This window comes from Sparus aurata, chromosome 22 (genome assembly GCF_900880675.1).
Source record: "Sparus aurata chromosome 22, fSpaAur1.1, whole genome shotgun sequence".
Taxonomy (NCBI): domain Eukaryota; kingdom Metazoa; phylum Chordata; class Actinopteri; order Spariformes; family Sparidae; genus Sparus; species Sparus aurata.
This window is the reverse complement of record NC_044208.1, coordinates 16,821,484-16,925,267: the sequence shown is the minus strand read 5'-3', so window position 1 is coordinate 16,925,267 and position 103,784 is coordinate 16,821,484. Positions and strand designations below refer to the sequence as shown.

General features: G+C 42.2%; 4 protein-coding genes across 6 annotated transcripts; 2 read left to right on the top strand and 2 right to left on the bottom strand.

Annotated features, from left to right (window-relative positions):
• Nucleotides 1-25,056: 25,056 nt before the first annotated feature.
• Nucleotides 25,057-32,412, bottom strand: LOC115573848 (protein ripply2-like). Its single transcript, XM_030404894.1, has 5 exons — nucleotides 32,398-32,412; nucleotides 27,080-27,113; nucleotides 25,777-25,841; nucleotides 25,513-25,583; nucleotides 25,057-25,415 (listed from the first exon to the last, which is right to left on the bottom strand). Exons 1-5 carry the CDS (start codon nucleotides 32,410-32,412, stop codon nucleotides 25,247-25,249), a joined length of 354 nt encoding a protein of 117 aa, XP_030260754.1. The 3' UTR covers nucleotides 25,057-25,246.
• A 7,725-nt stretch (nucleotides 32,413-40,137) lies between these two features.
• On the top strand, nucleotides 40,138-43,125 carry LOC115573633 (melanocortin-2 receptor accessory protein 2A). 2 transcript variants are annotated; one of them, XM_030404498.1, is made up of 4 exons: nucleotides 40,138-40,567; nucleotides 40,681-40,820; nucleotides 41,314-41,413; nucleotides 42,027-43,125. In XM_030404498.1, the coding sequence occupies exons 1-4, from the start codon at nucleotides 40,380-40,382 to the stop codon at nucleotides 42,514-42,516; spliced, it is 918 nt and encodes a 305-aa protein (XP_030260358.1). In that variant the 5' UTR covers nucleotides 40,138-40,379; the 3' UTR covers nucleotides 42,517-43,125. The 2 variants fall into 2 exon arrangements, with proteins under 2 accessions (XP_030260358.1, XP_030260359.1); XM_030404499.1 differs by having other exon boundaries at nucleotides 40,426-40,567; nucleotides 41,314-41,594.
• Nucleotides 43,126-50,937: 7,812 nt separating this feature from the next.
• LOC115573974 (beta/gamma crystallin domain-containing protein 1-like) lies at nucleotides 50,938-82,680 on the top strand. 2 transcript variants are annotated; one of them, XM_030405129.1, is made up of 23 exons: nucleotides 53,832-54,018; nucleotides 54,202-54,273; nucleotides 54,564-55,960; nucleotides 56,422-59,935; nucleotides 60,222-60,392; nucleotides 61,437-61,475; nucleotides 62,214-62,332; nucleotides 62,930-63,104; nucleotides 64,185-64,324; nucleotides 65,813-65,939; nucleotides 67,070-67,105; nucleotides 68,028-68,188; nucleotides 68,381-68,504; nucleotides 69,852-69,997; nucleotides 71,267-71,393; nucleotides 73,119-73,148; nucleotides 73,243-73,355; nucleotides 73,848-73,980; nucleotides 76,430-76,569; nucleotides 78,398-78,521; nucleotides 79,514-79,672; nucleotides 80,539-80,701; nucleotides 82,059-82,680. In XM_030405129.1, exons 2-23 carry the CDS (start codon nucleotides 54,226-54,228, stop codon nucleotides 82,145-82,147), a joined length of 7,275 nt encoding a protein of 2,424 aa, XP_030260989.1. In that variant the 5' UTR covers nucleotides 53,832-54,018; nucleotides 54,202-54,225; the 3' UTR covers nucleotides 82,148-82,680. The 2 variants fall into 2 exon arrangements, with proteins under 2 accessions (XP_030260990.1, XP_030260989.1); XM_030405130.1 differs by lacking the exons at nucleotides 53,832-54,018; nucleotides 54,202-54,273 and adding an exon at nucleotides 50,938-51,131.
• A 1-nt stretch (nucleotide 82,681) lies between these two features.
• On the bottom strand, nucleotides 82,682-93,053 carry LOC115573975 (reticulon-4-interacting protein 1 homolog, mitochondrial-like). Its single transcript, XM_030405131.1, has 9 exons — nucleotides 92,413-93,053; nucleotides 92,168-92,319; nucleotides 90,887-90,955; nucleotides 89,667-89,791; nucleotides 89,180-89,228; nucleotides 88,946-89,082; nucleotides 88,172-88,355; nucleotides 85,701-85,796; nucleotides 82,682-83,889 (listed from the first exon to the last, which is right to left on the bottom strand). Exons 1-9 carry the CDS (start codon nucleotides 92,711-92,713, stop codon nucleotides 83,698-83,700), a joined length of 1,305 nt encoding a protein of 434 aa, XP_030260991.1. The 5' UTR covers nucleotides 92,714-93,053; the 3' UTR covers nucleotides 82,682-83,697.
• Between the last annotated feature and the right edge of the window lie 10,731 nt (nucleotides 93,054-103,784).

The following is a 103,784-nucleotide window of genomic DNA, read 5'->3' as shown; positions in this document are numbered from 1 at the left end:
ACATTGAGAAATGATTAAATCCAAGTTACTGTAAACACGCTGGTGATAATTATCTTTGAAACAACAATACCCCGAATTATCTGATTATTTCAGCATGAAGGAAAAAAAATGCAGTCTCTTGTTATTGTACATCATCAATCAATGACAATGCAGAGTATTTCATGAGGGGTTTTTGTGTCCCGTTGTAGTTTGCTTTGTTTTCCACTTCCTACGTCTGTTTCTACTTGATTTGTCGATTCATAATATTCCAAAATGCCTGTTGTCAGCCGCTGTAGAAAGGGGACTAAATTCCAGCTTCCCATGTTATTTGACCACAAACACAAAAAATGTTTGAGCACAAAAGTCTCAATCAGTATCCTCTTTCTTATCCTACTTACATTGTTCCTGCTCTCATGTGAAAGAGGCACTATTTAGTTTTGGAGAAGAAATTCAAACTCAGAAGTTTAATATTTACAAATGCAGAAATGTTTTTTTTTTTTTCTTTTCCGTAACTGAATAAACAAGCTGTTCTCAGTGGAAACTAAGGTCCCAAGAACACAGTTTGAAGCTAGAAAGGTGGCAGGGTCCACCACATATGAACAAAGTAAAACAGTATGAAACTGTGTTGTCCTTTAAGGTCAGTTTGTTCATTGAGTTTATTCAGTCATGAAAATTTGGAGAACTTGTTTTTTGTTTTGATCGTTTAGGCATAAAAAAATCGGTCAATAAAGATCTTTCTCTTCTGATTAAAATTCCTTTCACACAACACAGTGCTCCTTCAATGCACATGAATAAAAGTGCGCAGACATTGTGGCTATTGGGGCAACCAAACAAAAGCAAGACATCACACTATGGCTGCAGTGCATTCTACTGATGAAGACATATCACCTTGTGATTCTTTTATTAGTGTAACGTTTGGTGCAAAGATGCCTTTTCTGATGGCAAAACCTGCTATTTACTGCGGACTGAGGCATTTTCTGCATCAAAATCAATGGAGGGCCTCATTGTGTTGACATGTTTAATGTCAGAAATGTAAGAATTGTCAAAACAAATATTACCAGAGTGACTGTGAACTTCTGCGGACCATCAGCTAGTTAGCTAAGTTAGCCGTGAAACTAGCGATTCGGACACGGAGCGCGGCAACCAGGAGGAAGTGGGCGTTTACACTGCTAGCACGGGACATAGATGGGCCAGGGCTAGCTAGTTAGCATGCTAATTTCAGGAGCTATCTCTGCAGCACAGTGCATAGACATCAAAATGATATGTCTCCATATTCTTTTAATAGGATAGTTAATTTTCTCACGATTTCAACTTTCATTCTCCCCCTTTGAGTTCGGCTACGTGCGTGCATGAATGAGACCAATGTCTCTACAAACAGGAATGAGACATCTTCCATCAGACAAGTTGACTGATAGCATATTATTTGTCCCATAATCACAATACATTACATTTATATCTAGCTCTTCTAATGTCACTTAAAGACACTTGTATGACTTAAAAGGAAAGCAGCTAACTAAAACATGTAATCAGTCGCAGATAAAAGCCTCAATCATAGATTAAAAACTAGTTACATCTGTGGTCCTGGTGCTCACAGCCTCAGTGTGAGTAAGAGCATTAGCTGTGTGTAACCAACTCCTTCTCTTCCCCCGCCCCCCCCGAGAAGAATTAATAACTAATTATGTCAGGTCACTCGTCCAGATGGTCCTATCAGATGGGCCCACTGTCTGAACCTCACCTTCAACAAGAACCTCTGACCCTGGCGGCCACGTCACCCCTGGCAACATGGAGTCTGAGGCCCGAGCCGCTGGGAGGATGGAATCAGGGGGTACGTGAGGGTTCGGGGTGCACATAAAGCAGCGGCAGGGGCGGTGGGGTGGGGGGTACGAGCTGGGCGTGTCTGATCAGTGTTGGATGGCTGCCTTTAAAGCTCCATGAATACAAGGCTCCCTGCCGGGGCCCTGATCTCCACGGTCATGATTCTGTTATTACACGCCATGTTCCCGTGATGGGCAGATGGCTCAGAGCATCGGCACATGCATTCACACGCATTCAACACACGCCGAGCTCGTCGCATCAATGGACACAACCTGATACTCCCCTTTCTTGTCTCATTAGGAGGCTATAGAAACATAAGAACATAATAGGGTGGAATTAAGTGCCCGTGCGGATGTCAAAGGGGGACATGGCAGAAGATTGGGACGAGGGCTAACAAGCGCATGCCGCGTTTCCCTCAGCTTTGTGTGGTGATTAATGCTTTCGACAGGAATGATGGGTAAAAAGACAAGCCCTCTGGGACGGAGCAGCTTTTAAACGGACACTTAAACAGCCAGGGAAGTGACAGCAGTGAGAAACAGGCGTCAAGGCGCCTGGCTGTGCATGGCATGTGAAACAGGACGAGGGTTTAGCATATAGACACAGATAACTTAGACAAGTCTGATGTCACACACAAAGTAATTTCCTGTGTCAGTGTTGCACTTCTCCAAAAAGACAAAATGGTCTCCATATGTTGGTTAAAATCTATTTTCTTCTCTACTGAAACTACATATTATCAATATATTGTGATATTAAGTGTTGTTATCAAAAATAGAGTGCTGAAATAAGCAAATCACCTATTTTTACCTCATTCTTTTATAGAGAAGAATCACAACACAAGCTAGATCAATAAATAACTGCCAAATAATATTAAATAAAAAAACAACTAAATGCTTCAGTTTGTGCTATTTCCTCTCGAGTTTCACTGAAGTCCGACTCGAAATACACCCACACAGCTCACATTCACCATCTTTAGAAATCTCCTCTCCTTTTATCCTGTAATAGCTCTTTTACAATTTGTCACATGAAAGCCTCCTAAACTCTTGAGCAAACAGAAACTTTACCAAAGCTTCCCCCCGTGCGAGTCTCCGGGACCAGATGATGTCTCTGGCTCATATTTGAGCAGGAGACTCGGGACAAAGCGGCTAAGAAGAAGCCAAACAAAGACACCTTAAAAAGGATTTAAGGCGTTAAACCACATCTTGTTCATTTGGCTTTGTCTTATCTTTAGGGAGAGAAAAGGTTGATAGAGAGGTGAGACAAAACCCCTAACACACCATCAGTGTGTATCTATATCACACTGTTGAAAACACTAAGACTTTTTAAACACTTGGCAATTAAAGTAATAACGTAAGGCAGTGAGGAGATCGGTGGCCATCACTCACTCAATTATAGTGAATGGCCTGACGCGTGTTGATAAACACAGATAATTAGTTGTGAAAAGGTTCATCATTATCATTACATCATTACTTTCTGGCATTCTGGCGCTAAGTGTCTAACGAGATTAGCCTGCCAGTCACGTTTCTCCTCTCAGCAGAGCAGACAATGGACAACTTCTCAAGCTGGCTGCTTTTTGCTCATTGGTCCGTAATGGACTCTCGAATTCTGGCCTCATATCTTGGGATAAGAGAAAAATAATTTGTCTTTGTTAGAAACACTGAGGGATTAAGTGTCGCATTCTGGGTTGGGAAAATAATTCTATCCCCCTGATAAAAGTATCACATGTGAAAGGCTTATTGACTATTTTCACATGTGAACTAAACGTTTAGCATGTGAAAAGATGATGTCACATGTGAACTGGGCTTTTTCACAAGTTGTTGGTTTGAATGAAGATTTCCTCTTGTGAAATTTACATTTCCTACATCAATATGCAATTGGCTTTTTCTTCTCGCACATTGATAATAATTTCCACATGTCCAAAACAAAACATGACACATGAGATCTCGTAAAATTAACTTCTTCGCATGTTAATTCCACATTTATTATCATGGGTCAATTGATTTTTTTCACAAATGAAAAATTATTTCCAGTCGTGGAATTTACATTTTCAAATGTGAACACTGATTCATGTGTGATTTGCTTTTTTCACCCAGGGATTAGAACTTCCACATGTACAAATAAAACATGGCACATGAAAACACATGAAATTTGCCACCTCCCATGTAAATTTCACATAACACAATTTCACATATGAACTAAAAAGAACATGTGAAAATAAAATAATGTCACATGGAAATTGATTTAACCAACTAAATGGCTTTTTTCACATAAGAATTAAAATTGCAATTAAAAAATGTGCACATTGCATGAATTACATGTGTTCATATGTGACTGCCTTTCTTCACATGTGGGAACATTTTTCCACATGTGCAAACTAAACATGACAGAGGAATCATGTGAAATGTCATTATTATTGTTATTGGCTATTTTTACATGTTTGGCTGATTCGCATAAATAATATAAATTTCCACATAAGACATTTACACTTTCACATGTGAATGACATAATATGTGGCTTTTGCTCACATGTGGATTAGAATTTCCACATGTGAAAACAAAACGTGGCACATAAAAAGTGAAATTTGCATCTTCACATGTGATTCCAACATTTTCACACATTTCAACATGTCATCGGCTTTTTTCCACATATGGATTTATGGAAAACACTAAACATGGCACAGAAAAATCACCTGAAATCAGATACTTCTCATGTGAATTCCAGATTTTCTCACATCCTCACATGCAATTGGCTTCTATCACATGTGAACAAAAATGATCACATGTGAAAATAAAACGTCACATGTGAACTGGCCATCACACAAGTGAGTGGCTTTGTTCACATATGTATGAAAGTTTCCACATGAGAAATGTACATCACCACATGTGAATTAGGTCTACATAAAAACATTCATACCTGATTGGCTTTTTTCACATTCATTAGTATTTGCATATGTGGAAAAAAATTCTTGCCCTAAAATACAGAGTTAAGCAAAAGCGACAATGTTGTTTTTTTTCAAAACTAAATTTTGCGATACACAGTTTTCACAGGACTAAAATATTCACAGTTTCAGTGTGTTAGTTGAGTTGATCTTTGGCACCAAATAAAAAGCTCACTAGTGAATGTTAATAGTGTTACGAAACATCTGGCGGCAAATTCTCCTCCACAGACATTAAGAGAAAAATAGTTTTTACATATTATCCACTAAAAAACAGCATTTGTTACACGTTGGTCATTCTGACAGCGTGACAAACACATTAAAACTGTCAAGGCGGGGGGTTAAAGGGAAGAACTATGGAAATATAGGAGTTGGACCCAAACGCAGATAATCAGAGGACAAGAGGCAGCAATGAGGGGAACAAAAGGCGAGCTTTAATAAAACTAAAGCTGAAGTACAAAAACCAAAAAGGAGCAAGACCAAAAACGAGACAAAAGCAAAGTAGCAACCAAGAGAGCTAAACAAAGTGCAAACAAAAGGACAAAGTACAAAATCAAAAATGCAGATTGCAAAACTCAAAATCCAACACATACCATGAGACACGAGAGGAGGCAAGGCAGGAACATGGACATGAACAGACACTGGCAGAGACAATGAACGGACAAGGAGTGCAGGGGATTCACAGACTAAATACACAGACTAATGACCAGACAAGGAACAGGTGAGGAGAGAGCCCAGGTGAGGTAACGAGAGGGAGGAGCATGGAGGACAAAACACTGACAGACAGAGGGAGACAGACCGCAACTGGGAAAATACACAGGAGAACTTAAAGGACACATGACACAAGAGGGCATGGAAAATCAAAACATGAGACACAAGACACACAACAACATGAATACAGAGACATAAAACCAGAGTCATGACAGTACCCCCCCCCCCCAAAGGGGCAGCTTCCAGATGCCCCAAAGGAACCTATTACGCAGAGACCTAAAGAAGCCGGGAGGGTGGAGGGGGTTCGGGAGGGGTGCAAGTCCAAACGATGATGGGAGGAGGAGGGCCAAGGTTGAGACCCACAGAAGGGTGACGGCGGGGGCGAAGGTTGAGGCACTCTGGAGGTCTGTGGCGAAGACGAAGGCGGTCTGGAGGTCTTTGGCGAAGACGAAGGCGGTCTGGAGGTCTTTGGCGAAGACGAAGGCGGTCTGGAGGTCCGTGGCGAAGACGAAGGCGGTCTGGAGGTCTGTGGCGAAGACGAAGGCGGTCTGGAGGCCAGCTACGAAGGGGGCGTGGGCTGGAACCCACTGGAGGCCGGCGGAGGCGGCGGCATGGGTTGGAACCCACTGGAGGCCGGGGACGTGGGCTGGGACCCACTGGAGGCCGGCGACGAAGACGTAGGCTCGCAGTCCCTGGAGGCCGGCGACGAAGACGTAGGCTCGCAGTCCCTGGAGGCCGGCGACGAAGACGTAGGCTCGCAGTCCCTGGAGGCCGGCGACGAAGACGTAGGCTCGCAGTCCCTGGAGGCCGGCGACGAAGACGTAGGCTCGCAGTCCCTGGAGGCCGGCGACGAAGACGTAGGCTCGCAGTCCCTGGAGGCCGGCGACGAAGACGTAGGCTCGCAGTCCCTGGAGGCCGGCGACGAAGACGTTCTGGAGGCCGGCGACGAAGGCGAAGGCGTGGGCTGGGACCCACTGGAGGCCGGCGGCAAAGACGTGGGCTGGGACCCACTGGAGGCCGGCGGCAAAGACGTGGGCTGGGACCCACTGGAGGCCGGCGGCGAAGACGTGGGCTGGGACCCACTCGAGGCCGGCGGCGAAGACGTGGGCTGGGACCCACTGGAGGCCGGCGGCAAAGACGTGGGCTGGGACCCACTGGAGGCCGGCGGCGAAGACGTGGGCTGGGACCCACTGGAGGCCGGCGGCGGAGGCGAAGGCTGAAGCCCTCTTGAGGCCGGATCGCTGACTGGGAAACCCTCCTGGGCCTTGGCCGGACCACTAACAGAGGTTCGCAGGGAGCTGGTGGCCTGTGAGCCAATAAAGGGTCGCTGGCGGCAGACGACCTCGGCCGGTCCTCCGACCGAGGAGCAGACACAGGACTTGGCGTGGGACTCGGCCGGGCTTCCGACCGAGGAGCAGGCACTGGACTTGGCATGGGACTTGGCGTGGGACTCGGCCGGGCCTCCGACCGAGGAGCAGGCACTGGACTTGGCGTGGGACTTGGCGTGGGACTCGGCCGGGCCTCCGACCGAGGGGCAGGCGCTGGACTTGGCGTGGGACTCGGCCGGGCCTCCGACCGAGGAGCAGGCGCTGGACTTGGCGTGGGACTCGGCCGGGCCTCCGACCGAGGAGCAGGCGCTGGACTTGGCGTGGGACTCGGCCGGGCCTCCGACCGAGGAGCAGGGACAGGCCTCGGCCGGTCCTCCGACCGAGGTGCAGGAACGGGCCTCGGCCGGGCCTCCGACCGAGGTGCAGGAACGGGCCTCGGCCGGGCCTCCAACCGAGGTGCAGGAACGGGCCTCGGCCGGGCCTCCGACCGAGGTGCAGGGTCTGGCCTTGGCATGGGACTCGGCCGGGCCTCTGACCGAGGAGCAGGGACAGGCCTCGGCCGGTCCTCCGACCGAGGTGCAGGAACGGGCCTCGGCCGGGCCTCCGACCGAGGTGCAGGGTCGGAACTTGGCATGGGCCTCGGCCGGTCCTCCGACCGAGGTGTAGGAACGGGCCTCGGCCGGGCGTCCGACCGAGGTGCAGGAACGGGCCTCGGCCGGGCGTCCGACCGAGGTGCAGGAACGGGCCTCGGCCGGGCGTCCGACCGAGGTGCAGGAACGGGCCTCGGCCGGGCGTCCGACCGAGGTGCAGGAACGGGCCTCGGCCGGGCGTCCGACCGAGGTGCAGGAACGGGCCTCGGCCGGGCGTCCGACCGAGGAGCAGGGACAGGACTTGACATGGGCCTCGGCCGGTCCTCCGACCGAGGAGCAGGGACAGGACTTGACATAGACCTCGGCCGGTCCTCCGCCGACTGGAGGCCACTGGCAGGAACAGGCGCCATCAGGTCCGCCGACTGGAGGCCACTGGCAGGAGCAGGTGTCGACCGGGCCGCCGACTGAAGGCCACTGGCAGGTGTCGACCGGGCCGCCGACTGAAGGCCACTGGCAGGTGTCGACCGGGCCGCCGACTGAAGGCCACTGGCAGGTGTCGACCGGGCCGCCGACTGAAGGCCACTGGCAGGTGTCGACCGGGCCGCCGACTGAAGGCCACTGGCAGGTGTCGACCGGGCCGCCGACTGAAGGCCACTGGCAGGTGTGGGTGTCAGCCACACCTTTAGCGGTGCAAACCCGGCAAGCGCTGGCTGTGCAGTTGACAATGGAGTTGGGGCTCCATTGCCAGACTTCAAGGAGCCAGGGCGCTGCCGAGAATGTCGCTTTCTTGGTGGAGGCATTTTGTAGGCCAGGCGGGTTCCACAAAAAGGGGACATTTCAGCTGAGGCTGGAGCTGAGGCATGAGCTGGTAGCTTGGCTGTGGCTGTGGCGTGGGTTCGGGCTGGTAGCTTGGCTGTGGCTTGAAAAAAAAGGTTGCTAGCAGCGATTTGACGAGCCCTGCTAGTGGGGTTGGTCATAAAGTCCTGGTACCAGCGAATTACTGCAAAGCCATCAACTGCTGGGTCCAGTTTTGGTCCGTTCATTCTGTCAAGGCGGGGGGTTAAAGGGAAGAACTATGGAAATATAGGAGTTGGACCCAAACGCAGATAATCAGAGGACAAGAGGCAGCAATGAGGGGAACAAAAGGCGAGCTTTAATAAAACTAAAGCTGAAGTACAAAAACCAAAAAGGAGCAAGACCAAAAACGAGACAAAAGCAAAGTAGCAACCAAGAGAGCTAAACAAAGTGCAAACAAAAGGACAAAGTACAAAATCAAAAATGCAGATTGCAAAACTCAAAATCCAACACATACCATGAGACACGAGAGGAGGCAAGGCAGGAACATGGACATGAACAGACACTGGCAGAGACAATGAACGGACAAGGAGTGCAGGGGATTCACAGACTAAATACACAGACTAATGACCAGACAAGGAACAGGTGAGGAGAGAGCCCAGGTGAGGTAACGAGAGGGAGGAGCATGGAGGACAAAACACTGACAGACAGAGGGAGACAGACTGCAACTGGGAAAATACACAGGAGAACTTAAAGGACACATGACACAAGAGGGCATGGAAAATCAAAACATGAGACACAAGACACACAACAACATGAATACAGAGACATAAAACCAGAGTCATGACAAAAACACCATTAAGACGAGAGATTGCAGAGCTCGTGAGCAGTGTATTTCTTTACAGCCGTTAGTCTGACGGCTTCACATATGCTGCTGCAGTGAACCCAGCATCAGAATGGAGCCCTGTCACTATGTTACAGCAGGAATCTGATGATGGCCTCTTCTGAGAGAGCTATCACGCACCATCTGGTAGTACTATCCTTCAGCTGTTTGAAGAATCAGGAAAATCAACCCATCATCCACCCCCACACTACCCCCTGCACACATCCACGCGTATAAACACCCAGCGATATGAAATGCACCTACACACGTGCATCATTTCATCCTTTCATTTAAGACACGCGCTCTTCTCCCGACTGCCAGCAGGAGTGTGATGTCATTACAGTTCTCTAAGGCCTCTTATTAGCCAGTGCTCTGTAATCACTCGCGATGTATTAGCACAATGCATTGATTACCCCATAATCCAATCACTCGCCTGTTATTGATCTTTTATAGAGCGCCCCCCCAGACAATAAAGCTGTAGCCACAGACTGTGGGTCAATAGGCACACAGGGAGAGGAGTCTCCTTGCAGCTAATTGGCTTATGAAATAATACAAACATTTTGCTTTCTCCACACCGGCAGAAATCAATGCAGAGCTTAGCCGCCGCATTCAAATCAATTGTCGTGAACCACATGTCGCACTTTTTCCTGTGTCAGGATTGGATGTCTCCTTCACACCTCTCAAGCTTTGACTAATTCTGTGCAGTTGAATCTATTTTCTTTAGCTCTTGCCCTCATCTGCTTCCTCTCATTCCTTCCCTTTGCCACTCCATCTTTCTCCTACTCTGTCTTCTCCACTCTTTACCCCCCACCCCCTCTCTCTTTCTCTCTGTCCAGCCCTCGACTGATGTTGCATTGCCAGATAAGTTTCTGCTTACAGGGAGACCACATCTGACACCCAGCTGTGTGGGTCATGGGCTGCAAGAGCAGCTGCTGGTCATAAATCACCCGAGCTGGAGGAGCTCTGGCACTCCTTCTGTCAGCCGTGAAACAAAGACATAGAGGTAGCGGGGGGTCAGAGGTAGCCAACCTGGGTAACAACAGGAGACCCAGCGTCACCTCTGTAACAGCGCTCCGAACAGGGCTCCATTATAAACCTGTACAACACGACAGGGTGAAGTCACTGCAACCGGGGTGCCAGAGGATGCAAATGCAAAGAAGTCGACAAGTATGGTGTAATATGGTATGCAAGCAATTATGGTTAAACAGGCGATGCAGCTTGTGAGCTGTGAGGTCAGAGGACAGACAGCCCCTTCCCGAGTTACTGTAGCCGAAGAAATGCAAATAAATTCTGTCAACAGAGAGGGCAGGCCTTTTGTTGCATGTTGCAGACACACTTAGAAAACTCAAATGAGCTCTCTGGTCCAGGTTGAAGTAGAAGTTATTGAGTAAGTGCAAAGCAAACGTTACTTGAATTCAACTACAAATATATATATATTTTCATGATTTCGTCCCCTTCGAGCGATCCTTTAATGTCTACAGAGTCTATCCCTGATTCTACAGCAGCCCAGAGGGGACAAACCAAACACTGGCTCTGAGAGGGCCGTTTATGTTTTTTTTTTTTTTTTTCACATTTTAGCAGTGACTGTAGTTTCTCTTGCGCTCTGTACGGGGAGGGGTCGCCTTTTGTAACCTCAACACGACATTAATTCCTTCCACTGGTCCTTAAAATACAATTGGTTGATGATATTTCTTATTTCAACATATACTTTGTTTCTTATTTGAGATGAGTGAGTACACTGTTATCTGTATCTGTTCAACCAACTAACAGGTCTGTACCCATCACTCACAGTGGGTTTGAATTGGAAGTTGGATTGGCTTTACCCAATGTGGGTGTGACACACCAGAGGTTATTTAATTAAGCCTGAAATCAGATCAGAATTTACTATATTTATTGATTAAGAGAAACAATTTAAACAGCATCAAAATTGAGCTTCAGATCAACGTTTTTCTATCATAAGAGTAAGCAAACTATTAACAAAACGAGTTTGTTATGAACCTAAATCAATAAACCGCAGTGGCTTCAGCATCAGTAAATTTCAGCTACCCAATGATTATTATTCTTTGTTTCAGGTACGGGTATCAGCACATTTTACTTGGATGATACTTGTACTACCATAAAATCACATTATCTGTACTGAACAGTCAGGGTTTCAGTCCTCCGTCAAACAAATTGTTTTATAAATAATGAAATATACTCACAGACAGACAGTGGTCAATGTACAGTATACTAAGGATATTGTTATGAGCATGGAAATGATTTAGGATTTTGGTCATCATGAATTTGGTAAACAGTTTAAAAGTTAGCCTTTTACAATGTTTAAGGTCGTACTCCTGTAATAATTGTTTTGCTTGTTTATTTCTTCTCCTGCTCAGTCACAATGTGTTCATTATGATTATTTTTTTGTCAATCTCAGGTGTACAAATAGTGTTCTGAAACACTCTTAGTCTTTCTATAAATGACTTCGAGGTGTTCAGTCAAAATATTTTTGAAATTTTCTTAATATTTCTAAACTGAATTCACAACAAAAATAGAGTAATGCTTTAATGGAGTTACAGTGCACCAAAAGTTAATTTTTCTTTTCTCTTTTTTACCCATTGGAGGAGTCTTCTCATCTCTTTTCAACTGAAAATCCACTTTAAAGACATGGTTTTAAAAATACCTTGCAGTGGCCCCTAAAACGTTGCTAATGCCAGAATAGATTTCCTTTAATTCAGCACTTTGCCTCCAGAGTGTGTGCAGAAAATCTGTTGTCTGATGCCACCGCTGCACTCTCTACTACAGAAAGTGCTGTAATCTTAGACCTCAGACCTCACAGTGTTTACACTTCGGCCCACGTACTGTACGGCTGCATACTTCTACAGAGATTTGTATAATAAATTGGGTGTTATTTTACAAGACACCAAATCTCTTGCGAGATAAGGGGAAAAGAATTAGAATAAGAAGCATGACGGCTCGGAGACAGAGGGGGGTGGGGGTGGGGGGGTTCGACGGCAGGGGAGGGGGGTTGAGTGACGGATGGAGAGAAAGTCTTTGAATATTCGTTCTCGGATCCGCCTTATAATCCTGCACACAAGCAGTCAACAAAAACACGTAAACAAAGCGTTGAAAAAGGCAGAAAGTGTCTGTTTCCAGTCGCTTTCTAGTGGCTTTCACCCCTGCATGCTTATTTTATCATTACGTTCATCTCTTCAGAGCCAAGTAGCAGTGTGTCAGAAGTTGGTGGAGAAGAGAGAAGAAAAGAGAGCAGATTATAAAAAAGGTATAAGAAGGGAAAAGAATGACAAAAGAGAGAAAGGGAGGAGAGGACTTCTTTGCCCTTTGGTGTGAGGCGAGGGCCGATCGATAGCGGTGTAATGAGCCTGGTATTAGCCGGGGTGCAGAGGGACCGGAGCAGGGCAGAGGGAGGGCAGAGGGGGAAGGGGAGAGCCAGGATCTGATTCCCAACAGCAAACAACTCCATTGCTGCAGACATCGGAACCAACACCTGAGTACACCTATTAAAGCCAGATGACCCTCTGCCCGGCTAATGATGAATCCACCCCAATACAAACTTCTCGCGCACACACGTGCACTCTCATGCACTTTTTATTCAACCCGCCGGCTGGTCCGGTACCTGTCACCGTCACAGAGTTGTTCTATCTCTGCCAAGCTACTAAAGAGGGCTAACAGAGAACAACCAAGCCTAATCCCGATTAAGAAAAGGACCACACTCAACACCACCTCTCCTTTTCGGCACAGATTACCCAACAAAGGCTTCTGCCACTCTCTTAAATCCACTACACACGGGCAATTTGATTGCAAAGATCGAGACACGGGGATTGTCTTTGGTTGGTTGAAAGGGAGAGGGAGAAGGGTGGGATGAGCCGGGGGAAGTGGGGGATAACCATCAGGTACACTCAAAGCCAATCTGTTGCCTTCGTCAATAGGCTCATTCTGCTGGAGTGCCATGTGTAAAGCTCCCCGGTCTCGGCCGTCGGACCAGCCATCCAGGCAGGCGCAGGCCGAGAGAGGGCCACGCCTGGGTCCTCTCAATGGAGGGATCAAAGTAGGGATAGAGGGATGGGCCCCCTCTCTTTGTGCTCTCGTGTCTCCCAAAACAAACGCATCCTCCTGTCCGATGGAAGCCACATGGAGGTGGTGCTGCTGAGGAACAGATGGTGCAGGGGACTGCCACTGGGAGACACCTGCACTTCGCTAAAAGGAAGTGCTGTACGCAACACATCCGAGTGTCTGGTGTGTGGATGATGAAGGTTTGGAAACATAAAACACCACATAACGACGTGAAATTATATGATATATAACGTGCTGTGAAGGGATTTGCTGAAAACGTTGCTTCCTGCTTAATTGAGCGGTTTCATATCTGGTTTTAAGTGCAACCATTCGTCTCACTTGAATGTCAAAGTAAAAACCACTTGAGAGCATTTAATGGATCGGTCCGGCAATACTCTATATTTTTTATAATGTCAACAAATGCCATAAAAAGACCCAATCCAACAATAAATTAATCCCCACGTATATAAATTATTCCCTTTACAGACCCCCGGGCTCTGCTCCTGCCATAAATAGTCACTATAGCACCAAATGTGTATTAATCCACTGCTGAAACTTTTTAAATGTTTACTTAAAAATTACATTGCCCTGTTTTTTTTTTGTTTTTTTTTTTATGAAACTACTTAAAAATGGAATTATAGATTTGTGACACATTTTTAAAGTTTAAAGTCAGTACCATAGAGCAAACAATTAGATGGTACTGGGAGACAAACTAACATATTGTTGGTTTTTGCCCTTTCACTCTTTGGATTAATTATCAATAACAAACATATAGTACTAGAGAATCATCATTTATGCAATTTCTGCCACTATAGCGGTCCTTAAATTAAAATAATAAAAACTAAAATGGTGCAGTTTAATGACCTTGTGAGTAGCTAGGGATCATGGGACTTGTTGTCCTCTGACATGTCTCAAGAAAACATCATTGAAAAGGCTGTTTTTAATTTATGGTTTATCACAACCACCAACTTTCTTCCTCACCCTCTGACGTATCATCTGATGTTTCCCTGGACTTGAACCAATACCTTAAATAAAATCGAACCTTTCTGACACATTTGGGATATTTGGGATGATTAAGTGAACAAGTCAACAAAATTCATTCCAAATGTCTTGTTGACATTTTACTGCATAAACGTTAGATATTCTTTAAATGGTCTTTTCCCCCAAAATGCCTGTCATGGTATCTTTCATGCAGAAAGTTTTGGTTTTATCTGATGAGATTCTGAGACACTTATGTTGAAGATTTCTGAACAGTTTACATTAAATCTACTTTCTACAAAAGAAATAGTCGTCATGATGGTTTAGTTCACAGTCATCGTGACAATGTGTCCGAAAAGTGATGCAGCAGAAATTACTCTTCAAAGTTACACACACCCTAAACAAGATTCTGTTCACGTCTGTTGTATTGGGTTGGAGGCACAAATAAATATCTCAAATCAATCTGAACAAAAAAAGGGTTGTAATTTGGGTGAACTTACACTTTAACATATTTCTTTGGCACTCTAAATCTTGTTTTTTTTCTGTGCTAATCTTCTGAAGCACCCGTGACAAAAAGCTCTAATGCCCCCCATGTTTTTAGCTACTCCACTAATTTGAAAAGAGAAAGTGTTAAAAATTGACTCTCTGCTAATTAGATATTTTTGTTTAGAGGAAAACAATCAAAATTGTTCATTTTGTATTATCAACGTTATTTCCTCATGCCGTGAAGAGTCACAGTCTCATTCCCTGCCAGTGAGTGGAGAGATTTCCACGAGCCCATCAGACGCAGGGCTTCCAGTAGATATAACCCGTGCTATGGTAATCACATGCTAATCACAGTTAACACCAGCGCAGGGTCCTATACTCTAGATTAATGCATCCGTCGCATATTCACGTTTCCATTAGCATAAATCAGGTTCACCCTGCCTTTGTAATTAGTGTTTTCATGTGAATGATAATAAGATATGGTGATTAGGTCAGGGTACTAGAATGGAAATGACTTGTCAGCTAAGACGGCCTCAAACAGTTCTGCACATGTTGGACTATCAATATGTGCTTCCTCAAGAAACAATTAATGATGTTGAAAGATAATTGAAGTTTGATAGTAGGATGTGGAAAGCAAAAGTAGACTATTAATCACATTTCTGCAAGATACTTAATGTTTGAGACAGATTGTTATTGCAGAGTTACGCTTCGGTAAATGACGAACGTGTAAATTTCATCCTTCACTGCTAATAATCTGGTGCCAAGAATTAAAGTAATAGTTGCTTAGTTTCTATCTTGATTTGGTGGCATTTTCTTAAACTCAATATGTATTTTATGTAATTCATACCACTCTCTTTCACTCAAAATAACCTATTTCATTTTAAAGCATAATGATACTGTGTAGTACAGAGTACTTTTTTATCTTAACTTAGTGTTCTTGTTCCTTGGTCTTCAATATTGAGTAAACTAAAATTGGATTAAGACTTATTTACTAATATTCAGTAAGTCTTATTTTAAGTAATTCAGTCTAAAAAAACCAGGTTTTTCCACTTATTTAAAATCTTTGGACATTTATAAGAATCTTCTTATTTATAATGACTTATTTCCGGATTTGTTGTTAAGTTAATTACCTTACTTTATGTACAGATAAGTTAATGAGTATTAAGTCACTTTCTCCTCAAATTCAAAGTTTATCTAATTTATTTAAGGTTTTCTTTTTGCACATTTTTCATATTGTATATTGTATTTCAAGACAGTTTTACATAGCCTAAAATGTGTTTCACAATACACTCTGCAATTTAACTTAAATTATAAATTATTACGCACTTAATAATATTTACAATATATTGAAAACTACACGAAAACATTGTGGTTTTGAACTTCATACATGAGGCCTGATAAGTTTAGTTGTTTAGTGCACAGTCACAGACTTCAGACTTCATGAAGCTTTTTTCACGAATGTGCTGGGAGTCTGGCTCATGAGTCCAAACTGGATCTCACTGCATCCCTTCAAAATAAGTTTTCCAGGCTGTAGGACCACTTTTTTTTTCCTTTTAGGGAAACAAAACATGGGAATGGGAATGGTTTGTGGACCCCCATTCATTTCCTCAATTAAGTGCATGAAAACTGAAAAGGGGCCTGCTCTTCCATACGCTGTACCAATCACCTATTTCACCTCTATTCTTCAACATACATTAAATCCTTTGATGCACTCTCTGCAGCCAACTTAACACTTTTTAAAAGAGGCAAAGTAAGAGAGCATGTGTGAGCATATGAGTGTGCTTTGAAACATGTGAGCGCTCCAACAGGAGGTCAAAGTGCTGAGCTTGAATGTAAGTGACAGAGAGAATGCATGTGTGTCTAAGTGCAGGTGCGGTGCACACCTATGTACTTTGATGAAACCCACTACATGAGCAGGACATGCAGCAGTGATTGGCTGGAGGTGGGGTTCAGTCGTTGTGAGTTTTGTCTCCCTCGGGAGACCCACCCCCACCCTGTTCCACCCTTGACATCCCTGACATGGAGCATTCCTCTCAGACTGGTGACCCAACATGACGGAGGGCTTCCTCCATGCCTATAACCAACTGATGAGACCTGCTGCAGCCCCAAGAGACTGAAAGGCCAGGAATGTGAAGGAAAAAAAAACGGTGCCGAAAATAATGCGAGAAAAGCTAAAATCCTCAATATATTTACAGCAAATTTAAGCAGGAACACATTAAATTTAATAAAATGGAAAATCACATCTCCTGCTCTGATCTTGGAGCAAGATTATGTGTGAATTACTCCTCATTCAACCTGACGCTTCTTTTTCCATGGTAGTCTATAAGTCCTGACCTGTGACTCTGAACACCCAGCTCCAACCTCCAGAACTGTCTTCTTCATGGGTATCACAACCTCGCCTTGAACTGTTTGGTAGCCAGCTTTTTGTTTTGATATTTTGTTTTGCATTTTTCTGTATTTATTTTGATGGTACAGCGGAACACAGACAGGAAGAAGAATGAGAGAGGGGGGATGACTTGCACAAAGGGCCATTGGTCGGATTCAAACATTGGGCCACTGCTTTGAGGATACAGTCTGTGTACATGAGGACACAGCCTCTGTACATGAGGATACAGTCTGTGTACACAAGGACACAGCCTCTGAACATGTGGACGCAACCTCTGTACATGAGGATACAGTCTGTGTACATGAGGACACATCCTCTGAACATGTGGACACATCCTCTGTACATGAGGATACAGTCTGTGTAAACGAGGACAAACCTCTGAACATGTGGACGCAGCCTCTGTACATGAGGACACAGCCTCTGTCCATGAGGATACAGTCTGTGTACACAAAGACACAGCCTCTGAACACGTGGACACATCCTCTGAACATGTGGACACAGCCTATGTGTACACAGCCTATGTGCACGAGGACACAGCCTCTGAACATGTGGACACAGCCTATGTGCTCGAGGACACAGCCTCTGAACATGTGGACACAGCCTATGTGCTCGAGGACACAGCCTCTGAACATGTGGACACATCCTCTGTACATGAGGATACAGTCTGTGTACACGAGGACACAGCCTCTGAAACTGTGGACACAGACCCTGTATATGAGGACACAGCCTCTGTAGTTGATATGAAAAATGTTATTAACACTCTTTTTAAAAGCATGTTCATAACTTTTTGTTGAATCTCTTGGGTAACTTGTACCTTTCAGGGACTTGTCCTTCAAGGTTGGGAAAAGGGTGAAAGTTTGGTGTTTTTCTTCTGTGAAAATAGCAGAAAGTTGGTGCCAGAAAGTTAAAAGGCAGCCACAATATATAGATATGCCATCATACCATACATGGGTATCTATGATATATCTAAACATGTAGAGGTCTAGAGGCGACAGGGCAGAAAGCCCTTTCTTACGTCCAGTAAGAACTCTGCATCACATTGCAGCTCATGTCGGGCAGAGGAATAGCTGAATGAGAGATTCTCAAACAGGGGCAGTAATTTGCAGAGTGTGTTTCTAAGTTATTCCAGCTCCCCGCAGCTCAGCAGTGGCTGACCCCTCTCCCCGTCTGTCTGCTAAGAGGCCTACAGGGAGGAATCAGCCCAAATTACCTTTATTGATCCAGAGAGACAGGTGAATACCAAGCAGGTCGCTCTTCACTCCCTTCACTTTTCTTATCTCTCATCTTTTCATCACTCCATCCCCCTCCCTGCCTGCCAGCAAAAGAAACAGGGAGCTTCTATGTGTGTATGTGGCACCATTTTAACCACCACACGTCACTGTATCAGCCATAGCACTGATTTACTGTTCGCATGCAGGTTGCCGTGATTAAACCAGCCTTCTCGCTGCTCATCTTTCACCAGCGACTGAGCGGGAAAGAAAAAACACGAATGGCGAGCGGCTGTTTTTCTGCCTTCAATCCACCGTTGTCCTTTCGCCCCGGCATACAAATCACTGTGGCGGTGGAAAAAGATACTCCATTAGGTCCAACTCTGAGTTAAATCAATGCGTGACTTATCAAATGAAATAGGGGATTATGAGGTAATCACCTGGCAAACGTTGCTGAAATTGTAATTATCTCCACTGCACACATCTCGGAGAGAGGAGACCAAACTAACTATTTAAGTGGAGGGTGAGATAACAAGGTGGAGAAAAGCACAACAGCTATATCTCTTCGACAGCCGCGTGAGCCAGAATGTTTATGTGCTGAGAGGAATCAGAGCAGCTCTGTGGTTTCTCCTGCTCAACAGAGATGCACACACGAAGGGGTTTCACTGCAGTGACAGATTTATGCTTTCTTGTCCATCATCTCATTACCGCAAGACTGCTGCTCAGCCTTGTTGCTGCGTAATCACTTAATGTTTTTGTGCATTATATTCTCAGGATGGATGGATGACAGGGTGCTGCATTATGTGCGGTGCTGTGAAGGAGCTGCATACATCACACTTACATGACAAAATTAATGAGATACAGTATAAATAATGAATATAGAAAAAGGAGTTTGTTTGAAAGAAAAATGTTGGTTACAATTTAGCTTTTGAAAATCTAATTACTCCAGAGTATGCTTCTTCTTCTTCTTTATTTTCTGTATTGCTTTCTTTCCTTTTTAAATTATTTTTCACTTTTGATTAACTTTTATTTCATTAATCGTATTCTGTTGAATACATTTTGGATCCTGCGGCAACCCAAATGTTTTATTTCAGTTATCAATAAGTCCTTGATAAGTCCTTCTTTAATTGGAACCGGTTTCAGCACTCACAGTCACAATTGAGGCAATTTTAAAAGGTTGTAGCCCAGACCACATTTTAGAACTAAACAAAAAGAATAATATATATATATTAATATACTTAATAGTATTTCCCACTTACATCTAAACACAGTTCATTTAAAGATTAATTCTGATGAGAACATTTTGATTTGCATTTCCAATGGAAAATACTTTCACCCATTTAATTGCAGAATAATTTGTCCATAAATACAAGATTTACAGGCATTTAATATGTATTATGAAACATTTATTAAATATAATATCAAATATTCTGCAATCTGTATTTCTTTCGTCTTAAAAAGTGACATTTCAAACCGTCCACAGTCCTCAGACCTCTTAGTAAATGTGATATACAACCTGGATACTGTGCAGGCTCAACACAGCCCCCTGGTGGATGCACTCTAAAGCTGCATCACGAGACCCAAAGCCAGTTTGAAATCTCATTCTTAGCAATCTTGCCCCATCTGTTGGTCAGATGGTCATTGTGCTGCACTTTAAACAAGGGAAAAACCAGATCACTACTCAACAGTTTAATGTGGAGAAGAAGAAGAAGAGAAAGACTTAATATGTATCAGATGGATCTTACACCGTGACAGCCAAATGTCCATCACACTATATGTCACTGCTTCTCTGACAAGCACTCAATAAAGTTAAACATAGAGAAAATCTGTTCTTAGTCTTGCATCATTATCTATCAGTGTCTCAGAAATCACTTATATACTTATATATATCATTATATACTTGATTATACATTAATCACCTATATTTTCTCTATTTTTAATCATCCCTGTTTGTTTCCAAAGAGTTGTACAATAGCCTGCACCAGTAAATAAACATACCAGCATAACAATATACTAAATATTCATATATTCACCATCCCTTCCCTCTAGCCCCATACACCTAAATAAACAACACAAGAAGAAAACCAATGCATGCAGACAAACAACAATGAAAAAAAAAACTAAATAACTGCAACAGAGTTGTAAGAAACGATAATGATGTGAGTCCATAATTTATGATTTACCTGTCCGTAAATTATTGATCACCTCTGGGAAAATGTTCCAAGTAAGAAAATAATGAGAACCAAACATCGTGAAAAATATATCAATGCTTGTGTTTTTTTAGACTTGTAATGGTAATGGATTCTGCTATTTGGTCCAGAACAGCTTCAAAGATGCATTAAAAAAAAAAAAAAAAAAAAAAAAAGGATACAGTTGTCAGCAAATTATATTATAGTGATTCATACTCTAGCAAATATATAATATATCATATAGTTGGATAATCATAAACAAGAGTTCAAATCAAATTATTTCCAAAACTGATTCAGTGAAGGAATCAATCATGTTCCAAAAACCTTTCATCAATCATATGTCGGTTCCTTCATTAATTCAACATCTGGGACAGTTTGGTAACTTTTTTTAACTGAATGACAGTACACACTGATAAAACACTTTAAGTTGTATACATGAATAAAATAAACTTGTATGTAGGGCACAGCAAACATTCCCAACACATCTACCACAAGCACTTCTTCAACACGAACTTGGACATTAGCAAAAGCACACTGCCCCCCTTTGGCCTACAGCTGAACTACTTTTGAAAACAACACTGATATGTGAGCAGCCATAAATAAACTACTACCCCTGCATGTAAACCATTATGACTTGGTGCGACTCTGACAGCGAGCTCTCCGTTCCCGGTGACAAACAGAGGTGTGACTGTGAGAAGCCAGCACACTCGCCTCAGCCTCGGCTCGGCTGAGTCACACTTCGTCACCTCTTCTGGTGTCTGCGATCACACCACCGGCTCAGGCAGAGTTCACAGGGGCATGCCAGCAGTCACACTCTCCAAATTAACTTCATTAACACAATTAAATGATGATTTGACAGAGTATTGAGTTAACTGTGTGAGTTTGCTGAGAAGAAACTAACTTTAAAAGAAAGAAATCTAAATCTGCAAAGGGTGTTCATACACAGACTGGATCAGAAGAAATGCTATATTCCTCTCTTCATGTTTTATTTCATAAAACCTTTATGAAATTATGAAATTAACTTATATTAAAGGTTTGTGTTAGACTATAGGAGGGGGCAAAAAAAGAATGCATGCCAGAAAGGTCAAACATGGGCCTGAACAGTTTTGACCCCCTCAGGTGTGGAGTCCTCACGCCTAGATTCACACCAGCTCCTGGGAAAAGGGCAGCGTGTGTCTGAGAGGCTGAAACTGTGCAAAGTTCACCAAAGTTTACAAAGTTACGTTGGGATAGGACGGCATGTAAACATGGAATTATGTACAAATCAAATATGCAGACTTTCCTGTATTTCCACTGTTTTCCACGTGTTCATATCATCCATCAGTAACTCTAAGCATGCTGTATGTTCTGTACTGTACATAAACACGCACACACTGGATATAACCGCCTACTTCATGTATACTGATTTACAGTTTACGGTATAACTTTGCTATATTTGTATTGATTTATACCTACAGAAGCACTTGACTGGTACATAGTCAGTGTATGTTGTCATTAATTGTTGCATTGTTCTTTTGAAAAGACATTATTTAGACCCTTGACACATTGTTGAACTCGTACGCCAACTTTCTAGCTTAGCCTTGCGGACACACTGAAGATCGTGGCTTTAAAAGGACGTGAATAACATATTTCCAAATCGATTTGACGTCTCAGAGCTTTTGCAGAGTTGGATTCAACAGATAAGCTTTATGGAGCCATTTTAAGTTTGTTTTGTTTTTAGTCCCCTGTTTTTTCTTTTATTTTTGGGGAACGCTGCAAAGCTATTTCGCTGTGAAGCTCCAAAAATGTTCACCCAACTTTCCATTTTGCATGAGACTGAGTAGATTAACGACAGAAAAACTCAAAAGCCCGGAGTCAACACATACTGGTCTGATACAGCTGATTCTGACAGGTCAAGTCAAAACATTTTATATACAAATCTTCATTTATCACATATAACATGTAAACACTTTTTTAACACTCACACACACATTATGTGCCTGAAACAGCCTGGTACAGTCAGCCTTCTCATAGTTACTGTCCAGCTTCTACCACCAGCCCAACAGAAAAACACAAGATAATTACTGCATTTAAAAAAATATCTGCTTCAGTTGACTCTACGTGTGCACAGTAGAGGTTGTAAGTTCACCAGAGAGGGCATCAGTCCTTGGTTTTAAATTTAACTCTGGAGGTGAGCAAATTTCACACCCAAGTAAGTGACACTCTCTGGTCTGACACCCAACCCTGGGAAAGTCTGGTCCAGGGCCAGAGTTGAAGAGGTTATCAGAGCTTCATCACATCACTACGACTCCTAATATCAGGCCCTGCATGTCATTATTAAACAACGCTGAACTTTCAGCTCAGCCTTCTTAGCTGCTTTACACCTCCACAGTCTTGATAACGACTAAATGTATTAGCGCCGGCTTAATAAATCTTTGTATCAGTGTGGGTGTGAAAATGAAAAGGTGATTGGAAAGTCGGCTTTGTTTGAATTTGTTATCAAAAGTCTGTCCTGTAATTAGAATACAAAGTGTGGAGTGGAGGTCACGTGTCCAGTGGCAGTGCACTCAAGAGGCCACCATGTCTCACGTTAGAGAGGTGTGCAAACTTTGCACCCTGCGAAACACCTAAAGACGATCCCACGGGTTCCCACGGAAAAGCCTTGAAAGGCTGGTGCCGGGTCAGGTTGAAGGGTTCAAGTCGTCAGGTCAGTCGTGCAAAATGTGTTCAAACAATTATTTGCAAGAATCAGAAGCCTGAAGCGATAATATATATTTTACTGAGCACAGACTGAATAGTAGCACGTAACAATTAAATCATATTCAAACGATGTGCATCTCAAGCAGCTAACAGAAACTTTGGAATAGGGGTATTGTGTTTTTCTGTAAACAATAAAATGCTTCACTTATGTGTGCCAATAACTTTATATATACACAAACTCCATTCACACCAGAGCGTTGCATTAACGTATAATTCTCATGGAATTACTAACAGGCAGGCCACTTCACCAGAGGCTACTTGTTATTTGTAGTCGTCTAATTAACTGCAAATGTGTTCTCCTTTTTGTTTCTATATCCACGACTTTATTGAACTATCAATTAAACTACTCATCCTGAGGCCGCGTCTCACAGGCAGACTTTAAATCAGACATTATTTATTCATTTGTTCTGTTAAAAAGCATTACTGAGCACCCCGAGAGAAGTGGGTGCAGGAGCTTGGGATCTTGGTGCTTCCTGAGACTTTGATTATGCCAGATGAGCTGTGTGGGGCAAGCTTTTTGCTGGATTTTTTTCTGTTTTAAAACAAAAAGGTCACATCTACTTCAGTTTTCTAGGAGAATTCTGCAACGCTGCTTTGCTGTGAAGCTCCAGAAATGTTGTTTTCACTAAAAAACTTCACCTGACTGTCTATCAACATGGGGGGCTGAGGGGATAGTGACTGAATTTTCATTTTTGTGTAAATGTATCCATTGAGAACCCAAAGTTGCTCGGAGGAACTTCCATTTTTTGTTGATGCAGGTGGCCCATGTGGACATAAGTGGTATGAGCACCCCAGCCTACTTTCATAAACATCATCGACCTGGCTGGTGCATGCATTTGTTTTGGAAGTAAGTGAGAGAAATTCTTATTCTACACAGTACATTACCCATAGCGAAGATTGTAGGCATCAATAAAAGCTGTATCTAGATCTTCATTTTTGCCTCTTTAAATGTAAATGCTTGAACTTAGAGCAAACTCATGAAACACACATGTGCATATTGGGTTGTCTTGCCGTGAGACGGAAGATTGTTTCAGCTTAAACACTTCTCTTTTTTTAAAATACAGCTGTGAGCAGGATGCATAGGGATGAGGTCATCTATCAATTTTGGGGATTTTGTAAGATTAATAACTGCAATGCGACGGCGATGGAACGAGGAAAACTGTTTCAGTGCTGTACAGCCGGACTACAGAGCAGCTTCTCTCCTCAGGCTGTGAGACCACTCAGTACAGGCCAGACATGTTACATGTGCTGCAGGGCTATAACGTGGTAATGCAGCTCTGATTGCTTTTTCTGCTGGCTTGTTTTGTCTGATGCTACTTTTTTGTTGTCATTTGTGCCAAATTAGATTTGTGACTGTTGGAATAAACCATTCATCCATCTATTCGCTCATGCTCTATTTTGTGAATGGAGGGAAGAAAACTTTTTTTTTTAATTCATTTTTTTTTTTTTTTTTTTAAATAGTATGGTATAAATGTTCTGATGGCAAAAACACTAGAGAGCAACGTCTTCATGCATGAAGGTGATCTGTTTTTTAGCTGGTTCACTGAAGGTCTGCAAACATTTTCCTCTCCGACTATCTCAGTGCAGATCTTCATGATCTCCTGACACAGCTGACACCTTCCGAGTGTCACACAGTTTGCACACTTCAGGCAGCAGGAAGTGGTGCGATCACCACCGTGACACTCCATCCATGGGAAAGCAGCAGTTCAGCCAGGAGCAGACGGATGTGTCGAACAAACTGGCCGCATAGTTACAGACACGCAAAGAAAACTAAAAAAACTTAACACCTTACAACTTCTGATGTCAAGTCAGCTACACTCTGCTTGCTCCATGAAACTACAGAGGAAAGTTTTATTGTATTTCAGAAGTGAATAAGTGGAGTAAAAATCACTTCAGACTCTTTAGAAAACCTCCTACAACTACTTATTTATAACTAACTAAAAATACAAATTCAAAAGCAATAATCAAGCCCCAAACAACGACATTCATTTTAAGTATTTTATTGCAATTCTTCAGAAAATTACAAAACAAGGTAGAAAAGTTAAAGGAATAACTTAAACATTTACATTCGTCTTCAGTAAAGAAGTACAAAACAAAAAGGTTTATGTACACGTATTTACAGTCAATAAGTTAAAAAGGAATATATTATCACGTTATTCTACAGGTTAATGTCTTTAGTTCAGATCCTTCTCCATCTCCTCCTCTTCATCATCGTCGTCGCTGTCTTCATCACTGCTGATGTCCGTGTACACGCAGATGGTCGCTTGGACCGGATAGTTGCGCAGGAGCACCTCTGCGTCCTGGTACAGGTGATCGAAACATTTCGATTTCGGCCACATCAACCTTTAGATAGAGGAGAGCAGGGATGAATAAACAAGACAGTTCCACAAAGAAACGACGTGCATACGAATAAAAAGAGAGTTTAATTATCTTTACTTACTTCACTGGATGAACGAACTGAGGAGTTTTGGAGTGTTTTGCGGCAGAAAGGTCTCCATGAAGAGATTCAGTCTGAAATAAAAAAGTGAGAGAGAGAGAGAGAGAGAGAGAGAGAGAGAGAGAGAGAGAGAGAGAGAGAGAGAGAGAGAGAGAGAGAGAGAGAGAGAGAGAGAGAGAGAGAGCGATCTTGTTAAGTTTTCTATCCGCCAGACAACATACGTTTGAATTTAAAAAACGTTCGAGCTTTCAGGTCGTCGGAACTCACCGTGTGCGCGGCTGTTATTCCGGTCCACGGTCTCCAAAAGAGGCCAGACTGCTGGGTAACGTTTCCTCCAGTTGGAAGAGAAGGTAATCCATTGTTAGTAACGAAAGTCTCCATTGTTGCTTTGTAGGATAGAAGTCAGTCCTGCGTAAAGTCCTCAGGCGTTGTGTGGCTGAGCGCAGGAGCCTCCTATTTATCAGGGGCCATCGCAGCCGGAGCCAAATTGCGCTTTGACGCGTCCCCAAGTGTCTCCATGCGCCACGGTGGTGAGGTGCGAAGTCACACTTTAGCAAACTCCGACCATATGGCCACTTTCTTTCTCTCGTAATTTCAGAATGTAGAGTTAAACCCATCTCTCACTCATTTGAAACGTGTATCCAAGATAAACTTTAGGACTTTTGATCAGTTTTAAAACGTTTTTTGTTTTTCTTTGCGCGCACCTGCAATCCACTGCAGCTCAATGCTGAAGGGTTTCAGCCAAATTTAGAAGTGTCATTTTAGTCTATATTCTTTTTGGTAATGTGACGTGTTTAACCCTTTGATGCACACGCTATGCAAACTCCTGATGCACAAATAGGGATGCAATATGACCCACATGAGCTTTCAGGGTTATTTCATGTAGGGGTGTTTCTTCACTATATTTGTATTTTTAGCTTTTAAAAAAGGGGGCGCTCTGTAAAACTTCTGTGTTGTGCTGGATGTTAGCAGACGGGCATTTCTAACCTACAGTGGGCTGCTGCTCTCTGCACTGGACAACGTGCGCAAAGTCACATCCTTTAATCCTTTTTTAAATAAAAATAAATAAATCATCTGTAGGGAACCAAATGAGTCCAGGGAGTTCTCATGTTTCATGTCATGTTGCACTCTGCTCCCTGTGGACAATAAATTAGTGATTCATGCATGTAAATTGCTCAAAATTGTCCCTTAGAGCCCATTTAATATTTCAAGTATTGAAATCCGTTTTGTGTTTATCACAAGTCGACATTTACATTCCTCTTTTTTTTTCTTTGCGAAGAACTTTTTATTTTTTTTTTTGCATGGTTGCATTCAGTTGATGTGGGCAAGATAAAGCAGAGAAGCACTCATGCATGCATGGAGTAAGTCCCGAGATTGTGTTTTGGCTTTAGAAGGTTAGTGATGCAAAAATGATTTCTATTTATTTATTCTTTTTAAGTAAGGGGAAAAAAATGAAAACAAGCATTATTGACGATGAAAAACAAGACAACTGAGGAAACCCTGCGAAAACTCGGGTCAAAAACCAGGGTCACAAAAAAAAACAAGCGAAGGCTCGGTTCAACTCACTCACTTGCTGATGAACTCTTCACCCTCCTCCTCCTCTCCTATCTCCGTCTGCTTAGCCATTTGCGTGCGCGGGGTGTGAACAAACACGTGCCCCACTGTCACGGCCCCGCTGGGCTCAGATGATGGAGGGAGGCTCGTGCTCAGCGTGGAGGAGTCGACACGCGCCAGCCTTTTGTGTGCGCAGCAGCGGGACTTTTGGCGCTGATGGCTTCTCCCTTGCAGCAGATGCGGCGCTCGAATGCTTCACACCCGAAAGCAACGTCTACACGAGATGCACGTGAAGGCCATTTATGTAATTTGCCCCATTCTTCAGATAAGTGAAGCGTTTTCCTCTCCCGAGTGCGCCAGTAGGGGGCAGTGTGTGGTCGGGATGTAAAGATGCTAAGGGAGGGAGTGGGGGAATCAGTGTCACATGTGACACATTTGTTTGAGAAATAAGTGCCAACCAAACAAGCAGCTGAGGACTCAGAGTGTGTGTTTTCATCAGACTCCATTCAGGGCTAATGGGTGCTGCATCTGCAAGCATCACTTGTAATCATGGCCTGCGGTGAAGGGGGGGGGGGGTTGGTTCTGTGTTCACAGTGCATGACCAGCATTAAATTCCTTCTGACCAGCTGCTCCATCCACACCACAACACTGCTCTCTGGAGAACAGCGGTCAGAGCTTCACACTAATAAGGTCCACACAGATCTCTGCCTCTGTCTCGCTTTTTCAGCTTCTGGAGCTAATTGGGCGCCGGGTGCTCTGCCCACTGCCCTGCTTTTGTGTTTCATCAGCCTTTCACTCTTTTTGCTATACTGGGTTCTATAATGGCAGCAAAAAGAAGAAAAAAAATACATGGAGGCATCACAGGCTCGAGCAGGCTCAAACAGCCGTGCACAAAGATGACCTGCGCCGCCACAAAAAAGGGCCTAATTAATGCAACATTGTAAAGAAAATATATCAGGTTGTAAAAGTAGGTCAGCGTATGAAGAGGGTTTTTATGATTTTACCCTATGTGTCTTTATCAGAAATATTCACCTCGTATTTTTTGAGTATTTCTACTCAGTAGCTGTGTGAAATATGTCAGGAGGGGAGTGCAAAAAGAAGCAGGCACAGGTGGAGCGAGGTCTCCGTCTGCTCTGAATTTTCCTGCCAAGGCTCCCAGAAAACAAAGCCCACTACCTCACACACTCGTGCAAGGATGGACAAAATATTAAGGGCACAATTCACGGGGAGCCAAAAGAGCTATTATCCCTTATTGGCTCGATTCACTGAATTAAAATGAATCACAAAAGGAAACATTGGAGATGAACCGAGCCTACTGACAGGTTTTGTTAAAGATTTCGATGGCAGAAATTCAGTGTTTTATTTCTGCCTGAAAAGTTCACCACAAGGACCCCCTTGTTATATTTTTCTCTTATATCACCTAAATCAATATCTCCCCTCTCTCTCTCTGTCTCTTTCTGGCTTATTATTCATAGTAGGATATGTTCCCTCTTATCTCCCCCATTCATTTTCACCTTCTTCCCTCAAAGACACTTGACACTCAAAAACAGCAAAAATTCCCTCTCCATGGCAACAGTCAACCACAAAAACACAATTTTCTATGTGGTCCCTTCCGTAACCCTCATCTTTTTATATTTTCTTTGAACGCCATCACTTTTAATTGGCGATTTCAAATGTGCTCCCAAATTTTGTATGAGTTCATTATCAGGTGATGAGTTCAAGATCGAGCTGGACATGAGACGTGTAATACTGACATCCTCATGCTCCTCATGGTACATTGTTTCAGCTATCATTTTTGTGCCGGGCTCCTTTTTTGAATCAGTTTTCGGTTGAGGAGTCCTCTTATTAGTTTTGCACTCTGTTACACTCGGTGGAAAAAAAAAAAGGTTCCTACGTCAGGCACCTGTCGCCGCTCTAGTTTAACTGTCTGCTCATCTTGATCTATTCCCGGGACTCAGTGGGCTGGTGGTTGATCCACGCTGGGCTACTTATAAAAACACACACTGTTCCCTAATGAGATGAATGCTGTTTTCCTGGAAAAGAGAAGACGGGTTTCAAATTAAACCCTCTTTTTATCCACAATGTAATGAAGCACATGTTTAGTGGGATACATCGGCTCAGTCTGAGCGAAAATGTTAACATACTGTAACACAAACACACTGTATGGAACGCACTCCATCAATGAGAGGTTCAGGGAAACTAAATAAACGCCTACTCAACCCATGTCCTCTTTGCAACCAGACCAGGCAGAATGTATATTCTGCTATTCATGACGAATTCAAAATCATTCTTGCCTTCTCATGAACATGCCATTAAATGAAGGTTCTTTCTTTCATTGGAAGAGATGGCATTTTTTTGCAGCGCTGGGTGCGGCTTCTAGCAACATTCAGCAGCTGCCTGAACACCCTGTTTCGACAGATCTCGTAATTTATGCTACATTTATGAAAAAAGACAACATTATATTGGTGGCAAACATGTCGGTTTCAGCTGATACAGCAACTTCTTTAACGCCCGTGAAGTCCCCAAACACAATTTTCTCACGTTTTTGAGTCAGGAGAAACATTATAAATGTTGTGAAATGCTGGTTGGTGCCGTCTTGTTAATTTAACATAACAAATAAAATACATAAAGTTGCTTTCTTTCTAGTTATAACTGTCAGTTTATTGGTGACAGCCTGTCTGCTAACTAATTTATGAAAGAAGACAACATTTTATCTGTGGTAAACATGTCAGATCTTATAAATACTGTAAAGAGTGTACACCGATGTAGTCTTTGTTGCAGTTGAGAAAGTCCCCAGACTCCCCTGATAATGTTTTGTGAGTTGTTGTGTCATAAAAGCATTTAAAACGTTGTGAAACCCTTCATAAGGGTTATTTTAGCCTCCCTTTTAAATTCGGCATACGTTAAGTCCTGTGTAAAAAACACTGTGTCTGTTTGTCATGATCACACGAGATCTAGAGACGCATGTTATTGCCAGGTGTGAGGGGACGGACTTGGGGCCGTCTTTTTGTGATCGAAACACTGACGCATGTTCATCCCAGATCTGAGCAGCCTATTTGAGAGGTTGAGAGGTTTTTCATATCCTCCTCTCCGCATTCACGCTCTAACAATTTCCTCCAAACATGCAGCAGTCCCCAGTAGCAAATTAAGTTTAATTCTCATTTAACAAAGGTTGGAGGATTTTTTGAAAGGATGGAGAAGTTGTCTCAACAGTCATACATATCTCGAAACCAAGGAGCCATTTTTAGCCTGCTGTGACTTTGCAGGGTCAGCGAACCCTTGACTTTACCGACTTTGTTCGAAAGTAATTTTTTCATTACATTTCAATCTAAGAAGAAGACAAATCTGAGGAGTCAGAATGGCTTCTCAAAAACTTCGTCATGCTCTGTCATTCCTCAGCCCCTGATTCAAAAGGTAAAAGTAACTTCCAGGGAACTTTGGAATGTGAAATGTTGTGTAGGTTCCTGCATTCTTGCTACGACCTTGATATATCTTTTGATGTTTTGTGTGTGGTTGTGTTTGTGAGAGACAATGCGCCCCTCGGCAGTTGCTTTGTGTGGTGGATCAGTTATTGTTTGCACTGTTTTCTCCCAGGGAGCGAGGTTTTGTTCTATTTTGTTTGTTTCAATGGTCTCACTGAGCACGTTCTGAGAACATAGGTTTGTTGTTTTGGACTTGATTATGTTGCTTACGTTTATTGTAACAATTGAACTTTTTGTTCTAATGAATGATTTCGCTTCAATTGCAATTCAGGAGCAACCTTTTTGTATGAATGATCAATGATCACCAATTCACTTAAGAAATGAGCTGGAAGGAAAAGTAGCACAGTGCGCATCCATCAAGTGTCCAGTGGCAGTTTAATCAAACCTGATTGGTATTCATATCCTCCACCTGAAGGAGCTGCAGCTCGATAATCATATGGTATATTCTATTTTAAAACCGAGTGCGGGTCCAAAGTTTTGTCCCTGATAAGATGTGGGGTCATGGCGGACTCTGTGTTTGTTTACGTGGGTTTCCATGAGCTTGGAATTATGTTCTGAGAATGGCTATGTGTGCAGAAGGTCAGTATGATCCAGATCCCAGTTTAATTGAAGTCCCGAGTGTTCCCTTGGAAACCAGCCAGCATGGTAAGACCAGTAGAATTAGAAGCAAACATCGTTTAGAGAAGGAAAAAGAAAACGGCTGTAAAAATAATTACAAACAATAAATCTATAATTGTGAGAATCACAGGATGTGCCATGAAAACAGAGTCAGAGGGACTATTTGATATTCAAATAGCTGTGTTTATTTAGTTACAGAAATATGGATCTACGAGCTGCTACAACATAATTGTTGTGCATGCCGTGAAAGTCATTTTGTGTACAATTGTCGCTGTATTATTAATTAACTTCTGATCTAATTTAGATTCTTTTAATTACGTTCCCTCGTGACATCCTCAGTGTTTAACTAATTAGTTTATAATCAACCTAGTCACCACAATGAATGTTGGCAACTTCATGTTTCTAAAAGACCTCTCCTTAAAAAAGACGATTATTACGATTACATATACATAAAAAAAAAAAAAAGGAAAAGAATAATGATATGCTAAGATTAACATCAATGCGATCTTAAGTGAATTTAAATACACAAGCTGTGCTTGTGATCTGGCTGGGTTTAGGCCCAAAAATACTTGGTTAGGGTGAGGAAAAGATCAAGATCTGTTTTAATCAAGGTTTGGGTCAGTGATAGGGTTGGGGTTAGGGGTTACGAGGTTGGGGATGATTTTGACACCACAAGCGGCAGATTTCCCAAATTCTTGTCAAAAATATCGGATTATCACACCTGGAAATTGTCCTGAGGTAAAATAATAATAATAATTCAGTTCTTTCCCACCTACAAATGTTAAAACACAGCCTCTAACAGTTATCATTGGCTTGGAGGTCTGTAACGTCTGTAACTCCATCCACCACCCTATCTGAAAATCAGAACATAAACATATAACGGAGATGTGATGTGAACATTTTTGTGAAGTGATTTAGCTGTCATAACTTTGGAAAACCATCTTTGATCATGAAGCCTAATGTTACTCTGGTCTGTCTGTCATCATGTGTATGAATTACACTGCAGACTGGCGTCTCAGTTATCAGCGACAAACAGGCAGATCCGGGTTATATATGCCCATATAACGTGACGAATATATACAAGAAGGCTCAAATAAATTGAGATTTGTCATAGACAGCATTTCCCAATGTTATCGAAAGTTCCTTCTAACTCAACAACTCATAAAATTGATTGATTTTATAAGGGAGTCTGGGGAATGTCTCTCCCTCTCCCTCTTGCTGCTCTGATCTGTACCATGTTGGTGTTCATGTTTGCTTTTTGCTGTAATCCAAAACATTTTCAGACTGTACTTTTTTTTTTGCTACGACGTTGTTATATACACTGACCTCTCTGCACCAACTGTGACTGTCTTCATGTGTCCCAGGTACGCACCGTATGAAACACACAATTGTGAACATATCAGTGGTTTGCAGTAACTGCTAACATTTTATCCTGGAGACTAGAATATCATCAGTCACTGGTTCACACTGGGTTTGTTTTAACCTTTCCTCTCTGTTTCCTTCCCACTCTGTCATCTTAATTTCAGTTGCTAACCCTCTGCCACACTGAGCAAAGAACTAAATCCCTTAACAAGGGTAAAGATGGAGGGTCGGATTTGCTTCTGTGACTGCTCAATATGCAGCACAGTCTCGGGCTTTGACTGACAAAAAGCAGATTTGAGAGGCTCATCCATCAGGGCTGATGCACTGAAAAATACCACTTTTGTGAGTCAATTTGGGAGACAAAGGAGAAGGAAAGAGTGTTGACAGTGAAGGCTGCAGAGTGAAGGATGGGGAAACAGTGTCTGCTGAATGAAAAGTGTGAGTTTAAGTGTGTGATTGAGAGCTGCAACAGGGAAGCCTCGATCACCCAGACAGAAATAGTGAATTAAAGCCTGTGAAGACTGAAGAAGTTTAAACAATTCTGACACACAAGGGAACCAGCATGCGGTTATTGAGTGAGTTTTTTTTTTCTCCATAAATTACAGACAGAGTTTTGGGGAGAAAGTAAAAGACAGGATGTGACAAGAGACAGTAACAAGGGATCTTGATGATGCAACTTCACTGTCGCTGAGGAATTTCTGAATTTAGCCACATCAGAATTATTCAATGCACGTAGCAACAATGTTGATGCAAAAACCATTAATATTTCATGTGACCCATTTTGAAGCCTTGAATGCTCCCATCCCCAATTCATAAACAGACACACTCAAAGCAGGTGTGTACTTGTAGCCTCACAGCCGTAGAGAGGATTTTTGAGCTGCAAGTTAAGTAAGTGGAAGCAAACAAGAAGCAACATCGGAAGAATTCACCCACAGCAGCCCTGGAGACAAGCAGTGTATTGATGAGGCGGGACGCAGGGGGCTGATAAGGTGTTAAAGTTGCAAAAATGCAGCCTCCACTCTCTTTGTTTCCCACATCTGTCTCTATCCAGAAAATGTGAGAGTTGGTAGAGCTGAATCTCAGTAAAAACATGCCTCACATACAGAACCTGCAGTGGTGAGTCAGAGATTGCAGCATACACTGGTCAGGGTCATTTACATGCATCAGAGGTCTGCAGGCTTTTTTCAGAGGTGGGTTGAGTCTAACCTTGCGTCTGGTTGGACTCAGTAAAGGTCAGTGAGAAGCTGAACATCGTACAGGAAAGGGGATGATCGTTGCAACCGATTTTAACTCTGATGTCATTTGCTGTGTATATAAAAGCACTGTGCCAGAAACCTACACGGAAAGCTGACATTGAGACTAAAATTCTAATCATCTCCTCAGTCTACTGTGAAGTAAACATTGTACAAGTGCAGTGTATGTAGTGTTTTTATAACGTAACCTTGCTCAAGGCTGTAAAGACTGAAGACGGCGCTTGATACAGTGTTTACAAGGTAAAATAAAAAGGAGCCATTTTGAATGTTGAAATCCTTATTTTTATCACCTAACCATCAATGGTTAGTTGGAATCGCTATTGTCTGTATTGTGTAACAGACATATCAGCATCACCATGCATAACACAAACAATAAAGCAACAAAACCAAAAATATCTTTTAAAGACAATGAATGAAGACATTGCAGCAAATGGCAATGTGAAAACAGCTCTTAATAGCACGTCGGGGAAATTTTTCTACGATGACTCATTTTTGTTTTTTAATACTTAACGTACATTTTGATTATCATAATCAAGTAGTCGGTAGTAATTTCAGTTCTTATACACTGTGCGGTCACAGTGCACAGAAGGTTGGGTGCAGCAAAATTGCTTCGGCGCATATGTAAGTCGTGTTGGCGGTGCAAAGAGTTTTCACTCCCTCCTGTTAAGTACTTTGACCTTTTAGCTGCCAGCTACCTTTGGACACATCTCTGTAGATCAAAGCCCCCCTGCAACATCCACCGTGCAAACAGCACAGCACCGCATCGCCCCGTGACCACTGCAGAACAAAGCAACTGCCACAAGAATAAAGCAAAAATAATGAAGAAATAAATAAAATAACATAAATCAACAAAGCAGACGCAGTGGGACAGCTCTGAGAATCTGCTTGCTTTCATTGAAATGTAGATCTACTGAGCTGCATGTGAAAATGAGACACAATTCTGTAAACAGCGAGCCTTAACGTAGCTGTGCACCCCTTTCTGCTTTTGATAAAAAGCAACTTAATAAATGCATGTTATGTCGCTATAATAGCCTATTTGTGAGCCATCATCCGATATCATGGTTCTTCTCTTCTTCGGTAAAAGTCTGGGCCTCGAGGGAAATATCCGCTGTGATGAATTCACCTCAAAAAACGCATATCTTCTATAGTATTAGTCAAGTTATTTAAAGTCTCTCCTTCGACTGAGCAGCAGAGCGACAAGAAAGACGTGACGATGTCATCTGGAGAAAAAGAGCACAACTATATGAAGACTCTCAATGAGGTGCTATTGAGGTGTTGGCTCACTGTCTGAATCATAGCTGTGAGTGATTCATTCAATACCCAGTTTGGTGTCACGTCTGCAAATGTTAAAACACTGTGGTCCCTCGGCAAAGACATCCAGCGGTTGCACAGTTTCGTGACACAATCTTTCACTAATCTCGACCAAGTATTGGAGGACAAATCTTCACCTTGTTTTAACTGCAGGTCATTTGCTATAGCAATCTTTCCCCAACCTTTACTATATTCCATTGCCGTCATGTGGAATTTCAGAATATTTTGATAGCACCAATATTGCAAATGTTTTAAAATCCAACACAAAGTGGCTTCAATCTAAAGGATCTGGAAGAGCACTGTGTTCAATAATGACTGATGACGCCAGCTCAGCAAAAAAACGAGGAGCCTTACAGCCGAGGTGTCCAGATATTTTTTGGCGAGAGTAAATGTAATAAAGAAAAAAGACAACATTCCCACTGCAGGTCTACACTGAGATCAGTCCAATGCAGACTCCTACATAGGCTACATGTTGGTTTCTTGTCTTGTGTTTTTAAGCTTCTGTGAGCTGAACCTTAACCCTGTAAGACCCAAATATAGAAAAACCTAAAAAAAAAAAATTTTTGAACCTTCAGATGTTGTTGTAGGAGGCCTCTGATGCAGAAATGAAAGAGTTTTTTTTTTAAAAAAGGTTTATGTAAGTTTTTAGAGAAATGTTGTAATATTGCAACGTTGGGCTTAGGTGGGAGCAGAATTTCTGTATGTGTACTCATGTTCTCTGAACAACAATTCAGAACAACTAAGGGTTAATTTGCAGAGTTGATTGCTTACTTAGCCCCATAAAGGTATATAACATTAATAATAATCACACATTCATATTTTTATGAAGAAATTATTATTATTTTTTCATTAAATAGCTTTTTCTAGTGACTTTTTCATTCCTTTTTTTCTTTTAATGGCTGACTTTCATTCATAGTGAAAGTCCCAAAAACAGTTCTTGTCCTCTGAAAAGCAAAGGTGAACATCACACTTGCTGCATTGCTTGTTAGTGTATCCTTTAGTGCAGTGTCTGCAGCTTCCTCTCCCTGTCTTCACTGGGAAATGCGCAACTAGGTCCTTGCGTACATCCAATGGGAGGTGTGCACTTCTCTTGGATGGTCTCTTCTGAGGAGTCAGAGAGCTTCCTGATGTCACTGTTGCTGGGCTCCCTTGGCCTGAAGATGGTCGTCCTCTCTTTGGAGTTTGGAGCGCCATGTTCACCAGGACCTGTACCTGCCTGCTTCCCTGCACATGCCTGTCAGTCTTGTGTGTCAGTAAATCATTGTAATCATCCAGTCGAGGCGGACATGTTGCCACTCTCCAGCTTCCCTGTGACAATTTCTGCAAACCAATAATTGAACGTATTTTTATGCATTTGGGCTCCTTCTGGTGAGTGTAATTTTTCTATGATGTGGCAAATTCATCACTGGGCATCAGTGAATGAATAGAAACCGTGAGTGTCTCCGCTTGATGGTACTTAAGAAATTAAAGTAATGCAGGACTAATGAAGCCTGTTGCTCGAATGATGGTTTACCAAAGCATGAAAAGAGGGCATTTTCTGACGTGGTGTTTTAGAGTTTTAATAAGCAATTCCAGCCTCAAGAAGGCACATCCCAACATTTACACATTCTCCTCGGTGGTAATTTTAAATGCATTAGTCCTGGTGACTTTGTTTGCATTAGTTCCACAACCCCTCGCCCCGCTGGAGCAGCAAATGGCCAGGTCGTTTAGATATGCGCTTAATCAGGAGAGCTGGTGGGTGGCTAATTACAAGGCTGTATTTGGTAAACCCAAAGGCCTTCCGAGATGTCGTTATCTGTTGCTTTAAAAAGATTTGGGTCGTGCCTATAGCAGTTTAGTAACATGTTATTTGAGCTTTTTATGAAAGATTTGAGGTTGGTTTTCTTACTGCTAACTCACTGTGATGAAATTCTACTGATGTGGGATAACTCTTCAATAAAAATGGCTTTATTGTTAAGTCTGGTGTTTGTGGAGCCATTCGTGTGACATCAACGGGATATTGAAATAGGAAATAGGCACAGTTGAATGTTTATGTTATCCATTCATGTATTTAACTGCCTTGAAACTGGCGATTTTGCATTCAGTTTCTTTCCCGTTGATCCCCTTTCTTTCCTTAACGCAGGAAGGTGCATGGAGGGTTTTTTTTTCTTGTAATTTACTTTTTTATTTGTTTTTACAAAACAACATACATGCGCCAACTGGGCACACAACACATAACATGGGGAGAATCTGAGTGTTAAATGAAGAATCAGCATAAATATAATATGCATACATAGACACATGTACCCACATCCATACTTATCTCGACGGCTCAGTCAGTTCACACCTAGCACTCGTGTATAGATACGTATTCACATATATACACACCATACCCACTCCTACATGGAGTTCTTGGGTGAAAACATCTAAAATATTACAGTCAATATGGTTGCACAGTGTACAAAGTGACTTTGCAATTATGAGCTCCGGGGTTACCAAGGAACGAGGACGGAGAAAATCCAGGGAACTGACTAAATGACTGAATAAATAGGCTGCTTTTTAATAACTCTGAGCCAAGGTTTATATGAGATCACATCTTATTGCTTGATATTATTGGATGCTGCAGTTGTGTCTGAGGGGTTCCTGTGAATCTTCACACTGACATTAATGATGAATCTTTCTAGATGGACTGTTCGTGTCCCCAAATGAATGGTGTGTCACACTCTTGTAAAAACGAAAGTAATCCCATTCAATTTGAGCCTGGAGGTAAAAACAGGAGGGCTCACAAAACAGTAGTCACCACAGGTCGGCTGGGATTAGCAGGTTGGGTTCGGGCAAAGCTTTGTAGTTTCCCCTTTCAATCTTACTTCCTTCATTTTTTTTTATTTTTTTTTTTGGAATGAAAGAGGAATAATGATATTTAAATGTACAATTTGTAACTTCTGCCACAAGGGCGAGGAAGAGTCAGCTACAGAGCCAGACCCTCTGGAGGAATAAACACCCAGAGTCACGTCAGATTCTGCACTGATTTGGAGTAGTTTACTGACAGAAAGAGACCTCAGAGATAACCTTTTCACCTTGTGGGATTACAAGGTGGATTAATTTTCACCCCTGTTTGTTAACCTGACTGCAGCAGTGATCCACTCCATTGTCGGGTGCTTTTGTAGACCGACTGGAGCTGGAGGGGAAATGTATTTTACTTCATGACCTTACTGTTTCAGAGAAGACAGGGAAATTTTTGGTTCACTTGTGGTGAATATACCATTAAACAACCACGACTGCTGAAGAAAATCTATCTGACATGACTCAGGCACGAGTTTTCACAGAGGAGGTAATGTCTAAAAGATATATTCATTTTAAAGATATCATACGTAGGAATTCTGCATGGAAATGTACAAAAACTACGACACCATTGTCATGTTTTTTGTTGAGTTCTGTACTTACATTATCCCAAAAAACATGGAAACTAAACATGGATGAAACTTTAAAACAGGACCTCCTCTGTGCACATTTGAGCTTGACTTGCATCATTTCGATTTTTCATCAGCAGTGGTGCAAGCAGGACGGTCATTTCTGTTTATTCAGGTTACTCAAGCAGTGTTCATTCGCCCCGAACACCCAGATTACTTTACTGCATTGGGCCTGAACTAATGTAAGCCAGCGACGGCGCACACAAATTCAGACACTCAGCAGAGACTCCGGTTCGCTCTCTTCTTTTCCCCTGTCCTCTCTGTTCATGAAGTGAAGTACATTTCCCCTCCAACTTCAGTCGGCAGTCAACATCACAGTGGACTGCTTCTGCAGTTGATAAACGGCAGTGAAGTTAAGTCCACTTTTTTTATCCCCAAAGTTAAAAGTGAATCTCTGTGCACTCCTCCCGTCAGTACATGGCTCTGGATGAGAGCAGTATCTGATGTGACTCTGGGATCTTTATCCTCCAGAGGGTCAGGCTCAGCAGCCTACTCTCATGAAGCTTCCACGTGACACTCAGCAAATGTCTTTTGTTTCCATAGAGCCCCCTCGAGGCAGAAGTTTGCCGATTTTCCCATCAAGGAAGCGCCATGAGGCAACCGCATGACAAACAATGTTACCATGAGCAAACTTGTGGTTTTCCCTGGTTTTAAACATGGAAACGTTTGGGATAATGTTGAGCACACAATGCAATAATATATATAACAAAGGTCGAGTCGTTTTCAGACTCTCAGTAGGTTTACATGCACAGCTTAGTTCGATTACAGCCATAGTTTCGACTATGCTACTCAATCAGACAACTGAAATTGTCCGAGTATACATGCCGGTGAGAAAATCGGATTATTGGCCAAAGCATGTCATCCCTCTGTACGATAGGTGGCGCTGTACCCATTTCAACTAGTGGTAACAGAGCCACCTCCAGCTGACCTTATTAAGTCACCAGCAACAACAAACTGCTCGGCATTCGAGAAAGATGGCGTACGAAGAGCGAGACGAAGCTACATCTTTGTACATTTCGTATATGGTGTACATGATAATTACACAAACTAGATGAACAATGGCGCTCTCGCTTGCGGTGCTTTCGGAGGAAATACGCCGCCGTCGCCACCCTTCTACTTCCGGCTGACGGCCCGGGACAGAAATCTCGCGCCTGCGCAGGACACCAAATCCAATCCGATCTGATAGAACATATACATGCAGGAGTAATGCGACTATCAATCGAATAATCTAGGTGTTTTAATCCGACTATGAGAAATCCAATCCGGTCCGATTTGAGTCAGACTAAAATCCGATCATAGTCGAACTAACCCAGTAATTCAGTTTTCTTGAGTGTCATTTAAACGCACTGATTGTGATGCAGAATTTCTACATATTATATCTATATAATACAAGTCCCATTGTCTGTTGTGTCTGCAAAGTTTGGTGCAAAACTCTTGATGGTGTGATTATATCCACCATACTGGTACATCCCAGCCATCCTTTTCTAGATGTTCATTTTTCTGACATTTCTCAGACTTTTCAGTGCGACATGCAAAAATATTCACAAAACTACAATGATATGTAAATCTCACACATCAAAGCTCCATTGGACCCTCTCCATGGACAGGCAGCTGCAGTGAAAGAGCCTCGTCACGTCTTGGAGGAGAGCAGCACCACTGACTGGTAAACAGGAGCCTTGTGTTGCGTTTTATGGTGTGATCTCACGAGTGAGTGAGTGAGCGAGCGAGCGAGCCAGCAGTGTGGACCAGAGGATGCTGGCTGACGGTGATGCGCACTGAGCAGCTCGCCAAAAAGGCTGCTGCGTCTCTCGCAGGAGGGGGACTCGCGTTTGGATAAATGGATGGAGTTTACTCGCAACGCTGAAGACGATGGATCGCCCCGCTCCTCCTCGCCACCTTTCCGGCACGCTGTTAAATTCCTGAAGACGGACACAACACCCGAGGAGTTGTTGCTCGCTGGTTTCCCAAATTTCCCAGGCTGTAGATTTTGTTTTTCAACAACGCGGGGGGAGGTTTCGCAACACCGGAGGTTTGTTGGTTTGTAAATAAAAAAACATTTAAAAAAACTTTTACTGATTAAGCGACGTTGCGCGCGTCGTTTTGTCGGGTTGATTTCATGTGTTCTAATCTGTTTCCCAAAAGGTGCACACGATCTGGCGTGAAAATGTCCGACTTCCACAACCGGAGCCAAAGCAGCGCACGTCGCAGTGACTATGTGTGGCAGTACGAGTATTACGACGACGAGGAGCCCGTGTCTTTCGAGGGACTCAAGGCGCACAGATGTAAGATGAATCCAGCTGCAGACATCACCCTTTCCCCCCCTTTTGGTCTCACCTCCTCTCTCACTTGTATGCAGTGTGCGTGCAAACCAAGCCTGTGTGTCCGCAAACAAGGGTTAACCACCTCCAGGACTGTTGATTCATATTGGTTTGTCACCCCCGGCACGTTTTTTTACTACTCCCATTATTTATCTCTCGAGCTTCGTGGCACCAACTAATTGAGTGGCGGTGATATTCCATGCAGCACCTGCTGGACTGACCTTTTTTTTTATACTCCCAACAGTAATCTGTAGCCTCACAAATTGTGAGGCAAAAATACCAAACAAACAGGCCCCTCAGATTTTTAGAAAATACTGATTGCTCACTTGGACTGAGTAATTGGGGAGAGTTCCCCCCTGAGAGCAATTCAAACAAATCACAAGCACAGAGGGAGAGGCAGAGGTGGGTTCCATCATTAAAGTAACGCACTCTAACAACATCTTCTCTGACATTTCAGACTCCATCGTTATCGGCTTCTGGGTCGGACTCGCCGTCTTTGTCATCTTCATGTTCTTTGTTCTTACGCTGCTCACAAAGACCGGAGCGCCACATCAGGAGTGAGTATAATTGCAGGCTACAGATTCCTCTCACTTCCCCAATTTACCCCTGCGGGGACTCTCTCAGCATCAAGGAGAGCTCGAACAATTCAGCTCCCGCACGACTCATCAGAGCCGGGGCAGATTTCCGGTCTGTGGGTGAGCTCATAATGTGTGTGGAAACGCACAGAGAGACAGGAAGGTGATTACTTTCTCAGACGCTTTTTTTATATTGAACAGAAAATTTAGGTGAAGGGCTTTGATTAAGGGTGCCCGTCGGCTGTTCTCAGGGCGTTGGTGTTGCTTCTGTGAACAGCAGAGTTTGACTCGGAGGTGAGCTTCATATGGCCAAAGGGACATTGCCATTTCAAGTGAAATCAAGAGCGATGTTTGAGGTCAGACTGAGGTTACGACAAGATGGAATGGGAAACCTATTGGCTAGCTAAATGTAATTTCAGGAAAGAGTGCCGGGGTGATTCTTAAAATCACAGACACAGATGATAACGAGAAATCATCCGTCAGTTTAAGTGTTTAGCCGCAGGTTAATAGAGGACAGAAATTACAATAAAAGCCTCTGACAATTTGCTTTTCCTGCCGCAATCTCCCTCCGGATCTATTTTTCTTCTCTCCACAGAAACCCAGACTCTGCTGAAAAGCGGCATCGACCGGGGAGCTGTCTGGTAGACATCGATGGTCCCCAGGAGGAAAATGACAAAGCCTTCTCCCGCCCGTTGCTAGCCGAGTCCCGCTCTTATTTCCACTTCTACATCAACGAGGAGGATCAGGGGAAAAGGAAGCCGGACGACAAAAGAGGAAAGGAGGCGGGGGCTTCGGCGCAGCAGGACGCCTGCGACCGGCCGAGAGGAATCGGCTCCTCCACGATGAATGAGATGGAGGAGGATGCTGAGGATGCTGAGGAAGCTGCGGGACGCCGGCCTCTCAGTGGACTAATACAGGAGTGTAAGACGGACAAAGAATGCGCCTTCTTCTCCGAATTCAACATCCCTAACTTTGTGAACTTGGAGCAGAGTTCAACACTGGGAGAGGATGATCTGCTGTATGAGGCGTCCAACATGCTGGAGCGCCAGTCCCACTCTCAGGATGCTCACTGTGACATCCACTAAGACTGTTTGTGCATTCGTCATGTGATTTGCTTTCCTCTCACGAGGCCATTCGTGACCCGGCAGGGAGACACATAGCCACCTGTTGGACACTTACCTGGAGTTTCTTTTAGCCTTTTTAAACAAGCGTTTGCTCAGATAAAAGAGCGAGAAAGCACAAAAGATGGCCCGCAGTACGTATGAAGTGACATTTCTTCCTGAAGATAAAATTGGCACCTTTACCTTTGAGCACAAAGCTCCTCTGAATTGTACCAGGACCAGATGAATGAAGCACCACAGAATGAGAGGGACGTCACCAGGGAAAGATGCTTTGTACAATTCAGTCTTCTATTATTGCTGTCCTGTTATCTTGTGCAACTCTGAACAATGGACATTATCTCTCCATCGGGACGCAAATGCCAGACAAGATTAAAAGCATGAAATTCAATTATTTTGTTCTAAAATGACATGCCCTCGATTAGAAAAGGTGAAGTGTTCTTGAACCGTGTAATACGTTGCACAAAATGAAATCTGTTGTTCTTTTACGGGGCCGGTTGACATGAGACTATTTTTGTAGTTCTCTTTGATCAGAACGTCCAAATAAAGCCTGAATGGTTTTGAGACTCAACTAAACATCGATGTGGTGTAACTTTTCTTAAAAGCAGACTGGTTTTGGAGTTGGATCGCTCACACTCGCAATTTTGTCAGGTATCGTCAGACGGAGCGACAACAGACAAGAACTCAAAGCTGCTCTGGTCAATATTTTTGCATTAAAGATGCTTCTATTTGTGTCACTTTTCTCTCGCCAAACGTTGTTTCTTGCCAGGAGTAGTTCTCTCGAGGCCAGGGGCGGTTCTGGGGTGGGGGGGGGGGGGGCAACAGGGGCCAGTGCCCCCGTAACTCTGAGTCTGGACCCCCCTGTGGCCCCCCTGACAGTGAGTCTGCATTAATAATACAATGACAGATTTCTTGCAATAATTTTGCTCTGAAGGGAAAGGCAGAAATAAAGTGTCTCAGCAGTTTACTACCCAATCAAAATTGCTGAAATTGTAAACACTGTTTTGTCTGAATGAGGGATTTATCCTTTTTTTTGGGTTGTATATGCCCCCTAACAAAAAAGCCGGCCCCAACCTGGCCCCCCTATTAAAACTGGTCTAGAACCGCCACTGCTCGAGGCAGCACTGCTTCTTCATCCGCTCATGTTACATGTAGGGCGGGCTGTATTGTTTTTTTTTTCCCCATAAGCTTACACTGGGAAAGAAGCAGCCGTGGATCCATGTTTTGTAAGCGTCTCAACGTCGTGAAATGACTCGTTTGACCCTCGTAATTCGAGCCTCCAAGAGCCGCAAGGTTAAATCATCTTATCTCTATTCAAGTTTGCTAGACCAGAAGTCAACTGGCTCAGTCGACGTAAGTCTCCAGTGCCGCCCACAGTGAGCAGGTTGAGCTTTTTTGACTTCATTAGCAGCTGTCACAGGAATGAAAGGAGCGCTATATCCAATGCTGTATCCAGATGTTATTGCATCCATGCTGTCTCCCTCTTGAAGTACAAAGTGGCACAAGACAGGACAGAAGAAAAAACAAGGACAGCACTCCCATCAAACTGTTTATTCTTGCCACATGGATATTTTTGGGACAGGACGGCCTTCTTCAGTGTGTGTTTTCTGAAATTTTAATTTGCCAGAATACTTGTGGACAAAGGGTACTTGCCCGAAACGTCCACGTGGCAAGAGTAAACAGTTTGATGGGAGTTCTGTCCATTATATTTCTTGTATTTATTCACTACAAGAGGCATTTAGCAACCCGTACTGAAGCTACATACCCAAGCTGAGGGCGTTGTTTCTTATTTTTATGAGATAGGACAGTGTAGCTGATTAGCATGCTACTTTAAGTAGATACATCTGCACCACAACATGGAATCAAAACTTTTAGTTTTACAAATTTTGTTGATTCTTTTCTGAATGTTTTGCACTAACATTCTAACATATAGCTCCTTTCAACAATTAATCGAATCCCTGCCTTTGTTAACGTTACTGGTCATGCCTGTGCTTTCAGCTTCTCTTACTGAGTCGTTCTTTTTAGACTAGTTGGTCTCACCCTCCCTGCTTTCATCAACACCACTTCCAACAGCAGCAGGTGGCTTCAAGGTTTCCAGCCAGTGAAACTCCCTGAACTCTACCTGCCTGGCACCGAAAGCCACAGGGACAGAAAGGCATTTAGCAACTAAAGAGCCAGACATTTCCCTCAGGAGTTTGGCGGAGCTGAAATCCGAGTGAATGCTGGATTTTGATTTGCCAGGTGGCTCGAAAAACGCAAGCCCGAATAAATACTGCTCCATGTTTGCTGGATGTACAGTTAAACAACTGTTTGCCAACACGTCCGCCGTATCAACTTTGAGGTGACAATAAGACAGCCTTGTGTTCAAAGCCTGTTGCGCTGCCCTCAAGTGGCCAAAAAAATAAATAATCAAAGAACGCAGCTTTAATTGAAGTAATGTCTCTGGATGTCGTCTCATATTTTGTATCATGAACACTTGCCACAAGTCATAAGACACACATGATCGTGCCACTTGTCTTTATTCATGATGTAATCTTCTTCACCGTCAAAACAAATTAAATTACTTTGAGCCATGTCAGGCGGCGATTATGCAAAAGAACATTGCTCGCTATTATGAGTGAATACCGACCTACGTATATTAAGCTGATGGAAGGTTTATGCCCGGAATACCAGATAGTCTATCAGTATTAACTCCCCCAAATCGGTCTTTCTGATTTCGACAAACAGCCCATTAATCCTTTACCAGATGGGCCGAGGAAAATAGATGTTCAAACACTCAGCGCTCTATCATCTCTGCTGACATAGCTCATGGTCACTGGGACCAGGCTGAACAAATGTGATTAGATATTTCCCTGGAAATGTTTGCTGGGAGCACTGTCGCAATTTGGTCAGTGTTGTTTTTCTTTTCTATACTGCGCTCACTGGCAGGGAGAGTAGTAATTATTTTACCGCTCAATCAAATGTCGTGGCAGCCGACACGGGGAGCTACGGCGAGATCAGTGATACAAATCGCAAAAAATGAGCCACCAAGTTTTTCTTCCTTTCCTCGCTGCACTTACGTCTTTATCGCCGAGCAAAGGAAAGTTGAAACAAGGGTTGTTAATCTGTCACTTTAATCTGTCGCTCGAGTGAATAGGAAATTCAAGTACTGCTCACCTTCAGTTGAAGGATTAAAAAAACAGCTTGTGAGGGTTGAGACGACAGTCAGCTCTGAACTCGGGGGGGGGGGGAATCGGAGTTGTGTGTGCAGACGGCAGGCGAACCTCTGATGTTGTGCAATGTAAACAGAGCTGCTAAGGTTTATTAGCAAGCCGGCGGGATGTCGGCGCTTCTGTGTGATTTGCTTTCCTTGTGTGGATGTTACAGGTGTGACCTGAGAGGAGGCACCGCAGCCAGGGAGCAGAATTTGTCATTACCCCGCATCTGAGTGGCAGAACTTGACAATAAAACCATTTACGCATTGGAGATGGTCGCCGTGGTGATGTTGGAACTTAATGGCTTGCTGATGGAGGAGGCAAACAGCAGTGAATCACATTCTTGCTTATCCTCTGAATGAGGGGGCGTTTCAGTCAAACTGTCCGCTGTCCATTCCCCAAAGAAAGTGAATTGTCGAGAAAGCTGTGTCTACCAATCTCCATCTGTACATGAAACTTTGCAGAACCCAGTAAGTGTGTGTGTGTGTGTGTGTCAGGGATCTATCCGTCTCTCTCATATAATCGAATTCACTCCCAGTCTCGCGCTGTACCCGCCTTTAGTACAAAACAGGACTGACTCACCGTCAACCCCAGACTCCACACGCCTCAGCAGTTTAGCTCTGAACACTTATTTCTAATTCAAATTTAGCCTGTGGGTGACGGCCTCCAAGGGTGCAGTGAGCATCAACAACCAGTGGGTGGGGCAGTGGAGTTGCGTCAACGCCAAGACATTTTTTTGCCATTCGCTCAAGATCTACCCCAAAGCGGTCCCTCTGTTGCAGTTGACAGTTGGTGAGTCGCTTTAACAAATAGGCAACAACAGAGAGGGAGAGGTGGAGGAGGGAGGAGAGAAAACATTTTGTTGACGCTTAAAAAATTCCTCTTGTGTCTGGCGGCGGTCTTAAAAATACAGTCAAATGTTATTTATATGTTTGAGTGGCAATGGAGTAACGTAAACAACATATTTTATGGCATTCAAGCACAATGTGAGCAAGGGGCGGTGTTACACAACATCTTCAAGGCAACGTGAAGCATCCGAGCACTGCCGATGAATGCCTCCTCAACAGCCTCCAAGTGACACGGGGCTCTGATCCTGCGTTCACCGTCGATCACCGCCTCAAGTGTTGGCTACGTGAGCCAGGCATGTTTAATAAACCTTGTTCAAAGTTAAGAAGTTACCGTTCAAGCAGACTTGTTAAACAGCCAACTGCCTGCAAAAACGCCTGCTGCTTGTAAATTAGTACATGAGCATGCTACATCAGTTGTTGGTGCAAGGTCTGAGTTAGCAGAAAACACACTCTGAGCGGTGCTGCTGATGACTCACTGCACCAATCCAAGGTCCAAAGTCTCGTAATCCCTGTCTCTCTTTTGTCTTGAACATCCTCTTTGGACTAGTTCTTCAGTATCGCGTTGGCTCTCTTCTTGCTGTTGATCCAAACATAAATTTCAAATTTCTGAATGTTTCTATCTTAAAAGGTATATTATGACGAATTATCCTAAAAAGCAATGTACAGACTATTGCAAAATTAATCCTCTTAAATCTTCAAGTATGACCCAAGTAGTAGATCAAGTAGAAGTAGGTGGTGATGTCTCTATCCTGTCCTCTGCTTCTATTTTATGAATAGAAGCATTTTTTTTAAATCTATCCCTATTATTTTGTCTTTGTCGGGATGTGTCTGGGTGTCACTGACTCTCAATAAATGCAGCAACGCTGTGGTTTGGCTCCAACCCAGAGCGTTGTACGCTCATTTGAAGACCAGGTCATAAGACTCAACAATCAACTTTGAATGGTAAGTATACAAACAACAACAACAGGCTCATTAATAGGTATATGCAAATCCCTGATTCTGGGAAAAGGCAGGGCAAGTTCATTTGTATAGCACAATTCAGACACAAGACAAACTGAACTGCTCTACAGGGACATGAAATTTAATCGAAAGACATTAAAAATTGCATTTAGAATACACTGAAAACAAGTAGGAGGACATCAAGAAAATAGAACATTGAAACAAGTTAAGAAATAAGAAAATAAGCTGAAAGAGAATAGGTTTAAAAGAGACCAGACTAAGGAGTAAAAGTCACAGTGCAGTTCAAAGCCTTGAAATAAATTCAGGGAAAGGTTGTGGCAAATTAAAAGGTATTCAACCTTGATGTGAAAGAGGTGAGAGTTGGAGCAGACCTGCAGTTTTCCGGGCGTTTGTTCCAGATGTTTTGCGCATAATAACTGAACGCTGCTTCTTCATATTCAGTTTTGACTCTTGGGACTGAAAGCAGACCTGTACCCGACGACCTCAGAGGTCTGGATGGTTCGTAACGTGGCAGCAGATCAGAAATGTATTGTGGCCCAAAACCATTCAGTGCTTTATAAACCAACAGCAGGGTTTTAAAATCTATTCTTTGACAGACAGGAAGCCAGTGTAAAGATCGGAGAAAGTCCTTGTTAGGACTCGTGCAGCAGCGTTGTGAGTCTGCTGCAGCGCTCTGATGGATTTTTTAGAGAGTCCTGTAAAGGGTCTGTTACATTAGTCAAGTCTGCTGAAGAAAAATGCACAGACACGTTTCTGGCTGCTGAAATTCAGGTCTGAGTCCACGACTACACCAAGATTTGTGGCTCAGTTCGTTGTTTTCAACATTACAGATGGTAGCTGAGCAGAGAGACATATTTCCTTGGCTCCAAAATCAATTATTTGAGTCTTATCTTTGTTAAACTGAAGAAAACTTAGACCCATCCAATCGCTGATTTGTTCAATGCGTCTACTCAGCGTTTAAGGTTATAAATATGATTTGACCATAATTTCATTAATATTAATGACTTGTGCTCATATAGCCACCAGCAGTGGCTTGTTAGACATTATGACTTCACCTCTGAACAAAATACAATACATCTATAATCGTCACCTCTTCATTTTCTCTGCACTGAGTTACAGGTCACCGTCAGTTACTGGTTAGCCCAAGTTTGCTTGTGAGCCACAGTAACATTAACCAGTGTTTGCAGTAGGAAATGTGGAAATGTTGTTTTCCCTAGCAGGCAAAGGTGACAGAGTTCAAGGTTTAGCAAGGTTACACCACTACTGAGGCTAATATTATATTTTCGCCCCTGTGTATAGTATGCCTTTAATTAAAGGAGCAATGTGTAATAAAGCCTGAATTTAGTTTTTTTTTTTTTGTTTTAACACAACAGAGGGTGAGGAAACAACAGTCTTGACGTCATGTCAAAGACGTGTTGCTGAGATGTCTTCTAAAGTTAGTATGCTAACCAGCTAGCCTCAGCACATCCTGTCGTCCTACGTATCACTTTGTAACAGCAAGGGGTGGTAGTCCGATAGCCCACAGCTAAGCTAACTGTTAGCACAATAAGCGAACACAATTCACAAAACGTCAAGAAATGAAGTACTGTCATCTCTACTTTTCTTGCTAAACAGAAAAATACATTCAAGTTTCTCTTTTTCAGGAAACTAAGACGAGTTCGACTGCCTTGCTAACTCATCATAAGACGCTCTCCATAAAACTCACGTGAGCCAACAAGCTAACAATAGCTAGCTACAGCCAAGGATAGCAGCTTTTATTTTACTTAGGTGATGTGCCGCCCCCTATGTTTTTGGCGCTACCTTTGATTTCTGATTATATTTTGCAAATAACACCTTTAAGATAACAATACATGTATCTTTGAATTGTTGTGCTAAAGAGAATTTTCTGTATCTAGCCAGTCAAGCTCAATTGAGCTTAACAAGGCGTTGTCAACCTTATTTTTCTTTAGAAAATATCCGGTATATATAAGGTATGTATGTCTCATTGAAAGGAATAGTCAGTAGTCACATCTTATGGTTTCAGAGCCTCTTCTCACGCAAGTCTAGCAATCCTGAACAGCATTTATTCTCAATGGGCAGCTATAAAGGACAAACTTTATCCTTTTTAGAAGCTTAAAGAAGAAGAATCAGCAAATGTTTCCAAGACACAGAACTAATCTTTAAAAACAGACTGCACTCACTACGCCGCAATAAAGCCTTAAAATCTACTCCTCTCCTGAATTCAGAGGGGTTTTCACTCTGGCCCCCCCGGCAGCCTGACGATTCTCATCTCTAACCATGCGAGGAAAAACTGGGTGGATACAGAGGCTCAGCTTCCCTCCCTCAACAACAACAACAGAGCTGTTTACACACACCTCTCCGGTGGAGCTGCTCTGTGAAACAAAGGGAAACAGCTTGTAGTGAGCAGCTGCTCGTCTGAATATGACTCAGGTTGTACACATACAAACAAAGCATGTAACGCATTGCACATTATCACTGCAGTCAAGCTGAGCAGAATGTGTGAGTCAGTGTTTTAAGTCCCGAGATCTCTACACTCTAATTAATGGATTCAGCAGAGGTGGAGAGAATGAATGGAGCCTTTTTAAACATCTTTCTTTTCCATCAGCTACTCCTTTCATTATCTCCAAACCAGTCAAACTAGACGTCCTCTCCTTTGACTGACACACTGTGATAAGTGGGGTACTTTTCTTAAACTGGCAGAGTTGCAGATGTTGTAGTGGGAATGCATGGAATCTAAAGAGGTTAGAAGCATGGCAAACATTTTCTCTCATGCCAACATGTGAATCTTTTATAGGGTGGAGAATGATACAGGTTTCAGCTTCCGTGCGGCATTAATAAATCATGGGGAGGACACAGAGAAAGAGGCAGACACACACAGAGTTTGTCGGCGGTGTGTTCGCCGTTTAACACTTTATCTATGTGTGAACGTTGACTTAAAAAACAAAAAAGTGGGATCTTGAGTCGGATAAGGGTCGTGCATTGGGATTCTTAGATGTTCCCACGCAGGATGAAGAGAAACGAGCAGACCGTGAGTGTCTAACACATTGTGTTATCAGCAAAGTACAATTACACAAGCCACCAAGTGACGAGAACTGTGCAGAGGAAGGACGTGAGCTTCTTCTATATGTAAATCTGTAACAGAGACAACAAATCCGATGTCTCCTTGCTTGCCCTAGCAATAGTTGCACAATAAACTGCCATATCTGCCTGCTGTGTCACGGTGCTGAAGCCCTCGGGGTGTGCTACCTGGCCCGGGCAGATTCCTCACCTCAGCCCTCACTGGCATGGGAAGCTAAAAAAAAAAACACTTCCAAGCAACAATCACAATGACATCTAGAAGGTTTGAGAGACTCTGTTAGCCTGGATAACTCCTCATTTTTTAAGAGTTTAGAGAGCTGTAAATATTAATAAGGCAGTGTAGGTGCAGACTCCCCTGTTCTCTCCGAGGAGGGACAGGTTACCTCATAGCACAGAGAGGCTCCTACACGGAGAGGCTTCTTTCTAATGCGAGCTGTTGCTGCTGCTGCGGCATTTGACCGGTTCGTTCCCGAGAGCAGTGAGGACAAACGCTGTAATCATGGTAAGATCTCACTTTCTGACTCTCTCTGGTGGCCTGCTTGTCGAGAAGGCTTTTTTTTTTTGTCGAGCACTGGAGCGGCTGGATATCACTGTAAAGCCTCTGTGTTTTGTTTTCTGGAGCTACAGTTTGTCTACACACCTGTTAGAACTTCAGCAGTGTGTGGGTTCTCAAAATGACCTTCTTAGGTGGGATTAAAGAGCTAATTTCTATGCCTGTAACGGTTTCATTTCGCATGTTAGCACTTCAGGTTAAACATCAACAACAGATAGGCTCTATCAAAACATTAATAAGCCAGTAATGCTATGGACTTAACCGCTAAATGTCAGAAAAGAGTTCCCAACAAGAACAGGCATATGATTTATTTATATATTTTCAAAACCATAATTACCAGAGACACTCCCACACCCCCAGGCAGACTGGGCTGTGTGTCATCATACTGAAAAGTGAAGTAAAAGTTAACTTCTAGTTCCTTTATTTGATCTTTTATTCCTTAAAAAGTCGAAACTAAGCAAGAGAAATGTAGTAAAGGGTTAAATTCCTCGACCGAGCAGCAGCAGCAGTATGGAAAGACTGACTTGGGCTCGAGTGAAACAAGAGCACTCAGATTTTGGAAAACCAAAAAAACTGAATCCAACAGGCTTTGAAAGCCACACCGCCTCTGCGTCATTTCCCCTGGAAAAGTTTGTTTGGACACGGTCCCTTTGCTGCCTTCAGTAGCTCAACTCGAATGTAGGAATTTCGAGCTCCCTCGACCATGACGAGGTGGTTCAGCAAATATAGGACAGCCGCGTCACCTCAGTCAACCTAAACTAGAGTTGCTGCATGTCAATTCAAACTGAAATGTTCAAACCTGTTTTTTAACCTCCTATCAGATACAATGGCGTACTTTCCAAAGTTCTCTCTTATGCTGCTTTTGTTTAGGCTAATAAAACGTCCACATTTCTGGAATCCCTCGCTCTCTGTAGCAATGTTGAAAAACTGCACGCTTAGCCTGAGGTCTAGCAAGTGTGTCACATATTTGACAGCCAAACGATTCTTTGATACTTGCCAAGCTGCTATCTGTCAACAGTTGGATTCGCATTTCCACTTTTATTTTTATTATAGGCTGTAAAATCATCAGAATGTAATTATTATTGATTTATGAAGCATACTGGTGGTCACACTCTATATCAATCAATCAATCAATCAATCTTTATTTGTTAAGCACCAGTTCACAACAATAGTTATCTCATGACTCTTTCCAATTTGAGTAGGTTTGGACAATACTCATTGTATCCATTTATTTACAGAGAGCTAACATTACATCTTTATGAGCGAGCACCTGGTGACAGTGGAGACATACATATCGCCAAGTGTTGTTTGTCTTTCAAACAAGAATAACCGGTATGTGGGCAGCTGTACAGTAACTTTCAGAAGTTGTGAGTCAGCTTCATGGTGTGTGCCAAAAACGGCTGCAACTAAAATGTTTGTTGTCAATTAACATTTTCACGATTAGATAATGAAGTTTGTTGTATAATATTATTCAAAACGTGAAGCTTCAAATTGCTTTTATTGTCCCAAACCCAAAGATGCGTCATCTACCAGCTTAAATGACCCAATAAATAGCAGAACATTCATAAAAATCTTAAAGACCGGAGCCAGAAAAGATACTTGAAAAATTACTGACACAATTGAAATAAACAGACAGACAAATAAAGTGATTAATTTTTGCAGCTCTGTAGTGCCGCACATCTACATTCCAGACTATTTGTTCCTTTGAGCATTTATGATTACAGAAATGTGAAGAACAAACCACAATAGTGAGAAATACACCAGGGTCAAACAAAACTGGCACTCATTCAGATGATAACTTTTGAACACAGAACAGGGAACACGTCAGAATTCCCCTTGACCTTGTTACCCCACACAAAAACACAAACCAGTTTGAAAGCTTCAGAGATATAGGGATATAATGTCTGTTTGCTTTTCTCACACCACAGCGAGCTCTCTGTTGATATCAGGACAGAAGAAACTATACAAATCTTCTATTGCAGACTGTACCTTTGCCTGTGAAAACAAAAAACTATTTCTCCATCTGTTATTATTTATAAATGTAGCACTAAAAGCAGCTCAGCTTATTTAATGAAGTTGATGTACTTGATTGTGCTCAATTCTTGCAATTTTGCTTTGCACCCATTTGGTTGAAGGCACTTTGATTGAAGTAGCTTTTGATAAAAAAAAAAAAAAAAGCAAAATAATTGAAATGTGATGTGTGGTGTAGAGTTTTAAAATGTTTTGGACAGCAGCCAGTAATACAATTAAAACTAGATTAATTTCGCCAAATTAACAATGCAGCCAGGTGTAGGGTAGAGCTGAACAAAATGTAGAAAAAAGCCAAAATCATATTGCAATCATTTTGAAAATATTGTGAATGCGTTTTCAGTCATGAAATCAGTGGACATTTTCATTTTTGCATTTCATTTTCTCCAGAAGAAAAATATGTATTAGTCTGTTGTGACACATTTTATCTGAACAAAAACTGCAGCCGCTGTGATCTGGATGTTAAACTTCGCCATAAGTCATTATCAATTCGACTGATTGGTTTGGCATTAGTCAGATGGTTAACCAGATGGCTTCTTAGCGGCACTCGTTTACGAGCAGCACTTGAAGGCATCATTTTAGCACCGGGCTGCGTGCGCTCCGCTGGAGGGGCAGAACTTCAGCGCCCATATCTGCCTGTGCCAGTCTGCCGCTGCCGTGCAGTTGTGGATGCTTGACTGGATGCGAGGAGGACTAAACACAACATGTTGATTAGTTAGAGATGTATCTTGCTTCAGATCCTCTGCTGTACAAACTGAAGTCACATTTTGGAGCGGGACTAAAAGTTTTCTTCTATGTCTAATTAAGGGTGAGTTGATCTTGAAATTACTGCCAAAAAGAATTTTGCTCAGAGTTGAGAGAGAGTTAAGGATGGATCTGTCACTTTGCTAAAGCAAAATAATCTATTTTTTATGATAATTTTCTGCTTTTTTTTCACTTTCTGTTGTTTTGTCTTGGTGGAATGATTTTGTTCTTGTTTTATGCTCTTTAGGAGTTTTTGTTCTAAACCAAAATCATGTTCACAACCTACATAAAGAATCTGAATGATATGGTATTTTCTACGGTAAGCTTACAGGTTATAAGCACACATGCATGTCTTTGCTATGCCGAGAGATGCATGGCCATACTAAAAAAAAAGTGTATGAACAAACAACCACTACTTATATTGACTTTAGATCCCAAGCTTGCGCTCCCTTCCTTTGTTCATGGCCAGTATTGTGTTTGCACTACCACGTGTAACTACTGACAGTTCATCTAAGGTTTGCGCATATTCATCAGAAATATGCATGTTTATTAATGGCACTGCACGTCTAAACAGATGTTTATGTGATTTATTTCTCTGCTTTGCTTCAGTCTGAGAGCCCGGTGGAGCAGCCGAGTACTGGGGTCTTGGGACGTATAGGGAGCTGGTTCTCTCCGTGGAGGGGAAAGGGTCCAAACAGTCCTACTGAAAATGCCTCTCCAACTAACGACCAGGCTCCTAAATCACAGAAAGAAGAAGAGGGTGAGGAGTCTGTAAGACCCCGGGCAAGGGAACAACAGGGGGAGGAGGAGAGCTCCAATACCAATCCACTGGGTCTCCTTAGAGACATTTTCCCCAGTGAAGAGGAGGACGCCACGCAGTCTGCCCGCAGAGACGGCTCTGTTGTGAGTAGCACTGAGACTGCAGGAGGAGGTCCAAGAGAGGAGGAGTTTGTGTGGACCAGGAAGAAGAGAACAGGGCAAGGCCAGGAGAGGGAGGAGACCAGCAGCAGCAGCAACGGTACTTCAGCGAGCGGGAATCCTGAGAAGAATGCCAGTCATCTGACACATCTCTCCTCTAAACAGGGAGTGGTATGGGACTCTGACCGGGCCCACACTCAGCCTCAGGCCCAGAGACAAGCACAGGCCAGGACAGGCAAGAGGCTTCATGTGTACCTAGAGGAGACCAGCGTGATTAAGTGTGGCAACGACACCTGTGCTGGACAGGAAGTTGTTCGCACCGAAGTCACAAAAAGCCTGCAAGTCCTCGCCAAGGCAAAGTCATCACCAAGTTTTGACTTAACAAAGAGCTCAAGTTCATCAAGTGCAGAGAAGAAAAGGGCAGGTGTGAGGCCCACTGTTGGCACAGAGAGTCATTACAGTGCCATAGTGGGAGTGTCACTGAAATCACGCAAAGACACACAGCCCAAACCTGACCAAGAACAAACAGAGGCCGACAGCATGGGGCGTAAAAACGCAGCCAGAAGGAAATTCAAGAAGAACGCTCAGGGAGATGGAGCTAACAGCCCCCAGGAAAAAATGTCCCCCACTTCTGAACCTCCTCCTGAGGGATTCCCTATATCAGATAACTCAGTGACCAGCCCTCAGGTCAAAAGTCCAAAGACTCACAAGGGAGAGTCAACTATAAACTCCTCCTCCAAGCACACCCCAACCTCTCAGGCCTCACCTGAAGTAAAGGAGAGTAAGACTTCCTGTCCTGACACAATCAAGGAGTTGGACAAGTTCCAGGAGTCAAACTCAGTCGGTGCAGTGACTGTGGCATGTGTGGTTGATGGGGCCGCAGACATGGAGGACGATGACAGTCTTTACAAAGTGGAGAGGAAGACAGAGACACCAGAGTCCAAACGCAGGAGTGTCAAGGTTTCTCGGAGTGAGGTGAAGTTTTTTCCAAAAAATGTGCCTTTGAGGCAAAGTCCAGCGGGAGGCAACCAGGATTTTAAGGCTAAAGATGAAGCAAAGGATAAGCCCAAAACAGAGATTGATGCAAGGTAAGTCTTCAGCTACATGTGACTGAGTGGGAGACCAGTCTGTGATTTGTGAATGAATGACTCAACACATTTTCCTAGACTGTAGTGTGTAAATCAGACTTTGAATACTGTCCACTTCCACTTAATATATTCTAAGTATCTAAGAATACATTTTTTTATTTGAACCCACCTCAAGCTTTTGTCTAACATGACATTGCTGCCAAAGCAGGGGATGTGTTATAAATGCTTTGGGTGGAATATCAGCAGTGAAACAATGGTGTGAGTCATAACACAAGGAACAGCCCTGCGCGTCAAGATTGTTACTGCCGCGCAGATAAGACTTAAATATAGGTCAAATCACCCAGACATCATACGTTCTTTTGTCTGTGACATATTCAAACGTACATGAGTCATAATCAACTCTACAAGTTTCCAATTTAGCAGATGTTTCAAATTAAACCTTTACCTCTTATCATACACAGACTGCACGACTTGAAGAAAGTAGATGAGGAGCCTAAGCCAGTCGTTGGACGGATTGCTGATAAAATCAGCCTCTTTGAGCGCCCTGCTGGGGCGGTCAACAAGCAGACCTTCCGAACTCCGAGGAGTGCCGATGTCTCACCGGTCCGCAATGCCACAGACAGGCTGAAATCAGAGTTTGCCTTGTCAGACCAGCGATCAAGATCAGCTGAGCGCTATGAAAAGGCCAGGTCAAGCTCTGCGTCACCAAACAGGGAGAGGCCGATGACGATCAAGGAGCGAGCGAGAAACTTCGTCGAGGCATCTAAATCAGACAGCAAGGCAGTGTTGCCTCCAAAGCCAGCAATGATGGGAATGTCTCAAAAATCCACCTCGTCTGTAGCTGCTGCTGCATCGAAGTCGCCAGAACTGGACAATCAGGGTAGACTGGATTCTAAAGAGCAGATGCAAACAAAAGCAATCTCAGAGATAACATTAAAACCAGAAGGACGAGACATCACTGCTGCAGCGGGACAGATTTCCATTCCTAAAGAACAAACAACAGACTCCGATTCAGAGGTCACAGTCGCTTCGAAAACAGACGACCAGGCTACAAAATCTGACAGCGTGGACGCAAACGATCCAGCTAAGGAGGCAGGTGATTCTGCAGAACTGACGGATAACAGCCAGTTGTCCAAAGGCCCAAGCAGAACAGGCTCCCGCTCTAAAAGAAGAAAAAGTCGAGAACCAACCAGTCCCATCGGCCCGAATAGTGAAAGCCAACCGGATCACTCAACAAGTAATACAGAGGTCAATGCTATCAAACAAGATCAGGTGGATGATACAAAGGAGACCATTTCTGCATCTAGAAAAATCACAGAGAATGTCTCATTACCAACTGATAAAGCCAAAGAAGGTACATCAGATCAACAGTCTTTATCTAGCAAACAGAAAGCAGTTAATAAAGAACAGAATGTGTCCGACAAACAGAAGACAGAGACAAACTCTTCATCTGAAAAGGAGAATATTAGCAAGCCAGTCAACAGACAGGAGCCAGCACCATCTGTCAACAGAGATGAACCTGATACTGCTACCCATAGCCGTGGAACAAAGACGCCTATTGACAAGGCTCCGGTTATTTTACCCCAAAAGGAGGAAAAGGCAGGGGGACACAGCCCCTTACTGACAGAGGAGTCAGTAAAGGCATCCAAGGACGGCAACGAAACACCAGCTTCTTCCCCCTCACCTGTGGTAAAACAGCCTATTGAGAAGCAAGAGCCACCTGCTAAACATCACAAATTAGAGAAGGAATCGTCAACGCAATCTGAACTTAAAAGTAAAGGAAAAGTGGAGGAAGCCACTAAGAAAGACACTGGGAAAACACAGCAAACCCAGCATAAGGACACAGAGCTGATAAATCAGTCAGAGAGTAATGATGTGGGGAAAACAGACAAAGTGGAGAGCAAAAAAACAAATGGGCCTGAGCTGAAAGACAAAGAGGCACCACGGCAGCTCCTCGGTTCGCATAAAAATACCACAGAGGTCAAGGTTTCAGAAAGCAGACAGAGTTTCTCAGGGACAGAGGAGAGTGTTGCTAGAATTGATGAAAGAAAAAATGATGAAAAAAAAGAAAAGGCACAGCCAGTTAAAGACAAAAGAAAACCAGAAACCAGCCAAGCAGAACGGGCATCTGAGTCCTCATCATCAGACCTCCCTGCGCAAACACAACACGTCAGACAGACGACGACTACACATCCAGAAAAAGCTGCTGTGTGTGCCGACACCCAGACTAATGAGGATGCTGCAAGTGGGACCCTGAGTGATAAGGGGCTTTCAAAGGGAGAGACAGCAAAAAATGGGCCCGCTGATTTGAAAACAAAGCCTACAGAAAGCCCTCAAACAGACTCAGCGGTGATTGGAGCGGGACCGCAGCCTGATTCTGGGCCTGTGGAAAAAACTGAAAACACACCAGATGACTCATGTGCACATGGAGCTAATGATGCAGAGCTCTCCAGTGCAAAACCTATTACCAAAGCAACTACAGCAGTTGGGGAAGCAACTGTAAAAGCCCCTAATGACACTCCAGTGGCGACAACTGCACAGGCTGACAATATGGCAGAGAAAGGCTTATCTGTTAAAAAGCCGACACAGATATCTGGGCCTAAATCTGCGAGCGCTGAGGGAGTGAGGCAGGGTGACGAGAAAAAAACTTCAGCTGTCAAATCAGCGCCCTCAGAAGTCACAGTCTCAAGAGATATCGTGAAACTCACTCCACAAGGTGACGCATCCAAAACTACAGAGAGCACAAGTGATAGTGCTTCTCTCAAGGGGCCAGAAAAAATGGCAAACCTGACTGCTGATAGCACAGCTTCCAGCGCGATAGCTACTGTGGCGGAAAAGACAGCTGAGAAAACACTCCATTCAGCATTGCATGGACTTTCACCTGTTGCTAACGGTGATATCTCCCCTCAATCGCATCTCCACACAGCCAAAAAAGAACTGGTGAATAAGAAGCCGAGCCAAACTCCAAAGGCACCCGCTTCCCTGGAAGCTAACAAGCTGCTCCCAATTTCAACCCAGCGTTCCCCTATGAGGAAACTCCAATTGCCACGGGGACTGAGCAAAGACGATTCTTTATCCCCGCGAGATGCCCCCTCTAGCTGGCTGGATGTGGATTTTTCCCCCAAACAGAAACCTAAAGTCTTGAAGCCCAAACTGAGCTCTGCTGTAAGTGAGAGCGATCTGCTGGAAACTTCCAGCGAGCTTGACGATGACGATTTCATTGAGAAAATCAAGAATCTTTGCGCCCCATTCTCCCTCCCGCCACGTAAACACAATCCACTCAAGCCACCTCAGCCGCCGTTTGCATTGCCCGCCATCAAGGAGGACCGTTTTGAGAAGACGTTTGACCCTGAGGAGTTTAAGTTTGGATTGAGGAAGAAGGATAAGTTCAGCATAGACACGACCCCGAGCATCTTAGCCAAGCTCCAGAGCTCGGACCTAAAATCTGGCCTCAAGCCTGCCAGGGCCAGTTTGACTGACAGGAGTATGCTGCTCAGTAGCCTGGACACTCACTCTCGCCTCAAGGACCAGACCCCCGTAAAAGATGAGGGGGGCATCAAGGAGGAGAAAGATGAGCAGATTAGGGTGAAGTCTCGCCTACAGGGGAGCTGTGTCTTCAGCAGCCTTGCATCCTCTATCAGAGGGAAGAGGAATGGAGTTCAGAAGCAGGAAGAAGGCACTAACTCTGAGGAAGTGTCACCCAGCGAGGCTCCCAGGCTGAGTCCACCTTTATCCGAGCCTCCCTCTCAAAGCCCGACAGCCACAGCTCCACACAGAGACACACTGGGCAAACAGAGCTCTGCCCCGAGCAACAGAGAGGAAGCCCGGGCTGCCGAGGCTGTGGTCAGTGACTCAGGCCCTCCACTTCCCTCGTTTAACGACATCAAGCTGCCAGACTATTTAGAGAAGTACCTCCCCCGAGAACCGGCAAAACCAGCGCAGAGCACACAAGGACAGGAACAAGTCAAAAGCGAGGTTAGTTTTCCTTTATGTTCCTTTCACCAACTAAAAACTAGCTGTCCTCACCACACAGAGAATTTACAGACAAAACCTCTTTTTGATTTATTGACCAGTAACACCAGAAACCAAAGAGTTTAGAGAATAAACAATCTAATGATAAGAAACATTAGAAACAACTCGTAGAACAAAGAGCTGTCTTATAGCATGTCTCTGACAATAGTTGTACATGCGGCACATTTGTAAGGAAGTTGAAAGAAACAACTTTTATACTTAACTGATGACTTTTGGGTTTATGCACCAGGTTATTGGAAAAATGTCAACCTCAGGAGATGAGACTGGAGCTTTGCAGCCACGTCCGCTGCTTCCTGATGCCACGCCTCCATCTTTTCCTGGGATTCCTCCACCAACACACCCTACACTCCATGAGCCGAAGCAGCCTCCAGCTCAGCCACAGGGGATACTTACTAAACATGTAAGTGCGGGCATACACACTGTTGAAGGATACTTAATTCTTTAGCATTACAAAGCTGAGACCAGACTGCTTGCTGCTCTTGCAGAGATTGAAACTATTTATATCCCTCATTTACATTTCAGCTGCAGTGCCAGCAGTATCTATCCCTATTTGCATTCTGGTATCAGGTATCAACGTTTGGAGGGAAGCTTTTACAATCCACAACAAAGCAGCTTTTGTCTCACGGGTCCCTTTGATTTAATTTGGGCAGGTAGAAATGCCTGAGCTGGGGTAAGGGCTGCAACTAGTGACTATTTTTATAGTATTTCACTTTAAATGGCCTTAATTGCCCAATCATTTCCATGCAATTGTTTATGAAGTCTCCTGAGTGGAAATTATATAATGTGGTGCTTATATTAGGAAAAAGGGAATTTCCTCAAGACGACCGCTTCATTTATCTACCTCAGCCAAGAAGATTATGGTTTCACCTGTCTCAGTTTGTTGGTTGGTTGGTTGCTCCTGAAGTGCCTGAAACACCTCGCCAGTAGTCCCCCTTTAATTCTGTGACTTCATGACATCACTATGTCACAATCTCAAACATTTGCATAATTCATTAAAGAGTAGTAATAGTAGTTGTCTGAAAAAAAATGTATTAACCTGAAAATGAGCAGAATATCTCTTCATTAAACTATTAATTAAATCATTAATCAATGTAACTGACTTGATGTTGTAAGCCTCCTAGTCACTGTAGTTTCTTGTTGTGTCTTTTGCTGCAGTTTGAAGCTGCCAACTCGCTTATTTTGCAAGACTACTGTGTTAAGAAAGCCTCCCCCCCCCTTCTCTTCTTGGTGTGTGTGCTCGAATATAAATTCAAAACAGTCTTTAGTCTCCACGGACCCAGTGTGTCCCTGGAAGTAAACTAAAAGGTCAGGCCATTCAAAAGGCACAGGACTGCTGCACAAACAACAAATGCAGATTAGGCTTCTCTAGTATTTAATAGACTAGAGGTTTGCTCATGTTTTGCCCATGCCGCAATGATAATTCTGTGTTTTCTGTGCATTACAGATACGAATTGCCAAGGGATTTCACAAGCGCCCTGGAAAGGTACAGTAGGCACAGCTCTGCCCAAATACTGTAGAATAGAAACAAGATGGGGGAGAGGAATCTGGACAGACAACTCTCTGTTCTGTGAAAACATCTGCTTTTCATATGGTGTTCTTGGGGGTAAACAAAGTATTTCAAAAAAAACAGTCTAGCTCAAATGCTCAGCTGGATGTGATTACAATCAGGGAATTCAGCCAATGCCATGCAAAACTTGTGGCTCTTCCCTGTTGTGGAACTATTATGAGTAGTTGTTTCAAGACAGAGTGACATCTCCCTGACTCGCAACATGCAGAGTTTCTTGCCTACACGTCATTTTAATCCAGTCTACCTCCAGCTTCAGCTGTGCCGGGGAATCTGCTCGCGTGACGTGCTTTGACACAAAACGACAGAAAATAAAATTAAAATTAAGACAATGTCACTGTCTAATTAATGTCCAGAACTGCCAGATTTTGTAGATCTGTATTCTACAAGTGTCTTCTTCTGTTGGCCTGTAAAACCGAAAATGAAACTTTTTAAATCAAAGCAATTATATTAACAGTACGCTCTGGTGGATCAAGTAATTGCCTCTGCACTGGCTTGTTGATAGATATAAATAAGTGCCATGCTAATAGTTTCCATTCTATTAGGTTCCTCTAAGCACTCAGCGAGTCGTGACTAAATGTTAACGAGCAAGCACGAAACGCATATTGCCCCTGATTTTCTTCCCTTCTTGGCACTGCCCTCCATGTCTCTACACAGATGGTGCTGTTTGAGAAGGGTCAGTTCAGCGGCCAGGTGTATGAGGTTCACAGGGATGTAGCAGATGCAACCGCTCTGCAGCTCTCACCCCTCATATCAGTGAAGGTCGTCAGAGGATGGTGAGTAGCAATCAGCTGGAACTTTAAGAAAACGTCTACTGAAGCGTAGGTCTCATTAATGTCAAGTTGTTGGGAGATGTTATTGTTGCCTGTAAGGGCACTTGGACTTGTCACATAATTTATTGAAATATCAGCCTTGAGATTAACACACTTGATGTCAATTTTCATACATACTCTCATACCTTTTTCTTTAAATGGGTCTGTGTTGTTTATCTTCTGCACAAAAACAAAATGCGAGTCCTTGAGGCTTGGCAGAAAGTCTGCAAGCTTTTTCCTCCCATAAAAAATAAATTGTATTGAAGCCTTCATCGTTTACATTCGTGTCTATTCGCTGGCCGTCTTCTTCCTTGTCTCGCTTGGAGCGTTGCTGTGGCCTTGACATGTTGCAGCCACCTTTGCATCAGTGAAATAGCCGTTGGAGCCCATTAACAGGAAGATGTTTTGTGTGCCTGTGTGCATTTCCCAAATCACTGAAGTATTGTTTTAAGACTTTTTACACCACAGACATGTATCCCAGTCCTTTCCCTTTTTTCCCTAACATATAATTATCTGTCTTTGCTATGTGATTACATGTTTTTTTGTTTGTTTTCACTACAGTTGGGTTCTCTATGAGAAGCCTGACTTCCAGGGACGCACCATCGCCTTGGAGGAAGGGGGAATTGAATTGACAAATGTATGGGCAGAGCCTGAGCATGAGCCTGGGCTTGGGCCAGAGTCAAAACCACACAACAACCCACCAATGGTGATCGGCTCCATTCGACACGCTGTGTGGGTGAGTGCACTGGAGAATTTGGCCTTTTCAGTATTTCATTTTCTACATCTGCGTCACCTCACATTCCCCTGAAACTTAGCCATGTTTTGCTTTATTTACATTCAGTGCAGACTCCTAAAAACAATAAAACATGTGGATTATAATCACAGGCCTCATTAGATAAACATTTCCCTACAGCTTAGTTTCAAATAAAGGAATATCTAGAAATGTAGAAGAAATTTAAGAAAACTAATTTTCCCTTATATCTCAGACTTTGTACATTATTTAACCATGAGAAATCCTAACTTTAGCTACAGAGCGTAATGATGGCATAGACTAGGTTAAATATTTAAAATAATTTAAAACAGACCTGTTGCTTGGTCTGTGGGACAATGACAATGAAGGCGCGGAACAGCATGGACACTGAAATAGGCCTATTACGATTAAAAGGCAACTCAAATCATACGTTTTTGAGAAGCTAACATCAATGTTAGCTTAGCTGTAGGCTTGTTTGAGATGCTAAAATCAACATTAGCTTGTTGGGATGCTACAAATGTGAGCAGCACTGATTTAAGCCTTTTGGAGAAGTTAACACAAATGGAATTCCTGTTGCAAAAGCTAACACCATTGTTAGCATGTTGGAGAAGCTATCATCCATGCTGACATGTTGGAAAAGCTAAGACTGTTTATAACAACGTTAGTCTGTTAGCTTTAAATTCTCCTGACCATAAAGTTACTAATGCAGTATATCCTCTTCCCCACCAATACAATTTAAAAAGCTGACTCATCCAGGGAAAAACAATCACCTGTTTTTTTTTTTTTTGTCCTTTAGCAATCCTCCTAGTGAAAAGTGAAGTGGAACACCCCTTGTCAAGGATACAGGCAGTCTAACACTTTCTAAACACAGGAATAGATTGTTGAAGACTGAAAGATTGAGTTTACAGTGCCTGATAGGATTTTTTTTTTAAATAAACATGTTTCTGATACACCAAAAATTCTAAATGCCATCTGAACTGAGTTAGGATAGGATTTCAGACTCACCAAATTTCTGTAATGAGGCCCCAGGTCAAACTTCCTGTGCTTGTTTCTCCATCTCTGCAGGATTACAGCATCCCCCATATTGATCTGTTTACTGAACCGGAGGGCCACGGCAGAGTAACACCTTACCACGACGACACGGTAGAGACGGGCTCATTTGGTATCCCACTGAGCACTGCTTCCATCCAAGTGCACTCTGGGGTGTAAGTATGGCTGCCTCGGCACAGAGCGATCATTCAGATCTTTGTGATTGACCTCTGGTGAAGCGTGCGTGGCAGTAATGAACAGGCCGACAAAATCAAATCATTAGCAAGACACATGGGCTACTGTGATTGATCAGAGGTAGAAAGGTAATTATCCGGGCAATGGATTTTATTTAAAGATACCATACATTTACGGTGCTAAAGAACGAAGACGCGGTGCTCTTGCTTTGTAGCAGCACAGCATAGAGTCCAGGTAATGAGACAATCCCAGGTTTTGGGCATTGATTTTTTTTTTTTTTTTTTTTTTTACTGGCAGACCCACTAGAAGAGTAGACTATGCAAATCTCGCCTGCTGTGCTCAGCGAAGAGCCCTCTCTCTTTTTTTTTAAGGGGCTGTCTCAGTTTTTGGCTCTGACAAGAAGCTGAGAGATAATAATCATTACGATGTTCCTCAGTGTGTGTCTGTGGTTTGCCTCTCGCTCATTCGCCTGTGTAGGAATGTCTCTCCTGCTGTTGCATGTTCGAGAAAAGCGAGAGTGTGGGTGTGGGGGGTGCTTGGAGAGCCGAAGTGCAGAGGTGGAGACTAGATGGAGAGTGAGAAACAGACAAAGGTGTGGAGCGAATTTGGCATAGGGGAGGATGTTTTTTCCACGTGAGAGGTGTAGGCATTCAGGACATTTTGTGCCCTGCCCCTGAGGAAGTTAATGACAGTAAACCTTGTTCCCACAGCTATTACTGTAGGTTTACTTTGGCATCCCAGCATTTAGGAGTACTTCTCAGCATCTAGATAAAAGCAAAATCGCTGTCGGATGTCAGTTTTATGCTTTACAAATGTACCGTAGCATGTGCCGAGCTCACGAGATCACCAAATGAACTGACTCATCTGCTCCTCCTATTAAAGATCTTTTAGAGCCATGAGGCAGGCATCGGTTCTTGGTATCACTTCCTCAGCACTGACTGAGTGAGCCAGGGTTTATTTTCCTGCCAGCAGCTCACATGTGGTAATTGGTATAAAACATTTTGTCGAGCTCTATAATGGCTCTAAATGCTAGCAGTAGGGGCACAGTTCCAACAAAGACTTGCTACACTCAAAACCAATTGCAAAGGAAATGGCTTTGAACCGAAACATGCATTCCCAAGATATTTTTTCTTAAAGAAATAGCTCTTTGTCCGTGGCTGTGGCTGTGTGACTCACGTCTGAGGTAAAGGTAATTTCTAATTAAAACACTGCCCTGGCCTAACAATGCTTAATGTGCTGAGCAAATGCAATTATCACACCTGTAGCTGCTGATTTCTACGTGTCTGTGCGTTTGTTCTCTTTCGTGGCGGTTATGTGTTACCGTTGTTTTATGAAGCAACAAGCCCTGCAAGGTCATGACTCACAGTTAGTTTAAATCCGCCAAGAGGCATAATTATCATGAACGTGGTTGGACCTTTTGGCTTACTCCTTAAACAACATGTTATCTCAATGTTTTCTCCCTCCATTAGGTGGCTGGTGTTCAGTGACCCGGGGTTCCAGGGCATGATAGCTGTGCTGGAGGCAGGAGAGTACCCTGTTCCTGAGGCCTGGGGCTTCCCGTCACCATTTGTCGGCTCGCTTAGACCACTTAAAATGGTGCGTGCTTTTGTTAACATCTCATTTACATCGATCTAATGTATCCTGCAGAGGACAGTTTATGAATGTGATGTAGTTCATTTGCTCCTGTCAGCCACCCTAGTGACATGATTTGTCACAATGTTTGGGCAGTCTACCCCCTTTGGTCCAGACTAATATGTCTCGACAACAGTTAAATGGTTTGCCGTGAAATTTTGCACAAACATGAATGGCTCCTAGAGGGTGATTCATGTTAGTTTGGGTGATCCAATGACTTGGCATTTTTCGTTGTTTTTTTCTAAAATCCCAATATAATTAAAAGACAGACTGACTGGGTTAGATTGGGTACTCAACTACTCGATATTCAAGGTCTCCTGGGGATATATTTTAGTGACTTTGATCATCCCTTGACTCAAATTGTTCTTTGCGTTGACGTGCTAACATGTTAGATTAAGTTGGGGAACACCTTCAATCTGACCTGCTAAACATCAGCATGTTACTAATCTAAAGTCATGGGCAGTTTGCTCACTGTTCACTGCTGGGCCCAAAGCTGCACCCAGTTGAACTTTTGACACGAGCGCGCAGAGCAGGGCGCCTTTTAAAATAGGCGTCAGGTCAGGGCGCATTGAATATAATTGTATTTCAGAGCACAGTGGCTTCGTTGTCTCGTTGTGTCTAAAAAACCCTTCAAGAATTGAATTATGACTCGCAGAGCATGACTTTGGTCTTTTATACACACAATTCTCCCTTTTCCATATCAGTGAACGATTTACCTGCTAGGTCACATATAATAGCACTACAGTACAATTTGCCTTCCTGGCCTCTTGTTTTTCACATTTTAGTTCTATAAATAATTCACTATAGCGACTCTGTGGTGACAGTTTTCTTTCTGTCAGTATCTTCGGTCTGGCTCTTTGTCCACAGGCAGTTAATGTTAGAATCCTCAGTAATAAGTTACCTGGAGGGACGCAAGACCGGCTCAGCGTGCTCCTTCTACTCTGTTAATTTTCTGTAGTGCTCCATGTCACTACAGAAATGTCATCATTTACATGTAAATACAACTATTTGTGTAATCACTGACTGTCTGGCTCCTTAATGTTTACTTTCAATTAGAGAGGAAATGGCTGTTTATGATAATTTCTCTGTTCCAGGGTGGATTCAAAGTGGAGAGTCCCTGTGAAGTCAAGGTAAGACTCCATCGCATTCTGCTGTTTTATTTTATATCATTTATATGTGTTACTATGATTTTAAATCTGCAAATGGTAAAGTAACCAAATGTTGAGATGTGAGCAGATAGGCAACATGTTTTCAAAAAGGGCTGACAGCACACTACAGTCTTTGACTGACTTTTTTGTTTAGTGCTATGTTTATCTTACCTCAAGCCAAAAATAGATGTGAAGTCAAGGACTTTCCACTGTAACCACAGTAAGATTTGGCACTGGGTATTCTTCAAAATGAAAGCTAAAAAACCTTTTTGACACTCCGTATCATTGAACGTTCGAGTCATCCAACAATAGTTTCAAATAAAATTCAGGGACAATGAAGCGGCCATGTTCATAAAATTGTGCTCACAAATGTTTCAAGGCTTCCAAGTCCGGTTGCCGTTTTTAAACTCATCATCCAAAGGGGCAGGTTGTTGAGTCTCATTCCTCTGTACACAAACATAGACACATTGGGTTGATGGCTTGCCAAACCAAACTGAACCGTTTCGGTATTTTGAGGCTGGGGAACGAGACTTGACAATCAAATAGCTTTCTGCAGAATAGCTGACGCCCAGAAAAAATCACAAACACAGCGAGATAATAAGGAAATAAGGAATTACATGCAGAGGGCTACAGATACAGACGCTGCCACCAATTCCAGCTGGTCACAAGTGATGAGTCTTGACATTTCTTTACGAGCATAAAGCATGGTATACCTTTAACAACTTAACTGGGTCTCCATGTGTTTTTCACTTTCAAAACACAGGCTTACATTTATTATTTATTCAACCGACTGTCTTATTATTTCTATGAATAAAAAAAAAGACAAAAAACTGGGAGTTATTCACTAAGCATTGTAAATAATGAGTCAAATGTAACCCTTTTCCTTCCTCTATATCTATCACAGGCTGTGGCTTATGAGAAACCAGGCTTTGAGGGCTCCTGTGTGGAAATCGACAGCGACGTCTTCGGCTTTTGTGAAAGTGAAGGTGGCATTTCTGCAGAGGGAGCAGACCTTGACTCAAAGAAACTGAAGTCTGTCGGTTCTTTAAAGATCATCGGAGGACTGTGAGTCTTTTCTTCAATTACCCAGATCATTTTCTGCTCTGGCACAGGATCAAGTTTGGTGGTATTCCTTGGCTCGAAGCAAAGTTTCCTTAGATCTAATTTTACTGTCAGATGGATTTTGAGGTTATGTAACACAGTCAGAATTTATAAATACACCTCTAACGAGCAACATTGCTGCTCTGCTCCTTCCAGCTGGGTGGGATACAGCGAGCCGGGCTTTGAAGGCCAGCAGCACATCCTAGAGGAAGGAGAGTACCTGGACTGCGGGGGCTGGGGAGGCTCGGAGCAGCTGCTGTCACTGCGACCAGTACTGGCTGTGAGTACCACACCTTTGTGTGACCAAAGTTAGCTCATAATGACCGGTACGTTACGAAAAAAGCTACTGTGGTGCAGTGTTTCATTTGGGGCCGGACCACCATGGGTTAGTGAGGGTCAGAATTAGTCTCCAAAATGGAAAAGACTCCGTGTCCTTGCCCCAAAAATGTTTATTCTTGTAAGAATGGAAAATCCACGTAAAGACCAAAGGAGAGCGAGAATTTCCACATTAACTGTCACTTGTGACAGAGCAAAGGGTTACAGTGTCTTGCAGCAGCAACCTATCAGTTAAGTAACCGAGAGAACTCTGAGGTTTACGAGAGTTTTGTTTATTGGAGAATTGGATTATTTAATTGATTTAAGAAAAGAATGAATGAAATGCACAAAGGCAACAAGGTTTGTTTAATGAAGCTGTGGTCAGGAAATAAACTTCACGCTGCAATGGCCAAATATTTTGTAAACAAATCCAGTTCCGCTTGATAATTTGGGCAAATTGATTTACTAGTCAAGCGCTAGAGCTGTGGATCTTAAACTGCTGAGCTGGCACACGTGTCCAATGAAAAAATGTGGAGCATGAAATGAAGAAAAGGAATGAAGACAGACGTGTTTTCAAGATCCAGGTTATTAGGATGTATTCCGAAAGTGAAATAAAATGTGCAAAAATATCTGAATCTCACAAGTCACGCTCATCATGCAAATATATCAGTCAACGCTAAAGTCAAGAATATATATTACATTTATATATAAAAGCAGTCCCACAACAGGCTAGTAAAAAGCTGTTAATTACGATTGATTTGAGTCAATAGAAAATAGTGTGATCAAAATTGAAATAAAGTAAGATTCAGTCACATAAAAACCCTAAAACTCTGCAGTCGTGCCGTAATACATCAAATAAATTGAAATTAACATTCAGTCATGCAAAACATTCTTGATCAAAATAATTGAATATAAATAAAATACAGTTATTTTAAACACTTACCTTGTATTGTTCATTTGCACTACAACACATGCAGTTCATGCTCTTAATGATATTATTTCCAGAGTTTACTTTTTTCCTCACAAATTTCCCTGGTTTCTTAATGGTCAATGAAAAATGGATCTATGGCTGCACATTAATCAAATTATTCTTAAAATTGCTATATGGCAAAGTGCCACATGCTTGTCTGATACAGACCCCGGCAAAAGTCGTATCCTTAACTTTATTTATTTATTTTTTTTTTTGTGAAATTGATAAAAATAAAAAAAACATGAGCACGTTGACTTATTTTCTAAATAATCAGATGTTTGTGTAATAATTTGTGCGGTATCTTGGCGTGATGTTTATCCCACTTTTTTCTTCCTGCTGCAGGACTTCTTGACTCCGCACCTGAAAATGTTCAGCGACAGAGACTTTGGCGAGCTGGGACTCAACATCGACCTCTCGGTGCCTGTTATTAACATGGAAGATACAGGCTACGGCATGAAAACGCAGTCGATTGATGTCATGGGTGGCGTGTAAGTGTTGCACTCACTCCTGTGACCTTTGCTGCTGTGTGAGCAGCAACGAGAGATAAAAGCTTGATGCGTTCACAGGACTGATATTTCTCCAGCTGAAGTAAATCGATCAGATCTGTCTCTGTTTATTTGGATTCTTCAGATGTCTTTCCAAGACTTAAGGAATCTTTAAATCCTTGATTCCCCACCAATCCGGCTTTAAGATGCATTCCTAAGCTTCAACCTGATGATTACTTTAGGCCGTGACGTCTGGTGTGGTTTACTGTCGTACTTTGCAGCTCAGGTGTGTAGCGGCAAAAGGCTGCCGCACCCACGCAGACAGGTCGAGACAGATTGCCTAGCTCACTAATGTCTTGTCTGCCACGCCTCACTTCCTATCAGTGTAAGTTGGTCCTGGAGCAAGCTCACCTCACACCCTTTTACACTGGAAATGAACGAGAAATTAATGCTGGGTGCGGAGGAGGAGTTGGTAGACGCCTGAACGCCGTTAAAAATGTGTTATTTGTATTTAAGTGCTTTCTCTCGTCATACTGGCTGAGTTTGTGTTTCTTTTTGCTTTGATCAGCTGAAAATGACTCCTACGTAAACAAACACTGGAGCAGATAAGAAAAATTAGAATTATCCTTCCAATCAGAATATTGAAATTTGGAATATGCAAATCCTACCCAAGGGAGAGCCGCACAAATCGATGGCTAATGTGGAGAGGGACATTTTGTCCTGCTTTTGGAGGCAAGGCTTTCACGGCATTGAAGGGATTCTTCTTGCCGCGGCGCTAGCCTGTTATTAGACTGCACAGCCTCGCCCATGTCGTGCTGCCGTCCCGCCTCAGCCTCCAATTGGCTGGCCGTGTTTTTTCAGGAGCTGCAGGCAGAGATTTGTTTGTTGTCTCGCAGAACACATCCCCTTTTTTATGTCTCAGGAGCAGAAACACCCGAGCCGCCCATAGCAACTCACACTCGCACGGCTGCCCAAGATGTGCCGCATTTGCCAAGTGAGCACACAGAGTGCACAACAGCTGAGATGCTACCGTGTGGGAGGCAGTTATCACCTTGGACTCTGACCAAAGAATGGTTGACTTAGATGATAAATGACCACTTTGACTGTGACACACTGCGAATGTTTTTGATTTGTCTTCGTTTGCAAGCGTAGGTGCATCAAAGACAGCGTTTCTCTGTGAATTAAGATCAAATGAAAAAAACACAAATTCTGTAATGTCAGTGAAAAATGAAAGGGTGATTGTACTCCTCCGCCTTCTGTTGTCTCGCTCAGATGGGTGGTGTTTGATGAGCCAGGCTTTTGTGGCGAGCCTTACATCCTGGAGAAGGGCCTGTATGGAAGCCCGGAGGACTGGGGGGCACTGCAGCCCAAAGTGGCATCAGCGATGCCTGTTGTTTTGGTAAGAAGTGACTCAGACAAAGTTATGTAAGCTTTTTTTTCTTTTGCTCTGGTGGGGAATGTTCCCTGCTTTTAGACAGACTGAGATGTTTTGTGTTCAATCACTGCAGCAGTCAGCATGTCCGCCTCACAGATTCACAATTTTAGCATTCTATGATGAATAATTGGGGCAATTTTGCAATATTAAAGTGCTTACTGACTATTCTCACTTCCCCTGGTTGTCCAATTTTGGCTAACCGAGTGCTGTCATCACATGTGACCAGTCACAACACCAGTCACGCTTGTGACCAAGTCAAACATAAACATGGAGATCAGGACTCTCTGACAGGACAGACCATCCTTTATACAGTAGATTATCCGTGGGAGCGTGAGTCATGGGCAAAATAATAAAAGTTTGAATCTACAAGAGGAAAATACTTGTCATGTGTCTAAATGGGAAAACATCTTGGATCACAAAGGTGAGTCATCAAGTAGTTGCTTTGATTTCAAACTAGATGATGAAAAACAGACACAGAATTCAAGTGTTCTGTTGTGTTTCGGCTGCACCCAGAGGATGTTGACTTTTGGAGTTCATGTTTTTACATATTTCATATTTAATAGGCATGAAGTACACAATTATCTGCATCTACTCAACCAACTAAATGATCAGTGTCCCTATCCAGGCACGGAACATGCGGGCTAAGACAGGAAGTGGGTGTAACCAACCAAAAGTTGTTAATTTAAGCATGAGACTGATATGAGTCAAGCGTTAGCTGCAATATTTTTATTTTTAATCTATCAAAAAACTATAGTGATATATTTATATTTATAGTGAAGTGAAAGCACCTTCCCTGGAAGGGCTCCCTCGAGGGACATTTATCATATTTTATACTTATTTGGTAAAATGTATCCACTATGGGGATGTCTTTTGCAGCATTTTTTCCAGTCCACTAGTGCAAATATTGTAATATTGATTGTAAAAAAGCACATTATTATTCTCATCTCAGCTGATTGCTTGTGGTGCAGTGTATCATTTCCTTAACCAACAAATAAAACACTTTTACCCCCCAAATATACTTATACATATTACATGACAGGAAAATGAGCAGAAGTAGGACGGAAACGTGTAAACTGCACATGCAGATCATTTACAAATGCAACGATATGATAATGATCATAACAATAATAGTCATGATGAACATTGATATTGTTCCGTACAGTCATAATGTCGCTGTTATTTGTTCTCATGTATTCTCTGAAATTAAATGATAATAAGATTTTGTCATTTTAAGTCTAGAAAATTACAGATTCCCTTTACATGCAAAAACACACATTGGCTTTAATGGCGTACATGCTTATGGACTTAAATTAGATTAAAATTCCTTAATAACAATAATAATAATAATAACAATAATAATAATCCTCATTATTTGATCTTAATATAAACAACTTTAATGTGATAGTCAAGTTCTTGCTTTACACGTGACTACTACAGTAGTGAGTTTAGAAGTGATTAGAAGGTTAGAGGCAAACACAGTAAAACAATGTACTTTCTCAAACCAAGACCAATAAAGCAGTTTGTAATTTGGCTCCAATTATAATAATTGTTGTTACTGTCTTTCCCACTTATGCACATTTACCGCTGATGTGTCTTGCATACATAAAAATATGTAAATAGTCCCCTTTCTAATTGCTTTCTGTTCAGTGCATGGAGATGAGTCTCATTAAATGTGTTGTTTTGTTTCAGGATGATTTCGAGAACACTGCAAAGTTTAAGGTAAGTAGATTGCAAAAGGAGTGAAGAACACATGATGTGTGAGGGGGCTCATGGTGGATGACGCAGGCTTACTGTCTCATTGTGTGCGCCTCAGGTGCAGCTTTTCTCTGAACCGGGTTTTCAAGGTTCCGTCCTTGCTCTCGAGGACAGTGTGGCCTCCCTGGAGGACGGCTTCTCTGTGGCCTCCTGCAAGGTCTTGGCCGGCAGGTGAGTAATCCTGCGAACTATGGACAAAATATCTGTTCAGTATCTGACAAAACAGCTGTGGGTACTGTGGTTTACATTGCAGCGTAGCTATTTAAAGCAGCTACTTGCAAATTCAGATTTTTAGAAAAAGGATTCTTTTGGGTTTCCCAAAAATTATGTGATACAACTGGGGCTGCAACATGTTCATATTATAAAAGTATCTGTGGGACTCATAATCTGCCACAGGCTATCACTGCTCCACTTACCAAAAAAATGTCCCATGTGGCAGCAGATCTCTTATGACGCAGTATCCATATTAATTTGCATTGTTCTGTGCACTCCCAAGCATCAATATTCTGCCTAATGTGCATAACTCGTTCTTTGCTACATGTAATTATACGTACATTATGCAAATAGCTTTATCATCTTGGTTCATCAATACAGTTTCATTTTGTGCACCTCTTGTGTGTGTGTGTGTTAATGTGTTTGTGTATCTGTGTATGTGTGTTTCAGCTGGCTTGCATTCGAAGGCCAGGACTTCGCTGGCAGGATGTATGTGTTAGAAGTCGGGAGCTACTCAGACCTGAGAGCAATGGGCTGTGTCAACGCGAGCTCCTCCATCCTGTCGCTACAGCCTGTTGGCTTTGTAAGTCTTTTGTGGACTTTTGGACATGAAGTTTGTTCACTCCAAAATGAAAATTCAGTCACTATCCACTCTCCCCAAAGCGGGTGAAACGACAGATGTTTCGTAGTCAACAGAACATTTCTGGAAAACATGAAATGACTCCATACAGCTTGTCTTGTGTTATCCAGACAGTCGCATGATCTGTATAGAAAGGGAAGAAGTTACGTGACTGGGCTATATACAGTGTGTTTAATATGCAGGTAGAAAAGTTGTCACGTGATCAGTATGAATAGGTGGATCGTCACATATTTAGGGTGTTAACAGCACATGACAGGCCATGTTAAGCAGAAGAATTCACATAATATGTATATATATATATATATATATATATATATATATATATATATATATATATATATATATATATATATATATATATATATATATATATATATATATATATATATATACAACAACATCTGGATAATATTATTATATTTCAATATGCTCAGAAAAAGCATCAAAATAGTCGACATGTCATTTTAACTGCCTGAATACGTGACTACCGAAAGACCCACACTGATCATGTGACAGTGATTCTGAACAAATAAGAGCAGCACTGCACGCATGCTGTTTTAAAAAGATGTTTTTTGGAAAGATTTGACTTAATAAATGATGTATATAATCTTGTTTCAAATCAATCTGGGATGTCAAGGCTTCCGAAGACTTGGATTATGCCAGACACGCTGTATAGGGTCGTTTAACTTTATTTGTTTTGGGGTTTTTTTTTACATTTTATAACAAGCCCCTATCTACTTCCTGTTCTGTTGTGATGCTACAGAAATGTTTTTGCAAACTATAAATCTTTATCCAACTTTCAATCAGCGTAGGGGCTGAGTAGATAATGATTCCTTTTAAAGGTTAAGGATGACAATATATAGATAGCTGCTCTGATACATATTATTATGTTAATGGAGTGCTCATGGAGAATTAATACAGCAGAACTTAACTTACATCACCCATGGTGCAACACAAGCACAGACAGTTTAGCATGAGTTTTGCATGTGTTTTGCTGTTATTATATATTGCTATATAATAGCAGTTAAGCCTCGAGCTAGCCTCAAGCAAAGATGAGGAGCAGATGACAGAGCTGTGGTATGCTCACCTCTTTCTCAGAGTGACATTACCTGAGGACATTTGTCAGACTTCATTTAACTCTCTTTGGAGCCATAAATAACTTTGTTACAACTTCGTCACCTCTGCAGTAGTTCTACCCAAGACGTGGCAACCATCTCTGAGTTCCCCCTTAATGGATCAAATAATTATGTAAGATATGAAAGGGTGCCACCAGACGCCACAGCTCACCTCACCCCAACAGAGCTTTTCGGTGTCCTTCGGCTAATGTTTTCTGGCCCACAGCATTACAGTTCACTTTTATCACTTCCATTGTTGGCTGGTGTTCCTCAAGGAACAAAGCTCTGATTAACCTAAAGTATGCTAGTTCCTCAACGTCAAACAAGAGAGAGACAAAGTTGGCATTTAGCCTGTCAACAATGGAGAATTTAGTAACTGAAAACTTCAGTGTTTCCCTCAGAAGTTGGCAGACGACAAAACTGAGCTCAAAATGTGGAGTTAAACAAGACTCCAAATGAAGGCTTATCTTGCTTCAAATCTGGATGAGCAGATAGGGAACTGTTTGCTAAAATCAAATCTGCTATATGTGTAAAGCTGTTGTTAGTCTTTTTTATTGGAGTAAGTGTTAAATAGCTCTGTATTCCAACAGTATTCACTGTTATAGAGTGTTTGCTCAGTAATCCATTGGATTTTCCAAACTGCAAAACAGAGCGGAAGACAGGACGACAGCACTTCCAGCAGCTTTAAGGTTTTAGCTGTATACGTTGACCAAAAAGACCATTTTGGGTCTTTAAATGTCCCTTAAATGTTTTATCAATCCATATATCACATGTTTATATTAATAAAGCTTACTATAGTACCATACGGTGCGAGTTTCCTCGTACGGCACCATTCAAACGCGAGGCAGTTTCAGAGTGCGTCACATACTGTAAAACTAATTAAAGCAAACATTTAAAGAATGAAGAAGCTTGATTCAATTAGATAACTTCAAATAGTTTCCTTTTTAGAGTTGTATAAGCCACTGGATTGCTGACAAATATGTAATACTGGAAAAGGCAGTACACAGCGCTCATGGTGAATGTGAAGCTCGGCACATATTATCTGTCTCTACGTAAAACTCAGTGAATAAATGAGTCACTGCTGCTGAACCTGCAACACGACTGTCGATTCGGAAAACAACCCGTCTGCTGCACGGAGGGAAATGTCACGGGGCGCACAGGTGTGCGAGCGGGGTCTGTTTCCAGGGTAACCTCAAAATCATTTCAACCTGTTCCATCAGCTCCTGCCACCCTCACCAGCCTTTAATGCACTTTCTCTTTTCTCCGTCACTCATAAGGAGTTCTCACTGCCATCCATTACACTGTTTGAGCGGCGTGATCTGCGGGGGAAGAGGGTGATTGTGACAGACGGATCAGTCAACCTTCAGCTGGCTGGAGGCTGCAGCAGAGTTCAGTCAGTGCTGGTGGAAGGAGGCATGTGAGTACATTACAGCTCGATCTGTGGGGATGTTGAGCGGCTGCCCAGCCAAGCTCACCCTTTTGGTGTCAGTGTAACAGGTTCATGCATAACACGCTGTGCATGTGTGTGTTTCGACTAGGGAGGGAACTCACACACTCAGTCGAAGCCATTTTGTCTGCCACGAACACGTGAAACAGAATAATAACCTTAATTTTGTACATACGTGTCACTGAGTGGCGCCTGTTGGTTCTCAAGCAGCTGCACTTCTAAATCCCTTTTGTTTCCTTAATCTCTTTTGAATCTCAGAGGTTTTCAACTGCCAAGTCGATGTGTCAAATATGTTTGTTAAGCTTTCTGGCATCCAGTGCATAGTTCGTTGCTTGTGGCAAACCACACCCCTGTAATGTTCCACTAATGTAACAGTGAACCACCGAGTGCCGGGTTAAAGAAGATAAATCCCAACAAGCGAGGTACTTAAACTTAAAGATGAAAGATCGAGAGACAATAAAAAGGGTGTGTGTCAAATGTCAAGAAAGCAAGATCTCTCGCTGCCAAATATTTTTTTAAATAATAAACTTTGTCAGACATTTTTAGACAAACAAAATAAACAAACTCGTTTTGTTTTCACGACTGAATACACTGAATACTCAAACTGACCTTAAAGGTCAAGACAATTTCATACTGTTTTACTGTGTTCATATGTGGCGGACCCTGCCACCTATCTAGCTTCAAACACTGTTCTGGGACCTTATTTTCCTCTGAGAACAGCTTGTTTATTCAGTCATGGACTAAAAATATAGATATGTGTTTGCATTATTACCTCATTACTTGAGTTTGAATTTCTTCTGCAAAACTACAATGTGCCCCTTAAATGAATGTAAGAAAAAAAAAACAGTTCATCGGACAAAAGGAGCTATTTGAAGGACTTTTTTTGACATCTTATAGATAAAACGATTCATTGAATAATCGCAATAATAAACGGAAGATTGATAAATACTGAAAAATAATCATTCGTTTCAGCCCTGCGAAGTTGTGACCAAGGTCTCCTGGAGTCATTTCCGTTAAAGTTCGGTTCGGTAGGAGTTTGGACCTGACATTTCATTCAAGTTAACTAGAAGCAGTCTGCAGGTTCAGCACATCTTGTATGACAGTACTGACAGATTGAGCGATGGTGGAAAACCTGCTGCTGATGTGCGACATTCAGACTGTAGGTGTGAGCCCATGCGGAGGAAATAAAGGGCTCACAGTGAGCCAGAGCTGTCTCTGGAGTGGCACATTCCTACTGCAGGAGAGACGGGCAATCATCCAAAGAACAGAGCCGCTGAGACCCGAGTTAAAGGCAACAAAGTGCCACGGCGAAATTGGACTGTCTCAAAGCTCGTTGCATTTTAGTAGATTGTCTTTGGCACGGTGCTGCATGGAGGTTAGAAGGTCCAGGTCTATTAAATCAGAACATTGAAATTGAGATTAAACAGAATATTCCCTCAGGTTGACATTTACATGCCACAGTGCAGCATAATGTTACGGGAGCCAACACCCACAGAAGGAAGAAAAGTCATAAAAGAGAAAAATATGCAAGGCATTTTTGTACTTGTCTTAACTTTCAACCGCACGCCCGTCAGTCTGTAATAATGAAGAAGTAAATCACGAACACAAGAAAGTGTTCTGTGCAGACCCAGTTCCCTATGAAGGCAGCCATTGTGAGTTTATTTGAGGACTGTCGGTGATTAACTCAGCACAGTGGTGAGTGCTAAAAGAGAGAGTCTGAGAAGAAAGTGGTGGTGATTTCATTGTAGCTGCAAAACATGTAAAACTTGACTGTGTTTTGTCTCCTCTCTGTCACCAGCTGGGTATTATATGAGGGAATCAACTATCGGGGGGCTCAGATTTTGCTGAAACCTGGCGAGGTGTGTGACTGGCACAAGCTCAGCCGCTGGCAGAAAATCGGATCCCTCCGCCCTCTTCTACAGGTACATCCTGACGCTCCACAGTGGGCACGAAGCTCTTAGTTTTATGCATTTAATAATGGAAGTGCAGACTTTTAAATGTTTTGTGCCAAAAGCACCTTAGGTTTGATGGATAGAGCCTACTTATTTTAGCTATTTTTGTCGTTATTATCTTCCCCTATTCCACATCTCCTTCCGTTGTTTAGCAGAGTGCTGCAGCTCTGTTTGGCTGCGAAACTACAGAAACATTTTTTGACTTTCTGTTCATTACCAAGGGAATGACTAGATAACGATTAAATTAAAATTTTTGGGTGAACTTTGCAGCAGCTGCTGAGGCAAAATCAAAGTGTTATTTTGTGGAGGAGAATTGTGATCTTGTTAGCTTTAAAGTGAAACTCTCGCCAAAAAGCAACCTAGGCTTCTTGGCAGACAAAAAGTGTCCACTCCCGACTGCAACTTAACAGGAAGGAAAGTAATGGTGGACCTCCTGCCTGTTAGGTTGCACTCGGGGATCGGCACTTTTTGTCTGCCATGACGGCGGCGTGCCGGAGATCCTACTGCTAACGTGAATTGTCCAAAAACTCTCTTTTTAGTAAACTCTGTGTACACAAACAATGTTTTCAATGCTCGTGTTCATGTTGAGAGACCCTGGTGATACTACGAGCAAAGTTTCATGTTGTGTCGAGCCTTCTTAGCGTTTTAAAAATAGTGATTTTAATGCTAGCGTAAGAGTGCCCCTGCACTCAATTGAAAATTCGCTTGCCCGAAAACCAAACTAAAGTGACTCTTTCGTCGTAATTATGCATTTACATGAAGGTTTGACTCATATACATTCACAAATAAAGCCTAGGTTGCTTTTTGGCGAGAGTTTCACTTTAATGTGAAAATCTGTGAAAATCCTAATTTTGTAAAGCTCAAACTTTGTACAGAAAATGTCACAGGCATGTTGCATGTTAATGTAAAACTATGAACCCTGTTATTCAAAGAGGCACTGATCATGTGTGTTTTCTGAGTAGAAGCAGGTGCACTTCCGCTTGAGGAACAGACAGACAGGGCTCATGATGTCGGTCACCGGCGATTTGGATGACGTCAAACTGATGCGGATCCAAGAGACAGAGGAGACCGACGGATTCGAGCAGATCTGGTTCTACCACCACGGATATCTCCACTGCAAGGTGCTGGCACCATCGTTATAATACTAAAAAGAGGTGTCCGATGTGTGAGGAGAACAGGAAGGAGCAGTGCTGTGGTCCAGACCATTGTAATCATGTTAGAATAAGTGTAATCAGAGACAAGACCAGGTCCAGAGCAAGGAAAAGACTGACACTAGAACTGGATTTAGAAACCACAGGCCATGCTACTACAGCACAACCTCAGTCAATCCTTTCTTGCTGAGGACCACACAAAAGGATACTCAACACTGTTTTAGCAGCACAAACCATTTCATTAAAACAGCTGGTCCATTAATCCAATATAAAGTCTTTACCCAGTGGTGGGATGTAACAAAGTACATTAAGTCGAGTACTGTGGTTAAGTAAAAAACTTAACTTAGTGAAAACCTTCTGCTTCTACTTCTCTACGATTTAGAGGGAAATATTGTACTTTCTAATCCAAAACCCCTAAAAATATGTTTTTCTTGAAGTTGAACCACCAACTAACAACTTCTATCAGTACATCTGAGACAATTGGTCCATAATAAGAGATCATAATTACTAGCTGTGGTCCTTGAAAATTGTTCAATGAGCTCTACCTCAACCAAGTAACAGTAACTACAGTAAGATCCTGTTTTAACATGAATGTATGATTAATAGTAATCTAATGATCTAATACATAACAGTCCCACTCACAGGGGTCACTGTTCTTCATTGTGTACGTTTACTTTTAATACTGATCGTGTACTTGCATATTGTTACCGGAATAACCTTTTCGATGCAGGACTTTTACTTGTAACAGAGTATTTTTGCAGTATTAGATTGGTACCATTACTTAAGAAAAGGATCTTCAAAGATTAAAATATCCACTCCTCTGCCTTTGTTTCCAGCTGATGGAGGAGTGCTGCCTGGGACCCAGTGGTAGTGTGACAATGGCAGGAAGCCGCGTGGGTCTCAGTCCGGAGCCAAACAACCAGGTCCAGCTCTGGAGCATCACCCCTGAGGGCTTCATCCGCTACACCGCCACCTCTGATCTGGTCCTGGAGGTCAAAGGTGAGCATCCACACACGGACTGCCTTGTACATTTTCAGTCTTTAAAGAAAACAATGCGCCTTCGGTGTTGCCAGACAAACAGTATAAATGATTTGTGTGAAAGAAATTGGATAGAGGTACGAGCAGCAGCAGCAGCAGCTGGTATGACTTAGCTAACGTTTTCATGATCACAGTGAAATATTCTAAGGTTACATAACACTTAGGGTTCAGCCAAACTTCCATACACTTCATGTTTAGGTTTTATCATGAAATCCTAGTTAAATTCTAGAAGTTCTAGTTAAATCCTCCCACCTGCTATTAAAGGACATTAAAGCAAATTCTAAAATTATTTCAAAGATTATTTATGTCCCCAGTTTGTTTTAGATAAAAGATGAGAACAGTCACCTTAACTTAACAAACTTTTCTGATTGTTGGAGTTTCACTTTCACTGAAACAGGGTTTCTGTGTCTGGTGGCTGTGTTTGCATCACTGTCAATCAGTGACACCTTGTGGCCTAAATAATGTTAGTGAGAAAAACCCATCATTCACTGCACAGCCAAGATGCACCTGTTTGCAACCAAGCTTTAACTTCCTGACTGACGCCTTGGGATGTTCCTTCATTTTCCAACGTTTCCCAAATGGTTACATTTCTGTTTCATCAGACCAGATGGTCTTTTGTTCCCCATGTGCTGCTGCAAAACGCAGTCTGGTTTTTTTCTATGCCTATTATGTCACAGTGGGTTTTTCCTTTGCCAAGTTGCGTTATTATAGGTTATATCAATATAGGACTCTTTTTTCTGTCATAAAAGATGCTTCTGTACCCATTTTCCTCCACAGTCTTTACAATGTCCTTTGGTGTAGTTCTGGGACTGAGTTTCCCTTTTTGTGCCAATGTGCGTTCAACTCTGAGACATAACATATCTCCTTCCTCAGGCCTATGAAAGCTGTGTGTTTTAAAGGGTAACTATTGTTTGTGCAGAAAGACAAGGTTCATTCAGACATCTGTACATTGACCCAGACTTTCTTTGTAGTTCTCATGAGGTAATAAAAAGGAAAAAGTTTTAGAGTGTAAAAGTAGGTCTTAAAATACACCCACAGATACACCTCGAGTTGACTCATATGATGTCAATCAGCCCACCAAAAGCTTCTAAAGTCATAACATATTTTTCTGGATTTTTTTCCTCAAATTTCAAATGATATCATGAATTGTAAGAGAAAAAATAATCAGTTTGTAAACATTTGTGTGTATAATCTTCTGACCTTAACCGTACAATATTATAGAAGACAAAGTCATCTGAGCTGCAGTAAATAAACCAACCAAAATGAAACAGTTGGCTACCAATGATATAATTACTGACAAAACATCTTTCTGTTTCAGGGGGTGTTCACTACGACAAAAACCAAGTGATTCTAAACACACTTGATCCAAATAAACTACAACAAAGGTGGAACGTGGAAATTATATGAGAGAATACGAGCTGCTGGACTGGATCCCTAAAACAATTAAAGGCAAGGCTCCACCACAGGCTGTGTTACGCAGCTCCGACAGGAGCGCTTGAGGTTGAGGTACGACATTGGAGATGATCGAACTTTGCTGAGGAGAACTTGACAAATTTCCAATGAGGAGGTCAACATGGAGGAGCTGAAGAGTGGATAAACCCGTAAGAATGTATTAACGCCCAGCCTGAACTTTAAACACTTTGCATTTTACACTTCCAGTAATAAATCCTGATGTTTATTTTGTGTCTTTTAGAATGAATGTTTGCCTGATGTTAATTAACTTAAACAGTGTTAACACATATCTTTTTTTTTTTTTTAATGCAATGTCATGTTATATTTAATGGCTTTATTTTCCAGCTGCATGCAACATGAGGAAACCAACAATTGTTTACTTTGAAACATATTTTCTTTCCTAGTTTAATCAAGATTATACAGCACACAACTCTTCTGTTTTCAGAATAACAAAAGTATTTTTGTCAATAAACGTCTTAAATACATTGGCCAGTTGCCTGAGCACCACTTTATTTTGCAACAGACTAAATGCGGATCATTTCAGATTTAAAGGTTCATTATTTGCATCTCCCCAGCCCACTTGCTTCATTCTGTTTGACATGATGTGAGATGCCACATGGCGTTGAGAAAGATTCCCCGTGGTTTCAACGTGCTCGCACAACTCAACGCGGAGACCGCTCAAATGGAAAGAAATGTGAAAAGTTATCCATCTTATCGTGCTGCTGCCGCCCTACCTGATACCGGAGGGTAAACACGTCAGTAGCTTGATTGCATGTGATGCCATGTCATTACGTTGCTATGGCACAAACCGCAGAAGGAGGGCTGGATGTGATTTATGATTAATAGTGACACATGTAGTGATAAGGACGGTTTGCGTTGTTTACGGCTGCCAAAGCCTTCATCGGGAGGAGCGAAGTCAGATCGTTTATATAGTGATCACTTCCTCAAATGTAACATTAAAGATTTTGTTTTTATTTATTTCCTTTGCTGGAGTTTTGACTCCTGTAACTGAACAACACACAACAATAACAAACTTTCCTCCATTTTGTGCATTCTGCTTTTCATCTCCCCCTCCATCCGACTATCGTGTCATCTGAATCACGCTACTGCAAACATTTCCAGCTGACAGTAATAAAAATGTTGTGTTATGTAGCTCATTGTTGGATAGATTACAGCAACCAGAGGGCTACCAGCAAGTTGCCTGGCTGTAATTACCAGCTGAACGGGGACCTTAATGGTATTTATTGGTCTGTGGTTGGTAATTATAACAACTTTGCCACGACATGAACACAGCATAACTCACACAGCTTGTAAAAACAAAGACAGGACCCAAGGGTGAAAGCTTTAAGGAGAGAACTAGGCTCTCATTAGAAGCTCAGGTCACGCTTGTAGTCTGCTGCACAAAGCACTGCAGCACCTCTGATCTCTTTGAATAATACAGTCTTGCTGCTGTCAAGAGCCGCCTTGAAGAAGTGAGAGGAAGCACAGCACTCAGCTCACTGTCTCTAGTGCTGCTTGGCTGTTTCTTGCACTCCTTGCTCCACCTCTGCAGTCTCCTGCACCAACCCTTCAGCCTGTCTCTCGTCCTCTTCAGCCACCCTGACGACCGTCTTCCCTCTGGCGTGGCCGTCCTCCAGCTTCTGAAAAGCCTGAGGCACCTGGGTGAATGGAAACTGGGCCTCCACCACTGGCAGGATCTGTGATGAACCAGCAGAAAAGCAGCATTAATATGAGTTTAGAGATCAGGAAGTAAGCCAGGAAACAATTAAGAGATCAGATTTAAACCTTCAACAAATCTGACAAACAATAATTTGTTTTAATGGGGTTGAGGAAATGGACGGTCAAGTGCTTTATAAGACGGCAGTACCAGGGATGACAGTTTGACAACTGAGTCAGTGACTTATGTGACAAATTGTGCTGATGTGCTAAACTCTAAGGATACGTGCTCAAAACCAGAAAAATGGATCACTGCATTATTTTCAATCCTGCAGGACCCGTATCTGAGGTGGAAGCAATGTTTTTAGTCCAATAGACAGCATGAGTTGCATAGATTAATTGATCAGTTGTAAATTAAGTAAATTAACAACTATTCAGATAATTTATAAATTGGTTTAAGAAATTTTTAGAGGAAAAAAAAGCTTATTAATATGAATATTTTCTGGTTTCTCTGTGTGAAATTAAACTGAAATTACTTGGATTGAAGACAAAATAAGACTTTCAAGGAAGTTATCTTGAGTACTTCACTTGAGTATTCCAATTTTTTTTACACAAAATTTGGAGGGAAATGCTTTACTTTTTTTTTATTGTACCACATTTATTTGATTTACTTGAACTTTAGTTAGTAGTTACTTTGCAGATAGCAGGTTGCATCAGAGCCAAAGCAGCACATTTTAATTTCTTTTTAATATAACTGTCCAATACATTTTTTTTTTTAATTATGATAATCAGAAAAATGCTGATTACCAGATCTTATAACTGGCATGATTGATAACGCCAATGCCAATATACAGTTTACACATACGTGTAAATATAACAGTAATTTACTTTTACTTGTACTCGATACTTAACTACATTTATATTCAGAGAAGGACTTAAGTACATTTCAGGACAGAAAATTTAAGACTTTTTATCAAGTACTGTTCCCTTGGGTGATTTTAAATTTTACCAAAGTAAAATTCTAACACATTATCTTAACTTTAACTCAAGTATGACTTTTGGGTACTTTATACATCACTGATTAGCAATTACAGTAATCATATTTAATCAGTTCAGATGAGCAACTATCCACAAGCTCCTAATGCGCCATCATCTCTGCATTCATAGCTGCAAATGTAAAAAAAAAAAAAAGTGAGGGAGGGGTCCAGAATGTGATGAGGCTGGACAATCCTGTGCTAGTCCCACAACACGAGCAGCCGGGCTTGTTATTCTGGTCAGCATCTCTTGTCGGTAACAATGAATGGGGAGGGCAGTGGCGTCACACTGGAAACCATCCACACTTCTGAGTGAGAATAGGACATGCGGAGAGAGTGTGCATGTGTGTGTGTTTTGTGCGTTGGTGGGAGTGCGTTGTGTGTCCGTAGCTTCCCGCCACTGGTCTGAGTGTGCCGCTCACCGTAAGCCCCGGGACAAAAGGACAGAGGTCCCGCACGCTTTTGCGAATGGCTGCTCAGCACTGTTTAAAAATCCATTCACCGTCTCCTGGCGCCTGACTCAATCGCCCAGCAGCCAACCGTGCACAACCACCAGCCTACCAACCAGCAGGACGTGCAATGCTCGCTCCTTCACAAAGCCACAGGGGGAGCCTTGAATACAGGCATGTATGGAATTCCTGGTATGCTCATATTCAATGAGGAGATCATACATCATTTGTGATCTGCATGATTTTCACTCTTGGCTATGATTCATATGCAAATGAGATGATTTTCATCTCCACATTCTGTCAGCAGAACTGGTTCTGAATGACAAGTAAGCCAGCATGTATGATATCAGTAATGAGGCAGTACAGTACCTTCCCAGCATCCACCATGCTGCTGACTTCGTCCAGGGCAGGGCCATCTGGAGCATAAAATCCCCACCTGTAGAAGACTCCACTTGAGATCAGGTTCTAAGAGGCGAGCAGAGAGGAGGCAACAATTAGAGGCTCAGTGCGTGTCAAAGAAAACACAAGAGTGGCTATCTGGGTATGAAAGATAAGGAAGTCAGTTTATAAAAAAGCTTTCAGGAGACCTAATTTGATCTCTGTTTTCAAAAATATCTAAGAGTTTCAAGATAATACAAAAGAAAATACAGTGAACACAATGAAAGTTAGAATCAGAATATTTTGAGTTAGAAAAAACAGGCAGCACACAAGAACAAAACCCACAACACATATGTATGCAGGAGACACAACATCATGACAGGGACTTGTGTGACACCATATTGATTGTGACCATGTGGATTGCATGCAGGAAAAACTGATCACTAAATTGCTGATAGACCAAATACAAATATTTCTTTTTCTTTTTTGAAGAATATCTTCTGTCAACTACATCTGAGAAAATCACTGTTTCATTTTATGCTATGTTTTATAAAAGTGATATCTCCAATTTAAATATGTATATATATATTTAAAAATAACACTTAAAAAAAGAGAAAGATGTTGTTGTGACCTTATGCAACAAACTGACTGTCTCTTATTACTCTGGTTATTAAACTTTGTTAAAAATAATTTATCTACAGTTAATCTTTATAGTAACTGTTTAGATTGATCTTCAGGGCTCTACGTTACCTTTTTTTCCTAGTAGCACTGGTGCCGTTCCTCACTAAAAATTGTCGCAGCACCACTTAAATGGTCATGCAATGCAATATATTCATATTTTTTTTCCATGTTATCCGAGGATTTGCTTGTTTTTTATCTGTTTATTTTCGTATGTCTTGATCCATTATTAGATTCACTGTGATGTTGACTTTATCACACAAAAACACCAAGGTGTTCAGAGGAAGTTTTGACTTTTGATTGAAGTTTTGACAATTGGGTCATGCGGGTGGTGTGTTGCGCTGCAACAACAACTACGCATGTATTGAGGAAGTGGATCAGACAATTAATTACGGAATGTTTTGTTTTCTTATGTGACTTATTGCTGTGCAGAAACACTCCTCCGCGTGTTTCACATGATATACAATGATGGTGATGATTTAAAAAAAAAAAAAAAAATCACGGGGTATATCTGCAAGTTGCACAGGTTCTCCTAGTTATCAAATTTAGTGGCAGCATCTACAAAAACTCAGTCTAAACTGAAATTGAATGTAAACATGCATTATTTTTTAAGCAAATTAAAAAAAGCACCATAAACCCTCTAAAATGCAAAGAAAAGAAAGAAAGTACACCAAAATAGACAGACAGACAGACTCCCATGTGCTAATCCTGAAATTCCCCATGGCTTGATATTTGATCATCATACTGAATATTATTATGTGGTATCACTTTGCCACACCTCTTTAGCCACTGTAAAATCTATCCCTGGAAAAACAACAAATTATGACAGATTCTTCCTGATGTGTCAGTGCTGCCAACGAGTTGAACACTAGAGGGCTCAGTTGCGCTGTGATGTCCCGTTAGTCAACGACGTGCTGTCCAGAGCCGGGCACTGAGGGTGTGACTGCTGTGGCTGAGCCCCAACAAACTGACCAGCTGGCTGCTCTTGAGGACAAAGGGGCCCGGAGGCTTGGCAAGAAACACACAAACACTGGTATTTGCCGGGGGGGAGATAGTCGGCTACAATCTGCACAAACACCAAATACTGCTGGTTCAGCAGCAAACACATGCACACACACACAGACACACACACAGACACACACACACACACACACACACACACACACACAGTCTCATCCACACATACCCAACTCCAACACTGCCAGCCCTGCTGTCACCAATGCCTGCAACGCCCAGGACAACTTGACTCAGTCCCCACAGCAGCTCCACCCTGTGCTCGCCTATTCACCCACTACCCTCATTACACATGCTCTTCACTGACAGAGCAGCTGGAGGCTCGCACACATGCAGGGACTCTGACTCTTAATGCTCACATTCCCTCTTCGCCATCACACGCTTCGATTTATTACTCCCCTGCAGGGCATATTTCTACATCTCAAGCGTAAACCATTGCAAAAGTGAGAATATGCTATGAAGCTATGAAGTCAAGTTATTACATGATTTTTCCCTCCCCATGTCAACTGAACTTCATCTGATCAACTGACTGGAAATAAAACAAAAACTTCTACCAACTGGAAAAGGTGTTTACCCATAACATAATCATGTATTTCCATGCTGTTGACGATCAAGTATTTATTTCAGCTTGGGAGCAGCTGTGGCTCATGCCCAATGGCTAATGGCACCATGACAAATGGCAGACTCAAAAAATAAATAAACCACAGTGTCTCGCCATGGCTACGTTTGATTCAGTGTTGATTTTGAAAGTCTGTTTTGCTCTCGTGTACCTGTATGGCCTTGCTGTGCAGGGTGAATCCAGCATGAAACGTCCCGTCCAGCAGGCCCATGGAATCAGTGTTGAGGAGAAACGGCGTGACCAGTGTGACGTACTTCGCCCCAGACCAGGGCTTCAGCATGCCCATCGCCAACTGCTCCATTTCCCCTCCCACGTTGTCCAAAATCACGTCAAACCTGAGGGTGCAAACACAGACTGTCACACCGATACAGAGAGGTTGAACAGCATTTTATGTCTTATCATCCTGCATATTGTGACAGCCTTATTTAAAGTGTTTGCTTTGGAAAAGTAAGTGTTTTATCTTCAATCTCAAGGCAGGATTTACACCAAATTCCTGCTTTGGGGGCGAGGAGAGAGGTGAGCCAGCGTCCACCCGGGCCTTGAGCCCTGGTTTCCATGGAAACTAGAAAGCAAGTCAGTGAGCAGTTGTGCCATGCTGAAAGGAAGATGTTTACCACGTTTGAGGGTGTTTAAAAGGGAGAAGCAGACACATTTGTCGCACTCTTGGATGATTCCTTTTCATTAGCACCTTTATTGGACTGGCACCGACTCTAATGATGCTTCATTAGAGTCCCCGAGGCTAATAAAGAACATTCTGCTCTGATCTTTTATTTGCTATGCTTTGCTTTGAAACAATCTCACCACTTCACACACACACACACACACACACACACACACACACACACACACACACACACACACACACACACACACCGTACTGTATGATTTGATGGTTACTTCTAAAAGGACACACCGTCACACTTACTTCTCCATCATTTCTAGCTGCTCAGCCACGTCTCCTGCTGTGTAGTCCACCACCTCATCGGCCCCCAGCCCTCTAACAAGGCCCTCTGCGTTCTGAGAGCAGGTAACGGTTACGTGGGCACCCCAGGCCTTTAATAACTGGCAGCAGAAAGAGGAAGAAAACAGAAGTATACACACAGACACAGCGAGTGGCCTGAAAAGAGTCTGGCATAAATGCTGGTACTGCTCGTCTTACCTGAATAGAGAATGTTCCAACACCTCCCGACCCTCCAGTGATCAAAACTCTAGGAGGAGAAACACCAGCAACCAGAGGGTCACTCAATTACTGTGTGACTCATTTGAGTGAAGCTACTAAAAGAGATGGAGGCCACATGGGGTAAGAAAGACATTTCAAGCACTGGAGGCTATTACATTTGAGGAGGAGTGAAAATTACATTACATTACACAGCAGGCTAAATTCTTACAGTCTGCGGGTTAGAGGCATGGTTTTAAAACCCTTTTGATACCAATTAGGATGAAAAAGACCAATTTCACCACTGAAATTAACATAATGAGAAAGATGTCCCATCAAAGTAAAGGTCTACAAAAAGAGAACATTCAGAATCTCCAAGACCTTAAAGAACTAATTAATGTTAGCTCACTATAGCATTCAGGAACTCCTTACTTTTTCTCCCCATACTGTGGCTAGAGGGGTTTGATACAAGATCCAAGATCAGGCTTGCCTTTTATTTGAAGAGCTGTCCCTGCAAAGACCTCCTGCATTGACGAGCGCAGACAGAGCAGTGTTGGCTACGTAGGGGATGGACGCGGCTTCTGTGTGACTCAATAATTTTGGCTTATGAGAAACCTGTGGAAAAACAGCAACGCAGACAATGTCAAGAGTTAGAAATGTATCAACGTGTCAACATTCTTTTTCTTAATTATCAATTTAAAAGCGCAGTCTAATCAGCAGAGCGGCTGCGAGGGCGGCTAGCTCAGAGGTTGCCGAATAAATTAAGAGAGCAGAGGGGCAATTTCTGTTCCTCTGTAATTACTGCAACAGTGGCTCCTGTGAAACAAACACACTTAATCCTAATTGCTCTTTATACCGCAGTATTACATAACAGGGGGCACTTCCTCCTAAATTTGGCTCAAGGTTTTGTTTTTATTTTTATAAATCACACAAGACCTCTAAATCAACTCTTTCAGTTTTTTTGAAAACATAGCTACAGGGAGGTTACTGTAAAGTTAAAGGGACGCTTCAACCCCAAAATGATAAATACACTTTTACTGTGTGAGTTGTTGAGTTCTGAAGATAACGGCTGTAGAAATGTCTGCCTTCTCTCAAACATAATGGAACTCGATGACGCACAGTGGAAAAAACTACCCTTTGAGAAATCATGACATGAAGACAATCCACAGATCTTGCTGTGAGCAGTTTCATGAAGGAACACCTTTCTGTCTACTGAACTACAACCCCTGATCATATTACCTCACATAATGAGAAGCAAGTTTATAGCTTACTGATAATGCTAGCTCACCTAGCACCACTGAGCTAACCTGTGTTACAGCTCAGCCAAGACGATGCCATGAAGTTGAGTAGAAAGAAGATAGTTCCCACATGAACCAGCTCACAACGAGGTCTGTGGATTATCTTATGTTACCCGGTCATGACTTCTGAAAAGAGACAGTGTTGAGTTTAAATGTTTATTTTTGGCACTTTAAACACCAAAAGCCGATTGCCCTCTACCTCGATTACATTTCGTGAAAAGGCAGACATCTCTACGGTCGATCTCTTCGAATGACAGGTAGGAGATCAAAATATGTATTTTTTTTAACTTTCTTGTGAACTGTCCCTCTCGGATAGACGAGGACTGACTGATAAACCCTCTAACAGATGATCAGATAATTGATGATGAAAGCATACTGCAGTGGTGAGACTTCGACCGGCCCCATAGCTCACCTCATACTCTGTTAGAGTAACAAATTCGGCCAGACTGCCTTGTTTCCATGGGGGAACAGCAGCCCACACCTGGAACACAAATATGACATATAACTTGCTGAGCACGACTCCTTTTAACCGCCTACTCCGAGTCCCTGAATGTGTTTAATCAGCAATTAAGCTCTTAGTCAGCCGTTCTACTTCTTATCATTAGTCATTTCCTGAGATATTTTTACACTGATGGAACACGATTACAGGAACAAGAATTAGTATGTGTGAATGTTTGGTGGTTTATTGTTCAGTTATTTAATCACATTTAAGCTGAATTAGCATAACTGCATTTTTGTCTGCAGGAAGACACTGATGTAAATCTGTGGGCAACAGCAAACGAGATATCTCAACGTATGCTAATGTGCCCACGGGATGATCACAGAAATAGATCCCAATCTTTCTATTGAGGTAACGTCTGTGAATGACTTGACTATGTAGTTGTGAGCAATAGGGCAATATGACAATGTACCAACAGTTTGTGTTGACACGGTCAGTAGGCTGAAATAGTTTTCCGTAATGTTTATTATTGAGGTTGTTGTGGATGGTGGAATGCAATGAAGAGGTTGTTCCTAATGAAGTGGTGAGTGTGTACCTTTACCTTGAGTGTGGCAATTTATGTAGCATCTTTGGGTGTGTTAGGCCAACTATTTGTCTATTCACAATTTCTCATCGCTAGTTCCATTATGTCTGTGGGTTTTGAACATGTTGACCAAAAAATTGTTTTATTTTTTCCGACTGTTTTATGCTCCAGAAGTGGCAAAGTAAGGAACATTATTTATCTAAACAAAAGGAAAGATAAGCGATACAGCTAAACAGATTCATAAAATTAACATTAACAGTCAGTTTCTTTGTTCCTGTCCTGCTGATAATCTAGCATCCATTACCTCCAATTTTTCATCATCCAACTGAAAGGGTCAGGACCCCCAGGTTGGGCAGCACTGCATTAGACCATTGTAGGATGTGTTGCAAATCAATAAGCAGGCCTGTTCAATGGCAATATTGAATTTCTATGGCTGGTATCAACATTATGAAGAATCTACTTCCCTGGAATACAATTTGCCAACTACAGTCAAAGAAATTCCCGTCTAGATATCTTATAAATGAACTGTTTATTGATTTAGTTTCTAGATGATGCGCTACCTTACAGCATTGCAAAATTAAATTACAATACAAGAATATAGGCTTTTATTGTCCACACACTGTATTATGTTTTACAACTTGTTAGGGACAGGTGTGCAGTGCAGCTCCTACCTCATCTCCTGGAACAAAATGGGTAACCTCGGATCCACAGTCCACCACTACCCCAGACACATCACGACCCAGAATCAAAGGGAACTCACTGTCATTGTCCATCACAGACATTGGATCCCTTCTTAATTTAAGCAGCTTGGCTCCGTAGCCACCTGAAAACGGAGAGAGAGAGAGCAGGTGTGGTGATAAAAACTCACTTACTGTAATGTTTATAATGCCTTAATGAATATTAGTCCAGCACTTACCCCTCATAGATATATCAAGAGGGTTGAGACTAGCCGCATGGACCTTAATCATCACCTCACTGGGAGAATGGACAGTGGGGACGTTGATGTCTTCTGAGTACTTCAAAACCTCGTTAGTGCCATACTGATCGATGACCCACGCTGACATGCAGCTCTGTAGTCTTGAAGGTGAACTGCAGACATTCCTCCTGGAGCACACACTCCTCCAACCTGCCCTGGCTAATGTTTTGGTCGAGCCTGCAGCTTTCGCGTTGAACAAACACAGGAGCCTCGTTGATGCCATAGCTCTGACAGAACCCATTGAAATCGTACCCTCAGCTGGTTGTACCTAAGAGGTCAGCTTTTTAATCAGATATGTCATTTAGAAGAAACACTCTTGTCTGAAGTTAACTATCTCAGCTAGCTACCGAGCTAGCATGTGCAGGTCGTTAGCGGTCAAAGCACGCGCACAAGTGCACATAACAGGTCGAAAACATAAGCGACGGCGCATTTGTGCACGTTAAGTAAATTATCGACGGTCACATTAGGGTGAAATAACAACCACTGTAAGCAAAATGAGCAGATAACACACCTCTCTCTCGGCTACAAGGCTACATAACAAGCTAACCTCTGAACTCACGACGAAAGCCAATCAGAATCCAGCTGCTACATATTCTGACCAATGGAGTAAGAGAACGACTCTGACGTGGGATATTGACAAGACAGTCATACTCTCTTTCATAAGAGACATATTTCTTTTACATTATGCAGTGATATAAATGGATGGTCACTTTTTTCCCTCTTATGATGTTATAGTTTACCACACAGATTTTCTTAATAATGTATTTAATGATTTGCAATCGCAGTCGTTTTTTCTGTCTATCTATCTATCTATCTATCTATCTATCTATCTATCTATCTATCTATCTATCTATCTGTCTGTCTGTCTGTCAATCTATTTATCTTTTTGTCTATTTGTCTGTCTATCTACTAATGAAACTAAAAGGACATAACTGTTTATGTTTTGTTGACTTGTATGTAAACCAAATACGTATTGATTGTTAAGCCTTTGTAAGCCTTAACCTTTTTTATTATTATGATTACGATGATTATTATTTATTTATTTATCTAGCTATCTATTTTTTCTATGGATGGGGTAAAAATCTGGTGCAATGCTAGACTGAATTTAATATGACACCATTCTCTCTGTATATTTGTGTTAAAGGTGCACTCTGTAGTTTGGGGAAAGAAAGTTTAATCGGGTGAAAAAGATCTTTGCTGACTGACTTTTTATGCCTGAACAAACTTAATGAACAAACTCAGACTTAACACTTTTTTACTTTCTTTAAATGTGGCGGACCCTGCCGCCTTTCTAGCATCAAACAGTTCTGAGGACCTTACATTCCTCTGAGAACAGCTTGTTTATTCAGTTATGTAATTATTATCATCATCGTCATTATTACCTCATTAATATTGTAAATATTAAAGTCCTGGTTTTAATTTCTCCTCCGGAACTACACAGTGCCCCTTTAAAGTTTGTTCACTGATCAAACCCAGTAATGATAATAACAAACTGGTATATGATAAATGTGTTATATACTATAATAAATGTACAACAAACAAAAAAAAAGCATCTACAAACTTAAACCTTAACAGAGGAGGAAGAACATAATTGCTCTGGCTCCATTAAGGCTCAAACAAAAAAATCCATTATGTAGCAATGATAGTCTATTATCATAAAAATGCAAGTGTACATGAAAAAATTATAAACTAATATGCTTGAGAGGCCCACTCAACAGTAAAGTGACTGCTGAGTGCTCCATCAGCTGTAGACAACTGGCTTGCACACATGCCCGCGTGGCAAAGGCTTAATGGACGGGGCACAGATGAGCAAAGAAAACCAAAGGGAAATGGGTAGAAAACGTTATCTGTTTATGTTTATCAATACACAGGGGGTTCATTGGGGTTTGGTTTCATGTTTGAATGATGCTGATTTACAGTTTATGCCTAAATAGCATTAGCAAATATTGTATTAATGATTTATCTGGGATAAGGGGTCACAAACAAGAAGCACTGTCGATGCACAAACCACAGCTTAGCCCTGTTGACCCTTTTTGTTCTTAAACTCAGAGTAATGAAACTTTAAGTGGGCTTATAGTAAAACAGCTGACCCGCTGTTGAACATGATACGTAGATCACTGATGGCAGGACTGCTGCTACAAGAGCTTTGCGGCCTCCTGTCAGGAGATCTCAAATACGCAGCTCATGTCATCCAAATAGCGAAATAATTAAATAAAACAAATCACACTTGTCTCATGCAAATGATATAATCTGCAAGCAGAACTGATGTTCTCTTCTTCCAGAGACCGAAGGGAGAGGAGTGAGAACAGGGGGCCTGGTTGTGTGATCATGATTCAGCATGAAACCAGGCAACAAACAGCACTGTCATTATGATCACAGCTCCCAGGGGAAAGAGGACACAGTGGAAATTGGGTGCTTTGTCTATGCTGGCTCATTACAGAGGGTCTGTCTAATGAATTATCCCCCTGGCTGCTGCTCAAATAAACTTCAATTCTATGTTGCAGAGAGCAGAGGGTGTCATTTTTCCGACAGCACTCTACAAAAATAACCACTTTTTGTTGACCAGCCACACAAAACAAGATTGGGTCAGACGATGAGAGCTGCGTCTGACTTGAATGTTTCTAAGGAGGGTCATTCTTTCCCAGAAACGCCACATGTGGCTTTTCTAGGCCTCCTTTCCATCTTGGGACCTGTGGCCCAAATCACACGGTTGCTCTAAAAAAATATACAGCTTTGATCTAATTTCATTTAGTGGTCTTGTAGAAAGGGCTATCAATAAGGAGACATTAACTCTCCCTCATATAAAATGTCTGACAGCAAAGCTCCTCATCTGAGTCGCAATGGTTCCCCATACATTCAACCCTCTGCATATGAGTTATTCCCAGAGTCAAACCAACCAATTAGCAGGCAAATCTCCAGACGCTGGGCACACCACGGCTGAACAGTGAGCCTGCCGTGAGGCTGGGCATGAATGGCCACTCACTGCTTGGATAGTGATCGCGTGGGCCTTGTTTGTTATACGCTGCTCCTTCTGAGCCACAACACGCAGAAAGAAAGCAGGTCTGCGCACCACCACCTCTCTCCAGCTGGGCTCTGAGTTTATATTTTTAGAATGAATGATTGGTTTCTCTCCTTGGTTACTGCCCTATTTTTTCTCGAGTGGGTCAGACATGAGTGCAGTGGATGCTGACCGTGATGGAGGGAAATCTAAAGCAAACCCAAAGGTTTCTGTAGCCATCTCTATGTATGTCACCCTTTTTGGTTAATTAAATTGTGACCTGCCAAGGGACAGAAGATGTAAATTAGCTCCAAGCTAACTCTGGTACAAGTCAGCAAATGGCAACATTATTGATTAATTCTGTACATGGACAAATACAAATAGAGATGATTTTTAAAAAATGTCAAATTAAACTTGCTTTTCTCCCTGTGACATAAACTCATATATTGTTGTGTTTTAGCAGAAGAATGTGTGATCTAAACAATAATAATCATATGAATGATAATGTAATTGTATAATATAATATCAATATGCCGCATTATTATTGTTATTATTGTTATTTGTATGATAGTAATACAAATAACAATAATAATAATGTAAGAAGAAAAACAAAGAGAAAAAGGAAAGGAAGAAGGAGATTTAGGATCCAAGATTACAAAACTTTATCGTCCATTAATGCGGGCAATAATGGAAACTTGTCTTTTGCTGGTGCAAAGATACATACAGTACAAATAGGTAAACCTCAAATGCACATAAAAGACACATAAAACACATTGCATCTGGAAGGAAGAAGAAGAAGAAGAAGAAGATCATTATCACTTTATAGGACATGGATGTATAAGTGTATGTGTACTCATACATAATTGATGATATGACATTACAGGCTTGAATTATTTATTTTATAACATTAGTTTATGTCCTTATACTTTAAATACGTGCTCTGAGACATAACATGCTGTAAAGGTCCATGTCAAATGTTTTTATTTCCCATGCCCTGAGGTAATAACCTGGCTAGAGAGGTTCAAAGGTACTGGTAAGCAGGAAATAAAGTCTTGTGCACCCTACTTATATTTGAATACATGCAAATTAGATCTGTCATGTTCAAATGTGCGTGATATTTTAAATAATTTCCCAGTCTGGGATCATTAAAGTAATTCTATCTGTCTATCTATCTATCTATCTATCTATCTATCTATCTATCTATCTATCTATCTATATTTTATTAGAATATAGGTAATACAAGTTTTTAGCATGCATGTCAGTCCTAAAGATTTCAAAATTGAAGGATGTGGATGTTCCGTGTTGTCCTTGAAGCCGGTCGTTAGTTTACAGTGGCGAACTCCATTTCTGAACTACAGTTGCTCTTTGTTATCGGAGCAGAGCGAGGCCCTCGAGAATGTGCATAAAGTCACATCCATTCCTTTCTGCTGTTGCAGATGGTCCAACCTTCACAGTCCTTCACAAGGAAATCCACAGTCCAGCAGCTTTAAACAAATTAAGCAAATTGTCTTGTGTAGGCAACCGAGAGAAAGGGAGAAGGTGTTATCACGTCATGATACAATCTGCTCACATATGGGCATTGTGATTATAACATGTGATGTCGTCGATACTAATGGATCTTAAGTTTGATGCTCACAATCCTGCTAGTCAGCGGGGAGGTATGTAGCATGTGAAGCCTTGTTAAGCTAAATAAAAGGAGAGCTTAGTCACTGTGAACTATGTATGTCCTCCTGTTCTATTCCTAGGGCGTCTACACATAAACACACACGCAAAAACACTACAGCCCGTCCACGGCAGTGAAACAGGAAATGCAGTGTGCTCTGCAGTTCATCTCACAGATAGCATCTTATCTATACAGGCTTCCTCCACACTGCAATGACAGCAGGGAAAATATAATGCATCGTTCAGCCTCTGTTTATCTTTGGGATTAGAAAGAACTATACTGTAAATGCTGACGTCAGAGTAATTGCAATCACACAGACACACACAAAGGCACACACACAATAGACATTTCGTCAAAAAGAACATTTATTTATCTAGTTTGCAGTTTGTTTATTCCTTTCTTTTTCTTTTTTTTTTAATTTGCGTCCACTTTGTGGGCACACTAACTGACCCAGCTGAAGTTAAAAGACAGAAACTAGAACAAATCCCAAAAATTATTTACAGCAAAGAGGATTTACCTAGAAACACAAAGTTTTTCCGACAGTTTCCTCTTGGACGATGTTTTTCTAGTGTTTTCTAATGGCTGCGATTGCACTTTAGAGTGACTTTCAACTCAAACAAACTACATCAGCTTTATTTCTTGTCAAAAAAAATGCTTAATCATGTTGATATTTGACATAACAAGAGTTTAAATACACCTACAGAAGAGTCATTTACAATTAAGGCTGTGTGTGGTGTCTACACTTGTCAATTGTATGTAAATTGAAGATCATTTTCAAAAAGCTATACTGATTATATCAGCGCAATGATTTGCATTTATGTCAACAAATGTAAATGTATTCCATCATCCGCCTATAAAGTTTTTTTTTTAAAAACAGGCACACACAAATACATACACAAAACACACACATTTGTACTACTGCTGATGGCCTCTCAGCCCATAAACCTTTACAGTGAAGACTCAAACCCACAACCTTGCACTGATCTGAATCTAAACCTGATTCGTACCCTTAACCTTTCAATCCTATTAACATATAAAAACACCTTTAAACAAGGGAAGGTCATCTACACACACACACACACACACACACATACACATTTTATATCTATGCTCGCATAATTAATAATTGCCAGAACATAAACAATCACTGATACAAACTTCCACTGTAAACTGTCTGATTTATTTTGTTTCTACTATTGTTCCAACTAAGAATTCAAACTGCAGCGGGTCCCATAAATAAAGCACATGCCAATAAATGCAGCCATAACAGCTCCTTTGAAGAGTCCTGCTCGTTGGCATCCCTGCCATATGCAAACCCCCCATTTAACAACATAACCCAGACAGCCAAAGTTAAACACAGGTAGTCTGGGTTCGTTCACAAACAGTGAGAAAGCATTCGTTTACAAGAGGTTAATACTTCATTACCTGAGCAAGGAATGTTTCCACCGGATCTGAAGTGCAGCCAAGTTTTTTGTTGTAATTACTGAGAGCAATGTCCAAAGTATGAGCTGCAATTCTTAAAGCAATAGTATGACATTTTAGGAACTACACTTATTTGTTAAGTAAGTAAGATTATATTTATGCCAGGGGTGAACCCGGGATGTTTGAGAGGCAGGGGCGAAAAAAGGACTTTGTCCACCCCTGATCATAAGTTGAACATGAAGCTAAAGCCAACAGCCTCTTAGTTTAGCTCCATTTATAGGCCACAAATAGCAAGTCAGGTTTTCATTCGCAAGTTACGAAATCATCTTACCAGCATCTCTAAAGCTGATTTATTAACATGTTATCACTTGTTGGCTTAATTCATTTGTACAGGTTTAAATATGTGATATAATTGATCTGTGAGCTTTATAGTTTTCACGCTAGCTGTTTCCCCCTGTTTCAAGTCTTTATGCTAAGCTATGCTAATCAGCTGCTGGAGGTAGTTTCATATGTATGGGGTATATGTATCAAGTATACATGAAATGTTTTATAGTTAACAAAACTTCACTCTGTTTTCTTTTAATTATCATACGGATGAACATATCTTTCAAGCTGAATGTCCTCATCGAATTCTAAGCACTAGTGTTCACATCAAAAATGGTGATAAATTAACTGCTTGCACCTTGTTCTGATTAAAATAACTCGCACATTTACTCAGCCTCGGTCACAAATGATTTGATTACCATTCTGACTTTACACCTGCAGAGATGAAACATCTACCGCACGGCTCTCTTGCCAAAGAATATTGCACTTACACAGATGCGACTAAACTATCTCCACGGTCCACAGTGTCTCACACTTAATTGGGCAGCCGTCTGATAAATGAATCACATTCATTATACAAATGTCAGTGCCTGCTGGTGGAGTGTAGGGCGAAGAGAGTGCCGGGAGGAGGTGTGGAGGGGCTGTGAGTCGAGGCTGACAGGCTGCTAATGAGATATCATCAAGGCAAGACTCTGCTCCGTCCATTCTAGAGGCACGGTTTCTAGTATACAGTAGTCGATGGGCGTATGATATAATGAGGCACGCTGTGGGATTGTGTTGTGTTATTTGTAGTTTTTGTTAACGGTGAAATCCTGGTCCGTCTCAAACATTGCATATCATCACCAGGTTTTCAAAGCCCACTGAACAGTGTCAGCCTCCATCCTTTATTTTTCTTTTTTTTTTTAACACAAAAACACTGAAATCCAATTTGCTATTCAAATTCACTCATCGCATATGCTGTTTACCAGGCAGCGTGCAGTGGGTGTGAAATGTCGCTGTCAAGCCGTGGTTGGTATCCATTTTAGGTTGAACAAATTGGTTATTGTGAGAGAAGAATTGGAAAGATTTATCTGCATAACAGTATTTATACAGTATATTTTTTTACGGAAATGTGATGTGAAACTCAATAGTGACATTTAAACTGAGGTGGACAACACTTGCAGCTTGTTACACTTGAGCTGAGTTGCATGAGGATGGATACACAGACAAAATACATCCAAAGGTGGTGACACGCCGAGAGTTAAAAAAGAAAGTCAATACCACTCTGATACATGGATGCTCAATATAAGGCTACCACCAGAAGCCAGTTTACGTAGCTTAGCATACAAATTGTAGAGCAGGTAGCTAGCCTGACTCAGTCCAAAGGTAACAAAATCCACCCACAAGCACCTTTAAATTGAATTCATATGTTATAACTCAAATAAATATTTAAATAAAAACAACAATCAGTGTTTTTATAGAGGATTATGTAACTGTTTCTTCAGTGCAGTGACTTCCTGGAGAGACTATTGACTACTCATCAAATTAGACACAGTGTGGTCAGAGGATTTTGCTTCCTTTGGTCAGAGACTAGCTGTTTCCCCCTATTTCCAGCCTTTAGCAAAGCAAAGTTAACTAGATTTGTTCAGAAGAACAAATTTTCAAATTTCATACGGTACATAAGCTTATTAAAGGGTTAAATAACCCCACATCTCACTTGATTTATTACCTCAATAAACAGTTTCCTAATGAGTTTAAGGACCTTTAATTAGTAGTTTCAATGCTTTTTCAATGCAGCGTGATGTTTGTTTTGTAAATTATCTTCCCATTGAGAGGATAAAAAGATAATCAAACGTGGCGTGTTAGCAGGTTCTCAGTCAGGTCATTTGTGGCCATTTAAAACAAAACAGATGGCAATGACCATAATGCCAAACTTATGACGCCATGTACGCCATAAAGATGTGGGTTAATCCTGTTTTTTACGCTATCTATTCAAATTGAACTGGAATCAACTTACTGTCTTCTATTTACAATGCAAATTAGTGGCTGACCTTGTAAAAAATGTACAAAAGAGTTCATAGATGTTCAATAGCAAATTAACAAGGTCTGTGGGAAGTGGAAATCCACTTCATTCAACAGCAGCAGAGTCAGCATGTTGTCTGGCCTAACTTTCCTTTTAGCCTCTGCTTTGGAAATTGTGGTCGATTCTCTTTGCTTCCAGTACAAGCGATGTGACTGACAGTTCACCTCAGATATCAGTATCACACAGCAGGTGACAACAAGTAATGATGTTAAAAGACCGACCATAGACTGTCTCTGTCACACATGTGTAGGTGGTTTGACATATAGAATATATCAGAAATAAAAGAGCCTGTTAGAAGATCTCCACTAATCATCTTGTGTGACTTTACAAAATCATTTGGTGGCTCTGGCTTTTTCATCATAAAGAAACTGTTGCCACAATGATAGAATAAAACAGCTCTAAATTCTGCGCTTTGGATACTTCTCACCCAAAATGGTTAGATTCGACAGCACAAGCATCTGTGGTTGTCAGCATCTGCTTCAAATGATAAGACTGGTTTAAAACACATCTTTTTGTTGGCTGCACAAAGTAAAAAATCGAAGGGCTTTTAATGTTGGACGATATAAAAGTCCGAATTTCAGTTACTTCTAATGAGATACTCTGCGAATCCTGGCAGGATAAAAACACTTTTGAGTGTGTGAAATTTCTGCGTCCAGCTTTCAATCTGTCAGATGTTTTTGACAGGCGAGTGCAGCTCGAAGAAAAAGCATTGATTCTCCGTCGCCTCATTGACCAGATGGTACTGAGACACTCTCTCTCTCTCTCTCTCTCTCTCTTTCTCTCTCTCTCTCTCTTTCATGCATCAGTGTATTCGACAGTCATTGTGTGCAGGATTGGTTAATGTGTAGGCTACATTATAGGTTTCTGGCTGGGGTGTCTCTTATAGCCGTCTTTCGACACACAGTGAGTGGAAGCTATTCCCAGCAAACAGGTGCCATCATGTGGCATCAGGTGTCCTTCCAAAAGGTTAGACAGCGAGGGGAGGATGGTCTGTCCTAGATATGTAGTTAGTTAGATCACAGCCGCTCTCGGAGGACACTCTGAGTTTGGTAGCCACCGACGGCGGGGACAGTAGTGCTGTACATCTGGGATACAGCCTGATTTGCTTAAGAAATCAGGTTAGCTCAATGGGCTCTCACTCCTGTCATGTTAAACAGGTCATGCAAGGCACACAAAGGGATGAGACTATGCGTGACAGCACAGTAAATATTAATCCCTGTGACCAGATTGAATGTGAAGTGCACTCAATTAAAGCCCCCACCTGTCTGATAGCACAGGGGCCATTGCTTCCGTATAGCAAAGGGAAAAAAAGCACACTAAATACCCGTCATCTGCGTGTGACTTATGGCAAGAGCACATTTGGCGAGCGGGACAGTTTTCCAGGATTGGTGTCAAACATCGCGCTATTGTTTGGTTTCCACGGCGACCACAGCCTCGTGACACGAATCGGTTGAAACTGCAGACAGGGACAGAGGATCTTTTTATGCGCCTAACTGACGAGCAACATGTGATCAGTGAAAAATGGGAGAAACTAAACAGCCTAATAGAGGTCTGCTTCCGTCTACGCCAATTGATCCACTTTAGCTGTCTGTTGAAAAAGCGAAGGGGAGCCTCATTGTGCCTCAAAAGCAACAAGCTCCCTAACAGGGGAACGGTGGAGACAGAAGTACAGCTGACCATCTGGCAAGAAGGATCTTTCAGCTGAATTTTCCTGTTCGTTTCCCTTTTTCTTCCTCTATTTTTATGTCATTTAGGACATAATGTTACTGTAGCATTCCTGGAGCCCCCTTTTCTGATTCAATTACGATTGATTTTATTTCATAGCACAAATTACGGAAGAATTGTTGTTGGTGATGTATGCCGCAGTTTTGTCTTTGACATTTCTATGCTGTGTACAAAGTGTGGCTTCCAGGCACAGCATAATCAGCTGTAATCAAATGAAAAACAACCAGCCATCAATCACTTGACATGAAAACAGACAATGTGTAGCAACAGATATGAAATTGTTAAAGGAGCAGTTCAAACAAAAATGAAAAGGCGGTCATTATCTACTCGCCATCATGTTGATGGAAAGTCTGATGAAGTTTCGTGTTCTGCAAAACAGTTCCGGGGCTTCGCAGCAAAACAGCGCCACAGCCTTCTCCCTAAACAACTGAAGTAGATGGGGACTGGTTTGGAAAAGGTTACAAAAACAACTGGCTGCACACTCTTAACTTCAAGCTTTTAGCACTGTTTTGTATGGAGGACTGAAACTGCCCAAATCAGGAATCAATAAAGAAATGGCTTTAGAAAAAAAGGATATGCCATTAAATGCACCAAAAATTCTATCAAAAGCCATTCATTTACATATACATATTAGTTGATATTTCTGCTTTAATTTGCCTATGTATTTATTTACCGTAACTCCTCCATAGTTTTGCTGTGAGGCTCCAGAGATGTTGTGCAGACTACAGACTACAGCATAAGGGCAACTAGATAATGACTGATTTTTTATTGTTGGGTGACCTGCTCCTTTAAAGGCTAAAATCAAACCAGATGCCATCAGTGTGTCTAAAAACCTCTTCAACAGTCATTACAGATTACTTTTACTTTTATTTTATCTTTTTAAGAAATCACTGTGGTCAATTGATGGCCTTTCTTCTGTACCAGTTTTATTAGTGGGCTGTGCTCGCCAGCCCACTATGGACACCTCTATAGCAGAGCTATAGGTGTCCATAGTGGGCTGTGCGGAGCACAGCCCACTATTGTTATTGCTCGCGCCTCTTCTTATTAGTGGGCTGTGCTCGCCAGCCCACTATGGACACCTCTATAGCAGAGCTATAGGTGTCCATAGTGGGCTGTGC

What these genes read in the sequence shown, in the direction of transcription:
- LOC115573974 (XM_030405129.1), top strand. Translation starts at nt 54,226, where the DNA reads ATGTTCACAACCTACATAAAGAATCTGAATGATATGGTATTTTCTACG. An exon ending in AAAACAGAGATTGATGCAAG is followed by an intron (nt 55,961 to 56,421) that starts GTAAGTCTTCAG and finishes TATCATACACAG; the next exon opens with ACTGCACGACTTGAAGAAAG. An exon ending in AGAACACTGCAAAGTTTAAG is followed by an intron (nt 73,149 to 73,242) that starts GTAAGTAGATTG and finishes TGTGCGCCTCAG; the next exon opens with GTGCAGCTTTTCTCTGAACC.
- LOC115573633 (XM_030404498.1), top strand. Translation starts at nt 40,380, where the DNA reads ATGGAGTTTACTCGCAACGCTGAAGACGATGGATCGCCCCGCTCCTCC. An exon ending in GAGGTTTCGCAACACCGGAG is followed by an intron (nt 40,568 to 40,680) that starts GTTTGTTGGTTT and finishes GTTTCCCAAAAG; the next exon opens with GTGCACACGATCTGGCGTGA. An exon ending in GGGACTCAAGGCGCACAGAT is followed by an intron (nt 40,821 to 41,313) that starts GTAAGATGAATC and finishes CTGACATTTCAG; the next exon opens with ACTCCATCGTTATCGGCTTC.
- LOC115573975 (XM_030405131.1), bottom strand. Translation starts at nt 92,713, where the DNA reads ATGGGTTCTGTCAGAGCTATGGCATCAACGAGGCTCCTGTGTTTGTTC. An exon ending in GACAGCTCTTCAAATAAAAG is followed by an intron (nt 89,229 to 89,666) that starts GCAAGCCTGATC and finishes TTCTCCTCCTAG; the next exon opens with AGTTTTGATCACTGGAGGGT. An exon ending in TTGGAACATTCTCTATTCAG is followed by an intron (nt 89,083 to 89,179) that starts GTAAGACGAGCA and finishes TTCTGCTGCCAG; the next exon opens with TTATTAAAGGCCTGGGGTGC.
- LOC115573848 (XM_030404894.1), bottom strand. An exon ending in GAATAACAGCCGCGCACACG is followed by an intron (nt 25,584 to 25,776) that starts GTGAGTTCCGAC and finishes TTTTTATTTCAG; the next exon opens with ACTGAATCTCTTCATGGAGA. An exon ending in CAGTTCGTTCATCCAGTGAA is followed by an intron (nt 25,416 to 25,512) that starts GTAAGTAAAGAT and finishes CTCTATCTAAAG; the next exon opens with GTTGATGTGGCCGAAATCGA.